Source organism: Lycorma delicatula, chromosome 5, assembly GCF_047948215.1.
Source record: "Lycorma delicatula isolate Av1 chromosome 5, ASM4794821v1, whole genome shotgun sequence".
In the NCBI taxonomy this organism is placed as follows: Eukaryota; Metazoa; Arthropoda; class Insecta; order Hemiptera; family Fulgoridae; genus Lycorma; species Lycorma delicatula.
The window spans coordinates 62,875,361-63,018,200 of record NC_134459.1 but is presented as its reverse complement, the minus strand read 5'-3'; the positions used below and the strand labels follow the sequence as shown (position 1 = coordinate 63,018,200).

At 29.9% G+C, this 142,840-nt stretch overlaps 2 protein-coding genes across 3 annotated transcripts; one reads left to right on the top strand and one right to left on the bottom strand.

Moving 5' to 3' along the window:
• Positions 1–18,812: 18,812 nt before the first annotated feature.
• Positions 18,813–38,601, top strand: LOC142324447 (uncharacterized). The gene is made up of 3 exons (XM_075365275.1): positions 18,813–18,936; positions 35,937–36,136; positions 37,997–38,601. Exons 1-3 carry the CDS (start codon positions 18,916–18,918, stop codon positions 38,409–38,411), a joined length of 636 nt encoding a protein of 211 aa, XP_075221390.1. The 5' UTR covers positions 18,813–18,915; the 3' UTR covers positions 38,412–38,601.
• Positions 38,602–50,154: 11,553 nt separating this feature from the next.
• LOC142325021 (uncharacterized) lies at positions 50,155–141,379 on the bottom strand. Of its 2 annotated transcripts, XM_075366270.1 has the most exons (19): positions 141,193–141,379; positions 132,121–132,535; positions 125,200–125,346; positions 120,683–120,997; positions 119,762–120,011; positions 116,083–116,789; positions 112,327–112,459; positions 104,319–104,868; positions 99,654–99,919; positions 98,058–98,215; positions 94,897–95,105; positions 94,592–94,742; positions 72,627–72,914; positions 70,749–70,949; positions 68,855–69,009; positions 68,542–68,650; positions 57,907–57,984; positions 56,858–57,131; positions 50,155–53,520 (listed from the first exon to the last, which is right to left on the bottom strand). In XM_075366270.1, exons 1-18 carry the CDS (start codon positions 141,339–141,341, stop codon positions 56,907–56,909), a joined length of 4,506 nt encoding a protein of 1,501 aa, XP_075222385.1. In that variant the 5' UTR covers positions 141,342–141,379; the 3' UTR covers positions 50,155–53,520; positions 56,858–56,906. The 2 variants fall into 2 exon arrangements, with proteins under 2 accessions (XP_075222385.1, XP_075222386.1); XM_075366271.1 differs by lacking the exon at positions 120,683–120,997.
• Between the last annotated feature and the right edge of the window lie 1,461 nt (positions 141,380–142,840).

Sequence of the window (142,840 nt, the reverse complement as noted above, 5' to 3'; positions counted from 1 at the left end):
TTCTCTTTTTTTCTTATTTGTTATTCTATGTTATTTAGTAAAGTAACCAGAGGCAGGTGCAGCCAATCACTTCGCATATATAATAAGAGTGGAAGTGGTTGCGTTAGTTGAATCGCCGTGCCGTACATTGTTGCACCCTTAAAAAATCGGAATTCAAAAAAATCCGAAAATGGTTTTTAGATATTTATCTGAAGAGTATTTTGCCACCCCAAATCGAGTGAAATCTCGTTTAGTATAGTCGCAAATGGGGAAAATTTACAAACATTCTTCAAAATTCTTTTGCTTTTCTTCACCATTTTCAAGGTCGACTTCGAAAAGTTTTTAGATATTCACATGAAGATTACACACACCAAAAATCAAATTGATTTCATTTGCTACCGAGAAATTCAAAAAGTAATAAAATTTAATGTTACCCAACCCAACTTTAACCTTTTAAACTGGAAATTTCAAAAAATCTTTTTTTAATGTGCACTTACAAAAATGTGTGTACAAATTTTCATCAATTTATCTTCAATAGTTTTTGTTAGGCGTTGGTTATGAGTTAGTCAAGACATTTCGTTTTATAGATACAGATATTTATACACATCAGGGTATTTCTAAATTAGTTATACAAAAGTAACCTTTAGTAATGAAAAAAATAAATAACTTACAGAAATGTTTGATATAATATTGAATACAGTATATCTTCAAGTTTCATTTACAAATGTTGAATATGACTTTTGTAACACGGCAGATGTACCCATCTGTAATCAGTTTCCTGCCAAATGCTATGAAGCATGTCTTGATCTATGGTGGCAAATATTTGTGCTATCCGGTGCCGCAGCTCGTAAACATTTCCTGGTAGCGGAGGACAAATACTCTGACTTTAACGTAACCCCGTATAGAGAAGTCCATTTGAGTTCAATCAGGCGATCGTGGCGGCCAGGAAATTGTTCCACCATGTCCAGATCAAATCAACACTTTGCTATTGAGATACGCAACAACTGCACGACGATAATGTGGTGGGGCGCCATCTTACTGGAAAATGGATTCTATGCCCATATCCTGTTGTAATTTTGGTATTAGATAAGTTCAAGCATGTTCAGATACGATATAACAGTTACAGTTGACTCGGCAAAAAAGAAAGGACCGTAAATTTTGTGACAGCACAAAAAATATTTACCTCAGGCGAGAACCGTACATGTTCGATTGAATGATGTGGATTCCTCTCATTCCACACCCGAATATTATGTCGATTCACTTTACCGCTGGTATGGAAGGTTGTTTCACCACTAAGTACAATTTTATTAAGATAAGTATCTGCAGTCTCAATTTCGTTCAAAATGTTTACACAAAACTCAATTCGTTTTTCTTTATCACCTTCACTCAAAGCTTGTATCGGTTGTAATTTGTAGGGTTTAAATGGCAATCGATTACGAAATACCATCCGTACTGTAACCTAAGGAATATTCAAATCTAAGCTGTCGCGTCCGCTTGATTTACCTGGATTACGAATCAATGTCTACCGTACTTGTTCTATTGCCGCTTAAAAAACTGAAGGTCTACCCTGACCTGGCGTCCTATGTGATACACAACTTGTTTCAATGAAACGATTACCTTTGAGATGGTTGCTTGCGATGTTTAGTCATGCATTATCTCCGAACGGTAGTAGCCGATTTGAATTCATAAGCTATAAACAACACTGAGCACTCTCTACCGGTATACGACTCCATGATGACTGATGGAATTATTCATCTGCGCGTGCTACCTAGTGAGAACGTCGGGTACTAACAGTGTTAGGCGGGATTGAAACTTGAAGATATATTGTATTCAATGAAGTATCAAACAATTCTGTAATTATTATTATTTATTTATTTTTTATTATTATTATTTTTTTTTTTTCATTATTAAATGTTACTTTTGTACAACTCATTTATAAATACATTATATTACGATTTTATTAATAAAACTGAGGTGACTAGTTGACAATGTTCATTGAACACGGATGTGTTCTAAGCTTACCTTTAAAAAATCAGTAAAATTAACAAAACAAAAATTTTACGAAAATACAAATAAAAACTACATAAAACAATTCAAAGTACGTTTTGTTTCTATTTAAACAATATGAAAATCCAGAACTAAATGAACGATTCAATTACTTAAATAACCATATAATACTAAAAACAAATAAAACGTGTAAATGTTAAAACAAACGCATTCCAAAAAATGAAGAAATTTTTTAGAAATAAAACAAAAACTGAAAATCAAAAAATTCTAGCCATCCAAAGAGAATCTAAGATTAGATAATATAATTAAGAAGTAACCTTTTACTTTCTATTTGAACTGATCGTGATAAGTTATACTTTTTTTATAGTTATCAATTTTTTGTTTTATTTTGTAGATATAAATAACAGATTTTATATTGCTAAAAAAAAAACTTTACTCATACTTATGTTTTTATTAAATGAAAAACAAAAAAAATAAGAATTGATTAACAAATGAAATTCACAAATATAGTTCGGCCGTTACATGTTGATAATTATCACCTACTTATCACGGATTTTCACACAGACTGATTGGTCGTATTTTGAAGTCTTTAGCTAGTATCGTTTAATTTAAGAAATCTTAGATTATTTTGAGATTACGATTCTCTTATTATTACATAAATTAAAATATGTTAAAAATTATTTATTTATTTTGGCCGTTTAATCTTTTGTTTACAAATTTACTAGATAGACTTTATTATAACAGAAAATTAGCCTATTTTATAAGAACAAAATTTAAAATCTTATACGAAATATGTAAACAAGTAATATTAACTAAAAAACATAATAAGATAATTTCTATAATAATAATATAAATGACAAAATGTTCCTGCCATTTTATAACAACAAAGAAATAAAACTACACCAACTCTATAGAATCACCATACATACTCCACCCAACTAATTAAATTTATATCTTGTTTAAAATAAGCCAAATTATAAACAGTAAGGTTTATTTTATTGTAATTTATACTGTTGTCGATACTTCATATTTCAATTAGTTCCCAAAATTAGATTTTGTGGATCTATAGGTAATTGTACGAGTTTAGCTGTTTCTTTTTCCTGAACTAATTTTTGTGACGAAGCTACTTGTAAATTAATAATTTTCTCGTAAATTATATAAATGGAAATTTACTTTTTTCATAATTGATTAAATTTAAATATAACTCTTCTGTAAGTAATCCTTTCAAAACAATTAATTATAATAAATACTATAAAATGTGAAACTAATTTATAATATGAATACGAGTAAGAAAAACAATTAACAGAAATAAACATGTTTGTATTCTTTTCTAATTACATCTGCAAGTAATTATAAATTAAAATTTATGTATATATGTTAAAATAAAAAACGTAAATACGTTCCGTAATAATACCATATTATATTCCTAAGGAAATGTGTTTTTAAAAATAATGTGACATGTTTTTTTTTTTTAACGAGATGACATTTCCATTCCTAGCCATGTGTACCAAATATTACAGTGTTGGGTAGGTAGTAATTTTTAAGATAAACGGCGGAAGTATATAGTTACAGTTTAATTTTACTTTATTTAAATAGTTACCAAGCGTATTCGTAAATAGCTTTTTTTCAGTAATCTTTAAAGCTTACTAAATATCAATTAATTATTATTATTTTTTCTTTAACAATAATTTTATTTCTGTTCAATAAATAAAACTTCATTTTTATTACGATTTTTTTTACTTAGAAAAGGTTGATTTATCGATAATTTTTACCATCTCTCATGTAAAATAGATACCTAGCTAGAGTTAAGTAAATAATTTAAGACAATTTCACTCACTAAGTAAAATAGTTTTCGCCAAGTATCGACAATATTTTTTTCCACATAAATTAACTTCCATCCAAGGATGTATTATGTTAACTCATTAAATCTTCTGTAATTCTAAATAAGAAAAAAAACGTAGCGGTTACAATAAAAAAACTATGTCAACAACTTTTTATAATTTGTTATCTATATCAATAAAATACAGGCAATAAACAAAAACGATGTCATTAGTTGATAACATTGTTCTTTTAATAAAAACCAAAGATAAACTGGAAAAAAATTGGAATGGTATGGATTAAAATTACCTAAAAGAAAACTTAAGTCTAAAAGTAAAGTAGAGTTAAACAAAGGTAATGAAATGTGATGGAAATAAGGATAATAAGTAACAAAATATTAATAGAGGAGAACAAAATATCAAAACTGAGAAAATTTTGTTATATAAGTAGTAAGTTTACAAAGAATGGAAAAGTATTGTAGTTATCAAAAGGAGATCGGTGCAAGTAAGAAGAACTTATTATAAAAAAGAATTTTGTTAGTATTAAATATAGATTTAAGAATTACAATGAAATTCTTGAATACATTTAAATGGATGTAGTGCTTTATCGGTTAGGAAAACATGGAAAATAGAATAAACAGAAAGGAAAATAATAGAATCTTTTTTCTTTTTTAGAGGGCAAAAGACGCTTTCGCGTTATCATCGCCCGGAATAAAATATTTTAACAAAAAAAAAAAAAACTAAAACTAAGGTAAAAAACTAAAACTTAAAAAAAAAATTTTAACTAATTTCACTGTAGGAATCTTAAGATTATAAATTTATTTAAAAGAAACACAAAAGTAAAAAAATAAAAATATAAAATCTAAATAAACAAAAATAAAGTTTAACGAAGTCCAAGAGGGATGTAAAGGGTTCCTACTCGGATAACAGAATAAACAAATAACATAAAAATCATAACAATTAAAAGGGAAAAAGAAAAACAAGTACATTAAAATAATTCTTCAACATCAAAACAAAGTATATAAGCCACAATATTAAATTTTTTGTAGAATATTAACATATCGTAAAAATAGCAACACCCATTCCAAAACTTCCTTATTATTGCTCAAGATTCGATGAATGTTCCTGGGCAATTTAAATTTACGACGCAAGGCCGCATAACACACGCAGTCTACAAGAATGTCCTCTCAGTCAAGCGGTAGTTGCATCGTACGCACAATGGTGCGTTTTCGGCTGATATGAGATACCCGTGAGTGACTGGTATGTCCTATGTCCTAACCGCAATCGACAGAGGGCCACTTCCTCACGACGAATTTCTCTGCATGAGAAGTCCCATGGCACCACAGAATCTTTAATGTGCCGGAGTTTGTTATCTACTGTAGCAGTCCTGTCACCTTGCCGCTTTGCCCGAAGAGAGTGTTTTATACAATTAATAAAGTCAGAAGTACAGCACGAGTGGTGAAGGGAGGTTGACTAAATGCGTCTTTAGCAGCGGAATCTGCACGTTCATTACCCGGAATACCCACGTGGCTTAGAATCCAGCAAAAATTCACTTCTGTGTTGCGATGGTTCAACTCAGCGATTCATTATAGACTTCGGTGACAAAAGGACGTCCAGAGTATAAATCTTCTAAAGCTTGGAGTGCACTACACAAGTCACTACAAATAAGGATATAACGGCATTTTGGGTTAATCATATTCAAAGCTTTATTGTTAGCGTACAGTTCAGCAGTAAAGATACTTGTAATACCTAGTACAACATAAAGGTTCTACTACAAATGCGCATCCTACGGTATTATGCTGTTTCGATCTGTGTATACTACTGCATCTGGATTTGTCTTGGAGAGAAAATGGTATAACATTTGCTAAAAGACAAAAGGAGCTGTTGATTTTTTATTGTGTATAGTAAAGTCAAAATTAAATTCTATAGGGTTAATAGTCCACGGAGGATATGAACAGGGATAACAGACGAGAAAATAGAAAATGTGTCAGAATTTAAAAGATGTAGTAAACGCTGGATACGAATACCCATAGGTGCTATATAACGTGGATGGTCCTCATACCTACGTAAATGAGGATTCTCAAGGACTGCTTTAAAATTCAGGTAATTTAAATGTGCTCTAAGACGGGCAATGTAAGATTTTAAAAACTAGTCCAGCTTATCCCAAAGTGAAGGTACACCGCATTCAACAGGTATGCTTATGGTAGGGCTTGATCTAATGAAATCTCTAGCAAGACGGAAGAACGCATGATGTACTGCATCCAGCATTTTATGCACGGTATGACGCGCTGAAGAGTAGACGACAACCATAATCTAAACGGGAAGGAACCAAGCATAATAAAAACTTAAAATACTTGATCGATCGGCTAGTATAAAAATTAAGTATAAAAATTGGACACGCAGCATATTTAGAATTTTGGAACATTTCGTTTTTAATTGTTTGATGTGTTTTATCTACGTCAGATGGCTATCAAAAAATAAACCTAAAAACTTAACATCAGGAGAAGTAACAACTCGTCCTCCATTGAAAAAGGCTTGTGGAATAAAAGGGTCCCGCAGGCGAGAAAAGACTACACATTTTGTTTTCTCAGGTGAAAAGGTGAAGCCGGTAATCATGAACCAAGCTTAAAGGCGAAATTTAGTGTTCTATAGGAGTCTCTTGGCTGTGGCTATTGAACGGGACGTAATATATATATAGAAAAATCATCAGCAAATGAGGAACATACACTAGCTGCAACTGTCGACTTCTTATTCATCTTCGTTAGCTCCGAAATAGTTGCAGTAACTGAAACAACTACATCAGATAACATCAGAACAAGTTTTTTTCAGCTCGTTACAGGATCCACACTGTTGGTTTCCTGCATTTGCAGGGGCTTTGCTTGATGTTGCGGCGGCAAAAGATACGTTTTGTTTGACCAGGTTCCGTGAGTTACCCATCGGGTTGGTCTAGTGGTGAACGCATCTTCACAAATCAGCTGATTTGGAAGTCGAGAGTTCCAGCGTTCAAGTCCTAGTAAAGCCAATTATTTTTACACGGATTTGAATACTAGATCGTGAATACTGGTTTTCTTTGGTGGCTGGGTTTCAATTTACCACACGTCTCAGAAACGGTCGAACTGAGACTGCACAAAATTACACTTCATTTACACTCATACATATCATCCTCATTCATCCTCTGAAATATTATCTGAACGGTAATTACCGGAGGCTAAACAGGAAAAATAAAGGTTCCGTGAGTTAATCGTCTTTTTATATTCTCTTCGTGCAGCCGGAAAAGGTAAGCTAGCTTCTGCTTGGTACAGATTTTAAAAACTAAATTCTCTTCTTTGAAAGTTGGACAATCTCGGAAGCGAACTATGTGATCCGTTTTAGTTCACACATTTTTCATATTTTTGGAAGTTAGTGTCATTGTGGTCTTCCTTAGCACATATCTCAGTTTTCGAGCAAGATGTTGTAGTGTAGCCATCCGCTTGACATTTAAAACATCGTCTTGGGTTGGGAATGAAAGGTCGTACTCGAACCGACAGGTAACCAACATTTATTTTTTCTGGTGTTGCTGCTAGGTTGAAAGTCAGAATAATAGAAAGAGTTGGTTCTTCCATTACGCTCTGCCGTTTCATTTATACGTTTCAATTCTAACTTCTTAGGAACAAAGGCTCATCAGCTATTTCAGTGACGTCCACATCCAAAAGATCTCGGCAGAAAATTATTCCCCGGCTGATATTTAGAGTTTTGTGGCATATCGCACTATATGTACACCGCCTACATTAGTGAGACGTAAGGGAGATCGACTCTGCTATCATTAAATGTTTCAGTCAGAATCGATTCGTTTCGTAACTTTTTGATGTTTTTCGGGGAACCACCTGAATCTGTTGCCACTTTGTTAATCAGGAAAGGACCTTATGAAAGGAGCCAGCCACCTTCCTGATTATTTCTAAGAACTATAAATCTGATATTTGTGTATTTCCTTTTCCTGTTCAGCCTCCGGTAATTACCATTCAGATAATACTTCAGAGGATGAATGAGGATGATATGTTTGAGTGTAAATGAAGTGTAGTCTTGTACAGTCTCAGTTCGACCGTTTCTGAGATGTGTGGTTAATTAACACCCAACCACCAAAGAACGCCGGTATCCACGATCTAGTATTCAAATCCGTGTAAAAATAACTGACTTTACTAGGACTTGAACGCTGGAACTTTCGACTTCCAAATCAGCTGATTTGCGAAGACGCGTTCACCACTAGACCAATCCGGTGGGTGAATATTTTTGTATTGTCACAAGTCAAAGTATCATCTTTTATAGTACTCTTCTCCTCGTCAGATAAAGCTGATCGAGGCCTTTTCACTAGAGAATGTTTGGTTGTTTTTTTTTTCAGTTGGACCACCAACCATCATGAGATTATTTTGTGGACTAGTAATTTTAGTCCCACGAGTAATGGACCACTCCAGCAGAGGGCAAGTGTACAAGAGCTAGAGCTAAATAGAACTGGATTTGCTCACGTGCTTAGAGGACATCGTTCGAAACTTATTACGTAGAGCCATTCACCCATCGGCTCGATAGTTTCCGCCTTGGCTTACGGTTGCTTTTTTTCCGCCTTGGCTTACGGTTGCTTTACACACTGTGGTCGCAACACCACAGTGTGTAAATGTAAGAAGAAACAGTGTAGGATGTTATTGTGTAGTTGTGTAAGGATATATGTTGTAATTTGTGCAGTGTTTCTCGGTGTATAATGTAAAATGTTCTGCAGCTCTATATGTAGTGGGAAGAAAAACTTCAGATGCTAGAGTCGTGGGAACGCCAATCCCCAAAGTCTTAAAGAGTAAGAGAATTGTCGTCGGTGAATAGAATCCTTTGATGTCTAGTTTAACAAGAGAATGTTAAAAAAATAGGTTGGTCGATAAAATTAGAAATGAAAATGAGTTAAGACGAATAAGAAAGGAGTCGTGGCAGAATTTTGTAAAAAGACGAATTAGATTATTTGCTGATGTATTAGGCATCCAGATTTTATTAATTTGGTGATGGAAGGATATATAAAAGATAGAAATGTAGAGGAAGAGAAAAGATTGGAATATAATATAAAATACATAATTGAAGATGAAGTATTGTAATAAATATGTTAAAGTTAAAAATTAGCATAAAACAGGAAGGAATAGAGAATAACATCAAGCCAATCAAATTATTGATGATTCGAAAACGGTAAATAGATAAAAAACTAAAGTAAATTAGAAAAATAAATGACTGCATAAAAAAAAGTTACAATAAATTGCTTTTAAATTAATTTTATTAATCATGACCTCTATAATTTATTTATATAATAGTTTCCACTTACCAACAATCTTTAATAATATGTTCGAGCGCTTTCGGATTAGTAATCCATCCTCAGGAACATTGATTTTTTTTATAGTTATAATTATTTACTTCACATATCATTTATTACACCAACTTGAATTTTAAAAACAAAAATTATAAATATAGCGACTGATCGTCAAAGAGTATATTTATAATATTTGTTTTTAAAATTCAAGTTAGTACAATTAATGATATGTGAAGTAAATAATTATAATTATAACACATCAATGTTCCTGAGAATGGACTAATCCGAAAGCTCTCGAACATACTATTAAAGATTGTTGGTAATTGGAAACTATTATATAAATAAATCGCTTTTAATCTTATATTTTGTTGAAATTTCTTTATTTCAACAAATAGTATCATGATCAGCTAAAGGAGTCTGTAGAGGATGAGTTGAAGTTTATGAGAAAGAAAGTATAACTATTATCGAAAGCTGGATTGGTGGAAAAATGGCCGTATATTAGGATAAACAAATCAACCATTAGTATAGATATGTGGGGAGTGGTCCACGCCATTTTCTCAACTTCAACATGCCATACGATTCCATGATTAGTATTTATTGTTTTTCTTTTACCTCCCCAACTGAAACTAACTAAATTTAAAGACTTAAAACTACTCTGATTTTAAAAGAAAAACATTTTTCGTGTAATTTATCTTTTAAGAAATTTGCACGTGTTTTGTATGGCACAAAAAAAATGTATTTAATATTGTACAACAGTTTAATTTCTAATAGTGTTTACATAAAAAAAATACAATTTTTTTAATTCACGACTAGTCTGAATCTCTTGTTCATATTTCACTTTTATTTTTTATTACTATTATGTATCTTAGCCTCCCATTATGATTCATTACTTTAGAAGATACTCTTCTCAAACTGTTAATTGCTCCAACTAAACAAAAGAATGAACTGAGGAATAGTTAAATTTTACTGTTAGGAAAGACTGTAAATAACAGATAAAACATTGGCTAAAAAAGAGTTAGGAAAAATTGTTTTCTAGCAACTAAGTATGAATACCTGAACTGAATGTTTCAGAATATTGTGGTGAAATGAAAAAATTCTTATAACTCTTTTGAAATACACTAAACCTGTTTTCTATTTTTACAATTATAAATTATCGTTGTAAGTGTAAAAAAAAAATATTATTACTGAAATAATTTTAATCTATTCTAAATAGTTAACGCATTTATTTTAACTTGTTAATGTTTTATTAAAATCAAAATCAAATCATGGTTAATTTAAATTAAAATTTATTAACAGTAGTAACAATTTTACATAATAATTACATTAGAAACTGCAAAATAATCTGTTTCAACCGCTGTGTACTGTAACACCGATAAAAAGTAAATAAACGTTTCTTATAAACATAATTAAATTTTTTTTTTTTTTTTATTAAATCGCTTTTCCATTTATTATTAATTATTACACTTTTGAAATAAGAAAAATACGAGTGTGTGTACGTACGTATAGTATGTATGTATGTGTGGCGTAGTCATTGTGTTAAAAACGCTTTAAAAGTAATTAGAGAAAGTTTCTCTTTACTGACCTTGCTTGTAGTTTCAAAATTGCAAAACTACGTTAAATGTAAGAAAATGTATTTTATCTAATACAGACTACATACATTTATCTGTGATTGAAATTGATCTTTTTTCTTACAATTTTGTTTTTTTTTAATATAAGCTTGTCATTATTTGAGATAATTATAATTGTTTTCAAAATATTTCAAATAAATTCAACAATATTGTATTATTTAACAATAAATATAGTCTCAATGTAATACAATAAATTCTTATTAGAATATTGTAATTAATAAATTACTTAAAAAATATATTTATTGTATACATTTTTAACTTCCAAAAGCTATATCATAATAAAATGAAATATTTGTAAATTAAAATAATTTTTTTTTTTTTTTTTAAATAATTATCAATTACATTTTTCCTATAAATAATTAATCTAAAATTGGTTTGCGGTTACAGAATCGTATTTCAATCAATTAAGTAAATTAAATCTGACAATTGTGGTCGACTTAGAATCTACCGGAAGACGAAATAGGTTCCAGTGACTGCAAATTTATATACATACATTCCTCCCCACTTTTCATCAACATGAATGCGTATTCGACCGATCATGATGAAACCACATAAAAGGAATTTTTTTTTTTGCTATAATTCATTTAATTATTTCCTTTAATTAAAATAGTCACCGAGCGATATATTTCATCTTACTTTAATGGACGCAATATTAATTGTTTTAGTTCAGTTTTGATTTCATTTCAGTTCATTGTTTAAAGTGTAAAAAGGAATGTGAAATTCAGGATTCATGGCCACCTTAAAAAAAGAAACTAGGTCACAGAGATTGTCTTGTAAAAAAATGAAGTTTTCGATTTCAGCTTATAAATCAACGATAAAAGAAAAAGAAAATTAATGTTAATTCAAAATTTTGCTATAATGAATCCAACTGTTAGCTAAACATTCAAGTCTATAAAGCCAGATGATACATTGATAAACTTTATCAATATTTTTATACATTTTTCGTTGTGGATGGTAGCGTCTTGATCTTTCATCCGGAAGATCCCGAATTATCCTGATCAGGCTTGATACTTTTCATCATTCGTTTCAAATAAATTTCCACACAAAAGCTTTGAGCTTATGCAGCTAAATTATAATATGATACTTATCACCTATTAATATTTTAATACATTATGTATTATAGTAGGCCTAGAATATTAAACAATGGCTTGTCTAAGGAATCTGTTCTTGCACCTTTGCTGTTCAATCTATACATGAGTGACTTACCATCTACTAGATCCATGAAATTCATATTCGCAGATGATATTGCTCGCACTGCGTAATGCAAAACATTCAGGAAATGTGATATCTCACATTTCCTGAAGGAGGGTCTGAGATTGTTAGATATAGTTTTCGAAAACTGGGATCTGAAACCTAACCAATTTTATCTGAAACTAGACCAATTTGTCAGCTGTATTGTAAATACAGCTGAAAAATTGATAACTCCAGGTAATATAATTCCAAGCTGGTTTGAAGCACCTGGGAAGCGGATGCAAGCATACTTCTAATATCAGCATTAGCCTACGCCTATTCTGCGGCTATGCATCTATATCGTTAAATAACTGTCATACTGGTAAGATGGATACTGAATTAAGTAAAATCATGAGAACAATTATTAGTTTTTTCTCCTGCGCTCCAATTAAATGGCTCCCAGCCCGGAAAATACATCTCCACCACATCTCAGGTGTCAGAATGCCCTGGTACTGCGTGAAAAAGATTACCGATGCAGTGGCACTAATCAACATGACTGTCCCTGGATGAAATAATCGGCGTTTTGAAATCATGAAACCTGCATGAGAATTGGCCGAAAACCTTACAGAAGAAGATGTTAATATCAAAAACAATGGGAAATCTTGTGGAACAAAAATTACGACTGCCAATAGATAGAGGCGGTGCAAAAGCGCCGCGCTTTATTCTGCCAAGATAGTTTTAGTGCAGACTGAATTACGTAAAAAATGGACGTAGTAAATTTAATTACCTTATGAACAAACGGGGCGTGTCACCTACGGCTGGTTGTGAGTTTGGTAAGCCATTCCAAACTGTTGAGCATCTAATTAAGTACTGCCCACAGCGAGCAAATACGATAGATCCACAACCGTGCTGTCCACCTGGCTGAAAAAACGAATGGCTAAAAAAACTGGATGAAAGTTTTTAGCTGCATTGAAATCTGTACTCATACCTTTATAAATATTCTATATGCATTTGTTATAAATACTTGATTGATTGTTTAGTTTTAATAAACACAGCAAACCATCTACGCAACTTACGATAAATAAAAAATTAATTTTTAAAGAAATTTATTTAATACATATTGAAAGAGTTTATTCCAGATAAACGGAAATCGATGTATAAATAGGGTATTTTTTTTATAAATCTAGAAGTATAAAGAATTTTTTAATTAAGTCTTTAAAAAGACTTAATTACCTGTCTTTTTCAGATTGGCAGGTAATCGTTCACAACCAGCTAACAAAGAAAACGTAATACTAATCGGTTTTTAAAATAAAATTAAAAAGAGAAAACCTTCAACAACCGTTTACAAAAATAAGACTATTTTAAAAGAAAAATTAATAAACAAGAAAACAATATTTGCGAAATGTTATAGATAAAAGTATTCTTAATAGTGTTAGTGAAAAGTTGTTTTTGTCATTATTATTTTAAATGTACGTACAACCGGTAAAGATACTCTATAAATGTTTAATAAGCACAGATTTCTTAAAATTTATTATTTTTTTTAATGATTTATTTATCAATTTTGAATTTTTTTGCGAATTTACTTTTGCCAATTGCTCAGCGTATACCGAGATTATTTAACAAACATCAATGGGCATCAGATTTAAATTTTTGTAATTTTTACTTCCTAGTACGAAGTAAAAAAAGTATTGTAATCGCGAAAAATTTCGGTTTTCAGATTTCAACGGAAATATCCATTTTGACCATCCCTGAATCCACTTTGACTAATTTCGGCGTCTGTACGTACGTAAGTATGTATCTCGCATAACTAAAACGATTAGCCGTAGAATGTTGAAATTTTGGATTTAGGACTGCTGTAACATGTAGTTGTACACCTTCCCTTTTGATTGCATTCGATTTGACGAAAAATGTCCAAAAAAGCCCAAAATCCAAAAAAATGTGGATTTTGGACTTTTTCTTAACTGTAATAATAAGCCCTCATTTTGAGCTTTTCAACGATATATCATAAAAGGTTCTTATTTTCACTGGTTCCAGAGTTATAGTCGAATAAAATGTTAATTAATGAATTATTTGGATCTTACAAAGAAAAGGCACATCAGTTCGAATCCGATTTCATTTCCTTCATTTTTTAACTGTTTTTTTTTTTTTTTTTTTTTTTAATTTAAATATATTGATTTATTAATAATGATTAAAAAAAACTTTTACAATAAATAATAATTCAATAATAACAATAAAAAAACATTTAAAAAAAAAAGAAGTTATTAGTGAAATAAAATTTTATGTACTTTTCATTTTAATTCAAAAATTTTTACAAAGGTTAATAATTATTAATAAATCAATAAATTTAAATTTAAAAAAAAAAACATTTTTAATATATATGTATATGAAGTCGGATTCGAACCTATGTGTCCCATTGTTACGGATCCGACACGTTTCACATACATCACGTAACTACTTCGAGCGACGTGAAAATAAATTAATATATAAACTAATATAAAATGCTCATACGAACACCACAAAAAAATGTGATGCAATATGGTGTCCACCACAATGCAATTGTGTAACTGTCCACCTTATTAAAGAATTGGAGGATCGTATTTCACTTTCAAATGGAATAAGTTTAAATGAAGTGCAGCAAAAAATGTGTATATCTAACTTAACAGGCGTACAAGGAAGTCATGTAGTGTTCACATCAGATTTTTTTTAACTGTTAGAGATGTTTTTTCCATGAATGATTTTATTCTAAATTATGTATTTTTACAAATTTCTTATTTTTTGTTAGTAGTACAAGCATTTTCTACTTACAAACACGTTGTATATGTACTTGTATATCTCTAAATATATTAATCTGCTTCAGATTGACAAAACCATTTTTATACAGATTAAAATTTTACAATTTAGACTTAATGTAAGCTAGAAGTCAATTTATATCATATGTATTTGGCTTTGGCAACTAAACCCTCGGCCCTGCATTCGACAACAAGATAGGGTAGGTACCTCCTCAATATACCCTTCAATTTTAAAGACTATTTCGAATTAACCACACGTTTAAGGAATGGTCGACCTGAGTCTTTATAACACTATACTAAACCTCACTTACAAGTCTTACATACCATTCTCATCTCATTGGGTCGAGGGAGGGGGTTGCTTACTGTTCACTAGTTGAACAGTTTGCAACGTACACATTAGGAAAGTAAAAAATTATTCTATGCAATGCTAATCGTGTCCTTTTTAAATGATTAAATAACTTCATAAAATAACACGTTCATCTTTTCAATCAGTTATCACATGAGGGTTTCTCTATTATTCCCTAAAAGAGTGAAACGAGCCACTGACTTAGCAAAATAATAATAAATATGCAAGTTAGAATATAAGAATTTCATTTAACTATGAATAGTTCACATTTACTCATATTATCATGGAATATAATAAATATAATATAATAAATAGACTTATTACAAATTAACCGAATTAGAACGGTTAAATTTAATTAAATGTTTAATTAAAAAGCTTTAAATAATCGTTATATAACACACAAACTGAGCCGTTTCCTGTATTCAATGAATTAATTAATTTCGTATTCTAATGTACCACGTTACTTACGTAGCATGTACACATAATATCATATCTTCCCGCTTGTATCTATATACCCAATCATTTACAAATCTGACTGACCGCTAAAAGACTTTTACTGATGATTTGGAAAGTATTAATATTCTAGTACAGTGATTCCCAAACTGTGCGCCGCGGCCTCTTCACAGGGACGCCGCGAAATATTGTAAAAGCTTCATAATTAATTGAACCAAGACATTTTTGATTATTAATTTAATGTTAATAAAGTAAAAAAATAATGAAGATATACGATTTTTACTTATTTTTATCTCTTACTTACGAGTAGTCATACTTTTACTTAGGGTAGGGCGCTATGGAAAAATGTTAATTGAAAAAGGGCGTCGCGTCTTGGAAAAATTTGGGAACCACTGTTCTAGTAGAGAAAATCGAACTGTTACATCACAGAAGTTTTCCCTAGGACAGCTTATGAAGGGACCCCTGAAAATTTCCTGATGGCAATTCCACAATTAGTAGCTTATATTAATTTGTTAAATGTTTGTTTGTAATTTTTGACTGTAATTGGTGTTGTGTCTTGGTGCCATACGCTAAATAAATAAATTGCCATTTGATTTCTACAACGACTTTCCATTTTATTTTAAGATAACTATATATATATATATTTATAGTACCTTCGAGTGAAATTTGGAACAAAAGACCAAATTCTATTGTAATAATTCATTTATAAACGTTTTAGGTAATTTTTCTCAAGATGCAAGCTATTTAATAAAAAATTACATTGTAATGTGCAATTGACGTAATTTTTGGTGGAGATATAAATATGAACATAGGTATAACTGAAGTTTCGTTCGTAAATAATAGTCAGAATGTTTTGTTTTTTTTTACATTCAAGTTACATACAATATTAAAGCCAAATAAATTTTGCTTCAATGGTTTTTTTTTTTTTACTTCAATTTGTATCCATTAATTCGATCTGACTGTCCTGCTACTTATGCAGGATTATGTATGAATGACAACCAGTTCTAACAAAACTTAAAGAATGAATTTATTTTAACTAGGCGTATCAATTTATAAGAGTGAAATAAAAACTCAATGTCAGTTATTATTTAACTTGAAATATTTACCTACTAGTTAGTTTCATCTTTCATAAAAAGTCAATTTTTGGCATTTTCAGTACTTGATTGGGATCCACTTGAAAAAAAGTGACGAACTCGCTCATCTGATAAAACGCCAATTTTTTTTAATTAACATACTCAAGATGGATTTAAACAAAACTATATTCCAGCTATGAAACTTAAAGCAAACAGAATTTACACAATTTTCACAGAAAAATGTTGAAATTTCAAATTAGGCTCCTTTCTGAAATCTTACAGTGATATAATTTTTTTTTTTAATTTCACGCTTTAGATGAATTTTGGTAGAAAAAATTCAGGTAATAAAAATTAAAGTAACTAAAATTTGAAACGATTTTTATACGAAATAGTTTTTTGGTAATTTTTATGAGGATTCCTTTACCTCAGTAAATTTTACCAAAAAGGATTTTTCCTCAATATCCAATAAGGAAATCATCAGTAATATATAAGATTTGGCACCCAAAGGAACATCAGATAGCCTATTAGGAAGACGCTCCATGGTAGGAGATAACTCCAGTCGTACTCAGATCCCCTTCTGTAACAAGCTTACTTACCATAATTTTAATTGTCTTCCTTTTTTTACAATGCAATGTAAAACCATATAGATTTGTTTTACATAAGTCATTCGGGCAGTGACTACATATTTATCTGAAATTCATAGACAAAGCAGAAAAGGGATGGGAATTAAGCTACCATCAAAGGTATTTTCAGTCGGTATCTGCAACAATATAATCAAATCAAAAAATCCATTATTACTAGTTTTTCTTTAACTCACAATGTTTTTTTTTTCATGTTTGTCCTCAAATTTCATCCTTAATTTAACATACTTCCTGACATTGTCGATTGATGAAAGTTTTCACAGTTACTAAGGTCGGGTGACAACGCAATATTCCACCATTACTTTTGCAAACATCCCCCCGTACGAGGATAAATTAAGGGTATGGGTGTAAAAAAATTGCAAAATGTGCAAAACGCCAATGCGGGATTTTTGGGGTCGCAGATGACAAATCCGGTAGCCGTTTGACAAAAAAATGGTACGGGCGTTTTTATGTTTCGAATTTGAAATTTCGACTCATATATATATATATATATATATATATATATATATATTTACAGATGATTTTTGGCGGGTAGTATGTTGAGACACAGCTCCTGACGACTCACTCAGCTCCGCATGATTCACTCGGCTCCGTACCATTCACACAGCTCCTGGCGGTTCACTCGGCTTTGTATGATTCACATTGCTCTTGACGAAAATGTTTGATTGAAAATTCGTTTGATATTTTATAAATAGATTAGAAATTTCAGTATATGATATTATCTTTTGAAATCCAAATTAAACCCGTGCAATGATAATTTGATTAAATAATGACTAAAAAGTATAAAGCAAGTTTTTAAAAATTTCTTTAAATTTTTGTAATATTTTTTAAAAAAATTGTATACTAAAAATAATTTTATGTCCAGTGCTACTTTTTATCATTAAATAATCATCCATATAGAACTGAAAAAGTAACTCTGCAGTAAGATATCATTTCAAGTTACCCACAAATAATACCAACTGCTTCAAGACTTTATTTATAAACTTTTTTCAAATTTCTAATATTTCTTTATTATTGAACATTATCTCAACATAGTGAATATTTTACCTCCTTTAAAAAAAAACGCAAATCTATGTACACAAAAGAAAGATTTTAACCAAAATGGGTCAAGGAATCCTCAGTACTGTACCTTCAAAATGACAGCCATAAAAGGGAAACATTCTTTTAACACTGATACACCGAAAATAGGCTTAAAGATCTATATAAATTGTAAGGGTTGTAGATTATTTCTCCGATTTTAGTTCTGTTTTGAGTTTTTCTTGATATAATAATAATTTTATATATTGCGGAAGGTAATTTTAAAATTTACTGATAAATGGCAGTAACTAAACAGAAATCGTATTAATTTTTATTTTATATATAGAAAAAATTTATATTTCACAGTTAAACCTATAACACTAGATAAATTGTAACATATGAATAGAATACCTATATATAATATTTATTATTGTATATCCAGATATGACACAACACGAACACAAAACAATAATAATAGTAAAATAATAATAATAACAATAATAATAGGTGGTATAAGTGGTGGTGTGTTTTATAAATAAGTGGGGAGGAATATGGAGTTAACAAGTAATATAGAATACTTTTACTTTCTCCCTAAGACGAAGGCAGGGGACTGATATAAGTGAGCCTCAGGCAGTTATCGGTAGCTATTTATTATACCGAATCTTAAGTTAAAACAACTCAATGCTCAACATGATCTCAGCGGTAAGTACATATATTTAAAATATATAATATACACGATTAAATTCACATATAAATTTTGAAGTTCCTTAGAAAGATAAAAAACATCAAAAACAAATTTTATTTGTCTAAATGATACATAAATGTTCATTATTACATAAACGTAATTTCTTCCAGAATATTTAATTCTTACTTATAAATTTTATTAATAATATATTTTTTGTGAATTTCTAAAAAAATCTAGTAAATTATTTTTATTAATTTAAGTACCAATTTTTTTTTAAAAGTTGACTATCTATTTATTAATTCCATAAAAAATTTTCGTTCGATCAATGTAGACGATTTTTATGCATGTTAAAACTGTTATCAACTGTACGGAGTCAGAATAATTTATGTCAGCTATCAGGATATTAAATGTTTAGTTGATAATAAATAGAACGGGTATGGAGATAGATATATTGCAAGGGACCTTCCTCGGGATAGATAAATATAAAATGATGAGAATATGGAGCAAAAACAAAATAGCTCCTTTTTTTTATTTTTAACGTCACAAAAAATAGGTCTCAACTCTACCCGTATATATATATATATATATATATATATATATATATTTGTATATGTTACTTACTCTTTACAAAACGAACTTATCTGTATGAGAGTTTTTATTTGATTAAGGAAGTCTCTCTAATGGCCTCGATGAAGATAAGATAATTTAATTGGATGCATTTTTAAAGGAAAGTTACATTTCCTGCATAGACAACTTGAAGATAATTTTCTTAAATTTAAATTTAATTTTTTATTTCACAATTTTTTTGGTACATATTGGAAGACCTTATGATAATACCCACCTGATGTGATGTTATAATATTCAAAGTATTTACGTATAAAAATTCAAGAAATTAGTTGAAAAATTTCATGTAAATATATAATCATAAAATGACAATACATATTCCCAAATTCCAGAAACCTTTAGTTAATTCTTGATTTTACTCTCTCGTTACATAATTTCTCTATACTTTTTTCCTATCGTTATTAAGACCCAGTTTTGCATTTCTTGCAAACGAATTTTTTCATACCAACTCATATTTATTTGTCCTAATTGATATTTTACAAAAAATAAACCCAAAAGTTTTTAATGAAATAAACTTTTTAAAAGAGAAAATAATAAAATTCGTTTAAAAAATGTCAGTTCACTAAAAAAGTAAAGAAGTTAACAATAATAAAAACTGTTATTCCAATTCTTCATTCTTTCTTCTTTCTTTATTCTTTCTTTTTTTTTTAAATCCGTGTCAAAAATAATGGTTTTTAAATTGGTGCCGATTTCAAATAAGTAAAAATTCAAAGAAAAATTGATAACGAGTTTAATTTTTTATTATGTGTTTTAAGCTTATTTTTTATTTTATTTAAAAAAAAAAAATATTATTCAGAATGTTCCATATATTTCCACATATAGGAAAAATAAACATTTTTCAGCAGGATGCTTGTAATGGCGTTGATGATACGTTCCTTTAAAATACAGCAAAGAACGCTAAAATAATTTGAAAATTACATTCTGATTTAATATAACTGTAGAAAAATTGAAATGGATATACTGCCACAGTATATTATTACTAAAGAAAAACATTATTAACTATTCTGAAAAAAAATGAATATTTGAAATAAAGTAAACAAAACACATGCAGACTCAGATATGTATGTCCAATTACAGTCGATGTTCGGAATACATCGAATAGTTACATGTGTAACTGTATTACATTTACGTTAGTTATAACAGATTGTATGAATCTTACCAATGCTGCAATTCAGATTCAGATAAAGAGTAATCATTTATATACGAACGAAGCCTACTAAGCAAGTAATGAAATGTGTAACTTCCCGTAACCATTTAACCATAATAATAATGTGTTTTATAACTGTAAAAAATTTGTATTATGTTTTTGTGTCTGCAAATATAAGCCTAATAATAACAATTATGATTACTAAAGTAATAACTTTACAAAAAAAATGTATTATAATAATAAAATAAATATACTTTTAAAATTAATCCAGATGTTAAATTGGAAGAAGCTATATCGAAATAATTAAAAATTAAAATTAAAATATCGATCTGCATAGTTGCAAGAAGATTAGGCGTTAAGGAAAAAATCGATATATCGATTCATCGTTTTTCAATTGTTTACAGTATAGAAAAACCTTACATATCGATCAACTTTTCAGTTAACACCTTTTACTTCCTTGTACGAAGTAAAAGAAGTATTGTGATTGCGAAAAATTTCGGTTTTCAGATTTCAACGGAAGTATCTATTTTGACCATCCTTGAATCCATTTTGACTAGTTTCGGCGTGACGTCTGTACATACGTATGTATGTATCTCGAAACGATTAGCCGTAGAATGTTGAAATTTTGGATTTAGGACTGCTGTAACATCTAGTTGTGCACCTCCCCTTTTGATTGCAATCGACTTGACCAAAAATGTCCAGAAAAGCCTATGAAACTATGAACTTCTTAACCGTAGTAATAATCCCTCATTGAGAGCTTTTCAGTGACATATCATATAAATGGTACTTATTTTCATTGGTTCCAGAGTTATAGCCAAATAAAATTTTAATTAATAAAATATTTGAATATTACAAGTGGAAGGCACATCGGTTCGAATCCGACTTCATTTCTTTTTTTAACTGTTTTTTTTAATTTAAATATATTGATTTATTAATAATTATTAGTCTCTGATAGTAAAAAAAATTTACATAAATAATAATTCAATAACAATAAAAAAATTTGAAAAATATCAAAAGTTATTAATTAATTAAATTTTATGTACTTTTCGTTTAAAAAAAGAAATGTTTATATGTAATTTAAAAGGCGTACAAGTAAAGTCATGTGGTGTCCACATCAATTTTTTTTTTTAAAGACATGTTTATTTTTTTTATTAATTTGGTATTGACAACTACATTTAAACAAAGAAGTAAAAAAAAAAACAAAATCAAAAAATTTAATTGAAAGCAATGAGAAAATAGCAGTTCCGGAAAGACATAATTAGCGTATTTTCTTAAAGCGGTATTTTCATTAAACATTTAAATTTGAGACAAATTATTGTCTCAAAGTTAAATGTAAAAGTTTACTTAAGTAATACACATAAAATTATGTTATGTTTTAACATATTTTTTTAGCTTTTACGTGGAAAAAATTAATAACGAATTGATTATTTATCATGTCAATTATTAATTTTTTTTATTTTTAGATAATACAGTTTCGAAATTTAATATTAAAAAAATTAAAATCACTATAAATACATTACATTATTATACTGATGTTTATTTATTTACAAGCGGCTACCCGGCTTCGCACGCGTAATTGAGCTCTTCGACGCTCGTTTTATCTTCAGTTTCGGCAGCTCTGGATGCTGCTTGCAGATATTTTGTAGCCTAAGACTGAACGAGTGAGACCGACTCTGAGTTGGTAAACGGGTGAGAAGGTGATAGGAGATGAAACGGTGACTCACAACGTAGTAAAGGACAAGACAGTTCTGCACCAATTTTCAACTATGATTGTCAATAACTTCGGAACTTGGGACGCTATCAGAGATAGAAAAATTGCATTTTCTAGAAAATTTTATGGAAATTCAGAAAATCACTTCCACTTTGGTCAATTTCCTTACTGAGATATTCGGGAAAAACCGCAAATCTGCGCGTTAAAATTTTACTTAAGTGGATGGAAGTAGTTCTTTCAAAATGAAATGTAGATTATAATTTTCCTCTTGTTTGGAACTGTTAGTGTGCAAAATTTCATCACGATCGGAATAAAACTATATCTGTACAAAAGACAAACGGACACACAAATATTCGTCTTTATATACTCGTATATCGTATATTATATATATATATATATATATAAATTTCTTTCATTTAAAATGAAAGAATTAACATAAAATATGAGGATATTCCTATTAATCAGGTATGATAATTACAAAACTATTATTTACAATAAATTAAGATTCTTATTTATCTTCTCCCCACTGCAGGAGATAGTGGATACTTGCTTGGCTTAATTTTAAAGTCAAATAATCCAATAAAAAATATCTAATATTCTATAAAAATAAAAATATTTACAGGAAACAGTTGTTTTTTTTTCTTTAATTTTAATATGATAGTTTTTTATATGATAAAACAGGTTATTGACATGCAGGGCATGTTATGAGACATGCAGGAAAAATTATTATTTATTTGTTGATCTCCATTTTACAATACGTCTATTCCAATAAAAAAATTTATCGGTGAATTTAAGTTTTTTTGCTTTCTATTGTTATCTATTAATCGAATCATTAAAATTAAGTAACAATAAATATTTTTGTATCATATATTAATTACAATCTATATTACATCATACCTTTAAAATTAATTTAAAGAAACACTTTTCTTCTCTACTTTTAATAACAGTTAAATTTCTTTGATATGATTTTAATGGTATAATATTTAACCCAAATCTCTATCTTAACAAAATATAGCATTTGTGTAAAATATGAAACAAATGTTACTGGTTGTTTTTTACTAAATTTTCCAATAAAATAACGGTTTACTTTCGTTCGCACAGCGGAGTTGGGGTGAAAATGAATTTTCTTTTGAGGAATGAGTAGTACGAAAATGCAATTCACTTAAAATGGGGTTCCGTAAATATTTTTAAAAAGTTTTATTGCACGAAAATTTCCAAACAATTACAATGAAATTTAGATGCGCTCTGTTAGTGTATCTGAAGTTGTGCATGTGAAAATTTAATGATGATTGGTTGAGTAGTTTTTGACTTACGCTCAACCTAAGATCGAACATTTTTGAGGTTATATTGACTGTGTATGGTGTATTTTTATACGCGTTTATACAGTAACAGTGATGAGCGAGCTGAAACTTGATGTTTGTGTCTACTGATTGATCGAACGCATTGTACTCTGACTGAGAAATAATGAGGATAACAGTAACGAAAGTCGGTCTTCTTGCACAGAACTGCGCAAGAAGATTTTTTTCTTAAAATTATTCTAATAATGGTATCATAAAATTTCTTTAAGTCATTATTTTTCTTTAGAAAGAAGATTAAATTCATAAATTCAGAAGATAAATTCATTTTGGTACGCAAATTTTTTGATTCGAAACATAACTTTTATGACAAATATACAAAAGTTTTTGTGATAAATTAGGACAAATTTATTTAAGAGAGAAGATCCTACAATAATATTGTACTTTAAAACTCATAATGCGATAGGGCTAAACTGTATAATCTTATTTTACCGATTATTCAATAAAAAATGTAAAATTTTCTCGGACTTTTTTCTCTTCCGTTGTTGAACATATACAGATAGATCATGGCTGTGATATATAATATCTATATATTGTAGATCATAGCTGTGAGGTATAAAAAAATGAAGAGAAATTAAAAAATTAAATTTTAAATGTATACGATAAAAAAAAATATTTTTCGAGTATCAGGAACATCTGACGTTTCCGAAACGATCTACTTGTAATATAAATATTGTCAAACCAAGGTTTAATTTATTTATATGCTTAATTTAATTAATATGTGTTTCAGGTTTAACTATCAAGATTAAGCCTATTCTACATTTTTCGTGATTTTTATAGGTTTTTTAATATCTATAATACTTTATTGTATTTTAGATAAATACGTAAGTGAAAGAACACGTAAATTAATTAGATCTAAATTTGAAATTTGATAAAAATTTTCAATAAATATATAAAGTATAAAAGTACAGCAATACTAAATTAATCTTAACAATACAATATCAAATCACGAATTAAAATCACCGCTAATTAATGATGTAGTGACATATCTTCTGACTATTATTTTGGACTTAATTATTCGCTCAATAAAACCCGTCAATAATTTAGGCTGGCCTCATTTAATTTACCAAATATTTTTGAGGGTGCAGTTTCATTTTATTACTAAAGTTTTCTTTAGATTACTGGAGATAAAAGTCCTTTTTTGACTCATTTTTAACCTAACTCATACTTACGCCAGTTTGAAACATCTAAAAATATCTCTGATAATAAATCTTTTCTCAGTTCCCCTTGCCATATTTTACGTATGGTTTTGTTCTTTACGTATCAGCTATTCTTCAAGTAACAATTTTTATGACTAATATTATTATTAAATCTTTATCAATAGAATAAGCAAAAGAAAATGAATGGAAAATTACGAACCGGAAATGTGGATGAACGACTAAGAGACGTAATTTGAATCCAAGATGTTTCCAATAATATCAAACTTGTTTATTTTAGAAGACATGGTCAGAGCAATCAATATATATATATTGTTTCCATACATTTTTCATACTCTAATAAATACAGAAAAAAATTAATAAATAAATAAATATCCTTTTTTCACTTATGGTTCTTTATTTTAAATACCAATTCTAAAATACAAAATATTGAATGATAAGTAAGTAAAATTTCTTAAGTTATAGATTTTAATTTTCTGAGTTTTCATATACAGATATGTATTTGGACAATTTTTTAATATAGAATTTTAACTTCTTGAATAAACAAAAAATAAATCTGATTTTAAACTAGTATTACATTTTTGGGATCTCTCGTGGAGTTTTGGGTTTCACAAGGAAAAATCTTGGGTTTTTATAACCACAAGCATTTTCTTTTATATATTTTTATTTAAAGGTTTCTCATATCTGCATTTATGAAATTTATATATACAGTAAATATCGTTTACAATGATGTCCAAGGAACCGTCGACTTTAGGTCATTATATCAGATATTTAGGTAGCTTAGTGGTACTACTTTAATATATCAACACAGGTACTGTAAAACAGTAAAATAATAATCATTAAAAATAATAATAATAATCTAGTTCCGTAATAAAATAATTTAAAAAAAAAACAAAAATTCAATAATAAATACAAATACAGTACAGTAAAAGAAGATATAGAAAAATCGTAAAAATTACTTTACCTACAAAATGTTATATTGCTTTGTTTCGAACATTTCGTGTTGAAATACAGATTCATTTTTAAATGAAAACAAACAGTCAACAATTTCTGTAAAACTGAGAAACCAGCAAACGGGTTTCATTCCCGCTAATGCTTCTGGAAGATTTGGCGGGTTAATGTCGTCATCATTGACATTATCTATGTCCCCGTCTATTTCTGCTACTACTGAATCCACTACATCATCTGTTACAGTTTCATGCGTTTCTAAATTTTTGTCAACTTCTTGATAATCTTCAAACAATGCACTTGACAACGATTGGTTTTGCAGACTATTCCCCCATTCCGCTAAAGATTCTTCGCGAGCGATGTCAGTAACTTCGCCAGCCTGTTGTAAATATTCTGCATGTCGAAAGCAATTTTTTACAATCAGCAGAGAAATCTCATTTCATGATCTTTCTAACATAATTATAGAATCCAGAATAGTTATTTGTGTTTCCTTCTTTTTTTTATCTAAATCCTGCATAATTTGTAAAATTAGGTGTTTTTTGTAGTGAACTTTTACCGACTTGATCTAAGGGCTGTAGGACTGCTGTTGTTTGCGGTGATAAGAACACTAACTTTATTCATGAATGATTTTCAACGTGTGGATGAGCCGGACAGTTGTCAATGAGCATCAGTATTTTTTAATGTTCAGTCTTTAATTCACGGTCCCATTTTCGTAACCAAGACGTAAAGATATCACTTCTCATCCAAGTTTTCTTCTTACTTTCGTAGATAATAGGAAGCGATTTCAAATTTTTAAAACATCGGGATTTAGCATTTTTTCTATTATCAGAAGGTCAGTTTCAGTCATATTTGTAGAAATTAGTACTGTTAGTCTTTCTTTTCTAATTTTTCTCCCGAACACGTTTCGCCTTTAAACCGAAGGGTTCTTTTTGGCGTCAGTTAAAAAAAAGACCGGCTTCTTCAGCATCATAGAGTTTTTCGTCCGAAAGCTCTCTTTTGGCCAAATCGTTTCTAACCATTTTTCTCTGACACCCGGTTAAAGCTGCTGCGGCCTCGCCGCTTATTCTCCTAGACAAAATATCGTGACGCTAACGGAACCGTTGCATCCAATCTGAAGTTATTTTACGTGATTTACCGAATTTTTCAGATACATCGTTCGCCTTAGTTTGCAATACAGGACCGCTAATAGGGATATAACTAGCTCTCTGGTATTTAAACCGTTTTAACAGCGCTTGGTCTACATCATTATGTTGACTAGGCCGTAATTTTTTTGATTTCATAGAATTTGTTTCAAAATGTTTCTTAATTTTTTCACGGTTCATCCATATCACTGATACTGTCGAATGACCTACGCCTAATTCTTGGGCAATGTCCTTATTAGTTTCACCATTCTCTAACGGCCACATAATGTGCGCCTTTTCCTTTACCGTAAATGTTTTTCGCGAAGTCATAATTAAATCGCTATTAAATGAATTACACAGGATACGTAAAATAAAGTTCTGTACCCGCACGATACGATAGGCTCATAGCAACAGATCAATAACAACTGAATGTGGCTGCTTCAGTTTACTATAATCTGGTACAGGAAGAAGATCAGAAAAACAAGAATTATAGTACATACGCTGCTAAAAAGGAAAAGGTGACTCATTTTAACCGTCAAAAATTTCTGTTGTTACAACGTATATATACTACGTTACTGACGAGTTACTTCCGTCCTTCATTATAAGCGATAAAATGTTGTATTGCAGTAGATAAAATAAGTTATAATAGCCGATATGTCACTATAACCGATGTACTCATAAACAATATGCATACTGTATTTATGTATTAACATCATACCAAATCAACCAAGGGACAAGTTTTTGGTATATTCGATATGTCATATCCGATGTCTTTAAAAGATACTTACTTTTTATACACAAAGTGTTTCTAAAATGGTGGGCCTATTGCCAGCCCACCATTTTACTTTCCATTTCCACCATTTTCTACTTGTAAAACTAAAAAAAAATATTCTTAGAAAAAATGGCAATTTTTCCTTCGTTCTCCTCCTATCCGCCATTTTGTTATTTTTATATAATAATTTATATATCAAGTTCGGATGGACGAATCACATTAATATTTGGTAAGCGTCTTGGTAATAAAGTATTAAAATTAGCAAAAATTCAGGAATTGTAATTATGTGTCTGTTTTCATGTCCCCCACTTTACGATCAATTCTATGAAATATTAATTGTTTTTATTCGTTGTTAATCCTAGGAAATCAAGTAATAATTTTCTCACAATAATAGATAATAGACCTAATAACTATGACACAAAATTACAACATCAATTTTCTCCCATAACTCAACTACTTGTTTAAAAAAATAAATAGATTTAAAAAAATAAAATGTCGTTTTATTCTAAATAAAAGGCTTAACATTTTAGCAAATAACATCAATTTTGATAAAACTAATATTTATGGAGATATAACGGATTGAAAAAAAAATGGCCGCCATTTTGTAATTTGCGAAGATATTTAAGTCCATTTTTTTAATAATTTTAAAACTTTATTATCAAGACGCTTAGCAAATATTAACGTGATTTGTCTATCCAAATTTGAGATATAAATTACTATATAAAATAACAAAATGGCGGACATGTGGACATAAGGAGAAATTGTCATTTTTCCTAAGAATATTTTTTGTTTAGTTTTACAAGTAGAATCCGAAAATGTATAGCCAGCCCACCATTTTAAAAACATTGTATATATATATATATATATATGTTCTTTTTCTTTTGTAAAAAAAACTACAAATATTTGCTTCTTTATAATGAAATTTAATAAGATGACAAACATGACTTACAGATGACTTACAGAACAATTGCATCATAATTATGGTAGACAGAAATAAGTTACAATGTTCAAATTTTTAATTTAGATGTAACACGTTTTTACATTTCTTGGTTATTCTAATAAGAAATCTCATCCAAACAAAATTACATCGGTTACAAAAATTTGGATCTAAAAATCGTTAAAAAATTGTATAGAAATCAACGAAAAAGTAGTTTTATCTCATGAAAAGGTTTTTCTAAGTTATAATTTATAAATTAATAATTTTTTATTATTTCTTTGTAGACCTTTTATATAAAATTTAGATTAATAATTAAAAAATAAATGTTTAGAAAAAGGTAATTAATTTCTTATAGAGTGGAAGCAGTACACATAATCCATTGCTTCCTACAGAAAGAGAATTAATTTATTATTTTGTACTATCTTCCTAGCTGCGACGAGTGAAAAGGCCTCCGAGCACAACTGGAAATAGTAGTTTCTCTGATAATATGATATTTATTGTACTGCCGTGGTCAACAGTGTTAAGGAATTTTTGCAAGTGCTGAATATTACCGACATTTTATATAGTTTGGAATGCTAATATGCAGCAATATATTCTGTTCAATGAAAAACCACTTCACGTATCACTTTCCCTGTTAAGCATCCTATAGCATGCTTATTATTCTTGGAGTTGCTGTCATCTTCGTGAGCGAGTTTAGTATCATTTCAGATCTACAGCAGTCAGTTTAAGGCACCGAACATGCAATCATTTAATTAACATTATCTGATCGTTATTAATGAGACAATGAATTACTCCCCTTTACAACGGGGACCAGTTCTTATCTGTTGACCAAAATAGAGCCCTTCCCAAAAGTAAAACAATTTTTTCTGCTTAAGTTATTTGCTATTCTGTTTTCTTTAATTTTTGTCTCTCAGTATAATTTGCTAAAGGTATTCTCATCGAGTTAATAAAGTAAAGAAAATTAAATCATAATAAAATTAAAAAATTTTCCGAGGGATATTTGAATTCCCATTCGAAATTTTTATCTTTTGCAATGGAACGTTACTTTCAACTTTTATTATTTTTTTTGTGAATCCTAAATAATCACAAGATAAATTTTATTGAGGTAGAGTGAACTCGGTTTGAAATTTTAAGAAATATGTATACACAGTTTGTTTTCTACTTTATTCCCATTAATTTCTGTCCTTAAAATATTTTATCAAGGATGAATCGTTAATTAGAAAATCATAAAAATCTATAACCTTTCTAATCAAGGATTAAAAACAGTTCATCCTACAAGTTTAATTAAAATCGGTTTGATCGTCACTGCCTGATACCGGACAAAGAGAACCTTTTGATCATTTTTTAACTTCGATAACAGTATCTGTTCAATTTATTTTTCTTATAAAATTAAATAAATATTCCTCTTAACATGAGAAATAAAGAAAAGAAAACTATAAGTTTTTCTATTTTTTTTTTTTATTTATTTATTTATTTTTTTTTTTTTTGTTAATAAAAAGCTGAAAAGATAAAGATGCTACGATTTGCTGATGATATAGTAATTCTAGCTGAGAGTAAAAAGGATTTAGAAGGAACAATGAATGGCATGGATGAAGTTCTACGCAAGAACTGCTGCATGAAAATAAACAAGAATAAAACGAAAGTAATGAAATGTAGTACAAATAACGAAGATGGACCACTGAATGTGAAAATAGGAGGAGAAAATATTAAGGAGGTAGAAGAATTTTGTTATTTGAGAAGTAGAATTACTAAAGATGGACGAAGCAGGAGCGATATAAAATGCGGTACAGGCGAAACCAGCCTTCAATCAGAAATATAATTTGTTTACATCAAAAATTAATTTAAATGTCAGGAAATTATTTTTGAAAGCATATGTTTGGAGCGTACCTTTATATGGAAGTGAAACTTGAACGATCGGAGTACCCGAGAAGAAAAGATTAGAAGATTTTGAAATGTGGTGCTACAGTAGAATGTTAAAAATGAGATGGGTGGATAAAGTGACAAATGAAGAGCTGTTGCAGCAAATATATGAAGAAAGAAGCATTTGGAAAAATATAGTTAAAAGAAGAGTCAGACTTATAGGCCACATATCAAGGGCATCCTGGAATAGTCGCTTTAATATTGGAGGGATAGGTAGAAGGAAAAATTGTGCAGGCAGGCAACGTTTGTAATATGTAAAACAAATTGTTAGGGATGAAGGATGTAGGGGGTATACCTAAATGAAACGACTAGCACTAGATAGGGAATCTTGGAGAGCTGCATCAAACCAGTCAAATGACTGAAAAAAACATTATAAAATAATTACATTTTTATTACCAGATTTAGTCACAATTTAAAGATTTCGATTAGCCAACTTTTTAGATACTGCATTTAAAAATTGTACTACAGGATCTAGATTTACTGATAAATCTAAAATTTAGATTTATCAGTAACATAGTAAAAGCTGTTGTTTTAGACAATTCCAATATTATAATCTTGTTCCACTTTAAAGTAGCTCTATACTTGTTTTAAATATTTGTATACACGGCTTATTTTTGTATTTTTTTAACATTCCTTCCCCTATAAATTGTGTATATATGAAAAAATTATTACCAAAACTCTGTACATTACATTAAAAATAATTAAAAGGTTGACTGATAGATTATTAATATGCAAAATTAAACTTTGTAATTTTCTTTTTTTTTGTTCGATGGTGTAAATTTAATATCGAAAATATCAGCTTACATTAAGCTAAACAATTGAATGAATAAGCGAGATATGAAGTTATCTAAACAAATGGCACCAAAAGAATGGCAGGAGTTATCCACACTTTTTAACAGCAAAGTAGCCCAACCTACATTATTTCTGCTTTACGTAATCAATATTATTTTTATTCTTCTGCTAATAGAGGATAAAGAAAAACCCACCTTCATGCAGAATCTAACTCGAAAATATAACGTGTTAATATGAAAGTGTATTTTAGTCGTATTTATAATAAGAGTATAATACTTTATAACGAATAAAAGAAAAAGAAGAATAAAGAAATTTAGCCTGAATGGACACAAACATACGAAGTTAGACAGTCGTTGCATTTACGGAACTTTACGCTTTATCAGTAACACATATAATTCATAACTTCCTCTTAAAATACAAGTAGCGTATATATTTTTCATGTTTTTCTCAATAAAATGGGATACATTAATCTGTCGCTTTATGTTAGCTGTCCCGGTTATATTTATGGCTGTAATGCAGATAAAGTTTCTAAAGTACAAAAACCACCATTCAGCTTTCTCTGCTGGTAATTTTGTTCATTATACAACCAATCCCTGGGATGAACAGAGTGAAGATAATTTATAAAACTAAATATGATCTCTATTTTAATGGATTTGATATGCCGTTGCGTTATGATATATTCAGTTCGGTGAAGAAGAGAGCGAGGATCGCTTTAATTTTCCAAATTCATTGTTTTTTAAAACGGTTAAGCAATTTTCAGAAAGAATTTGTAGATCGCCTAGAACTATTTCGTTATAATACCTAACAAAAATAAAGAAAGATTAAAAGTAATATTTTCATACGAACAAAGATAGCATCTGGATAGTAGTCCCTCCCTTTGGATTATAGGTAGTATGTAGGAAGTATAACAAACTTAGATAAACTAATCACTGAAAAAGAACTATACTGACGGTAAAACTCGTATTAATAGAGAAAACGATCGGCACATCGATTTTATCCAGTGCAATATGCAATAGAATATGTAACACAAACGTGTACACAAAACATGGTCAGTAATATTATGGCTTATTACATAATATGTAATAATGCAGCAATGTATTTCCTGCCGCAATAATAACATATTGTATAAAGCAGCAGCCGTATTATTAAGTAAGCTACAGTAAAATTTGGTATCGAGGCATGTCTGCTTCTACGTGCATTAGGCCATCAGTATTCTTTTTATAGAATTGCATTGAATATAGAGCGTCGTCGTCACACGTCGATAAACCTGAGACAACAATGACTTATTCTTTTTTTGTTGATAAATAAATAAGCAGATATGTACTAGAAGTACAACAATGTTTGATAGAAAATTATTCTAGTTTAAACATGTTTTGATTAATTTAATACCGTAGTCCATGAAATAAGCCTAGCTACAGTTCAACAAATTAAATAATCTATTAACAATTGCTTCCTACTGGGCAAGTTCTTATATTTCACCACACCTATAGAGATTCACTTCCTTCCATGCCTATACTGACGTAATTTTTGTAATCGGTACGAGATTTTTTTAATAGATTTTTTCTGTGTAAAAGATTACTTTTTCATTGAAAACAAACATAAATTAACAATTTATAAGATTTGCAAATAAAATTATGTTAAATTAACGTGTTAAAAAACAGATTTTTGAAAATTTTGATTTTCAAAATTGAAAATCAAGTTAAAAAAATAATACTCGTAACTTATAGCGTAATAATATCTTTTAACTTTTTTTTATGACAATTTTATACTTCAACACGTACTCAACAACTGTTATAAACAAATTTCAAAAAGTTTACACTGACTTATAAAAAGATGGTTTTAAGAATTTATTTATTAAATAAAATTATTTGTAATGTTCACACCAAATTATCAAAGAACGCAGCGTTCATAAATCGAGAATGAAGACCAAATTTGGTTTATATCGATACATATTGTTAAAAAGTTTTAACAAGACGCTTTTTAATACAAAGAACGTTATAATCTAGACTTTTAAACAGATTTAATTTTTTTTTGGAAATAGAAATCACACCTTTGAAAGAGTGAATAAAATCTATAGCCATTTCAATAGTGATTTTTTTAGAGAAATTCCATTTGGTAAGCGATCCATACGTTAGATATTCCACAACAAGTATTTTAGAAGACTATCCCTTTTTTTCTGTCACTTTTACATATAGTAAATGCAATGATCTTCCAGCGGTAATAATTAATGCGTAGATATCTTTAAGGAATCAAAAAATTCATCATACGAGAAATAAATTTACGAAAACTAAAGTAAAATTAGACAAGCCTAAAAAAACTCTGTTGCAACTAATTTAATTGTAACTGAATAGTACAAACAAATTTCAAAACGATAATTAACTTTTAAAAACTAAATAATAAAAACTTAGACAAAATGCACTAAAAAGTAAAACGTAATGCTTATAAATTTAAATTTTGACTTTTTAAGCAGTGGAAAAAAGAAAATTATTAACCCGAAATTTGGAACCATTTTCAAAGTCAAATTCTTTAAATTAATAAACTTATCTTTTTATACTGTTAAGGTTTTTCAAGTTTTTATGTTTATTTTATATTTATTAAAATATGAGTAGGTCTATAAAAAAAGAAAAGAAACACCTGCACAAAAAAGGTTTCGCAAGAAAAACGCAGAAGTCGAGAAACTTGCGTTTTGATAAAAATAATAATAATAAAAGGAAAGCAGAAAAATGACTTTACATCAATATTCGAGGGATCGTTTTCGGATAACGAAAACATTATACGTTTGCACTTTTGAACTAGTAAGCCGGTTTAAAAAAATTGATAACTAAGTCTATGCAATGTACAGACTTCCAATGTTATCTCTTGCCCTCTAACGAACAAAAAATTGAATAAATAATACAAAAAATATCTCTAGTATTTTTAAAATTATTTCTATATTTTTTTCTAAAACTCCCTTTCAAAAATGTTCCAACATTTAGTTGTATCATAATGATTCGAAAAAATCATCAATTTTTCTTTGCAATAATGAATGAAGGGGAACTGAAATAATAAATAAAAAGATATATGACCTTTATATTACAATTTTTCATAATACTACATTGTGTGGTAATAGTGTTATTTTAAAAAAAAGAGAAAAAAGTAAAACATTTTTTTATAATAATCGTGGAACGAAATGGTTTATATAAAAGAGTTATTTCACAATTATAGCGTCACACAACATCAGTCACGCGCGACTATTTACCACACTCATTGTCAGTGTGTGTCAGTCATATGCAATAACAATCGACTAGTTTAAAACAAATAACTAATTTTTGGTACTACCTACTTTATTATGGTAATTAAAATAAAAAATTGACCACTTTAATTCAACCACTCATTATGGTACTTTGCTTTAAAATAATAATGGCGATATTTCAAAATTCTTTTTCGTAAATGTTGTTTGAATAATTTATTATATTAAAAAATTGTAAAGACATGCAAATAAAAGAATTGAACAACCACACACTCGCTTAAAATTATGCGGGAAATTATCCAATTTACTAAAAACTGCAAGGATTTGTAACAAACAGAAGCCGATCTGCAATTCCATGCCTTTCAGTCATCCCTTTAACCAATACGTAATGCTGATCAGATTCTCGAGTACGCTCATAATACAGATATGAACTTTTTTTTTTTTTTTTTTCATTTTTTACTGCAACAAGTAAGTAATTTGTATTTGCTTGTAGTCTAAATATTTATTTACTGCAGATCTGAAACCGACGTCAAATTCATAACCCACAAACCTTTAAAAGCAGTCTAAATGTGGATATATACATATACTTGATTCATACTTTTACTGCTTCGACCGTTCCAGTTTACCCATACGGCACACCAATTTGCCATAGTCGAGGCATAGCTTCAAGGGTAAATTTAAAAGTCTGAGGAATTCGAATGCGGTAGGCCATTTAACCAATAAAATTGTCATGTTACAGTTAAAATGCACAGGGGCACAATAATACCATGATGTTTAATCAATCTTACGTTTACATTCTGCAAATCGGTCGGCTACTGCAAATCCACAATGTAAAAAATATTAAAATAATCATCAATCTATAAACAATGTTCCTCAAATTTTTTTTTGAAATTTAATTCTTTTTAGAAATACTTTTGTACTCTTACAAAAATTAGAAATCTCACTGATTATAATCAGAAGTGTCTTGCAGATACATTATTGATTCTGCCTCCTTGAAGGTAAATTAATTTAAATTATTAAAAATATAATTCGATGTATATTTGACAAAACAAACCAAGTGATTCATTACACTGTACCAGAGTTAAACTAGTCTGCTGCAAGACCTGAGCGGTCTGAAAGAATTCGCGAGTATTTAAAAAACCGCATATGGATCCTAGAATTATCTTTTTAAGGTGCTATGAACCAGGTTGGTTAACTGACCGAAATACTCTTATGTATAACCTGTTAATCAAAAGATAACAAAATTTTATTATTACAAGTAATATTTTTTTTACAGTAATCATTAACAATCATGTGTTTTTAAGGTATATCTGGTGCCAGTGTTTCTGATGGTATGCACAAGCATCAGCAAAGGTCAAGATGTTGATTATAGGTATCAAAAACAGCCATTACCTCTAATATTGATGCACAAACAAGCACTTTCGCATGATGGTCAATTTAATTATGCTTTTGCTGCTGATAATGGTTTAAAACAAGGAGAAAGTATCAACCCTGATGGTAGCAGGTAACTAATATTTATCATAAATATAATATTAATTATTAAGTTATATTCAAAACAGAGATGTCCTATAACTGAGACATTTTTACGATTAGATAGAAAATGTTACATCCTTTACCACTCTGATCGTAACATTAAATGATCACATGATGAGAAACAAATAATACTGACTTAACAATCCAGTTAATAATTAATCTCTACATCGGTACTTACAATCATAAATATATTCCTATTAATAAACAATACATTCATTATATAAAGTAATAATTCCTGTTTCACAAATTCTATGTAAGAATTACTTTTCAAGATATCATGGCTATTGCAGGATCAAGTTTTTTTTTTAGATTATAGTGGGTAGATGAACCCAAAAGGAGTGAATTCAAAGAAAAAACTCACAATTCCTACCTTTTCTTACCCAGAATATTCAATTAAAAGGTCTCGCAGTACCTAAATGAAAATTACCCTTCTTAAGAAAAGAACTCATTAATACGGATTGATCTATGCAGTCAACACAGCTACAAAACATATAACATATTACGTTAAAAGATTTAAATATTTGCCAATATATATATTCCAAAACAAGTAATATGTGAAACATATTTTTAATTTTATTTATAATGATTTCTGATATGCTACACAAATATTCTATCAAGGAAGATAACATAGATGAAAAAATACCAGCCGGTCAGAAGATAAATCCAAAACTTGCTGATCTTGAAGTCAGACTTGTGAAAAATTTCCAAGAATATATATAAAATAAATATACATATGCTACTAGCAATTAGCAGTATATTTGCTTTGGTTAGACAAAGTATTTAGAAAGGAACTGAGAATAGAAAAATTCTTTAAAAAAAAAATAATGCAACTGAAAAAATAACATGCATTGTAGTATATATTTATCAGTTCTAAGTCCTAGTAGAGACAATTCACGAAAAGCTACACATACTAAAACAGTTTTGTCTTTTCGTAACAGTTACATTCTGAAAGTGCATCTGAAATAAAAACATCAGTAACAAAAACATTACACAAAAATATAGTAAGTATATAAAGTTTATTCTTTGACCGAATTAATTTACCAAATACAAAATATTGAAAAAATAATTTTTTATTACCAACTTTCATTTAAATTCAATACTATTTGGAACAACAATAATTTGGACAGCAAACTACAAATATTAGGACAAGCTGCATCTGAAAGACATAATAAATTCTGATCACATTAATTTTCTACATCCAAATCCTATATTTCAGTTACATTGAAAATTTACCTAAGGCACCATTAAATTATAAGATTATATTCAAATGTATATATGTACCAAAAGCCCAATTTTCCCCATAAGCAACTCAGGTTGACATTTACTACAACCACAAGGCAGGAAAAAATCCTCAGATAATAAACTTCAACACAGCCATATCTTTTGAACTATATAAATACTCGAGGCTCAAGCGAGTCTACTTCAAATACAGAACCGAGGAGACAAAGTATTTAGTACAGAACCAAAATCCAAAGAACATTCCAGGGAAAAGAATAAATAAGGTAGGTGAAAAATGTATGATCTACCCAGAGTGTTAACATATTCAGACATCTTCATCGAGGAAGGAGGCAGCACATTACTAATGATTTTGCATTGTCAACCACGATTTACCTCCAGATATTAAGGAAAAGTTTATAACAGACTGAAGCTTACATAAGGTAAATCCTTCCCTGACCCAAAATTATATCAGGTCTAAAAATTTAACTATACTCTAAACCATTTGGTCAAATCCCAGTAATGAAGGAAATACATCGCATTTACAATTAAAAGTATATAGTAACAATTTTAAATCACCAAATAATATCTTAATAATAACTGTTAAATGTTTCAGATCTGGAGCATATTCATACATTGACCCGAGCGGACAGACTATCAGTGTAAAATACACGGCCGGTAAAGATGGTTTCAAAATACTTGAAGGCGATCATGTTCCAAAACCAGTCCCAGTTCAACCCGCTTCACCATATCAACATTATGCAGCACCTCAAGCAGCAAACTCACCGCGTCATGCTCTTCGCCATTATGATGATGAATCCGATAAAGGTATCGGAAGTGCTTTAGCGTATATACATGCACAAGACAGACCGTCCAGATACAACAAAGGTTCTCTAGCTCCACTCCAATACAGAGTTCAAGAAGATGATGCTGGATCTTATGATAGCAGGGATGAGTATAATCCTGAACAAGATGAACATAAGGGTCCTCACTCCTTCGGCAGTGGATACGCATTTGAATTTGCAGGCTGATTTAATTACTAAGGATTTAACCACCACTATAGTATTAGCGTGCCTGAGATATTATGTTATTGTGACTGTGTGTAAGCAATATTCTGTTTTATGATTGTGACTAGTCTTGTGTTTTTATATTAGTAAATTATTAGTATTTAATTTTTTTTTTAAATAATTAATCAGTAAATATTTGAATTAGTTACCATAATTATATGCAATACTGCAGTAGTTATTGTTATAAAGTGTATTGTTGTATTTATGTTTTAAATAAAATATTTATTAAATTTTAAATATATTTTTTTATCAATGTAAAAATAGACAATTCAGAAAATCCCAATTTAAATACTTTCAGTAACAGTAAATGGCAAATGATACTGAAAAAGTATCAACTTTATGATACATTCATTTACTTTGGTAAGCAAAGATTACCTCAATTTTCATTCTGCCTTAGAAGGTCCAGGCAAGTCCTACCAGTCTTTTAAATTCAAAATAATAATTACAAAATAATATCTAAGTAATACTACTTATAAAATAATTGCGATAATATTTCAGCTCACCTGCCTTAAAAAAGTTCACAATAAGAAGAGAAGTTGATGGACATATTAATAGTTGGTTCATTTCAAACAAATCTCAAAATCAAATCGAAACCTCACTTCAATCCTTCCATTACGGCATAGAATAGAAAAGTTCCTAACTACTAAGATTGGTAACAATGAAGGGTTGTTTCCTTGACATTCTATTCAGTTAGGGATTCAAAAAATATTATGTTTGAGGAACACAGTCACATCTACCTAGAATGAAAAGCAGTTCTCAATTTATCAGAAAAGTAAATTTAATAGAAGATTCAATAGAAACTTTTAATTTTAACTTAATAATAATTTAACTTATTAAACTATTATTAACCAATTTTACTTATTTTTAGCACTTTTTTAAATGTTTTAATAATTCATTTTCAAACACTATTAGATTTTAAATAATACTGAATATTTAATTTAACTGTGAATTTGGACGATTAAATCAATAGAATAAGAAAATAAATTTAAAAAAATATTTTTAATTTTCATTTTAACCTTTCATCACACACATGTGAATGGTGTAAAACACCATTAAATGTACGGCATGCACTGTGTTACACCACGTACAAGTTTTATTCTACGAATAGAAAAAATAAGCATATTTCATGAGATTAATACATTTACAGACTTGTTATGATCTTTAAATGAGCATATCATTAGTTTAAAAATCTAATCTTTTCCATAAAAAAATACTAGCAATAACATAAAACCATTATTTTACTGTTAAATGTCTCATTAACAGTAAAATACAATTTGTCAATCCTAATTTTATAATGTTGATAATATTTGTAAGTTAACATTGCTCAAGATTTATAAGAAAATTTAACTACAAACGTTTTTGATTATCAATATAGCATCATAATTTTAATTTTGGTTACGTTTTGACAGTGCTAGTTTTTAAAAGTTAAGAGATCAATTGTCTAAAAAACTCTGCAACAAGAAAACAAAAATACTAGTTTACTAACATCAGTTACAAAATATTATTCACAGACGTCATTACTTTTATCATGGCTTTCTTGTTCTGAATGAATTTTACAAACATATGTTCCATATTTCATAGAAATTTTTTTTTAACATACAGGACTGCAAACATCTCTACATAAATGAAAAATTCAGTAACCAGAGCAATCTGTCTCAATTAAAACATTCGGTAAAGTGAATCATAAAGTACGAGTAACTAAATTAAACCTTTAATAAAATATTGATTTAACAACCAAAAAATTATTATCTTTGCTTTTGTAAATATTTTTCTAAGTTGACATTCTAAAAATATTGATAAGAACTTAGAACTTTCTTTCTTTCCCAACTAATAATAAACTGAGTATGACAATTCAATTGCGTACTTATATTTATAGTACTAAACAGAAATGCTACATATGATTATGTTCTCATTTTTATCATAAGATTTATTTTAAATAAATTATTTTGAGAACTGCATCCTACAATAATGAATGAAATCTACAATTACATTTCAAATTATATGTACTTTCTGATTAGTCTTAATATATGTCTGTCTAATTCAAAGAAACTTCTAGAAGTAACATAAGCTGACAGTAAGTAAAAATAGCAACAAATAAAAAATCACTACGGTTGGTCACTAAGACGATTGAAAATGTTTAGTGGCATTAGAAAATATTTCAAATTAAAAATATATTATCTTTATTTGTGTTTATACTACTACTACTACTACTACTACTACTACTACTACTACTACTACTACCTAATATTGAAGCTATTTAGTCTAACAAAAGTTTTTTTGTTTTTTTCAAACTGAGGTGCTTAGAACCTTAAAGAACATATATTTAAAGCCTGCAGAGTCTGAATTAAAACTTTTATCCAGTGTAAATTGCAGCATTATTGACAAATCCTCCAAAATTCAATTGTTTTCATTATTTCCCATTCATTTTTCGGCTAGCTTTTATGAAAGTAGGTACATTTCTTTAAACCCTAGCTTTGGGAAGCATCTCACTGTAAACCTTACAATCTGTCACAAAATTTATAAGATTGCACTCTCCACTTCTATATTATGTTTATACTTCATTACCATTGACTGTAGGTTGTAGCAAATAACATATTAAGTTGAGAGAAGCTGTTTACTTCATACTTCACTGAGTTTGGAGTTAGCTTTGTTTCTCTCTGCTGTGAATTCTTTTAGTTTTTATTAAGTGTTTATACTAAAACTGTAGATCAGCAGATCATTGACACCTCACTCGCAACTGCACCCAGACAAGAACTGACAGGACAGCATATGTTGTCTTGGAGTGAGGAAGCAAGTATCCAGTATCTTAAAACTGGACTGTTAACCTAAGGGAGTAAACTCCAACAAAAATCCTCATGGAAGGCAACAGAAAACCACCACGAGTAACTGTTCCAAAAAAAACCCATACTGATCTTGCACACAACTAAAAGATCTTTAGTTTTCAGATCTCCAGGAGAGGCAGAAAGAAATTAAGAGATAAGTCACTAGGCCCAAACAGCATCACAGCTGAAATGATCAAACCAACAGATGAATTCGGTGTAATACCAGATCTGTAAACAAATATGGTTAACTAACAAATGGCGTGATAAATGGACAATCTCTGTATTCTTACCCCTACATAAAAAAGCCACACACAGCATTGCAAAATTACATAACTATTTCTCTAATTTCACATGCAAGTAAAATTTTGTTGTATATACTCCATGAATGTCTTTGATTTTATCTGGACAGAGAAATTCCTTCATAGCAAGCCAGGTTCATCAAAGGAAAGAGTATGTGTAGGCAAATTTTAAATATTAGCCAGCTGATAAGAGAAAGCCAGAGTTCAATACTCCTCTTGTAACAGTTCCCAGATTACACCAAGGTCTTTGACTCAGGCAGGTGGCTGGTGGCGAGTATTGAAGGAGATAGGCATTCATGACCATCCTGTTATCCTAATGTGGAACCTATATGTAAAGTACAGCACAGTGATTAAACTGAAAAATGACACAATTGAACCCTTTTACTTGTCGAGAGGAGTATGCAACAGCAATGTATTCTGTCTCTAGTCTTATTCAACATTTACACCGAATATGCCATGCCTGTAAAACTGGCATGGCAGTATATGAATAGGAGGTCAACATATAACCAACTTAAGGTTTACTGACAATACAACCCTGTTCACAGGCTCTGAAAGTTGAAATGAAGAAGATCCTCAACAGAGTTCAGAAAGTAAGGCACTAGGGCTGAAATTAAACATCAAAAAACAAAAGTTATGATTGTAGACAGAGCCAACAATCTTCCAGTCAGTGATGCGCTGTGCAATTTTGCAAAGATGGACTGTTTTGTATATTTAGGATCCACAATATACGAACAAAAATTATCTTGGCGAAGGAGACGCTTATGATGATGACATCTATTTGGAAGGATACAGCAATCACAAGGAATACAAAGCAGAGACTACTTCAGGTAATCATCCCCACCATGTATGACATTGAAACCAAGATTATCAAGGTAAAAGACCATCAAAGGAATTAATGTACTCAAAATGTGGGCCTACAGAAGAATGCTCTGCACTGCATGGATGGATGGATAAGAGAATGAACATCTCAATTATAAGCGAGCTGGATTAACAGAGGAGGTTGTCTGCAGTATGCTTCCAGTGCATCCTCTAATTTTTTAGGCATATAGTCCACAGGCATAGCAAAAATCAAACAAGGAAAAATTGAGAGCAGCAGGTCATGCTGGACAGCTTAACAAAATGGCTAGACCAAATTGAAAAGGCAACTGGAGAAACATGGAATATGGCAAAGAACCATAGGCTACGGAGGGAAATTATCAGCAGGATATAAATTTTGGTCACCAGCACTCAGACATGAGAGGAAAGAACACTTATGATGATAATGGCTTAAAGTCTAAATTGTGCATTTTTATTATGAATTCAAGTGAATCTGATATATTGGGTACATTACAGAACAATACGGAATCACAGTTTTCAGTAACAGATGATAACATTTCAGTAACTTTGTTTATCCATCAGAATTGCCTTTTTAATCTACTGTAAATGCAAAGTACATCAAATTGTTTAAGCAAGTTATATCAATCAGTACTAATCAACTTAACTTTGAATGGAAAAAAATGCATGCAGAATCCAACATTGAAAACAATGATAAATAGTGCACAAATGGTAACAATGTATATTTGTAAATATAAAAAAACAAATTTTAATTGAATTACATACATACACACACACTCACATAAAATTAATTTAAAAAGAAATTTTCTGTGAGCTCAATTTTATTCACCACCTATTTACTACATTTTTTTATGAGTAATAATTATTTATAAAGCTTTTAGAAATGACAAACTGCTATCTAGTTGCATCATCATTGTTAACAAATTGCCAGCCACAGCAATTTATCAATAGATTCCATTTGTTTTGTTCTAAAAAATACAATCTACATTTTTATGTCTCAACAGCATTCTTCATTCAGAAGAATTTATAATAAAATGTGACTGATGTATTTAAATATACAGATTATTAAACTGAAACAAAAAATCAAGAGTAACCATTGTTCGCTTTCCTAATTTCCTGCGTTGTATAAAATGATTCAGAGAAATGGGAAATTTTAAACTGTGTTATTAGTCCTGGGTGAGGATCAGCACTGAATAACTTACAGAATGCAGCTCACAACATCTTGCAATTTAGTTAACATGGATAGTTAGACTGGTCTGCCGTACTATTACCATCAAAGATATTTATAAAAATGACAATGTGGAGGCTGCATTTAGAGAATTTTGCTGCCAGTTCAATTTAGGACACCACAATTATATACTGCCAAACACATGTAATTTACATAAGGATATATGATTTTGAGGTAACAGATTCAGCAATGAAAAAGAAACCGCCCGGCAGAGTGTAGACAATTTGTACATTAGACAATATCAATATTGTTGAAGCTGCTGTCATAAGAAGTCAACGCTGTTCAATTTGTCATCCTGCATTGTCTTGCACACACATTTCAAGTATTCAAAGAACATAATTGTAAGACTTATTTTGCCATCTGTTCAAGTTGCAGATCATCCAGGAACTGAAACCAAATGATCACACAGTTTGCTCTCAATTCTATAAATACTGGTTGTAAATATAAACAATGACAATGACTTTGTTAACAAACTGTGGATGTTGGTCAAAGCCTGTTTCTACCTAATAGATATGTTAAACAAAATGTTTGTTTTTGGGTGCAAGAGGGTCTTACACAGCTACATCAGTACCTGTTATATGGCAAAAATGTGGTGTGCTGTATCATTTTTGGGCATCAGGCCTTTATTTTTTAAATGAGTATGACCTTACAATTAGTCACATCAGGTTGATGCACTGCCACGCTGAAAAAAAACTTTATTGCATAAAAACTGCAGACATTTACACAAATTATTGACATTTGGTTTCAACAAGGTAAATCAGATCATCACACATCATAAATATTGATGGATACTGTATAATTTTGAAAAATGGTAACATTTCATGGGTTCCCAGGTCTCCTGATTTGTTAAGGATGTAATTTCTTCTTGTGCGGTCACCTTAAAAGCAAAGTGTAGTAGATGACCTGCCAAGACAGAAAACCAAAAGGCAAGTCCAAACAGCAATTACTAAAACTGCTGTTGAAATGTTGCATCATACCATGCAGTTTCACTACAAGACTGCAGGAATGTCTATGCAGAAACAATAGCTCACCTATAAAATGTGATCTTCAAAAAATAAATTTTGTGTATTTTTTCATAATGGCATGTTTTTCCCCCTATTTAAATGTTGTACATAGATCTACTTAATATAATACAATTCTTTCTATTATAATTATTTTCAAAATTATAGTTTGAATTATCAATATGTACAACACTAACCCTGTATTATAAAAATTGCAATACAATCATGATGCTAAGAAAACCTTCAAATATTTTCCCTAGATGTCACACTTTCAAAAAAGAGAGAATAAAAAAATTATTTTTGCAAAAAATACAGTGCAAAAATGTCAACAATATACAAATGAAAATATTGCAAACAAAAACTAAACTTTAAAAATTATTTCTTGTAGTTCTCACAGCTTTAGTGAAAGCTGAAAAAAATGAATTTTTCAGAATTTTGACAATGATTCACACTTTTTATTACAGCACTGACTTATTAAAATGCCTGAGAAGTAAAAAAATAGAATCAATTTAAAAGAAAAACTCTGATCCCAAGACTCAAGGATGATCCAACTGAAGCCACCCAGCTTCAAGATAGAGTATAACTGAAAATAAATGAGCTTAAAAATTTTTTTTTTAAATTTTAGTCCAAAAAAATATATATATACACAGTATCTTTCATAAGTTTAAGGACAAGTTAAAAATAACCGAAAAATCAGTATTTCATGACAAAATCGTTATTTTATACAAGTAAAAATTAAAAATAAAAACAAGAGACAATGCTACATCATTTTTTAAATTTTAGTATTTTGTATGACCTCCATACCATTTTAGGCTTGCTGCTACTCTATCAGGCATTGATTCAATCAATTCCAGACATTTTTCTTTCGTCACCTGTTGCCACAGACTTGCGATTTGAAGTCGTAACTCAGCCTTATTTTTTGGTTTTTTTTAGCAAGTTGCAGTGCCATCCAATTCCATAAATTCTCAATTGGATTTAGGTCAGGACTACGAGCAGGCCAGTTCAAAAGTTTCACATCATTTGCATCAAACCATGCCTTGGTAACTCGTGATTTATGACAAGGTGCGTTGTCTTTCTGGAAGATGAATTTCTCACCCAACAGGTTATGGACACTAGGAAGCATGAATTCTTCCATTGTTTTTATGTACTGTATGCTGTTCATTGTCCCATCCATTATTCTAAGGTGTTCAGCGCCCTCTGAAGTTATGCAACCCCACACCAAGACAGCATCTTCACCTTGCACAGCAGGAATGATGCATGCTGGTAGAAACTTTTCAGTTTTTGTTTCCCTGACCCTAATTTTTCTGTTTGAATACAACTGGAATCTGTTTTCATCAGAAAAGACAACCCTTCCCAAGCTTCTATCAACCAGTTCTTCGTTTGCTTGCAAAACTGATGACGTTTTGACTTGTGGAAAGCGCTTGAAAGAGGCTTTGCTAATGCGAAATGTGATTCCATTCTAGATTCTTTTAAACGTCTAGAAAGAGTGGCATACTAACCTGAATTCCATGATTTTGTGCTACTTCTGTCGCTATATCAGGCAAACTAACAGACCGATTATGTTTTGATACCTTTATAATTGCTATGTCTTACCTCATTGATGTTTTTCGTGGTCGACCAGATCGTGGAAGATCAACGACAGTTTCTTGATCACAATATTTTTTAACAACTTGCTGTACACGTGTTTTTGATATTTTTAATTGTTCAGCAATGTCTCTGTATGTTTTAATTGATCTCCAGATGCCGATTACTTGCCATTTTACTTCTACACTAACACTTTTCTTACCCATTGTTAATAAAAAAAACTTTTCACCAACCTAACCTCACAGAAACAAATGCTAATTCATCACCGTTTTGGTGGGAAACAGCTGATAATAGTGCCAACTTGACATTTTTAATTACGTGATTTGTACATTTTTAAACATTACTCTCTTAAAAACAAAAATTTCATGAAAATTTTAAAATCACTTAAGCCCTTTTAACAAAAAATAAATTTCTGGAATCTTTCTTATTACTCTATTGAAAAGCTCTAAAACACAGCTTTAAGATATCAGACTCATTAGCCTAGGTTACATATTTTACAAGAAATAGTAATTTCTTTATTAAAAAAACGACTAATTTTGGCTAATTTAAATGACTCCATAAAATTTGAAGCATCTAACTTAGAAGGTTGCAGTTTTCACCAAAAGATGTATTTTTTAAAGTTGTTTCTCGCAGACGAGCCTTCAGTAAGAAATATAAGTTGTTTACATCAAAAATTAATTTAAATGTCAGGAAAAGATTTTTGAAAGTGTATGTTTGGAGTGTCGCTTTATATGGAAGTGAAACTTGGACAATCGGAGTATCTGAGAAGAAAAGGTTAGAAGCTTTTGAAATGTGGTGCTATAGGAGAGCTATAGGAGAATGTTAAAAATCAGATGGGTGGATAAAGTGACAAATGAGGAGGTATTGCGGCAAATAGATGAAGAAAGAAGCATTTGGAAAAATATAGTTAAAAGAAGAGACAGGCTTATAAGGCCACATACTAAGGCATCCTGGAATAGTCGCTTTAATTTTGGAAGGACAGGTAGAAGGGAAAAATTGTGTAGGCAGGCCACGTTTGGAATATGTAAAACAAATTGTTAGGGATGTAGGATGTAGAGGGTATACTGAAATGAAACGACTAGCACTAGGTAGGGAATCTTGGAGAGCTGCATCAAACCAGTCAAATGACTGAAGACAAAAAAAAAAAAAATCTCGCAGACGTATAAGATTTGTATGTAGTTTATAAGTTTAAAGACAAACTGACATAAACAGTTCTTCTAAGGTGTCCTTAAACTTATGAAAGATACTGTATATATATTATTCTGACAGACAATCTAATCATCAAACAGTGTTTTGAGAAAGACTGTGTTATATAACTTGGAACAGCTAGCAGCACTTGTTTAAATTCACATGCAATTTTCATTATTTTAACATTTTTTTATTTTTAACAGAATTAATTCACCCATGCCAAGGATGCAGGATCCCACTGAAGTACTTTCATGAGAAATTAAGCTATGTCTTATCTAAATATTCTGTAAGAGATGGTTTATTTAAATTTCATGATATTTATATTGAACACTGTTCACGCATACAACTATGCTTTTACAAAACAGAAATTTGTCTCTGAATTTATTTTCAAAATTATTGATCATTCTCTTTTTTACAAAAAAGAATATTTAGAAGCAAGTATGACTCTTGTGGTCCACAATACATGGAACTCTGAACATTATCATCTTCTACACTATACAAAAATAGAAATTAAAACATTCTCTCAAGCTTAAACTTTCATTTGATTATTTTTCTACTGCATAAGTTTCTTTTATAATTCGATATAAGGCATTTTTATTTTTATTACATATAATGCAATGCCATTGTATTAAATAGTATTCTTAACAGTGTTTAATATCTTACTGAATTCATCTTGTAGAATTCGTTGTAGGATATAAACAATATGTCTCATATTAAATTGGGATTTCGATAGAAAAAATATAATCAACCAAGTAACCCACATCGTTACTTGATTTATTTTCAATCAAAAACACCCGAACGTTGATAATACTTGACCAGTCTGCTGAAAGAGATTGAATCATTAAAAAAATATAAGTTTCTCTAAGAGTTTTTTAATGAATTATTAATTTTCACTTGAATCTTTTCATTTGAATAATTTAAATTTAATACATAATCGGACTAGATAAGTCATCCCACTGACACCACTTCAGTATATTTTTTAACTTCAAGAAGATTGAGGCTCTATATCAGAAATTCACTTACAGAAAAAGTACTTTTTGCTCAGGTAATTTTGGTTGCTCAGCATCCTGTACATTTTAAGTGCAGCTGAAGCAATCTGAAGTTAAAGAAAGGACAAATATTGGTCCAAGCGAGTGTACACGAACTTTCATCAATATGAAATTAGCAGAGATAGAGTAGATCCAATATGTTACAATGATTTTAATCTAATTTTGTTCACACATTTATAAGTTACATTGTAAATAAAAATATTAAATATATACAAAAATTCTGAATACATACTATAATACAAATCTTTACTTGTCCAAGCAGCCCAATTATTTTCAAATAAGAGTATAACTTACTCTGATATCTCTTTCGACATACCAGTCAAGTATGGTCAAAGTCCCATCTGTTTTCAATTGAAAATAAATCAAATAAAAAATAAAAGATAAAATATCATGTGAAAAAATCATGTGGGTTACTTGGTAGATTCCATTTTTTCTCTAGGGATCCCATTTTAATACTAGACAAATTGTTTTTATTTCAAAACAAATTCTACAAGATGAATTCAGTAAAACATGAAACTCTAATAAGAACACTATTTAAAAGTAAATTGTTAATACATTTTGTTCATCACATCTCTTTCATTGAGATCTAGTATATAAATTGTTTGATTTGCATGGCATTTCTCCCGCCACCACCCCATTTGGTCACCCTAAAGCATAAGACCAAATGTCTGTGCCACAAACAGTTACTGAGCCTCGAATCAGTTTAGCGACCAGTGTCCTAACTAGTTCCTAGAGCTAACCTAACTGCGTGGGTGAACTAAGCATGGTATCACACACCATTTGCTGTGTGTCCCACCAATCACTTGTCATATAATCTAAAATGGATAGGCGCACCCCGTCAACTACTAAAATATATATGACATTCAAGAAATTAAATTTCTCGTCAAGACAGCAATTCGCTGCCATTCCTTGATCACTGAATGCCAGCAAGTACCTGTCCACCAATATTAAAGCACTTGGAGCTTTAATTGGCTGATGGGCAGCCATAATTCTTGGATTTACAAACTCAATACAAAAGGTTTGTAAAAAAACATTAGCTCAATTATGTTTAGGCATAGAGTTGTATACAGAAAAAAAGTCTGAAATTTCTTTTATTTTCAGTATAAGACTTTTTTACAGTAGGAAAATGATTGAATGAAACTTAAACACTTGACAGAATGAGTTTTGATTTCATTTTTTATATAAACTTGAGTTGTCCATACAGTTCCATGTAGATGGAAGTCATACTTGCACTAAAATAATCTTTTTTGAAAGTTTCTGTTTTGAAAAAGCGTGGTTGTATGCATCAACAGTACTCAAAATAAATATTAAATAAGTCATGAAAAATACTTGACAGGATATGTTTTATATATAGAAGTAGCATTGCTGCCTCTCTGTCAAGTTGTCATACTTGCCACAGAGGGCACTTGCGATGCCTTTTGATATAATTTAAATATATATATATATATATTTATTAGAAAAGTGTTGGCAAAAAAAGTTGTATTTTATTCATCAAACTTGCACAGTTAGAAATTTATTAATGTTCATAAACCTCTTCTTTCTTTCCTATTTGAAGCAAAATATGGATCATTCAACTTTCAAAAATATTTAACTACTCTCTGTAAAACACCATCCCAGCTACATATTCTTCTAAGGTGGCATCAAAAGTGGCAGAAAAGTATTACATAATATCAAAAGGTAATGGTAATGAATAAGCAAACAATTGTAATTAATATATTATGTATTTTTAGAAATATCTACTAGCAAGTACCCACAATATGAGCATGCATACGCATACACACATATACACTCACATACATATATATATAAATATAAATATGTAAGTATTAATGTGCATATGCGCTCACACACTAATCCATAAAAAAAAAGCCAATTTAAAAATAACTATGATAAGAATTTAAAAAATTATACAATTTACAAACAAATTTCACTGTCAGGAAAAATTTAACCCACTACTAAATTAAAAACAAAACAAATGGTATATCTAAAATACAAAACAATGATAAAGGTAAAACATTAAAGTTGTGCATCATTTATTTTACAATTACTTTTTATGATTTTCTATCAACAACAATGTTAATTCAAATTAATATAAATATATATCTTTATTACATTACACTATAAAATAATTAGTGTATAATATATAATAATAAATCAAATACTTAGTGTATAATATATAATAATAAATCCAAAAAATGACACTACTTTAATATAAATTAACTGGTAGATTTAATTTTAAAACTGTTGAATAATTGTTTAATTTATCCTCAAAGACTTACAGTGCATTAGACGACACTCCAAATTCTGGTGGCCACACATATGGATTAGTTCCAGTTACACAGAACTAAGCCTATTGCAGTTTTGAGATTTTATTATAATACAAATTATGTATAATACAAAAGATTCACAAACCTCAACAAAGGGGAGTGCATACACATGTACAAAATTACCTTAACATTTATGTTACCTGTTCATTTCATTAATGTGCCATCTAAGGCTCTATATTAACAATCTACTTCATGAATTTATTTTATTCTTGCATGAAGAGAGAGAAGTAATAATTACATTCCAATTTAAACTTGTATTACTGCAAATTCTATATTAGATTTTAATGTTTGTGGGCTTAACAGATCTTCGCTTTTAATTGACAAATATAAATGAAGCTTTTAAATACCCCCAAAAAAAACTTCAAACACGTTTATGAAACAAATAAAATTAAACGTAATTATGAATAAAAAATGGAGAACAGAATATGCAATTGTTAAACAGATGAATTAAGAAAAATGATGAATAATAACAATTTTAATAATTCTAATTGTCTTTGTAATAACACAACAAACATAATCAATTCTGTACTGATAATGTACCATTCATTATATTGTAATGCACAATTTTAAATACTAATTTGAGTTAATCCAATAAAATCCTGCTATTTAAACTGAACAAAATGGTAAATAAAAAAATTTATAAATAAGAAATTATTTTCAGAACTTACATTGGTGTTATGTAGAATTTTTAATTAACTAACAGAAAAATAAAAAAACAAGCAAAAAAATTTAAAAACAAATTTAAGAATTCATAAAATATTTGAAATCATATTTACTTTGATTAAATTAAATAAACTATAGCTGTAACAAAGATATACACTATAAAACTACATACTATAAGATATTTGAAATCATATGTATGTTTTTGCAGTTTTCTTGTACATCACAGGAAACATAATATTATACTATTCATTGTAAAAAGAAAGAGAAACATGCCACACAAGCATATGTGTGGTTGCATCTCAACAGAAACATGAAAAAAATGAACTAGAATGTTATTAGATGTCATCTAAACAAAATATTAAAATTTGTGAACATTAAAATATTATTACAGATGTGTAACTAAAAGAAGGATTGGAAGCTGCAATGAAAATAAATATGTAACATACAATATATGAAAAAAAAGAAACACATAATAAATTAGTTAATACAAACATATATTTATTTTACACTTTTAATGAATTCTCTTAATTTAAGAGCTTAATAATATTTGGTGGTAGTGTTTTATAATATTATAATAAAAATTAGCTTATTTAAAAAACTGTAAAACAAGTAATACTTCAGAGATCAAATAATCAACAAGTAGATAAATAAAAAAAGGTAGGCCAACTGATAATGTTCAATACACAATAGCAACCGATAGAATATGAATGTTTATATGTATTAAAAGTTAATTAAATTATTATTAAGTATTATATACACAATTCTTAATAAATAAAAAAATTACATCAGTATAAATCATAACAAAGATCAATAACATTTTATTTTATATTACTTTCTTAATTTATTCTTCATTTTCATTCAAAAATATGTTTAATAATGAACTGATTTTTAAAATGGTAAAAAACACATTAAGAATCTAAATTTAACTTACTCAGCAAAATATTGAAATAAATTCTACATTTCATAAAAATCACAAACAAAATTTAATGTAATATCAAAATAAATAAACTTTCTTTTTAATGAACTAATATTAAAAATAAAAAATAAATAATAACTGCTGAAAACAAGGAAAAAAATTTTCTGTAAAAATATTTCCAGAATAATAATATTCTTGGTTTATCCACTAGAGTTTACTATAAAACTCATGTTTATTTGTACTGATTACTATAAAAGTTAAAACTTGTCAATAAATATTAACAGTCTTTAAATTTGTAACATTAATGTAATGTTCACCACTAAATACAAAATTCATATAGAACTTTAGTGCAGTAGAATCTTAAAATGTACTTTGCAAAATGAACTCAGAAATTATGAAATATAATTTTCTTTTTAAGTCATTAGATATAAAATACCAGAATTTAATGAAATTACCTGAATATTCCCAGTCTTTTACTAAACCTGTTTCCTAATGTAGTGGCCACCCTAAACTAGCATTAATAATATTTAATTATCCAAGACTGAACTAATATAATTTGGTAACATTTTCATATAATTTCTTGTCACGAAGCAGAACAAAAAAAGTATATCACAAACAAATGTTATTGTCACTAATAATGTATAATACATAAATTAAAAATCAGTTAAGTTCAAAGTACTCACAAACCTGCATATTAAAAACACAGGAATGATTAATGACCTACAAATTCCACTTGTCCAGTTTACTTTTATTTAAGCAATATAAAAATGTCTAAACGTTAAAAAAGTTTCTTTCTTACAATTGATTAATAATAAATTATAAAAAATGAATGAAATTTTAATATTAACAAGTATTAAATTATCAATATTTTTCAGTAATAATCAACAGATTACCACAATTACTTAAAGTTTTTTCAATCTTTTTGATACATACACATATATCAAAATAACTATTTCTTAAATATTTTGTTTTATATAACTAATCATTTCAATATGTAAACACTAAATGATTATTTTAACATAAAACTAAATGTACACCACAACAAATTTCAGTCACAACTATTTTTATCACTGTAGCAGCATATTATATTTGACAATACAGATGATAACAGCATCCAAATACAAATGACACTCTCATCAGTATTTTATAATAAATTAAAGATCTAGAAAAAAAAAAATGTGATTAGCTTAGTCTACCAAAAGTAATAAAAAAAAAATTACTTATAAAATTACTTTTATTAACATTTTTAAGAATACTGGTGAAATTTCTTTTTATAATCAGTCACTTATTTTATCTTTATAATCATTCACTGGTTTAATGCATCTCTCCAATTCTTTCTGTTCTGTGCAAAACTAAACACATTACATTATAAATCTTTAATTACCTCATATGATAATGAAAATAATAAAACTGCCAGATTCAATAAATACCATACTGTTTATTCAACAAACATGGTACCAGCTAGGTCACAATAAAATAGTCTAGAAATCCCAGGTCCAGTGATTCAATTACAATATTGTGATTTAATCACAAATCAACATGAAAATTATTTTTTAAACTTTTCCAGCTAAGCTTAGGTGCAAACATTACAAAAGTAAACAGTACAGCATTTGTATTATTATCACATATACTATTTTGATAAAAGTATTATTTTCATAATGTCTAAACTTTGATCTTTGTAACAGTTTATTAAATATGAGTCTTTAATATATGACCTTATAATTTAGTTCTTCTAAAAAGAATAAGAAAGAAGGCTGCTTTTTTCTCAGATTCATCATAAAGCTTCCATCTTAACTTTGTCAACCCATTTACTTATGAAGAAAAAATATTAATCGTAGTCAAAAATGTCTAACTGAACCAACTGATTATATCCAGGATCGAGTTCAGCTTTTTTTGATAAGGTCCACAGGCAACCACATTTGTTGTTTATGTAATTAAATTATTATACCTTGTTACAGCCGTCTTCATCAGGCCAGGATATAGTTAATGGCAGTGAGGTATCAAGTTGCATAAGCATTAAAATGTGGCCGGTTTGACTAAGCTTCAAACAAACAATTTTCTGCACAAGAAGAGCAATTGTCTCTCCTCTCTGATAAACATTAACAGAGCAAATGATAATAGCAAATTTTTACTATTCTTATAAGCTACGATAGTAGGCATAAAATTTTACATCCTGTAATTTCAGAAACATTTTATCATTTACAAATAATGATTTCTTGTCAATAATGACTTTTTCAGAAATAGCATTACTTTTCTTTATTTTAATATGAATTAGTTACAGCTGGTACATAAACTTACACACATCACTATTAATTTATCAGATTTTATACAACATATCCACTAGATATATGTTTTTAAAGCTGCTTTTAAAAACAAACAATTCTTATAGTGGGCTATCTATATATATATTTATATATAAATTTAAATATATTTATATATATAATATAAATTTAAAACAAATTCAGACTCATGTTTCTAAAGTGATTGGTGTATCCATTGAAATCCCTTTAGCATATTTTAAAGTAACAGCAGGAACTAGTGAAAGTGAATTCAGTACTCCTTGTAAAAAAAAAAAAGCGGCCTAGGAGGAAGTTGAAAACTGACCTCTACGATTTCAACAAAGATGTTATATGGAGGATGTAAATGAGTTTCATTTATATCCATTTCTCAGAGAATGCCCCTCTAAGAAAACTTTTGCCATTAGTAAAACAGCAAGTAACGTTTGAAGGGAGCATTTGGGCTCTTCATTTAGTAATGAAAAAATTAAGGCTTCTGGTGGAAAAAAGCGGAAGAAAAAAACAGGAAAAGTTTGACCAAAAATGATGTATAAAATAAAAGGTTATCTGCGCTCCATAACGCAATACAAAGAAAAAATATATATATATTTATATATATAGATGAAACCTCAAACATTCTTCCCACATGAAAATTCAAGCATGGACACCGATGGTTCTCCAGTAGGGCTGAAAGTTCCAGTTTCAAAACAGTCAAGCAATAATAGTTAATGCGGGAGAAGACTGTTTTACTAAAAATGCTCTCCTAACGTTTAAGTCAGGTCAAAAAATGGTGATTACCATGAAGATATGAATTTTAAAAATTTTCAAATTGGGTTCCAATTGCTGCTGAATCTATCACCAAAATCTGTAATATTCATAGACAACAAACACAATGTTCAAATACATCCACAATGTTAAAATAAGTCTAGCCCCTAATTCAAATTAAAAAGAAAAACATAACATGATTGACTGGCTCACTAAAAACAAGATATCACGTTTACATGAAATGTTCACAACTGAACTGTATATGCTGATAAAACTACACATAAACCGCAGTTTAAATATACAAAATGGATTCTTTGTTTGCTGAAAAAGAAAGTACTACTATCAGATTACCACTTTACCACTCTGACTTAAATGCTATTGAGAACATCTGGGCATGTGTTAAAAATTACATTGCTAAAAAGAAAGTAACATTCAATTTATTAGACACAATAGAACCGGTGAAAGAAAAATTTAGAAAAATAAATGTGAACTTCTTGAAGGCAGTTTGCGAAACAGTGTAAAATGTGAGAAATTATTTAAATCTTGAACCAATGTTAGATGAAATCTCAAAGCGTTTCATTGTAAAATTGGATGAAACTGATCTAAGTTCTGACAGCTCTATGGACGACAATGAAGAGGAGGACATATCGAGTGGCGTTGAAAAAATAGTGTAACTTGGCAAGAAATTAAATAGGTAGTGTAAATTAACAAGATTAATTTTGGAATTAGGTAAGTTGTTTGTTAATTTTTTACATTACTATTACCATCATGATAATATTTTGTAATGATTTTTTTTTATTATTTTGCTGACAGATTAGATTCTGTTGACATTAAATGAGTTTTATATATATATATATATAGAACTAAAACTATCCATAGTTAAGAAAATATCAGATCTATTACACTGAAGTGTAAATATATATAATATATCCAGGATGTAAGGAACTTTGATGAAGATGAAATTATGGAGCTGAGTGTTCTTAACTACAATTGTAATGAAGGTTTGCTCTCTATATTCCTGTTTGCACACCAAAACTTTTTCTGTTACTGGATTGAGATAACTAAGAGTTCACACAGCTCAAATGCCACTACTCCCCAAGTAAACTATAAGAACATAGATAAACAACGTACAAAGACTGCTATCAAGACATCCACTATCAGTCGATGATGATGAAAATATATTTTACGTGGGTTCTAATGTCTACACAGACAATTTAATTTTGTATTTTAAAAATTCTTTTTAAATAAGAAAAAAATAATAAGGAACCACTGCAGAAAACCCCTTTATAGAATCTAAATTAATTTGCAAAAAGGATCATCAAACTTGCTCCACTATCTGATTAAAGTATGGGAAGCTTGGACACTCATAAAAATAAAATATATCACATAGGTTGAACTGAAATATTTCTTTCTGTTTATTGAGTTTGTTAAAAATAGTAAAATAGGAACAGCTAATACCTGATGCTTTTTGATCATCCCCATAAACAAAGTTTGCAATCATTATATGTTACTTAGTCGATCTACGAGATGGTTCTGAAGCAGTGGGTGGAGGTGGAGGTCCTCTTTTTTCAAGATCCTCTAGGTAAGCCATCACCAATTTAGTCCTTTCTTCAGGTACATGGTCCAAAACTAGATATCTTCTATCCTTCTTTAATATGTCCTCTAATTCACGCATATGTTGCTCATTTTCTTGTACCATACTTAACGACTTATGAGTTATCAACTTTGTCTCCTATAAAACAGTGAGAATCATTACTATTTATATAAATATTCACAGAAATTTACAAATAATAATCAAAATTATCTTTATTCATCAGAAAGCACCATCTACAATTCTTAAGAGTTGAGGCAGTATATAACACTGCTACAACTGAAACGGATTCATTAGCACTTATTTCAAACTGTTAATTTCTATCTTTCTGAAGACCGACGTTTGTAAAGATCATTAAAAAAAATATCAACCAGTCAAATCGTTTTCTATAAGAATAATGGTGTTCACTATGTTCTAAGGTGAACAGAGTGATAGTGTCACTTATGGGTGAAATGAATTTGGCACCCTCAATTATTAAGATAGTTTAAAATACTGAATCTCTAATACAATACCTAATTAGGTAAATGCCAATGTTTTAAGATTAATAAGTAGAAAACAGAAAAGAAAACTTTATAGGAGCAATTAACATTCTTTCTTTAACAGTAAGGCTTTCTGATGATACTGAAACTAGCATCTACAAATTTTACCTGTTGCATTATGCACACAAAGAAATCTACTTACCTTAAACTTAAATTTGTCCAAGTCCATAAATAAAAAATTTAAAAAAAGAAGAAATTCATCATAATATTTTTCAAAATTATAACTTCTATGAAAGAATATTTCAGACGTGAATACTAGTATTCAAATCCATAAGCCTCTATAAACAAACCTGTGTTTTTCTACAATAAATTGTAAACTTACATTTAATACTCTAGTACAGTCTTACAAGTATTAAGTATACTTTACGAACATTTACCTGTAATAATTCTCTTATATCTGCTTTAGCAGCAACCATTTTATCTTTGATATACTCTTTAAATTCTCTTTCACATTTCTGAAAAGAAAAATTAGAAATTAAATTATTGTCATTTAATAATAATAATAATAATAATTTTATTTATTTTGTTTTTTGTGCAACAGAACAGCTTTACAAAGCCTTCATATGTTGCACAGCATTACATTAAAATATATACAATAGTTACAATATCTATAAACAGTTATAAGTAACAATTCATATATAAGTTGAAAATACAATATTTAAATACATAAATATTGGAATACAATAATAATAATAAATTATAAATTTACAACAATGGAAATAATAATTAAAGTTTAAGTCACAATTTACAAAAAGTTTACAAAATACATTAATTTCGTTCAAGAAACGAACTTGCGGCAAGAAAATCAGACCATCGCCTTTACCATCTTATAAAGCAATAGCAAATTTACATATATATGTTGATAAATGCAAGTTATGAGTCTGTGCATAATTATAAAATAATATTAATAAAATGGCCCAAAACAATTTTAATAACAATAACTGATATCTATCACATTATCCAGTAATAATAACTACAATTATAAAGAATAACCATTTAGTATTTTACAATTAAAAAAAAAAAAAAAAAAAAAAAAAAAAAAAAAAACAATTCAGAATTTATAATATACATAATCAGAACATAATTTTATAATATATTTAAAACAGTAAGAATTACAAAGTAATACAAAAGAATAAAACCAGAGCAGTAAATAATTTCTATAAGCAGAAACTAATTCTGAATAAAACTATTTTTTTAGTATAAAGTTAAAATATTATTTCGGAAGGTGAATTAAAAGGAAAAGGTTAATAGTTAGACAAAGAAATAAGAATGAAAATGGATACAAATACACACACACACATATATATATATATATATGCTTATACACCATCTAGCATAACCTAGTCAGTGTTACCAACTATTGCTCGATATATGTCATCAACAGATGAACGAGAAAAAAGATCTAATAGATCAGCGAAACTATTTGCCAGACCAAATCTTAATACTGGAGAACACTCAGAAACTCGTCTAATGAAGTAGGGCCTAAAGCTCCTGAAGTTCCGAAATGGCACCCACAATTGTAATTCACAACATTCCGGCAAGGTACCATGGAGGAGATCTGCAGCAAACTTCAAATCGAAAGCAGTTTGCCGATCTTCCAGTTTCTCTAGCTTCAAATCTCAGTTTCTTCTGGATGCTTTCAATCATATTGTTAGTGAAACCACGATCCCTGTTCCAAATAACCGTACAATACTCAGCAAGAAGACGAACAAGTGTTTTATACAGCAATAGCCATGTGCTTATCAATGCGACGACAAAGCCATCTCACAACACCCAAATTTCTTCTTGTCAATGAGGTGATGGCCTCAATATGACGTATAAAGGAAAGCTTCGTGTCAAAAAGAACCCCTAGGTCCTTTATCTCCTCAACTCGCTCAATTCGAGAGTTGTCTAAGAAATAAACATGACGAGACCAATTCATCTTTCTTGTGAAAGTCATCACCTTCGTCTTTTCAAGATTCAAAGGAAGACTGTTCTCAACAGACCACAACCAAGCCTCGTTCAACACTTTCTGCAGTAGCAGAAAGATCCGATTTCTTCGGATCTGCATCCGAAGAAATCCTCCTATAGATCTTTATGTCATCAGCAAACATTAGAACAGAACAACTAATACACTCCATAATGTCATTGATGAAAATCAAAAAAAGGAGTGGACCAAGGTTCGATCCTTGAGGAACACCAGAACCAATTTGAAATTCACCAGACGTGGAGCCACCAAAACGCACTCTGAAGCAACGGTCCGTAAGGTAACAAGCGGTCCACTTAACCAGCGAAGAGGGAAAACCCATTTTTTCCATTTTATTCAATAGAAGATTATGTGGAACCGTATCAAAAGCTTTCTGGAAGTCCAGGTATACTACATCTATCTGTCCCTGGCCTTCTACTGCTGGACCTACGGTATTCAGAAGGGTACAAAGGTTCGAGGTAGTTGACCTACCCAATAAAAATCCATGCTGCTCCACAGCAACATTAGGTTCGATGTATGATCGGAAGACCTCACAGAGCAAAATCTCAAATACCTTCGGCAACACTCCTAACACAGAAATGGGACGAAAGTTCTTGATATTGGAATCATTCTCCTTTTTAGGTATGGGGGTATAACCCTAGCTTTTATCCATGTTATGGGAAAATACCCAATCCTCAAACTTAAATTGAATAAATCGGCCAGTATGGGAGACAAAATAGCAGATAATTCTTTTATAATAAAAGGTGGCATGTTATCGATCCCAGCTACTGATTTTCCATTAAGACGATTAATGGCTCTGGAGACGTCATCAGCCGAAAAAAAACAGGAATGGGTGGCTCCATCATATCAACATCTGAGACGACATATTGCCCAGCAACAGCAGGTTGACAAACAGACTGGAAGTATTCACCAATCTTTCGACTGATAATTTGATCATCAGTACATAAACGATCATCCACCATCACAGCCGCAACAGAATTTTCCGGTGTCCTATTGTTACAAACGTACTTCCAGAATCTTTTAGGTTGATACCTTAAATAACTTTCAATCAAAATGCTGTGTCTTTGCCTGTCGCGTTTTAACAACTGTTTCGATTTGGCTCTCAACCTTTTAAATTCGTCGTAATAGACGGAAAGACCATATTTTTTTGTGAGATGCATGGGCCTTACTTGAGATTAAATCTCTAGAGAACCAAGTTGGGTAACCCCTCAATTTCGGTCGCCTTTGTGGAATATTGTCTTGAATACACTCCGTTAAAGTCTCATTCAGTCCATCAACAGCATCGTCAATATTATCAAAATTATCTATGTTAAAATTTTCCCAACGGAACTGGTGGCAGAGACCCAAGTAGTCCCCTGCAGGAAAATAGAAAAGGGACTTAACCTCTTGTCTACAATATGGTATATTATCAATAGACAACGAGAACGGAGGGTGAAATCTATCTTTATTTAGTATCTCTAGACAATGTTCATCGAGGATACGATGCTGGAGATTCGTGATGACTAAGTCTAAAGTGTTACCATCACATTGTCGAATTTGCTCCAAATACATCAAATCTAAAAATTCAAATAGAGCAGCAGCCTTTAGCTTCTCATAGAATGTGGCGTTGGAGGTGCACCTATCCAGCCAACTAATACCCGCCAAGTTGAAATCGCCAATCATTAAAAAGTTGTTAGATAACGCTTCAACCTTACTCTGAAATTCCTCCAAGTAGGACCTAAACAAGATAGCAGGAAATTGGGGAGGAAAGTAGTGAGTTCCTATTAACAGAGAAGGTCTACCTTTTTGACATATTTTGACCCAAACACATTCGTTGGTTAATTCAAGGTCATATCTACGTACCACCTGGAAGGTACATTTTACTGCCAGTAACACTCCGCCGCCGCGCTCAACAACGCCAGGAAAATATTTCTTGTCTGCCCTGAAGACAAAGTATTCCTGTAGAAACAGGTCCCTGTCCAGATGTGTATCTCCAAGCCAGGTCTCAGAAAAAGCAACGACGTCATAGTAGTTATCTGCTACCGCCTCAAAACAATCCTCCATCTTGGTTCTAAGGCCATGAACATTCTGGTAGTATACCTTAAGCCCCATTTTTAATAGATGATGCACCATCCCCGGATGCTTTGTTGGTATCCAATAAGAGGTCTTTCGGAGAACCATAGAACGGAGAAATAAGCACTCCATCGGGCCAAGAGTCTGCGAAGTTCACAGTGGCAAAGTCAATTTTATTGACCAGCACATAGAAGGAGTTGTAAGAAGGATGCTTCGTCGTTAGCTGCCTAACTTCAACCAATCTAAGACCAAGTCCTTCAACAATACCACGCACTACATCCGACGTCACCGAGGTATGGAAGCGGGAAACGAACAATGCCTTCTTCTTTGCCGCAACAAGAACGGGTTTAGCTCCATTTTTGCCAAAGATAACCTTTTTGGATGAATTCCTAGGCGCTGAAGTTTTCGGTTTTATTCCATCGAGCTTGTCTTTATGAACCCTTGATCTTTTCCTGACAACCTTGCTCCAAGTCTCCTCATCGTCAACTTTGGAAGAGGCAACCACCTGTTGAGAGAGGAACACTCTCAGCCTCAACCAACTGTGTGACCTCAGGAACATTAACAATCTTCTGCGTAGGATTCTTTGTAACCACTGCAGGAACCCTGGGCACAACCGGCTCAGGTCCCTTTCCTCTACCGCCGTGTCGTCGGCTACCTTGACGGCAATCACCATGACCGACGTCACTAGTAGAAAGTGACAAAGACATAGCTTTAGTCAGGCGCTGTACCTCATTTTTAAGGGCAACATTCTCCTTATGAACAGCGATCATCTCCTGTCTCAGGGCAGAAACCTCACCAATCAGCGAATCTGCAAAACTAGACAACCTTAATTGAAGGAGTTCATCCATGCTACGCAAACTTAAATCACCCCTATTAATGCTATTAGCAACCTTGTCTTCTCCATCAAATACTTCATCATCAGAATTATCTGAGTTAATTACCTGTGAACCTCTAACAGGAGTATTTTCATTTACAGTAATTCTTTTTGAGGAGCAATCCCGACATTTGTAGGCCTTACTATCTTGATAAAATTTAACATCTTCATTAGTCAGGGTCTTAGACGTCAATAAACACTTAATATGGTGCCTCTCATTACAATTTCTGCACTTCAGATTACTTTGTCTGCCAAAGAACGGCTGATGACAAAGGCGGCAAATATCCTTACTGGATGGCATACTGAAGGGGTAACTAGTCGTGGTTTTTTGAATTAATTAATTAATTATTATTAATAATAATAAAATAAGAATTATAATGATAAAATAATAATAATAAAAATAGTAATTATATATATATATATATATATATAAAATATATCAATTAAAATAATATTAATTAATAATAACAGTACAGTTTATCCTCGGATGATATGAAGGAAGAAAATAATTAATATTATTAATAATAATAATATGTAATAGTATAAACAAGTCAGTTGATCGATTCACAAACGAGTCACACTATCTTGCTGTCAAATCTGGCGGACGCACTTAGGTTAACCTATAAAAATGTTTGTCAACGTGGTAAGTTCCCGTCTAAACTGGCGGAAGTTGTAAGCCTAGATTAACCAACAATTCCTCAACCACTGCATTTCACAATAAATGACTAAAAATTAACAAAACAATGTCCATAACATTAAACAGTTCAACTATGTAATTTGATATAATAATTTATGACCACCATCATAGACAACGTCCTCCAGTAAAACAGTTTATAATTTACCTGGACCAGATTTTAATGTTGCCAGATTTAATGTTTAACGTGGTCTTCATCACAAACTTTAGTTTGTTAAAAAAACGGTGTTTTACAAAAGAATTTGCTAAAATAAATACTCACAGATATAAGTAAATATTTCTTGTAACACATTTACACAAATTTATTACCGACGTATATAGAAAAACCACTTATACACAACTTAACAGTCTGAGTTCAAAAATGGCATGACTTCTAGCTGCCATAATCAATAATATTCAATAATAATAAAGGTACAAACCAAATAAAACCATAAAATATTGCCAAGTAATATATTCTTGGATACCAAACTAAAAATAAAAACAAGAAATGAAAAATAATTTCCAAAATTATCAAGAAAAAGAAAATAATTATCATCACTGAAGATAAGCAGTGTCACAAAAATCAACTTAAACACTCCTAAGGGTGACAATATCCTCAATTAATGTAAGTTTCATCAGAAAAAGCTTTATTAGAATTAAACCAAATGGTAAATAACTAACTACACAGAGTGTCCTGGAACTTTTATAACCTATTCTACTCATGAAAATAATGGGGAAAAAAATAAATAAATATACATCCTAAAATGCTTCGTTTGCGATTTATTGCTAGTGAAAGATTTCGCTTCGATTTCAGCTACCATACTGAAATGAGTCGTACTGAAATTTTTAGGACATTAATGAAGGAGTACAATTAGTGATTTCTTATGGTCTGTCATAAGACAACCTTATGAACATTTGTTATCATGTTTGGCAAATCATTTGTAGGTGGTACGAATACCACCTACAAACTACTACTAGGTATTCACTACCTAGTATTGAACCTGTTTCCCAAAGACTGCAAAAGGTCATGCTAATTGTTTTGGGATCTGAAATTTTGCAATTTGGAAAACATATTTGATATTCTAGTGTAGAAGCTGTAGCAACAACATTACACGCGCGTGCGCACACACACAAAATGAATTCCATATCAGTGTATGCCTGTTTTTATAAGTATGCCATTACTTCTACAGCAAACTGATCATGTTCAAACTAAAATTCACAGAAAACCTTCATTAAAAATACAGTTCGCTTAATGACTTTATCGGGTAGTTCACACTACCTCGTAAAGTACCTTACAGAATAATTTAAGCACTAATACAGTATTTTGCTTTATTGATCAACTGTTATTTTTATTGCCAATTTTAAAGTAATCATTTTTCAAATAATTTACTGTATTTCTGTCATTAAGAAAAAAAATTATTATATAAGTAATTTTTATTTATTTATTTTTATTTTACAATTGTGTAATTTCCAGTTTTTTTTTTTTAACAGCAATATTTAAGTCAGTAATCTTGTGTCTTACAAATTTTTCACACCACCAAAAAAGAATTTGGGTTTTGTTTACGTTGAATAAATTTTTTTTTCTAACAAATGTTGTAATATATAGTTTCTACTAAAATTCAAATTTTTCTTAGTTTTATTCAACCTTTCTAATACAACCTTGTTCAGAATTAAATCCTCTGGAAGTTTTGTTAAAACGTTTTATGTGTTTATTACCTACTTAATAAAGTTATTGTATGTCAAACATAAAAAGCAGAGTAATTTACCCTAATTTATTGGTTTTCATGCCAGACTTCTCCAAAACTACTGCAGCTACGGTTCTGGGATCTATTTTATTCGATTTTTCAGATCAAAAACCATAAGAAATCAATAATTCTACTCCTTAATTAACATCCTAAAAATGTCAGTACAACCTCATTCAGCAGAATGAGATTTTGCTTGTAGCTGAATCCAAGCAAAATCTTTCACTAGCCATAAAATTATAAATGAAGCATTTTAGGACATACATTTATATGAAATTTTTCCATTATTTTCACAAGTAGAATAGGTTATAAAAGTCCCAGAAGAAATTCATGATACTCTGTATACAGCCTAGCATACAACTATTTGATGACCACTACACAGAATCTTTGCTCTTTCATTACAGAATTTAAGATTATTCAACACATTTAAATTATCATAATGAAACTACTGTGAAAATCTTGACATCTATATGTCTGATTTGTGTTGCAATTGCAACATTTAGAATTGCTCTACCCAAAATTCAAAGAATTCCTACTTTTATAATTCAAATAATTTCTACAATAATACTGATAAGATAACTGATAAGATAATTCTTCAGAACGACAACATTTTTAGGAGATATTTTAATTTCTTAAAAGTTGCATACAACAAAGTAGGTTGTTCTAAGTCCTTAAAACATCCTAAAAAAGGGGCAAAAATAAAAAAAAGATGTTGTTCCATGTCTGTGACAAAAGCTTTAATTTTGAAAGCATTTTATCTTGCAAAAGTCAAAAGTTGAGATTCAAAGATCCACTTCCATTATTAGAAGTTCTAATTTAAAAACCCAATGAATTGGAAAACACAGAAGTATATTTCAAGTCTTATTATTTATAGGCCGATATTCACTAACATAAATTTACTTTCAGCATCTGAATTGTAAAGTTTCATATCAGGAAGGTTCCAGCTTCCAGACATCCACCAAAAGTAATTGTTAACTTGTCTACATTTTCCAAATTTAGACACACACACACACACACACACACACACACACACACACACACACACACACACACACACACACATACACACACACATACACACACACACACACACACACACACACACACACACACACACACACACATAAATATCTAAAAAATCTCCATCCAGTTTTTTTGAGTTCCTTAGGTGTCAAAATGTCAAGATTTGGTGACAACTGCAAATGCCCAAATTGGACCAATTACAATCTTTTCCCTTCTACAGCTATAGCACTAGAAGGGAAAGTAAAGGCAAAAGAATGCAAGAAAACAAAAATGATTTAGGAAAATACATGTGAAGCAACTATTTGCAGATACTTGAAAATGCCAATTCAGAAAAGAAACAATTCAGAAACTATGAATCACAAAATTTGCTTAACAGCAAGTCTTTTATGTACAAAAACATAATACATTAACAAAAAGATTAAACAGCATATATAAACATATAAAGGAAGAAAAGTAAAACTCCAATACTAAAATCTGGTTCTTCACCTAGCAATGCTTTGAAAAATATCATCCTAACTAAATATAAATAAGGTAAATAGAAACATAAAACAACAAACATTTCATCAGAATAAAATACAAAAAATTGTAAGAGTAAGAATAAAAGATAAGACACAAATCAACACACAGTCACTCACACATTTCACTAGTATGCATACAATATAAACAACAGGTAGGAACAATGCAAAGACAATGCAGTGACAGTGACTTCTTCCTTAGTTTTGAGCAAATCCCAAATCAACACACAGTCACTCACTCATTTCACTAATATGCATACAATATAAACAACAGGTAGGAACAATGCAAAGACAATGCAGCGACAGTGACAGAGAGCGATCATGATAACCCATTGTTGCTGTGCGGAGCACTGACCTTGGCCAGAATAACCTGACCTTGACCACGATAAGCGCCATTCTATTAAGAAAAGTATTTTCTTCAACACAGACAGCAAACAAACCTAAACCTAACCTAACCTCAGGCTAACAGTCACAGCGCATTGTGTTAGGATGACCTCCGTTTAATCAGAAAGTACCGAATATTCAATAAGTTTCTTGCACAAAAATGAACATCATGGTAATTAAACGTAATGCAGATAAGAAATAAAAATTAACTAAAGCAAAATTTAAAAATAATTGGCTCACACCTAAGATTGCTTAAAAATGTCTCATAAAAACTGGCCTACATTATTTTGCAAAGGAAACAAAAAACAATATTAATAACTTGGTTTGCATAAAAATGCTAAGAAACAGATTTCAATTTAACAAAAAATTAAGATCACAACTTAAAAGGAAAACTAAAATCAGATAAGTAATACAGATAAGAAAACTAGAACAGCTTATCTAAAATCAGATAAGTAATACAGATAAGAAAACTAGAACAGGTTATTTTGTACAAAACAAACGTTATTAACATTTACTGGAAAAACATTTTGTCACTATTATTCTAATGTACACCAAAAAATTAAAAATGTAATAATAATATGAGGTCTCTCATTCATATGTATTACGATGTATGTATAAAATGCAGGGCAACTTTTCTTCAGTACCTTTAAGGTCCTAATGGTTTGCCCTTTTCTAAAAGTTTAATTCTGGCAGCTATCTGTTCTTCTTCTAACAAGGTTGTAGCTCTCAACTTTATCCATTCTTCCTCCAGTTTTTATACTTTCTGAATTTTCAAACCTCTATTCTGTTATTGAAAGGGGTATTTTATTTTTTCTACAAGACACTCTTCTTCATATCATCTTCTAGAGTTTCTCACTACAGTGAGCATTTTTTTTGGTAATGAAAACAATCTCCTAACTCCCAGCATCTTAAACTGCATAAAACATTTCCGTTGATAAATTATTGTATCTTCATGCAAATTCTCCACAAGAAGAGATTTATTCATGGAAAAGCCACCTTCAACTGTTGCATTTCCATATGAAAAAATTAGGCATAGTTTTACTACTTCCCACAGGTCCACATATTTTGGATTTTTTCTAAAAGAGATGAAAAGATTTATCCAACTTCCTCTTAGCTTTCAATTCTTTACTGTCATCATCATCAGTATCGGGTGAAAATATTTTAAACTCTGGACTCAGAGCTTAAGCATCCATGCTTAGCAAAGAGTATGTTTCTTAGCTTTTTCAGCTATATTTTCAGTAAATCTATTAGCTTCATAAAATGCTGCCAATAAGCATTTCATGTTCAAGCTCATGAAAGATCACAGCTGGATCTAATGATGATAGACCCCTCACAACTTTATATTTTAAAGGACACTTCGTTCAACAAGCTGAAATGAGTTTCAAATTATGGTACTCTTTATGAAACCTAAATTCATCACTTTCTGATGTTTTTATTTCTTTAAGATATTTAGTAGTTTGAAATCCAACATCAATTTTCTTTAATTCAAATAAATTTTTTAAGTCAGTAACATCAATTGAAGTAAGTTTTGAAGTACTTGCAGCAGCTATATTACTTAGATTTAATTATATGGCTAAGAAGAGTTTCTAGTAGATCTTTCATCATGCTAATTATACAAGCAATTAAAACATCACACAGTCTGTAATCTTAAAAACATTCTAGTCTGAATTATTCATGTCAAGTCAGTAAGTCTGTAATGACCTATTTATTACTATTTAACAGTAATAATAAATATTTTTAATATTACTATTATAAACAAACATTAAAAAAAATACAAACTTACCCTATCACTAGAAGAAAATTTGCTGTAACGAGGATCATCTTTTATTAATTTACGAACTTCTTTCCAGGAACTAGACAAAGTTACATCTGGGGTCTCATTTAATAATTCCCTAAAATCAAAAACAATGACTTGAGAATAAATTCATCTTGATAAAACCATACAGTAAATATAACTTTAATGAAATAAAAATAAATATGCACATTATATAATAAAATTTTTATATATTTAATCATTGTTAACAAAACTTTCATAATCGTATAAAAATTGTTGATAAAACTATCCTAATAAAAAACTGAAAAATATTGAAATGTACCTGAATTTTTCTTTCTTCTTTTTTGCTAGCTGTTCAATATGATCATTAAACAACTTCTCTTTTTCATCACGGTCTAACAATTCAGCCAATTCCCATCTATGATCCTTACGAAGTTGTCTTTTTGCTTCTCTCCATGCTAACTCAGAGTTACGCACCTAGCAGAAGATAAATTATTCAGTATTACTAGCACAAAACTTAGGCATCATTTTAAAAAAAAATACAAAATCGGAAAACTAAATTTGCATTCAAATCAAATCTTTTTAACATTTGATATTTAGTCTGATTTTAGTCACCGATTCATAAAATAAAAGATATTTTAAAAGCAAAACATCAACCAACATAATTTAAATACTTTTTTCTGACTTTCCTTAATATTTTTATTCCAGTTGCTGCTGCTATTGTAGCTATTATACATTGTAAGACAGAAATACTGAAACAATGAATATTATTATTTTATATTAATCATTCATTATAAATGATGACTGTAGGATTTAATTTTATTCTACACATTGTAAAAATGTCAGAATTCTTTCAAAAGAAGATTACTTCATATCGAGTAATAATTCTGTGAATAATTTCAGTACTTGTTTTATGTTTACTAATTTTTGAATTTTCATACCTACTTCATTGATATTACATAGGTGTAACATTATAATAGGAAAAGCAAAAAAGAAAAAATACAGTAACTTTTACTGTATTGAAATTTACTCTTACTGTCAACAAATTGTAGCGCATTCATGGCTCAATCAGGATATTAAGAGACTGACAATTGAAAATGTTTATATAATTACAATTTAGTTTAAAAACATAAGTAAAACAAGACAAATCAATAATAATAATAGTAATAATATTGACAATAGTAATAATAAACAAAAATAGTAATCACAACCACAAAATAATAATAAAAAACAGTGATTACACACAAAACAGAATTAAAGTAATATTCAGGATTTATTTACAGGTAATCAAATACTGAAAACCAGAATTCAGTACCGTTAACAAAGGCAGCAGATTAGCATGACCGCTAATGTTAACTCTTTTAACAACTGGCCTTGTATTAATTAACAACAATAGCACAATTGATAAACAAGTACAAAGTTCTTTCCCTGCAAATACATTTGAGTTCACAAATAAAACTACCCTAACAATTTATGAATGAAATTTGGTACATTATCTTTTTCGCTTATTGTCTAACAGTAACTCACTGAATCACTTCTCATTCCCATGAAATTACTTGTGACATCACCTTCAACATGTCGAACTAACGCACTAGAAATTCACTCCTTCAGCTGACCTCCTTGCAGAATACTCTCGCTTTAAACTCATATAACTCTTCGCTTAGAACTCTCTTGCAGAACTCATCACATAGAACTGATTTCAACTCATCTTCCCTACAGTATTTATACTCCTATCCTTTTGACCTGCAGGACCAGACCCAGTTGAGTGTGAGAACGATCGACCGAGCCCTTTCTTTTTTCCATGCATTCCTCTTCTGGGTCTGGTAACTCTTCCCACATCTGTTTAGGTGTGCCAGTGGGCAGTATTAAAAAGGACGATTATTAAACAGACCTGTTAGCTTTACTTAAAGGATTTCTTTTAGACCCTTTCTGGATACCTCCCATTATAATATTTTTAATTTTTTCTTCATTGGCAGGAAACCATTGCTCAGGTTCATTATACCAATTTTGTTACAATATTAAGTAAATTAATTCATTTTATGTTTCAATAACAAATGTTTATATTCGTAAAAAACAGATTATGGTTTAAAACCAAACAGCCTGATAGAATATAACTTATGCACCTGTAATGCTTACAATAACTAAATGGTTAGCAGCAATCAACTTTTAACAAGATTCAGTCTTATAATATCAGTTAAAAATAGCAGCCGACTTACCAAATCTGCTAACAAAGCATTAAAATGTTGTACAGCTTCATCGTGCTTATGCTGTTCTCGTTCATTGTCTCTATCACGCAAGTGGACTGCCAGAGTTCTTTGCACTTCCTTTTCTCGTTCACGAAGACTAGCTTCTACACGTGCTGCTTTTTCTAGCTCTTTCTGCTCCTTTTCTTGGTCCACATCAGATTCTCCTTCTTGCTGAAAGGCAATGAAATAATTAATGATGTTTAAAACTGACAGATGTTAAAAACTGTAATTCAGATAAATGAACAATTACTTTGATATTATTCTATTTGATTAGGTGTCAGATTTTTTTAGTATTAGACTAGACAATATCACTTATAAACTGAACAATGTCAGTGGAGTAATGATTCATCACAAATCATTTCTACTGATTCCCCTTTACCCTTTAAGGTTTAAGTGATAATTTGTTTATTAGGGATTATTTGTTATTAAATAAAATTTAACAGTATTTTTTTATGACAAAATCATTATGAAGAACTGTAACAAAGTTGTATTATCGGACTGAAAAAAAAAAGTATAAAAAAGTCTAGAATTATTAAACACATTTCAATTCAACAAATAAACAAATTTTAATATACGCAAAGTTTTCTCTCAAGTCAGGGAGGAGTAATTGTCACACTAGAAAAAAAATTTAGTTTTGTAACAGTGATTAAAGCAATTAAACCCCATGTTTTTTTATGATAAACAACCCCAGAATCAATGTCTAAAATAATGTTTTTTAAGACCAAAGTTTATACAATTAAATCTCTGAAAGAATATATAAACTAGACAATACAAGGTATGATTTACCCAGTACCTTTTTTGTAAGTGTGATTGCAACCCAAGAGGCAATATCAAAATCTTGTAATGTAATATAAAATCATTACAACTTTTTTTAATTTATACCAAAAGAAATATTACTTTAATCAGAAACTTTTTCTGTTATACACAACTTTATTTTTCCCTAACATTTTATTAGAAATTCATTTAACAGAAAAGTACTGCTGTATTTTAGTAGCATATGAGTAAAATATTAACAGTTCTTTGAATTCTAAATTCAAATAATACTCTGCATTTATTATTTCACAATATGAACTACAGATTTACATCCAGTTTACAAACGTCAGGAATAAAAGCTGTAAAATTTTCATATTAGCAATTAAAGTTATAATTCTCTCATTTATCTTTCTAGTGCAAAACACAAAAAAATATTATTTCAATGAAAAGGGGGAGAAGTAAGTCACAAGATTAAAAGTTGCAAAAATATTTTTTTTGGTTTGTAATAAAAAATTATACTTCAAAAATGTCTAGCAACTTTCTGAGTCTGAAGTATTTTGTGCTAGTTCTAGGGTAAATTAATTATTGCACTATGGCTAATTAATTGGAATAATGATCTACATAGCTAATAATGAATATTCCTAAAAAGGAAAAGCATATAAAAACCTTAATTACTTCTTATCTAATGAAAATTCCCAATATAGCATAAGAACTGCATAATGACTCATACAAATATAGTAAGAAAAGCAAGCAATCTGAAATAATTTTTCAACCAAGTTTCCATCATAAAAAAATAAAGGTAATAATTATCAGGCCAAACAAACTTGAAATAATCTGTCGCTAAACTTTTAAAATCATAAAATAACTACTTCATTAAACAGCAATAAGAACACCAACAACAGAGACCATTAATAAATATTTGCTATGGGTTTCAATTAAAAAAACATGTGAAACAGACATCAACAGTAGCAATAACTAATTAACAATCTGCAACATTCTGAAAAAACTTTAGTAGTTATAAATTAAGGTTTATCAGTTTTCTGATAGATAATAAACACAATGTGTTATTATTTTTTAAAAAACCAATATACTAACTTCACTTTCTGGTTCTGCCTTAGTCTCTGCTTTATCTTTAGCATTATCAACACTGCTGCGCTGTTCTTTTCTCTCTCTATCTTTACGCTCTCGTTCTTTTTCTTTTTCACGTTTACGTTCTTCTTTTAATACTTTAAGATGTTCACGGAACCAATCTTCACGAAGAGTACTTGAATCGACACACTTATACCGCGGATCGGTATCAATTTTTTTCTTAACATCCTGCCAACGAGAGTGCCGATCTATGTCAGGCTGTTCTCGCAACAATGATATGAAATCACGTTTAACCTGTAAAAAAGTAATAGGCAAACAAAAATTACAACTATTATACATACTGTATCAAGACATATATATTAATGAATATTATATAGAGTAATATTGCAGAGAATCAGGTACCCCAATTATAACAGCAGCTGAAAAATAATTTTATAATAAGATTAAAAACATAACAGATGTTATAAAAAGTTGCAGAATAAATCGGCTATAAAACAGAAAAAAGGAAATAAAAAAAACCACTACACAAAGATGTAATAAATAACAAGTTGTATACATTAATAAAATCAGCATGTTATGATTAAACTTGTATAGGAGAGCTGATGATATACATCACAACAGTATTTTATTTTATTTTAGAACTATAACTGTCAGAATTTAGCAGTTTCAGAGTATTTACATAAGACGTATTACAAACAAATTAGATTAATCATGAGTAGTAGTATAGCCAAACAGAATTATATTACAATCTGTAGGTGATATAAACATGAAAATGTTTATTTAACTATCATAACATCTGTAACAGTAATAGTATCTGTAAGATATTTTGTAATAGTTTCTTAAAAAAAAAAATAATAATAATAATAGATATAATAAAACCGACAGGTATTGTGATGGTTCAAGAAATTTGATGGAGAAAAATGTTAACCAATTCACACTATTGAAATTAAGAAACATAATTATAATAGAAGCAACAGCTGTTAAGCAATTGCCTCTGTATCAATCTGATACAATCATTAAACATTTTTTTTTTAAATGTTAGTTTTTAAATTACACAATTAATAAGTTTTGTAACAATACTATTATATAATATGATGGTTTAATAAAATTTACAATTAAAATAAACCATCATACTAAATATTAAGATTAAAAAAAAAAAACATTGATATATTACAATTTAAAAAATTAATAAATTGTAAAATTAGTGAAAACGGCTTCTATTTACAACAGTTAAATAATTTTCAAATTTATGGTTAATAAATAAATACATATATATATCTATTACACAAGCACAATTAAAAGAAAGAATCCTTACTTTAATTAGATTCATATAAAATCCAGTAACAGATGTAACAATAAATTTTAATAACACCAGCTAATATTTTCCTCCATAAAAATTAATTATACACTTTCTTAAATTTTATGTCAAAATCAACATAAAGGACTATAGTTTTAATAAAATCATATTTTCTTTTTCTTTTGGCTTATCATGACAAAGTCATTAGAGAGACGTACACTCTCATCACAATAATCAAGTTCCTTAGCAATAGTCAAACCCTGGATTCTTTCATTTAGCAACCAGTGACAGTACCGGCTAAGCCACTAAAGCAGCAATTCAATAATTAGCAATTATCACATGTGTTACATAATAAAAAAAAACTAATTAAGCATGTCAAAACTTGTAATGTCTCATCTAATAAAATTGACATGATAAAAAGGTACCACAATGTTTAGAGCTTAACACAGTGAGTGCAAAGCCAAAAAACTAGCATAATTAGATAAAAGTGATGAATAATCAGATTAATATAACTTCATTTTTTTATTTTTTTATTTATTACAATTAACTAAAGAAAAATGAGGTAATAACAATAAAAATGTTAATAATAGTAATATAAAAAACCACAGGCCCAAAAAATAATGTTGATAGATCAAAGCCAACCAGAAATAAACAGAAATCTGAAGCTAGCTAATTGCACTTGTATTAGATTGAAAAAAAAAAAAAGAGACAGAGTAATGCAATGAGCACCATCTATCAAAATCTCATTACCTCATAAGAATAGGACGCAAATATTCTTAAATTCAAGAGAAATATATAACAATCTGTTCAACAGAAATATTTTAAACCTGGAAATTAATAAAGAAGCAAGTCATGCAAACATATATATGATTTTAATTCACATTAACACTACTACTCATGTTAATAAAAGTATTTCACAGCATGAATAAGTCTAAAATAAGTAATTAATAAGGCTGACAATTGCTTACTATTGTTTAAAACAATGTAAATAACAGGTGAAATGTCAAAGTAATGACATTTCACAGTCCCATTTAAAATTTAACTACTAAATTAAATTAACATAAGATACTAAAATCAACAAATATTCTATTTTTAATAATTCAATTGTAATCACAAAAAGAACATCACTGAAGAAACCAGCCAGTCATAAATTAAAGAACATATAAAATAATATACAACTTATGTATTTTTCCTACAAATCTGTAGAAAATTAATATTAAAAAAAAATGAAAACAAATTCAATTTTTTATAGAATAATTCCAAAAAAAATGAACTGACATTATCAAAGTGCACTCAATACACCATTAATTATATACAAAAAATAAAATAAAATTCTTTTCATTCTTATTACCAAAGTAGAAAATACCAATATACAGTAAACTCCCAATTATCCAGGGGTAGTAAATAACCAATGTATACTTAACGTCGCAGGGCTAAAATTATGCTATTTATTTTTAAATTCTTAGAAATAATTTCTTTTTAATAAAAAAAATTACATAAAATGAAAAAATAAAAATATTGCATACATTCTTAACACAGGTTATATGTACAAACTACCCAAATAACTTTTTAAAGATGTATAAAAAGATATTACCTGAAATTGAAATTCTTTTTTAAAAGAAATCCATTGTACTGAATTACATAGTTGAAAATTCGAGCCATTCAATAATTAAACAAACATTTTTTAGTAAAGGAAACACTTAATGCAGGCAATTGAAACTTTAGTTAAGTGTTAGTTGGCAACCTTGTGAAGTGTTAGTCAGCTGTTCAATTAATATTTAGGTAAACAACCTCTTAAGTCTTAGTTACAATGGCATGTACACTCGAAGAACAGCGTTCTGTGATCCAGTTTTTACTTTCAGTGAGTGTATATAACCATCAGAAATATTCTCTTGGATGAAAAAACAATACAGCAGTAGTTGTATGAATCGTGGGAGTTTTTAAAAATGTTTTTACAAAAGTGGAAAAGTAGCCACCGCAAAAGTAGTAGGGCATCCAGTAACAGTGTCAACCTCGGCGTGATTCTCATAATGATTCACTTACCCAAGAAGACCTAAATTTTATTTGACCTGACTTAGATTTGAAGAGCTTACAGTTGAAGAAATTGCTGAAAAATGTTGAGTAAGTATTGGCACAACTCATCCCATCATTCAAAACAAACTGAACTATGACTTGTGGGTTAGAAGCTCCTACCTCATCTTCCTTACATCCCTGATCTTGCCCCTTCAGATTTTTTTATTTGTCTGGTCCGAAGAAAGAAGCTTTGCATGGTATCAAGTTCAACGATATCGAAGAGGTAAAGAAAAAAGTACGAAACTGGCTTCGAGATCAAGGTAAAGAATTCTTCACTGAGCAGATAAGAAGATTCATAAAAAGAGAGGACAAGTGGAGATTACGTAGAAAAGTAGACAAAAAGACTGTATTTATTTAATAAACAATTTTTGCAGCACAATTATTTGTTTGTTTAATTATTGAATTACCCTCGTACTTTTACTGAATATCAAAGAGGATGATGACTTAGATTTGAAGAAGATTATCCCAGTTAATAGAAAGCAATGCACAAACAGCATAATGGCTGGAGCAAACTAATGCAGAAAATGTAACTGGTTTAAATGTGATGAGTGATCCTGGACACAAGGTTAACAAACAGAAGAAGCTACTGCAAAAAAAAGGTCTGGGATGAGGACAAACTACTGAAGTGGAGTGCTGATGAATAGGCAAAGGTCAACCCAATACACCACATGGTTCTGCACTTAGTAATGTAGTATTTTTTAAAACTTTAGAAAGACAGTCTTCTAAGTTAATGTCAGAAGTTTGTTTTTTAACAAGTCTCTACGGGCTACAGTTTCATGAAAATTATAACTGTTACTATTATCATTAAAGTATATTGATGGATTTACAGTTTCATAAAATTTAAAAATCTCAGTTTCTTGTTTTTGGTTTATCACAGATGTATAATATATATATATTTATTTATTTGTTTATGTATATTAGCCATTATGTCTAGCGGAACCTGGACCCTTGTACTGTTCATTATCCTCATGGTTAAGAATAAATAACAATTAAAAGTATTCAGGCTTTATAAAAACCTGAAAAAGATACTAAATTACAAAAAAAAGAATAGTAAATATGGTAACTAAAGCACCCACAACTTTGAAAACAAAAAATTCATAACTTATTTCCATGTCATGGTGGCACAAAATATAATAATGAAGAAAATGGATTAATTTTTATTTTCTTTAATAATTATCTTTAATTCACAACTCACCGACCTTGGGAGTTTGCAAGAACAATTTGACAATCTTTATATATATATTTATTGAAAAATATCTTGGGAGCTAATTGCCATAAGAAAAAGACATGAGAATTCAGTGGCTTGCGATCCGCGTGAGAAGTGAACCATAGTGAACCATAATGAATTATTGATTACTTACACGTTTTAATAATTTTTAATCTTAACATTGCCTATGACACTTCAAATTGCAAGAAACTACATAAGTAGCAATTAGTTTAGAAATTCTAGGATTTTTTGCTATCACGCACGCACAAGCGCGCGCACACATGCATGCACATGCGCGGACACACACACACACATACATACACAATTATAAATTGAATAAACAAACTAAATTTCAATTAAATTTTGCAGATATGTAACTACAAATGAATTGGTTTATATAGTTTATGCTCCCATGTATTCTTACATATTTCATGGAGTATACATTAATTTTCATTATTAGTGGATCCTGTCCCTACTATTAAGACTGGATATTCGGGAGTAAACTGTAATCTATCTATTGCCAAATTAACTTAATTTTAAATAATCTTTAATTTTAAAGAACATAATAGATAACTTAGTACATAAAACTATTTAGCTAAAACACGTAAGCTATCAAGCTGGATATATAATAGAATGCTGCGTTGTGTACAACGCCTGCTCTATGAAAAAAGAAACCAAAATTTCAACAGATTAACTGAGAGTTTTTAATTTTATGATTTTCTGTATCAGGTTTTTATTAGTTACAGAAGTCAATTCAACTGCCATAATGTGTACACTGGTATAATATAGTGCATCTGTAAAAATTAGTCATGAAATAACAATCGTTATTATAATCTTTAAACAGGCAACAAATTTAAATTTAGGTGAAATTTCAGTTATCATAACTGATCTTTCTTTGATAATCAGTTTGAAAACATCACTGGGAATGTCTATAGTTTAGTTAAGTATAATATATTATGAAAACAGCAGTGAAACTACTTACGTAATTATATTTTATAAACTATTTACAACACAATTCAATTCATAAATTGCAGAAAATTATAAAAACTGCCTTGAATTGCAAAAAGTGTATTTGCTAATTTAATTAATGTATTAAGCGATATAAACAGATGCCCTCATTATTTTGCATCAACATAAGATATGCTGATCCCATAAAAATATATTTTAAACATTTTACAAAGCTATGAAATGGGCAAATAAAAGATGTGTTAATTTTCCCTTTATCTGACTGAGAAAGAAATTGGAGCACTATCACAATTTCTTGATCATGGACACCTCTATAGTGCTGCGTAGGCTTTGTATAGTGGCTAATAGTACCATTGGGTACACTAACCAGCTTTTTCTGCTGATGATCATCACACATTTACAGTCCTTCCTTTTTTTTATTTCTTTATCCTCAAAAAAATCATACCAAAATTTTTTAATAAAATAATTATCATAATAGACCATACATGTTTTGAATTCATATACTAAGGACACATAAAAAATTATCATGTTTATTTTTCAGCCATCTCCCACGTGTTAAATAATACCAAATTCTCATAATCACAAACTGTGTTTTTAAAAATACAAGCATCTTCTTTCTTAAACAATTAAAAATCTTACAACAAATAAAAATACAGAACACATCCTTTTTTTGATATTTTTCCCAGTTTTTCCTGGGCTTAAGCAGGGTTTTAATGATTAGATTTTTGTTAACAAAAAAAGGAGATACTTGCTCATGGAATTAATTCCAAATGAAAATAAACACATAAACAATGCAGCAGGAGTCCTGAACAATATAAGCCACTTCCTACAACACACCATTTGAAAACACTGTAGGAACACCCAGACATAAATATTGAATTAATGTCTTGAGTTAAGTTAATGTATAACCCTATACTAATAAAATGAAGTTTGGTTGCATAATTAATAATATCAGTCTGTCAAACCAACTAGAACATATCAATGTTCTATATACAATACGGTTATTAGCATGTTCTTTGAATCACCTTAGTGCACATGTTGATCTACTCGTGTACAAATTATGCTAGTACATGAGGTTGTTTTTCTATTTTTACTGTAAATGATTAAATTTGGACTGTTAGAACACACTTCTCACACCAACATGCTTACTCCTGATATAATTTAACTAAGTTTATTTGTCATAGCTAATATGATGAATAAATGTGATATAAGTGGTAGGTATGTGGTATATGAAGTATGGTATGAAAAATCATTCCTCCAACATACATATCTTGATGGCAACATTGAATGTTTAATCCAGATTTTTTATGTTTTGGATAAGTAAGGCATGAATGGTTATTTCAATATTGCAATTTAAGATTGCAATTTATTCAATAACAGTTACAAGTACTACAGAAACACAAAATAATTTGATTTAATTCACTACTCATGAATATTAAACTGTAATTGTTATAATTGCAAGGAGAAAAGAAACATTTTATAAGCATATAATTTCAGAACTTAACGTTACATTTAAAATTAAACTAAAGCTAATGATTACTAAATCCAGAGCTGACATATAAAATTAGTACGTTCTAAATATTTTTCATTAACACAGTACAGTATAGTACTGGGCAAACACACTCATGATTACAACTTTCTCAATAAGCAAACATATATATATATATATATATATATATATATATATATATATAGTATTGGATTACAAAAATGTTAACATGTCACTATTAAAAATTTATCAAATATTCACTTAAGCCAGCCTTAAATTAGTCTAAGAATGTCAACAAATACTCAGGTTGTTAAACTGAAAAGGAAGTGTTCTGTTAACTGACATAACTAATAAACAGGGCTATGAAAGAGTATGCTTGAGAAATTTAAGGAGCAAATTACTAAACAAGCAGCTGCAAAAAAAAGCAACACTTTTCAACAGGAAGAGCATGAGAACAGTAGATTGTTTTACTTTATTAAATTGAGACTAGGGCATCCAATTACCTAGAGTTAATAATCAATTTTAATTACTTTCTCAGGACGTATGATTATTTACATGATTTTCTCTTATTTATGTACTTTCTTAAGTCTACTACCAAAATCTTAAATCAATTTTATTCCATGCATCTTTCATTCCAGCAATTCTCTGTAAAATGATTTCATTATTATATCTTATTAATATTTATCAGCTGTATATATTTGGTGTTAATGTTTTAGATAATTAAGGCATGATTGTTTTATTTCAATATTGTAATTTTAAGATTACATTTATTCAATAATAATTATGAATATTACAGAATCACAAAATTAAGTAGACTTAATTTAATTCACTCACAACTCATGATTATTTAATTGGAGTAAAAAGAAAACAAAAATTTTTATAAGCATATATTTTCAGAACTGGTTGTTAAATATTAAGATATAATAATTAAATAATTTTACAGAAAACTGCTGGAATGAATAACATTGTAAATAAAATCGCTTTAAGATTTTGATAGCAGACTTAAGAAAATACATAATAATATAAGAGAAATTATTTTACTGAAATTAATGTTTTTAAGATTCTGTTAAATTGTATATTTAATTTTATTAATATAAATCACCTAGTACAGAATAAAACATACCTTATCTTAATTTTAAAATTATAATTGTGAGATAAGATTTATAACATATGTCTTATTACATTGATTAATTAACTCTAGGTAAAAGTATGTCCTAGTCTCAAATGAATAAAATCATATCTACTGTTCTCATGAATTCTTGTTAATCAGATTAACCAGAAAAACACCAAAAGAACATTGTTGAAGAAAAACATATTAAAACTTCATAATGAAATAAAACTAGAATTGGGAACTTTAAAATAAAACTAGAACTTCAAGCAATGCATTAAAAAACAAAATATGAAAATGCATTTCCAATCCTTTGAATAACTATCACATCTTAAACCAGATAATAAGAACATGCTAATATAATAGCATATACCAGCTGGTCTGTGGTTTGTAGACGGCTGTCCACAAATAAGTCAGGAAATTCTGCTATGGGAAAGTCTTCATAAAATAAAATAATAAAATCTAAAAAAAATTAAATTAATAAATATTGAATTTTAGAGAGGGCACCTGCATATATCTTTAAACCATTACTGGCAGAACTAATAAAAATCTTATTTTTCTTGATTCTTTTGTCTTTTACCTTTCCATGAAGACAATATTTCTTTTTTTTCATTACTACTGTAATGAGGATAAAATACGAAAAAAGTTGCATCAAAATAGACAAAAAAAACTTACAGCAACTTATTTCAATCACTCCATTCCGAACTTTATTAGGCACATTCAACCTAATAACAAAACTTACCTCAGGGGTGACAATGTATGTCAGAACAGAGTAAAAATCAATGAAGCGTATTAAACAGTTTGTTAACTATTTGAAATGTTTTCATTATATTTTAACATCATTACAATACTAACAATAGATCATAAAAGATTTGTTCAAAAACAACATATTTAAATGTAACAATACATTTGTGATTTTTATAAGTTAAATTCACTTTTTATCAGCATTCATAAAAGAAAGTTGAAATAACAAACAGATAATAAATAGAAATATTTATCATACTGCACTAACTTCACACCAGCTAAGCAATTACTATATTTAATCTATATTTTTTATTGGTAATATTTACTTAATGAATGAAAATTTAAAATAACATGCACAAGAAAAACTCTAATTTTATTCAATTTAAATTTTAAATTTTACTTTAAATAAAATTTAATTATCTGATTGCAAAACATGGAGTTTTTAAAATTATAAATACAGCAGACAACCTAAATATTGTGATCATGGTTATACATTTCATAGCAATCATCTGCATACTGATTATTTTAGATTAGCATAGTGCACTGACACAGAAGTACAGAAATTAAAAAAAACGTATCTGTATGCCAACATCTACTCTAAGAGTTTTATATCTAAATAATTTAATATGAACTGAGTGTTGCTTAACTACCACATATTTTAAAAATTATAAAAACCAATACACACTGGGGACTGGCTACAAAGTCCAGGTCTAGGCATATACAATAAATTACAATAACAATCTTTAATCCTAACATTTACTCCCTTCCAAATAGTCTATCTTAGTCAACCAATTGTTTGAATATGAGTTGCAAGTTTTAATTTTATAAGGTGCTGAAAAAGTGGATTTCATTCTAATTTATACTGCAACTTTCATGATACGATACAATAAGTAGACTTAATTTTAGGGTGTATGTTAAAGTTGAAGGATGCCAATCTGGTAACGAGGGTCAATAATTCTAGTGTCACGCTAGAAAATGCATTTTCAAATCAAAAACTGCTTGACAGTGATACAGTGTGCAAGGGGTATTTATCTTATGAATAAGCCATTTATAATAGAAAGCATTTATAATGGGCATAATGTTTAGTATCAGACTTTGTGACTTTTCTCTTTTGTTAACAAACAAGTCAGATTGAGACTCAATGAGGTGCGCCTGGATATATTTGAAATAATAGGAGAAATATGTCCAATGAACTGAATCTTAACAAATGTCACAGCTTCATTTATCATCAAATCACAACTTACTAGATCACTTGTAAGATCAGTTGTAACTCAGGACCTACTCCACCACGGTGACCTCTTGATAGTCAATCACAAAAGGTCTTTTAAGGAATACTCGCCCATCTGAACTAAGCAACACCATAGTTTAGAGAAGGCAGCATTTGAATAGATGGGCTGCCACTTAGAAGGTAACATGCAATCAAAAGCATTGTAAAGCACTGGAACACACACAAACAAGAAAAATACAAAGTACAAAATCAGACCAAAGTAAATCATCTACATTTCCACACACAATGTAAATTTGCTCAAGCAGACTGGTAAACTAAAAATAATAACTGGCCTAATAGACCAACACAAAATTCTCATCTCGCTTCTGCAGGAAACACTGGCCAGGACGCCATGGAATCTCAAGGATGTAAGTTCTATAAAGGTACACCTGGGAAAAGTGATGAAAAATGTCCTACAGCTTGGAACAGACTTTTTCATCATCCTCAAAATAAAAAACTCCATATAAGAATTCAAGTCGCAATCTCTAAGAATCTCAACCTCACCCTAAAAGTATCTAAGAGAATCTACACTATAATAAATGACTGTGCACCCACTAATAATAAAAATAAATCTCCAAAAGACTTCTTCTGTGAAGAAGTTCTGAAATCTACTCAACCTGACTATAAATAACATCCCCAAAAACCATGTTAAACAATCAGAGACTTCAATGCTCAACTAGGCAGAGAAAGAAGATACCACGACATCAACAGAAAATGGCCTGCCCAAAAGAAGACAATAACGGACAGAGGCTCATCGATCTCTGCAGAAACTATAACCTAATCATCTTGAAATCAACATATTTCAAGAGGAAACCTAAAAAACTCAAAATCTGGAAATACCCAACTACACTAAATGAGAATGGCAACTAGACTGACTTCATGAAAAACACCACCAAAAGGAGATCTACAACATAAAATTCCTCTGAGGAGTATATACAGGCTCAGATCACTACTTAGTCAAAATTAAAATTAAATTTACTCCCCCCCCCCAAAAAAAACGACAAAACCAAGCCCTTAAAACTTAAAAAATAAATGGAAGAACTTGCTTAACTAATCAAGAATGAAAATTACCAAAAAAATAACAATCAGAGATCAACTTGAAGATCTAGTCAACAACTTTAGACAAATCACAGAAAATTAGCAAATAAAATCCTGTAAAAAACATCAATAGTGGAACAGCGAATGTGACAAAACAGTGGAGAAAAGACATCAAGCATGGCTATTTCACTAATCCCAAAATTCAGGAACATTCTGCTAAAATCTAGTAAAACAAAGAAAAGAAACTACCAGAATCCTAAGGAAAATAAAAAGATAACTCTTTAAAGACACTTTTTGTTTCATGACAGAATCGCTCATTGTTATAACCCGATTGTCACAAAAAAACAGGGTAAATTATAATTAATCAATTTAACACTGAAAAGTGAATTATTATTAAAGCTTTATGAACTGCTAAATTTTCCTAGAAGTGCATTACATAATGTTTTAAAACCAATGAATTTTCATTTCATGTTCAAAAAAAATAATTCTTTGATTGAATGCAAACATATTACAAGGACTGTTTTATAAGTAAGGTTCAATTGGCCTTAGGTATGTAAATTTTGCGCAGTTGTCCAAACACACATGCACCCAGCTCCCAGCATGCATTACACAAATGTAGCAGACACCATTTGCAGTCATAGCGTCAAGATGTACATTTATATTTGAAAGTTTATACTGTGAAGTTGAAATGTTTCAAATAATTGAGCAATCCGCCAATTGTGAAATACGGTCTGATTCAATTTTTGACCATAAGGAATGTTTCAGCAGCGGACATTCATTGTCAGATGTGTGAGGTTTACAGACCTAATTCAATGAGTAACAGCAAAGTGTGTAAAACTGTAAGACTGTTCAAGGATGGGCAGGACAATGTCCATGATGAACCGCCATCGAGTTGGCCTTCTGTAATCATAGACGATTTTGTGTGTGAAAATGGTTTAAAAATTTGTGAAGACCGAAGTACTGTGAGACGTTGATGAAGCTTCGACATACCATACAGAATTACTGACAGGGCCTACTGTCATCTGGAGTTTTGTTGCTGCATGACAATGCATGACCTCAATCTGTTGCTCAAATTCTGCAGTTAATCAGATATTTTGGATGAGAGCAAATGAACCACCCACCAAACAGTCAGAACCTTGCGCCAAGCTTTCAACTACCTGAAATAGTTTCTCAGTAGTCAGTGGTTGACACCAACGAAAAGTGAAAACTGTTCAAGACTGGCTGTCTTCACAGGCAGCTGATTTCTATGATGTGGACATAAACAATTTGGTATAACGCTATGTTAAATGTTAAATAAACAAGGTAAAACTATATTGAAAAGTAGCAATAAATATAAAAAGTAAAATTAAAAAAAAAGGTTTTTGACAGTACCTTTACTAGTTTTGTAAGGTAGTTTTACTCCATTATAATAAGGCTACATTTGGAGTAATAACACATTGAGTGATGTAAACAAAATTACAAATAGAAGGTATTAATAGAGCAGATCCAAATACTGGAAAAAATTGCATTCAACATGTAATTAAAGAAGAAAAAAATCATAGGAAGTGAAAAAGCAGTTTTATGTGAAAATATTATTGAAGATATAGTGATAAATTTGGGAAAAACAACAGTACATCAGACAGTAACGAGTATGAGGTAACAAATACTTTTTCTATTTTATTTGATAAAGTTTTAATATAGCGGGTTTTAATAGTTTTAATAATATCTTATCACAATTCTCTATTTTTAATACAAACTATTTTTACTTCATTTTTATGTTAAAAGTAAAGAGAAGATTTTTTCTCCAATGGACTGCACTAAATTAAATTAGAATCATTATACTGTTATGTTTTGGTTTATTGAGACACTTTCATGGGTCAAATCATAGGTATAAATTTAGACTGTAGCATGAAAAGCATACTAACAAAAAAATATTTCAATATGAAAACTGCTCAGTCTGCTGAAATTAGTGAATAATATACACAAGTTGTATACTATGAATCACACAGATTAATAAAATGAATACACCCAGTCCTGAAACTTAATAGCCAAATCCCGTGTATATATATATATATATATATATATATATATTGATAAGCAAGCATAGTTTGAATTAACCAACTTCAAGCTGGATATACGAGTGGGTGAGGAGAAAATGAATGAATTTCTAATTGTTTTTTGCTTAACAGAAAAAATTACATCAGAAAAACTACACAAATACTTTTATACAACAATATTATGAAAAAAATAATTGAAGCTCTTTTTCCCTAATAATCTAAGTTATATATAAAGTTTCACAACCTTCAGACTGTTGTGAATGGGAATAGTAAGTGTGTTAGCAGAATGGGAATAATTTTCATGCCTTACAAGAAAATAAATGGTTAAATAAATTTCCCACCAATAAAAATAGTTTTGAATTATTCTTTTTTAATATTCTAATCCTCTAACTTATTTTTACAAACTATTGCTTTGTAGATGACCCATTAGCAGAGGTTAACAACTTTTCAGTCTTAAGAGTTAGAAATTAATATAAACCATATCTCTAGAAGTGGTTCCAAACATTGCTTTACTCTTTCACAATGTTAACCTACACACTTGGAAGTTTTTTAATTTTCTTAAATGTTATTAGCCATGAAAATAATTTTCTCTATCGAAAGGACAGGAAGTAATTTTAAATTTAAAACTATATATAAGCACGCACACATGCGCGCGCACATAGACACACACACACACACACACACACACAATTTTAAATAATATATGTTTATTTCTCTTAAGTCCAAAATACTATTTTGAAATTTTTTTTTATTCATATCTTAAGATTGAAATATGCGCTAATTTTTTTTTTTATTTTCATAAGTTTATCAAATCACTCCAAAATAGATTTACTGTTTTTTTCTTTTGGTAATAAAGCATTATAAAATAAATTATAAGTTATAAATTATTATAAGCTCAAAAAGGGGTAATTTATTAACTTTATCCCTGTTATAAAAGTTAAATTTTCTGGTTAATAGAAATCCAAAGTTTGTTAACACTATTGCCAAATCTGAAGATAAATAATGTAAATTATAAATTAAAAACAATAAGATTTTGTATTAAATTATCATAATCTTCTTTATTTTATAATTAATATATTCAGCAGCATCCCAATTTATTTTCCTATTTATTATCCGGCAACCTTCATCCACATTTTAGAGTAAATACCAGGACAAGGCAATGTACAGATGTAGCAATTTACTTATGTAGACAAATTAAACAACAGATAAAAAATGTTTACTATCAATTAAAATATAATCAAGACCAGCACTGTCAAGATGTAAAGGATTACTAAAACATAAATTTATCTACCAAGTGCAGACTTAACATCTTAAAAAAAAGACTAAAATTAGATTTCTTTAAACCTGCTACTATAGTGAAGTAAAATATTTTGATCCAAAGAAGTGTTTAAAATAGACATCTTAATATCTCAAGTAACTGTTAATGGTGTGTGCGTGTGCGTGTGTGTGCGTGTGCGCGTGCGTGTGTGTGTGCGTGTGTGTGTGTGTGTGTGTGTGTGTGTGTGTGTGTGTGGATATTGATCTATAAACACTGTCTAAACTGTTCTACTTTTCTTATGCAAAAAAAATGTGATTACGTAAAATCAACACTACTACTTGAAATAGCTAGATTAGCAATCTTGATATATTTTATCATACAATTGCTGCTTATTGTGATCAAAACATGAATATAAAATATCAGTATAATAATACCCAGGAAAACTTTGTTTTAATGATATTATATGACAACTTAATTTTGTATCATATTTCATCACGCAGTAGGTCTTCAGCTCTGTGTTTTTCTAAAATAACTGTTATTTAAATTTTACTAGTGTTTATTTAACTATTTTAGTTTTATGATCTAACTAAAAGCAGAAATTCAAATTTTATTTATATGACAAAATCTCATGAAATAATCATATATAATTATTAACCATGTATGGTTTTTTATCAGTTTTAAAAACATATAAAACAACAGGAAATGAACTAATATTATGATAAAATTCAAACTTGACTTCCATAAAAAAAAATATATATATATTGATATTTATAGAAAGCAGTGCGCAGTACAAATATATGAACAAATAAGTCCTACACATTAGGTAACAAACTTTAAAAAGGTCATACAATTTCATTCTGCAAACAAAGCATATTAAAAGAGAAAGGTGTTTATATAAAATTGCATTAACAAAAAAAGGCAGCTGAAAAAGTGGTACATCAATGAAATATCATTTCATTGATATCATAAGATAATACTGATAAATAGTATTTAATCAATAAAAACTGTCAATGAAGTAAAAAGGTAGATAAAATGTTGATTTAAACATAAACAAAGATTAAGAATAACTGCTTTAAGGAAACAGATTTTAGTTGTTGGGAGACTAAACAAACAGCAGGGCTGCGTAATGACCTCTTTAATTAAATTTGAGTTAAATGTACAATAAAACCTTGGCTCTTCAATCTAACACAACTACTTACTAACTACAAGCAAACTGAGATTCTACTTGATTATGAATTCATTGATTTTACAAAGTGCAAACTAAACATCAACTGGCTCATAATGAAAGGAGAATGTTATGGGGAATAACATACTAAGAACATAATTCTTATTCAGACAAAAAATTAAATTTTTTTCTGAAGCGACTTGCACAAACAACTACATAAGTAGTCTAGTAATAATACTGAACTACCACAATTGGTAATAATAACAAGGATAACAAATTGCTGATTGATGTTTTTATATAAAAAATAGCATTTATTTTTCATCAGATAAAGTTTCATTATTCATTTGTAAACAGTACAAATATAAGAGATCAAATAAATTGAAACAGCAGTTCTGGAAGAATTTATTAGTTAGATACATCTGTACTCACACAGACGTTATAATTTGGTTGAACCAACTTACACATTTATGTAACCAACTTAGTTTAATTGCAATTAAACGTGGTTTACCATAAAGTTGCAATTAGTATCTGTGAATATTTCAGATTTCATGTAATAACAGTAACTATGAATATGCCTGAATAAAGTTAGAGAAGAATTTTCTATTCTATACATGCTAATTTTTCAAGATAAAGAGTATTTTACTCTTAGTGGTTTGAAATTATAAAAGAAATTAAACACTAAAGCAAATGAAACTTTACCCAATTCAATATACCACGGCAAAAGCAAAGAAAGCAATTCAAATCAATACTTCAAATTAGTTATTTAAGAATTAGTTTATCGATAGCTCAATATCAACATAACAGCAAAAATAACAGTAAGACTCTATTACTCTCATTATATATATACCTAAAAAGTAATTAAATGTGTTAATTACATCTCACTCTGAGTCCTAGTTCACAAGAATAAGGTTTGATTATAAAAGATGCAAATATTTGTATTAAGGAGCCAAGAATACACTAACAGTAAGAAAGAGATGACATAAATGATCAAGCGTAAGGGAGAATTTTCTAATTAATAATAAACATTATGTAATGCCTAGATATTGTGAATATCTAGGCAGTGATGCTGCAAGTCCAAGATCAAGTTTAAATAATGGTAGTTACTTCTAATTATATTTCAATGTACACATTACCAGATATTCAATGTTTGAGATTTAATTAATGGTAAATATCTTGTAAAAGTCCTGTCCCCCTCTCAGCTAAACCCAGAAATACCTGGGTAAAATAAGCAGAAATTGAGAGAACTTCTATTAACTTTTTTTTATAGGAATTTAAAGTCTTGAAAATAAATAATTGATACATTCAATTTAAAACACGTTATTACAATAGCAAACACTGCACAATGGCATGTTACTAAATTAAAGAATTAATCAGACAAAATCCAAAATGGGACAGGGTGTGTATGGACAAAATATTACTAGATGAATGCTAAAATTTTACACATGATCACAATAAGCAGGCAGTTACTGATGATAACTGTTGAATAATGAACACAATAACAAAAATAAAATGTCAAGTACACATGCAAACATACACACACTCGATCATACTTATCATGCATCCTAGTTAAAAAAAAAAATAAAAAAAATTAACAATACTTAAAAGAGTATAAATCACCAATTTCATTTTCTTTTTGCATGTTGAAAATTAACACATTAACAAATCTCTAGTGCAATACAGAGATCTTTTATTTTCATTTTTTCCTCAAAGAATTATTAGTTTTAAAAATTAATTTAATATATTAATTTATTTTATTTTATTATTGTTGTATTATGATGTTGTTCAATATACCGTTGCTGAACAGATAGACAGACAGTCAGACAGACAGGGGTACCGATCATCGATCAATGTACAGGCGAAGAGTGGTAGTTGTTGTTAAGAGGTAGATGACATCGTTGGCCACACAATCGTAACAAGGAGGCGACTGCAGGAGGACACTTGAAAGTCAATATACACCAGTTATTTTGACAGTGATATCAATATTATCACCAATAATTAATATTAACTAAAGTATATATGATTACTGTTAATATAATAAATTTTCCATAATTTATTATACAAAAAAAATAAAAACAAAAATAAAAACATATGTGCATGTTCTTCATTAAAGAGCTTCAAAAATAACTATTTTTAATTAATTTGATGTAATAGACAGATCTACTTATCTGAACTATAAGTCATAATTAAAAGTGCTTATCTCCATTTGTTTTAAATAAAATACACAATGCTGATGTTACAATATAAAGCCATTTTACATAATTGTAAAATAATATCATCATAACATATTAACACATGTACAAAAGATGGCTAAAAACAGTTTTGTTTTTTTTTTAAATATCTTACGACTTTTTTACAAATTTAATTTACTGAATAGAATATAAAATTAAATGTAAGCAGTAGTTTGTACATGTATAATCCAGAATGATATTAAAAACAGTATGCAGAAGTTACATTACCGTTACTAACAATAACACTTCTACTTTTGTTCAGTTGTTTTTAATAAAAAAAAAATAATAAAACAGTAAAGTAATATAACAAATATAAAATGAATAATCTGTTAACATAGTAATCAGCTCCAATTAAATAAAATAATTATCGTTAAAAAATAATTATCGTTAAAAAAAAGCCTTGATATTACTCCATTATAAAAATAATGGAAATTAATATGAAGTCCTAACTAATAAAGAAAAAATGCAATACAGAAAAATTGATATCATAATAGCAGATTAATTAGAACACAATCTGAAATTGGTTCAGTTTTACAAAATAAATTTTATTTTATGTCTGCTGAGAAGAGCCGGAAACAGAAATTTTACAAAATGGAGAAAGGTATTTTTAATGACTGATAAAAAACTGAAAGCATTTACGATGTAAGGAAACTCATTCTATTTTGTTTAAAATAAGGAATAACGTAAGTTTATTAAGAAATAAAATACGTTTATTAAGTTAAGTATTCTTGGAAAGTATTTTAAAAAGTGATTATTTTAATAATGAATAATATTGATAAAATTAATAGAAACCTATTACAAGAAAATATGCTAATGAAAAAATGGAAAAGATAAGAGATAAAACAGAATAAAATTAAGCTATATGCAAATGAATACCTGAAATACATATTAAAAATTATTTTAAAAAAATAATAATAAACATATTTACTGATCTAACCATTAAAAAAGAATTAAAATATAGCGGCAATTAAACATCAAGCGTTCATTCTTCAAAAATGTTCCGAAAACCTGTATTAACATCATTCAAACATAATAGGTAAGAACTTAAAAGCACTATTAAAAGTGATAATTTAAATATAAAAAAATACAAAGTAAATCATTAAATTACATGATAGTTGCTATAATAATAGAATACTGTCTGCAAGTGGTCAAATACGTAGCATATGACCAAACCAATTATTAAAATACAATTTCATCTTAAAAAAAGAAATCACATTGTTTTATTGCAATATAATTTAACAACTTCCATAGCCTTTCCAAATTAATTATCTGCACATCTAGTTTCAACTCTTTAATACACCAAAATTAATTCAATATAAACCCTTTAAATAACAAAAGTATTAAAAATATTTTTGCCATTACTTTGGAAAAAAACACTGAAGTTTTCACTGCAACTTAAGTTATTATACAATAAAATCATTGGTAGTGTAAAACAAAATTTGCCAAAAATAAATCAGTAGGATTAAAGCAGTACTAATGAAGTGAAGAAATCCTGTTTTTTAATATCATTTACAGGTTTACAAACCAGAATGAGTTCACGATTCATAAAAAATTTATGAAAATTGAAAACTGTGCTTTTCAAACCATTAGAATGATTTTTTTATAACTTACAAGAAATTAATCCAGAAAATAATAAAATAAGTGTTGTCAGCAAACTACATTTAACTGACAATGAAACTCTTCCACAAAAGTTAAGATTGTAACTATTCTGCAACATTTTAAGGTAATACTTACAAATGAAAAAAATATGTACGCATTTACATGTATACTTTATTTAAGTAATATTAATACTAAAAATTACCCTTTCAATATTATCATTAAAGTCCTAAGAGAAATGTCCAGTCAAAAAAAAATCATACCTATCTGAAATATCAGTAAATTTTATCTACTGAAGTTAAGTGATAAATCAAATAATTAATTCAAACTTTCCTCAACAATATAAAATTTTGAATGAAAAATTGAAATTCATACTTTTAAAAGTATTTCTAGGCTAAATTTTTTACTTCACATTCTTGTAAATGTGAAGTTAATGGTAATCAGGCATACAGTCCTGCACGCTTTATTGTACCATGTTAACAATAACATTTTTCCCCTCAACAGCATTACAGAATAGTCTTACCACACTTAAAAATACACGTGGATTAAAATCAACATATAATTTAAACTGCAAAAATTATGATACATCTGAACATCATTAACATTTATTTTTTACTCATCTTGACATTAAAATACAAAAAACTAAATTATTTCAAGAATTTTTATTTAATTTGAATAAAAATATACATTTTCAAGCAAAAAAAATTATATCCATTATCTGAACAGCTAATATTAAACATTAATATACCACATGCAAATTAATAAAATTATGTGTGTTACTACCTGTATATTATTTCTACCAGCAAATAAAGGAAGTGAATCAAATCATGAGTTTGTGAGATAAAATTCCACAAAAAAAAACTACTGCACGTTTCTAAGGACTAAATTTCTGTGGTCAGAAGGAATCACAAATTCTATCAAAAAGTATTAAAATAATGAACCACAAGTCAATGGAAGAAAGCATTCTTCAATTAACAGGCATGATACCTGTTTGTTATATGTATATGTATATTATATATATATATATATATATATATGTGTCACAATTTTTTCTATAATTAAAATAAATTAATTAATGAAAACAGTATACATATATATATGTATATATTCAATGAAAATAAATACAATGTAAAAACCAAATACATACTGTACCTCCTGAAAAAACATAAAACAAGTTAATAAAATAGAAATAATACCATAAAAACTACATTTAATATAGTAGAAAATTATGGCAATCTCAAATAAAAAAAATTAAGAAATACAATGCAGATAATATGAAGCACATTAAATGACCTTATTATTAGGCTGAATAAAAATTACAGCTTCTCATTTATCATGAATTAATCTCTATCAATTTCAGATTCATCAAGAATAAAAAATCTGTTGCAGAAACCTTAGTTATATTAAGACTTTTCTCTTTACTTTTCAGGGATCAAATTAACTTTTAACAAAAAAAAAGAAGTATCCGAAGGCTAAAACCAAAGGTCAAGAACAATGCAATGGTCAACAGAAGTAAATAAAATGTGACAATGCAAAGTACATGTTGGCTGAAGTGCCAAATTTAACAGTAAATGTCAACTAGACAATTTAAAAGTCTAAGAAACCACAGTATAATACAACAAAAAGTGGCTGTAACATACATTTGATGTTATGTACAGCATAACTGTTTTGAAGTCTTACAAAATTTGGCAAAACAGAATTTCTAAAGAGATGAAAAGAATAAATCAACAAATAAGCAATTTTTAATAATGAAATCCAAAGAAATTATTTATTTATTTTTTTAATAAAAATGATGTCTCAGCAACAGAACATTGACTATACTTATAAGCCAATATTTTTGATTGTAGAAATTATTTTGTTATGACATGAAACAGATGCTCTGATAGAAGTTAATATTTTGTTTATCACTACAACAAGAACGTAACAACATAGAAAACAATACTAAAGTGACAATTTTTTGTTAAAAAATTAAAATACGTATCCTCATTAAAAAAAAATGAATCTGTAAATAAACTGCATTACTATAAAGCTACAAATCCATTAAAAAACAAAATAATCCACCGACCAACCAGTAGCAAAATGAAGCAGGCTGAGTAATTCAGTCACTTCAGGATTTATTTATACAAAAAAATTTAATTTACCAATTATAACTGCATCTTAATCTTTCAATGTGCATTCATTACAGTTAATTTTTTTTAAACAAGTTCATCAAAATTATTACATGAACATATTTTTTTAAAAAAACGCTAAAATGTCAACATATTCAATAAAAAAGCTTCTCAAAATCTTAGTTCTTATTTTAAATTGAAGAATATGTTTTTTTTTTTTATATTAAGAATAAAACATCTCTACTTTACAAAAAAAAATTAATTAAAAAAACATATATTATACAGAAAATGCATGGAAAATGGAATTAAAAAAGTAAAAGTTGGTCGATTGATTATAATAATAACTCTTTTCTGGTATTAAAAGTAGAGATATCATCAGCATTGTCATTACCTGATCACGTCGCATAGCTTTTTCATCTTTCTCTCGTTTCCTGACTTCAAGAAGGTATTCATTAAATAGACTTTCACGTTCCCTCATCTTCTCAATGTTTTTGAATCTCTCATCTTTTCCATACTTCTGTGCAAATTCACCAAATGATGATCTGAAACAGCATAAACATTACAAATATATTGTAATTTTCAAACATCTTTATTAAGACTACATACTTCACTATTTTTAACAAGAAATCAATTAAGCAATATAAAATCAATATTTATGTCAAAAAATTAAAATGAAACAAATAGTGTGACACTTACTTCCCATGAAGACCAGCTTCTTCCATTAATCTCCTGTAATCATCTTTACGTTCCTTCATCTTGTTACGTTTTTCCCGACGTTCTTCCTCAGCTCGCTCCTTCACATACTTCTCGAACACCTGTTTGCGCTCCTTTGAAGTCAGCAATAAGTAACGAGGATCAAATACTATCTTATGCAGTTCTTTTTCCCAAGTACTGAAAGCTGATACCTGTAAGAAAACATACAAAAATGATCAAAATGACCTACTCCAATTTGCTAGCATTCCAGTACACCTTAAAAAGTAGGTACCCACATTCCTTTAAGGAGAGAGTAAAACCTCCTAGTGGGGTATCTTAAGACAATTTTTGGCTTTTCCATGTTATCACAACTGAGATCACGATATTGGTTACAAAAAAATTTATTATCTATAATAGCAGATATAATTTGCAAAAATAATGATTTTTTTCAGAACTTAAGAAAGTTAAGTAAAAATTAAAATTCTAACTTGATTACAAACACAAAATTAAAAGCATCTTATTTTTTGAAAACGATAATTAAAAAGCACTGATAAATTAGTCCATTAATATTATAGTGAAGAATAACCAAATTGATGTCATTTTTATAAATCAAAAACAGCAATACTAGCTGTTTCTCATTATTTTCAACAACTGTCTTAGAATAGTTGTGCCAGTTCTCAGTGGATAATACTCTCTACTTTTCAGGTAGTCTTTTATTTCAATGGGTCAAAATATTTTAAAGATTTGGCAATAATAGCTTAACCATTCATAATTTGTAAACCTTATTCGGGCGATTGGCATAAGAGTCCATAGAGTAGAGACTGTGCAGGCAAGTGTGGAGATTTTTCACATGATAGCAACATTTGTGTCGGGGATACTAGAACAAAAAGAAAGGGAAGTGACATGATGAGAGACAGCCTCAGCCGAAGTCGTCCTCTGTCTGTGGGAATGTGTTACACGGATGGACAGCAGTAATGAAGGTCTGGGACTCTCGAGCCCCTGAGCTATTAACACCGAAACCTGGCAGGAGTTCCCCTCGGGGTTACCCCTGTTACAGTCAGGCACAAAAGACCAAGACCTGGTTGTAGAGGTAGGGTGGCTGGGAATGGCATAACCAGGCCTCGTGATTGGAGGTGAAGCCACTTCCCGGAGCTGTGTGATGCTTTAATGGGTGTCCAGCTCCAGGAAGCAGCGGGAAAAACCTTATTTTCTTGTCATGACAATGGTAGGATTAAATTTTGCTTTTTATATAAGTATTCATGGAATCACTTCAATTTACACAATATTGTAAAATATGTTAGTTTCATCGTATAGAATTCCCTTCTTTCCTCTTATTTAAGATCGCCAATGGAGAACAGTTATGTTTACATCTGGCAATTAACATTGTCAAGTTCATTTAATTCTTTTGATTTTATGATTGCAGGGCTTATTTTTTTGGATAATCTTTTAATAATTCAGTTTTAGTCACATGCATTGTCTTTTTACTATTCATTAAATAAACGCAATATTAAGACTTATTATGGAGAACAAGAATCATAGTTTTAGTAACTGATGATTATAGAAAATATATAGGGCAATTCAACAAGTTCTGTTTTTTCCATCATAACTATTTTCATCATTTGAATCAAATGCTAAGCAAATAGGCATTTCTGAACTGACTATTTTAATTAAGATAAGAAATGTTACTATTCAGAATGGTTCAGTTAGAAATTCTCTAACTACAGATTATTTCAATCCATTTTGAAATAATCTGTATTATTAGTGAGTAATGTTAAAAAATAATATGTAAGTAAAAGTTTGAGCAAAAACATATTCCAAAAATGATATACAGAAAAAATATATAAAAACCTTTTCCAGGCTTAAAAAATGGGAACATAAAAACAAAGTTTTGAAAAAGTTATGCTATTTATACAAACATAGGTATTAATTTAAAAAATACAAATCCTTATTAAAATCAACACGTAATGTCATCATTATTTTATCCAATATGAGATTTATCAAGATTAAGCTCATATGAAAATTGATATACATTAACATAGCAGATGGAAAGTCTACAGACAATTCATTATATGAAACTTGTAAAGATTGAAATATTGCAATTACACAAATTGCTATGTAAATGATAACAACATATACACAAAATTAATTCACTAATATTCCCTACCTACATTTATTTAAAAAATGCCTTAATTAAAGATTTATTACTACAGAAGAAATAAATCCCATTTCAGCCAATTTCAATTTTGAAATTTTGAATTAAAAGGTCAAAAAAGTTTATATTTTTATCAATGCAGATATTAAAGATAAAAAGTTGAATTTTCATAAATTTCTATTAGAAAATTTTCTAAGAGAGGGAAGTAATTCTTGGGCTGAAAACTTGGTATGTGAATACCACAACTATTCTTCTTCACAACTATTCATACAAAAAAAAAACTTTTTCTTGAAGATTATGGTATTTCTATTAAAAAATGTACCTTAGAAGAGAAATATTTTGAAGGAAAATATATAAAATTTTTCTTAATTTTCACCCTTAAGAATTTTTTAATATAACTACGTAGGATTTCTTTATAACCTAACTTTCAGCCTTTTATGTTCTGAACTAAAACTTTTTACTTAATTTTTACTATACCAAATAGTGCAGAAGATAATAGTTTATGTTTCTGTAAACCCTTATATTTGCAAAACCACTGTAGATTATAAAATAAATATGGCTGTCCCACAAAAACCAAGAATAATAAAATTAATAAAGTTATTTCAAATATTCAGTATATGGGGTAATAGTTTTTTAATGGTCTAACAACCAATTAAAAGATAGCTGATCAATTTGCAGGACAACTAGGATTAATCAGCTTTTTTGTATCAGAAAAATCTCATATATATTATGAAAATTGATGTTCTTTCACTTGAAAGTTCCTAATGAACATTTTAAAACTATTAAGATATTTAAATAACAGGTTATGTATATACATAACTCAATAAAAATCAGTACATCAATACTAAAAATTTTATACAATAGACTTACCATTTTATTTGGTGTGTAATATTAAATCCTGTACAACATATACTGTTTGTGGATATATGTTAATACAAGTGATACATTTCTGAAAAACATCATTATTAAAATAGATGCATTATACACATACATCCCCATATGATTAACTTACATCTTTTTCAGCAAGCATCTCTCTGAATGATTTTATCCTGGTCTCCAATGGCACAATGGCTCGTTCTCGTGCAGCCCGCACCTCAGCTTCCATTGCAGCCTCTTTACCAATGTCTATTTGTGGTTTCTTGTCCGTTTTTAAATCTTCCTTTACTTCAGCTAAAACATAATTTATAAAATATTAAAAAGACTGAAAGCTGGGCCTTTTCAAATTTTTTATGACTAAAGCAATTTTATAAAAAAACCATGGCAGTATTTATAAAGAGGAAAATAAAAACCCATTTTAAACAATCTGATTTGTAAAATAACTGTTTTTAAACTAAGTGAAATCTGTTTCAATGTTATTAGAAACACACCAAAAAATCTCAATTTTTCAAACAATTACATTTTATTTTATTACTTGAAAACCTGTTAAAAAAAGGTCTAGTTAAACGTATTCTATACTAATACAATGCATTTGGATAATTTATATTTACTTTTTATGGATATATGTTTTTTTAAATCTCAAAAGATAACTACTCATTTTCATAGTGAGACAAACACACAACAAATTAAAAGTAAATTACTCATAACAGCCTGTAAATTTCATCTGGATTCATTGAGCTATAATAAAGATAAAAAACACCAAAAGACGTGTATATATTAATAATTTATTCTTTTATAATAATAATAATAATAATTATATTATATATTATTATAATAATTATATATATATATATATATATATAATAAATAGGTGCATATATATGCTAATTTTCATCATACAATTCCAAAAAAAAGTTTCAAAAGCTTTCAAATTCATCTAGTGAAATATTTTATTTAGTGTTACACTTTAACCTCCTTAAAGAGTACAGATAGAACATTAACTTTTCAGATTCTTAAAAAGGAAGAAATTTAATGCAAGACTGCAAAAAAAGATGCCGGATATCTTTTTGTTAATTTTATTCCAGTACTTCATTCAGTCTCATTGTACTTACTACTAGTGAGTACAAACAAAATATCCAAGATTTGGTGAGAAAGTACCGTTGAAAAAAACAAGGAATTATCAAATTACATGGCTGCACTCCAATGCGGTTTGCAGTGGGCAAACTGGATACACATTCAACAACAGATTCCAAAAAAAAAAAACATGTAAACACTACACACATCAGAATCAAACTTCATAAATCCCTCAATGAAATGGATACACATAAAAATATATGATAATCGAAAAATGAAAATTTTACATATATGATAAATGATAATTCATCAAACTGAAGGATAAACCTTTAAAATTTCAATTTTTTACTGTAAGATAATTTGCTTACAGAAATTACCTGTAAGATAATTTCAACAAAAAAAAAAAACCAATTTTCAATTACAACACTACTGATAAAGGAAGATGACACACATCAGTACTAGAAAGATAAAATCTTCTGAAACATAACAACAGTGGGTCAGTTTTGAGAGACAGACTGAAAAGTAGGCATGTGCACATGCGCACACATACACAATTTACTTACTTCCAAAAGAGTTTTTATATATATATATATATTGAAAAAATATATATGTAACTAATTAACACAACTCATGTTAGTAACTGAAACTCATTATTTACTTTTAGAAGGTGAATCCATCTTTTGCTTTTTAACAGGAGTTCCTTCATCTGCATCCCGGCTAGCAGATTCTCTCTTTACTGCCTGGCTGTCTGTCGTAGTAGTTGTTGCACCTGTTGTTTGAGCAGCTTGTATAGCATCTGGTGGGCTAGACACCATTTTGTCAACATCTGCTCTTCCAACCAACTCCTCTGGCCTTTCCCAAACTGATGTTCTGCTAGATGGATTGTAGAAAAATACTCTACCATCTCCAGTCCATACGACACACCTACACCCAGAGCACATATATAATAATTATATAACACAAGAACCATATGTAAATTACACATATTTAAAAAATTCCATAGCTGTTTTAAACCACAAACAAATAATGGAAAATTTCATTTTTTTATAAAATATGATGGGATAAATAAAAAAAATCCCTTTCAGCATGTCAGAAGGTACAGGTAGATTTCACCAGTGCTAAGTAAAGGATAAAAAAAGGTTTCCACCTCAAAGTTAAGAAAAATTTCAAATTTACTCAATATGACAATGATTGTCATTACTCAATGACATCTTTACCATATGACAAGCCAAAATGGCAAAGGGTTGGTCATATCAAAAATTGTTTCAGACAAAAGTTTTAGATAATGTTTAAAGTACTAACGATCACTTTAAACAAACTCAATACAGTGCCTATTAAGGGAGGGATGATTTTTTTCTTCAAAACCCTATTTTTTCCACCCCTGAGCTAATGGTTGGTGATATCAAGAAATTTTACTTAGATAAGTTTTAGGCCCTTATCCAAAGAATAATAGGAACTTTAAAAAATTCAATATTTTACTTAATAGGGATATTCCTTTTATTCAATAAATTTTCAAAAATTTTATTTCATCACTATTTTTTTATTTTGATATTTGGTAATATAACACTACCCACCATGTAGTGGCCAAGAAATATTTTTTTTAAATTTAAAAAAAAATTTTTATTGAGCGACAGACTATTTTCTAACTTGCCAACAGGTAAAAATAGCCATTTTCAACAGTTTTTCTATGAACTGTAGCATTCTTATTTTACATCTTACAGAGGATCAAAAAGGGCTTTTTGGAAAGAGTAAAGATGTAACTTCATCTGTGTTCTCAAAATTTATTTTATTACATAACCAAATCTTTTAATTATTACTGAAGTTGCGTTTACAAATTGTTGTTTTTACAAATTTTGAGACCAAAATAAATCATTTCATTCATTTAAAAAAAAATGGCCACAAAATCCTAAGAGTTTGAAAATACCTCATTTTTGGGGCTCAAAATCCACATGTGGGACAGGTGGCAAAAATCTGAGATGTTCACAGCAGTAAGTACTTTTTATGTACTTAAAAATCATATAAAATTTATTTTCTTACTCAAAGGGGTTGGACGAGTAATGAAGCCATCAAAACCGCTAAAAACACTGTTCCTTCTAACCATGTATCCAAAAAATTCACAGCATGTATTTTTTCAGATAATAATGTAGGCCTACTAAACAAAATATTTTGATGTTTATAATGAGAGAGCTTATACTCTAGATAGTTTGTTACTTAAAGTACGACTTGTGCACACAAACTCATGTTTAAACATGAAAGTGAATAGACATGAATAAACATAATTGTTTGCGTAATCCTGAATGTAAACATTGTGGAAGGCTCAGTTACTGTTTTGATTTCAATGTGATACGTTGCGTTCTTGCTAGTGTTAATACTGTGGTTACGTAATGGACACTTGTTTATAAAGTAATTTTATTAGCAGTGAACTTCTCTTTTATGCGATATCTTTTATTTTTAATTTTATTAATTAGAGAAATTTTTATTTTAGCTGTAAAGAAACTGAGATAAGACAAAATGAGGTGCAATTGGTATTTTTTTAATTTATACTAACTGTATTGTTATTGAAGAACCCTTGCATTTTAAAAAAAGGATTATGGAGTGTTCAATTGGCAATCATACTGAAACAGTATGTCACAAATTGATTTACAATAGATCTTGAGTCTTGCACGATATTTTTTAGAGTTTACTGAACAGCAAATAACACTGATATATTTAAAGAAGTGGATGTATTGAAACAAAAAATATCTGTACTTTTAATAAAAGTGAATATTTAGATAAATATTTTCATATTATCGAAAAAGTTGCTCCGACCATTTAGCTGTCACACTAAAGTGGTTAAAGATCTCTTCAAGAATATGATACTTTCAACAAGCAATCCAAATTTAAAATTAATTCCAGGCAGGTACAAAATTCTTAAACAAAATACAAAAACCACAGAGAGCAGTATGTGAATAAGTTTGTTCAGCACTTTGCATTTACCTGGTAAAGGTTTAAAAATTATCGAGTAATGCAAAGAAACCAATTTAAAAAAATAAATAACAAAAATAGCCGAATCAGTTACCAATAAATTAAACGATTCCTTTAATTTAAATATTTCTACAGAAGAAACCAGTTAAGTACCACAAAATTGTGCTTATTTAGGTAGGGAATATGAAGAATTAATCATTAAAATAAGCTATAAAATGAAAACAGTTGCTTCAACCCAGGAAAAAATTAATAAAGTATATTATCAAGCAGCTGGAGCATTAAAAAAATTCAAAATGAGTTTAGCGTTAGTCAATATTTAGCCCATCAATCCAGACAATTAGTTTAAACAAGTGGAATTTTTCCACAAATTGGCAAAACCCAGTCACATAATTAATGAAAATGTTACTAAATATGTTCAAGATTTTTACCAGAATGATGAGCACAGCCAGTTGATGCCAGGCAAGAAGGATTGTGTCTGTAAGACAAGCTGACAGAAAGAAAATTAATATTCATAAAAGGCTTATCTTACGTAGAATTGTACAGAGCCTTCAAAGAAAAACAAATTTCAAATTTGGTTTTTCAAAATTTGCTGATTTAAGATCTAAATTTTGTGTTCTGGCTACTGGATCAGGTACTCACTCTGTTTGCATGTGTGTCGCGCACCAAAATGTAAAACTCGTGTTATCAGCTCTAAAAATGAAATTTTATTATAAGATTCTCCTTTCAACATTTGTATGATACAGAAAATTAAACGTGCATGCTGTCACAGTATGAAAAATGTCCAGGCACTAATGAAGTGCTCAGATTACTGCAAGAGAGCTGGGATAATTTTGATTCTCAAATTATAATTCAACAGAGGGTTGACCATTGTGAACTAACTACTCAAATTCTTCCATTTCAGGAGATAAACTTACTGAAAATTTTAATAATCCAAAACAGCATCATTTTGTTGCAAAGAAACAAACTAATTTCCTCAATACTAAAAAGGAAAACTTGGAGGGTGAATGTATTGTAATAAGAGACTTCTCTCAAAGTTTTCCTTTTGTGATACAGAATGAAGTCCAGTCATATCACTGGTCAAAAACATATGCCACAGTACATCCATTTCTCATATATTAAAAACAAAAGATGGAAAATTAGAAAGCCAAAGCTACTGTGTGATTATAGAGTACGTGAAGCACAATACTACATTGTTCTTCTACTTCTAAAAGAAAATTATACATAAAGTAAAAACACTGTTACCACAAGTTGCACATTTTTTCTTATTTTTCTTATGGCTCCTCAGCCCAGTATAAAATTCTGCGAGGGAGTATAAAAAAGTCGAGGGTTCTAAGGTTCAAGTCCTAGTAAAGGCAGTTACTTTTAAATGGATTTAAATACTAGATTGTGGATACTAGTGATCTTTGGTGGTTGAGTTTCAATTAACCACATAACTCAGGAATCGTTGACCTGAGACTGTAAAAGACTACACTTCATTTACATTCATACATATTATTCTCCTTCATCCTCTAAAGTAATACCTTACGGCGGTTTCAGAGGCTAAACAGAAAAAGAAAGTAAGAGTATGTAAAGTTCCTAGATTGTCCTACAGGAAGCCACAGCCCCACTAAGCCTAGATAAGAAACTTTGATAGTTATAATTGCTGAAGGTGAATTTTGTATGACACCACAGTTAAGAGCCAAGACATCAGTTGACCTTAATCCCATCGTAACTCTTTAAATATAAAATGGATTAAGGATAAGGGGCATGAAGAGGAAAATCAAACAAAAAAGCACTACCTCCTTACAGGATAATTTATAGTGTTACCCGAGATCATATTTGGTCTAATATTATTAGTTCAAAAACTCTAATTGAAGTCATTTAAAAAATCCATTTCTCTACATAATCACATTTGAAAAATACACAATATGGTTTTCTAAATACTGTCTTGACTTTTTTAGCTGCTAACCTATAATTTTTATGGTAAAACTTTAAGTTTCAGAATGACTTCAATATTCCAAAATCAATCTTTAACATTTAATTAACAGGATAGCTAAATAAAAAAATTAATTATCATTAATAATAATTAATTATAAAATATATTAATTAATTCATTATCAAACAAAAAAAATGTGGTGACAAATGTGATCATGACATGATATCAAATGTAACATTCCTTAAATATTACAAACACAGCACAAAATCAACATTTTCTGGTTACTTCATAATTTACATAAACACTAAGGACAGGAATGAAACAAAATCCATGGATTAATTCTAAGTAAGAAAGATTAACAAAATTATCATTACTGTATTACCTACAATGACCCTATTTTCATTATTTTAAAATATAAAAATGGCAAATAGCGAAAACACTTACCATGGTGTTCCTGGAACCGGTGTACTAGATATAGGTTTTGATTTATCCTGTTGCTGTTGCTGCTGCTGCTGTTGCTGTTTTTGTACATCTTTACTTTTCTCTTCCTCATCTTCTTTTTTCTTTTTTGCAGTCGAATCAGAATCCTGCTCACCCTTTCTTTTCCGTTCTGCCTGCTGACTGTTTTCATCATCACTAGTCTCATCTCCATCACCATTAACAAGGTGTGAAGAATTCTTCTCTTGGGCAGTGCTACTAGTAGTGCCACCACTACCCGCACCACCACCACCACCAGCTTCATCATCACTATCGGATGAGTCATCATCTGTTCCACCAGCAGCAGCACCAGTAGCAGTAGCACCTGTAGTAGCAGCTGTAGTAGAACTGGTTGTGTTTGTGACTGTAACACTGGTCATTGTAACACCAGCTGTGGTACCAATTGTAGGTGATAATGTTTCAGCACCTTTTGAAACAGCAGCATTTGTAGTAGCTGCACCTGTAATAACAGCTGGAGGCATTGTAGAAACTCCCTGAGCTGCTGCTAATTTTGCCGCTGAAAAGTGAAAAATAAGTATTATAACATTGTTTCAAAAAAATTCAAATATTTACAAAGTAATAGTCACAATTAAAATAATAAACTAAATTATAAAAATTGAGAAATATATTTATAGTAATTATTAATTAAGAAATACCATTTGCATTTGTTTGTGTGGAGGAGACAAAAAGTCACAAACCACAAATAGGATACTAAAGATTAACCACAATGCAATGCAACTTTTCAAAAAAAAGTTAACGAATATAATGAAAAAACTAATAAATTTTTATTTTAAGAATGGTAGGAAAAAGCACATCACTCAAGAAATACAAATAAATTCCCATAAACAAACAAAATTACACTATGACGGCTATCAGTTAGAAAAATTGTACACAAATATGAAAGAGCAAACGTTTATTTTAAAACAACAAAAAGGATCTACATTAATACAATGTGTAAATACATAAATTTTATATACATCTCACTGAGGTTGGAGTATAAAGTGTTCTCCACAAAATTGATTCCAGATCAAAATACATAAAATTCAGACAGATCTGTCAAGATTTCAAAAATTGTATAAGTTAATTACTTTCAGCCACATCACTAAAAATATCACTAATTCTGTGTCCTGGTATAAATTTATAATGCAAAGCCACATATGTGGCTTTTACTTGAGCACATATGTAATCAAGGAGAATAATCCAAACTGATATTCAGCTAACAAGTTATATTTGAACACCACAGATGACTTTCATGACAATAAAAAAAAGTTCAAAATGACAAAGTTTTAATGTAAAAAATAATCAAGAATTCATTATCCCTAGCTCCTTCAACCAATGTATATTGTTTTATAAACATGATTGTACATTTTACATATTTACTCAGTAACAAAGTAAAGAGTTACAAGGCAGGAAGACTACAGTGGGGATTACATTTATGATTCTAAAGAGTAATAATGTTGGTAATAATGGGGCTAATTTTTAACTATATTTCATTTAATTATAAAAAAAAACAAACAATTAAATTACAAATAACACTGAAAAAGCAATATCATAAAATCTAAAAATTCACATTAACAGAAATTAGCTCAAATAAAAACTTTTTATCAATTGGACTTTAATTAATTCAAATTTTATAGAATAGATCATTTTTACATAACTACAAAAACAATATGTCTAGTAACAGTTAACATATGAAGAACATTTATACTATAATCATAAATTATTAAAATATCAAGTATTCATAAAGCTACAATTTTTTTAATGAAATATATGCTGAGTTTTTCAGTCAAACAAATATCCCAATTCTAAGAATTTTTTTCTACTATGTTTTCATCATTTCATCGTCTTAAAAAAAGACAGACTTTTTAAAACGATTTAATAAAATAATACTTAAGCTTGAATAAAGAAATATAATAATACATTATATATCTCTCTAACATCAAATGTCAAAGATGCCTGTCTTTTTAAAACTCAAACCTAAAACTAATTCAATTGAAAACATTATTTAACTTTCTCACTACCTGAATTTTTTAGTATCAATTACATCACCTGTACCATTTGATTCTGAATTCCCAGTATTGTTTTTCTATTTATTTTTTTTAAACATAACATAGAATTACTATTTAATATGTAAATAAAGTAAACATTTTATAATGAATTGTAAACACTTCTTATAATTAATATGATCTGAGCAACTAGGTAATTTGTTTGTTTTTTTGTTGCATACTTTAGCTTACAAAACTAAAATTATAGTTTCCACAATATCAAATTTATTTATTAACTTGAGAAAGTTTTTTTTCAATTTTATTCCGCAATTAAAAAATTCAATTGCTTAGTTGAAAAATTCAAATACTACAAAAAAGTAATAAAGAAAATGATGTAAATTACAATTAACAATTTTATTTATTTATTCTCTTCAGCAACTAGATTATTATGCAATTGTAGCAACCTTATTTTTTTAACCAACTCTTTGTTTAATGAAATTCTGAACATGTGAAACATATTGGGTCAATGCAACAAGCTGACGATTGGTGCTGTGATAGTAAGTCAACTGCCCGGGGGAGGGGGGGTTTAAGTTTAAGGACTGTATTACACAATTTAGGATTGAAGTGGGTGAAAGCAACACATAACCAAAAATTGTTGACAGATAAAACATGATAATGCTATGAAGAAAATTTTTTTTTTATTTGAAAGCCATTAAGAAATTTCAGAAAGAAAATAGACCGATCATATATTTAGATGAGTTACGTTTTAACTTCGCACCCATCCACTAAATTGTTGAAAGACGGCAGCAGCGAGGGACTTTATCCACCAATTTCCAAAGGCAAAAGGGTCATCATAATTCATGCAGGAGGAAAAGACAGGTTTGTTCCAAATGCCTTACTGAAATACACCACTAGCTCAAAAACAGGCGACTATCACCATAATATGAACTTTGAACAATAGGTTTCTGAAATCATTTTAAGAAAATTGAAACCAAATTCTGTAGTAATTATTGATAACATCCCATACCACTGTTGCAAATTGGAAAAAATTCCAAATATTGGAACTCTTATAGCAGAAATGCAGGAGTGGCTAAAGAGATGGAATATTTCCCTATCGTATCACCTGGATTTAAATCCAATGGAATTAATTTAAGGAATAATAAGAGTGGGTGGCAGATTGAAACTTAACCTTTGAAGCAGTAAATATTATTGCCCTCGCTGAACAAAATTGTTTCTTCTATTGATGCTAGTATGTTAAAATGTTGCGAGAAAGTAACTGAAATTGAAAATGACTACTGGCATAAAGAATGTGTCATGGATATTGAAGTTGACAAACTAATAATCAACCTAAATGGTGATACTACTAATGATGAATCAGCGAGCAATACTGAAGATGAGGTTCCACTGGAGGTACTATCTGGAGTTGAAGAAATGGATTTATAAAGTTTGAATACAGAACACAAATTGGTAAGTTTGATTTACCTTAATTCAAATGTTAGTGAAATATTTAACCTAAACGGGTATCTAGTTTAGATTATTAACTGTAATATAATTAAAGAATTGTAATGATTAAATATCACCATTTGTCATTATTTAACATGTTACACTAATTTCCCACAGATTTTTTATATTTCATACTTTTCTGTAAAATTATTACAAATTACAATTACATTTTAATTAGTTTATTTTGATTTTCTTCAATAGTTAAATTACATCTTAAAGCTTCAGTGTATCATGAATTGTAATTTATAACATAAATGTTTGCAGTTTAGTTTCATTTGCATTTTTTAATCGTGATATATGTCTTGTGATGATGTAAGATGATATTAGCAGAATGTATAGTATACTGCCCTTTGGACTGCATTCATAAAGTTACACCCCACAACCTGTACTAAGCCTGACCCAAATTTGAACGCAGAACCTTCTTTATAAGATGTAAATTTAGTCAGCACATGCAGACATTAATATAATTTGTAGAAATTATAAATAAATACATAAATTACAACTTTATTTTTATTGCAAAAACATGTACTGCAGTCTTAAAAATTCAAATGCACAAAGTATTAACAGTTAGAATTATTTCCTGAGAGTAATATTTTTTCTCATCCAGCCTACAACAGTAATGTTAAAACTTCATACATTTAACAGTTATTTTTAACTCCTTTACTAAAAAGGTGTAATAATAATTTATTAATATTTGTGACTGTCACTTTTTTATTTTGGAAAAAGAAAAGTGAGAACAAAAAATATGCTAACTACACCACAACATTACTACAGAGTTGAAATTACTTTCAGTAACTGGAAGGTAATATACTACATGCACAGTAACAGACACATTTTTACAATTTGTGTTTCATATTCATTAACGTTTAGTATTTAGTTTGAAAATTGTAGAAATATTAGTACATGACAAAATTTAGAAAACTTAGCTGACATACATGGTGGTGGATGGGTAGCCAACAACTGGCTTCTTGGTACGTAAGATGTTCTGTGCAGTACACTGCCCCTTACTGTACTACCAGCAGTGCCAACATTACTTCAGGCACTCCAGATAAAATTACTATGCATCTATGAGTTTACAAGCTTTCTAAACTTTTGATCAAAAATGATTAAGAACCAAATGTGTTTTGGGCCATATTATGAGTTTTTTCACATTCTGCTTGTTTAAGCTAACAAAAGAATCAATTTCTGAATAAAAGAAAAATCTCATTTTTATGTTTTCAATTTCTTCCACTTAAAATATTTTTTCTTCAAGTTTATGAAAAATGCTATAACAACAAAATTTTATTCATATATTACAAAGTTACTATGTTCAATCAATAACATGTGTTACAATAATAGAATTCAGAATCATAAACAGTAGTTTTTTATTACTTCTGTTTACAGTTATCAACCAACTGAGAGGCACAAATGTATCCTGAGGCCAAGAGTTAAAATTTACATTGATGCTTACATGTGTCCACCTATTCTTTTAATGTTACCGAATGATTTGAACTTTTTCTTGTCATAATGTTATACAACTTGAAACTAATTCAATTCTATCCTATAAAATAAACAATTTTTAGTTAAAAAAGAAGAATTCACTGAAATCTTTAACACAAAGCATACTACATACTAATAATAATTATCATTATGATAAATAATTATCTATAATAGATCATTAATACAAAAGATAATATAATTAGTCTCACTAATAATTAAATTTAGGCATACAGAAAATAATCTTGATTGCCAACATTAAGATAACTTTCAGAGTGAGAGAGGACTTATGATTAGAACATCCCAGAATAGCTAACAATCTCAATAGTGATGTATTAGCTGTCATCAACTGCTAGTCGTGATCAAGATGCATTAGTAGAATCTTAGATTACGAGTGAATTAGATGATGTAAGTGATGATGATTATTCAGACAGAAATTGTGATTTATTCAGTGACAGATAATATATGAATTTTTATTGTAACAAACTTTATGAACCAGATTGTGACGAAGGCAATACTGAAGTAGAAGAGGTAAATAATAATCCTGTATGGGTTAGGGTGTATCTCCCAGAAGCTGATGTTGAAACTAAAAGCAAATTTCACATTAGACATCCCAGGCTAAGAAACTGTTCCTTATAAAAAAGCCCAATTAATTATTTTTATTAATTTTCAACAGACAAGTACAGAATGTCTGTAGATGGTTATAGGAACTAATGCTTATGCCAAAAAAAACATAAGCATGAAGAGGAATTCCAGAGAAAAGAAATCTTTTAAGTAACAAAAATGGGCTGCTGTATCCATCGTTCAAATGAAAAAGTATATTTCCTTAATAATAAACATGGGTATAATCAGGAGGAAAATGTAGAACATTACTAGAACACAAAATAATCACAGAGAAAAACACTTTTCTTTCCTAAAAAATGGCTCTCAAACTAATTTCAGGTGATAAGTACAATGTTAGCTATGGAACTACACAGTGGAAAAAGCTTTTTAGAAGATAGGGATGATTACTTTTGCTGAAAAAGTAATATTTCATTTGATGACTATTTGTTCACTGACAACTTCTACACAAAGTTACCACTTGCTAAGAAACTACTTGGAAAATATATTTATTTAACTGTAACTGGTACACTGAACAAAAGATTTACCCAAATCTCTCTTGCAGACCAAGTTATCAGCTCCAAAGTATCTATTTTTAAAAAACTGAGGCGGCCCTTCTCTGTGGTTACAAACAAAAACCAACCTGCAAACCAGTGTATTTACAATCTACAAGCTGTCAAGCTGAAGATGCTGTAATCCAAAGCAGGAGTGGATTGCAGGTTAAGAAGCCGGTATTAATTATTAATAAAAAGAATTTTTGAGCATGGGAGGGGTGGATTTAAATAATAAATATATTTAATCATATCTCGTGTATTGACCGACCAGGAGCTATCAAAAAAAAATTTTCTATAATGTGTGGCTTTGCAGAATGCCTATATTTTTTATGCAAACAATACAGACAAACCTCTGGAACAAAATTTTTTTTGATTGTCGAAAGATTTTGTTGCGACCATTGCGGAGGATCTAGTGTAAAACGTTTACCAGTTCTAATAATAAATTTTATCCCATGTTCAACCGGTACAATAAATATGAACTGGTTTATCTCTCTGGTAACAAATCTTGGTTGTCCATTGTTCTTGAAGCAGACAAAAAAAATCAAAAACCCATTTCTGGTGTCCAGGTTGTAATTCTGGGATACATTCTTCCTGTTATCACAAATTGCAGCACTTCTGGGGACCAGTGACATTTGGTAGGAAAACAAAATTCTGATTACGAATAAACATTCTGACAAAATTCTGCATCAGACTAAAATTTGTACTACAGTTCGCACACATATTAAAATTAATAGTGTATACATTTTTTATTTATATCAACTTTAAAATGTTATTTTTTTGGAAATTACATAAATTTTGGGTTTTTATGTATACGGGAATAAAATGGATATAAAATTTGTGCAGAGATGCAAAATTTGTGTAGAGTGAAAGTAAACAAAAAATTCAATTTTAGTTTTTTCTTCTTTTTATCAAGTGACACCACCAGGATGAAAGGCATGTTTATAATTTTTACATTAGCTAATTAATCAGAATTTTGCAAATAAAATTGTATATTACAGTGATAGTCTACATTTCATATTTGTTTTATGGTAAGTTTTTTAATATAGGCCTTCATTATGCTTAAAACTCACTTAGCATTTTAGGAAAAATAAATAGTGGTTCCAGGGTAAAACAAATCAGTCAGCAGCACAGATTAAATTTAATATGCTGTTAAGTTAACCCACCAGGTTGGTCTAGTGGTAAACACATCTTCCCAAATCAGGGGATTTGGAAGTAAAGAGTTCTAGTGTTCAAGTCCTAGTAAAGTCAGTTATTTTTACACGGATTCTAATACTAGATCATGGATACCAGTATTCTTTGGTGGTTGAGTTTCAATTAACCACACACATCTCAGGAATGGTCAAACCAAAACTGTACAAGACTACACTTCACTTACACTCATACACATCATCCTCATTCATTCTCTGAAAGGTAATTACTGGAGGCTAAATGGAAAAAAAAGAAAGTATGCAGTTATGATAGTGATCACCAAAACCTTTATTTCAATTAGCATAAATCATCCAAAATATGTCATATGTCAAATGCTGTGAATGATGTAGATTTCTTTAACAATTAAGAAGTTTTTTCATATTAATAATTTATGCACATCTATAGTTTCACAAGAACAAATCTTACTTTATTTACTTCTCCAAAAAGAAAAGAAAAAGGTTTTCTAATTGCCTATCAAATAAGGAATAATAGAGAATATTTCCCTTTTAAGTAACTTTCTTTAAATTCTAAACGGCAGTCACTAAACAAATTTCAGAGAATAATTTATACCTTTTAATCTGTCAGACTAAATTATCTATTTAAAAATTAGTAGAATAAGAAAATTAGTATTATAAATTATTCAATCAATATGTTAGCTTTTCTACTTACTCTCAAGATCTTTCAATGGTTGTGGTTTCTCCCAGACAGATTCACCTGCTTTAGCATTATAATAATACAACCTACCATCTGGAGCTCTATGTTCAGTCCACTCTGCAGCACGGGCAACAATCTCAGGATCAATCTATAACATTAAATATTATTCACAATCATTTGGATGCCTATATATGTATAAGACATTTAAAGTAAATAAGGAATGATGGTACTGAGATATGACATTTAGATTCTGGAAAAAATAACAAAAATTTAATACAACTTAATAAATGCATAATAAGATTGTTCTGCAACAAACATAAGGGAAAAAATAATTTAATGAGTACACATATTTTCCCAATTTTTAGAAAAGCTTGTAAATCCTAGAGATAATAAAAATATTAGAAAATTCAATTTTTTTTAAAGCATGTGATTAATTTCTACCCTTCTTACTAATGAAAAGATTGTCACAACAGTATGAGAGGGGCTCATTACAACTGAGTTAAGTCATAACTTACAAATTGTAAATAAATAAGTTCAAATCTAACTTTTCATTAAGAACATCCACACAAAACAAGACAAAGCCCAACCCTCTCACTCCAAGAATACAGGATATTGTACAAGAAATGTCCTCAGCAACTTGCTGTTCTTATTAATTATCTTCCTTGAAATCTAAAATCATTCATGTTATCTCATTCATATTACTTTTATCTGCAACCAAAGATAATAACTTAAGTGGCTAGAAATTTCTACGTAAGTAATTACAAAAAAAAACACTCAGTAGATGGAATTCAATTGCCTAGCTTTAATTACATACAAAACCATTGCACTGCACTTCTAATATGGACATAACATTAACTGCACACATAGGATGATACTGAATAATGATGTATTCTGAATAATAGTTGTATTCTAGTGTCCATGCAGTGAAATTTCTGGCTATCTCATAACTTATAGACTAAAGGTTTTATGAATAGCTTTATTCATTAATGAATATGCACTACTCATAAAAAATTCGCCTCTTATCAAACTGGACAACAGAATTACTTTCATATAATAAAATACAATCAGATAGCGTATGAGAAAATGCCTTATATGCGTCCACTGCCATTTTTAATCTGTTATCATTTAAATAACTTCTCACAAATCTATTTAAAGAAAAAAATTTTCTTTTACAAACAACTTTTCTGATGATGAGGTTTTAAATAATTTTAAAATCAAAACTCAGAGTTTAGCAACTTTGTTTAACATACACAAATAATATACATTCAAACAATTTCCATGAATCCCTTTCAAGTTATTATTTTTTTTTACAATGATTTTATTATTTTCACACATATTTTACTGCTACCTTGTTATTTTATTATCATTTGTTAATAGGGATTAAAACTTTTATCTCAGTACTTTGAGATACTGTTTTAATCAAAGTTGTGCCAAGCTTTCTTCAGATCCATCAAGGTAAATGCTAGGACAGTTTCTTTATTAACCATGGAGTAGCAAATCTACCCCCAGTCCTGTTATGATTTATACGTATAATACGCAATTATATATAAATTAAATAAATTATTTATTTACCAAATTGTATAATAAAAACATTAAAATTAATAAACACTACAATCAAGCCCAACACTGTTAACTATTTTGACTGATACTTTATAATGTGTTAAATTACATATTCTATTTAAAAAAGTAACAAAACTTCCATTATGAAAGAAAAGGAAAAAGAAAACCTTTTTTTATAGTAAAATCTTTTGACTGAAGAAAGTGAATATCTCATCACTTGAAAATTATTTTTAAGGTGTTTTTTGTCCTTTTCAGCAAATACTTCAGTCATTGTTATGATAGCAATAAAGTCCGATTATTCCTTACTAACAAAAATTCAAGTTACTTTTCACAGCTATTTTATTTTTTTTTTTTATAGATTATGGGCTCTACTGCTATGGTCATTAGCCCAAACTGAAATTTATAGTGTATGAAGAATGCCATGCCAAACAGAGATTCAAACCCAATTTTATTTATTTTTTCTTGTTTATAATGAATAAATACTCAAATAAAAAAAGTAAATACCCTAAAATAAGGTATATTTTACAGAGTAAACGGCAGTAACATAATATTATGACAGTTAGGAAATTTTTACTAAATTGGTCAGGAAAAACGAACCTTAAAATTCGGTGGGAACCCTGTAAGATTTGACAAGTATAATAAATTGGGCTCAGTTTATATACTTCAAATAGAATTAATTTTATTAAACATATTAATCAATCTTTTCTTGTTGTAACTTTTAATATACTTTACACTTACGTTTCTAATGATTACGACACATATAAAGCACCAAAAGAAACAGTAGAGATAATCTATGTTATGTTCTATGAGAGTATCAATGTTCATTAAAAACCAGTATCTGTGGTGGTTGTCTAATCCTAGATATTGATAAATCTCAATTAATGTTAATTACATTAATAATAACGGAGTATATGAATAAAAACAAATAATTTTCCTAAATTAAATATAGTAAATAGTAAGTAAATCAAATATATTCTGGCATAACTTTAAGAATATTTTATTAATAAATAATTTTATTACATTTAATTCAGTAAAAAAAATGCAATTCTCTGAAATTTTTCCTGACTTTTCCTAATTTTTTCTAAAAATTCCTGACTAAATTTATATTTCCTGGCTGTGGGAACCATATCTTTGTTAAATGGCGTAATTATGGCTTAAAATAAAAAAGAACTGTCCTGAAGTCCTTTTACATATCTTTCAGAGGGCAACACCTAAGCCTGCCTGGCAAAAGAATAAACAAATAACGCTTCAAAAGATGGAAGTTCTTATAAATAAGTATTTATGATAATTATACTCCATTAGTTTATTTATAGAGAAATTATTTAAGAAAGTATGGTCTAATTATTCAAAGCGTGAAGATCAGAGACTAGAAATAATATCAAACCGTAACAGAGGTTTGCAATTAAGTCATTTTCCTTCACAAGGACTAGCTATTTAAATATACTTGATTTATTGGAATATTCTTGCTCAGAGACTGGAACTGTAGAAAATACAATAGTAGATCAATATACTCCCTTACCATATAAATTTAAATGATTAAAAGAAATAGGATTAGAAAATGAAACTATTTTTCAATCTCACTATCTAGAACATATACAACGTTTTCTTCTTTTTACAAGAGTGACTACTGTATAAAATAGCTACTGCACAAATATGTAATTTTTGTTTTTTCATTCTGACGTTATAATTATGTCATTAAATACAAATTTACACATGAACTTAGGAAGAGTCAGAACTACTCTTTATTTTATTTAATTTCATGTGATTATTGGACCTGATCTAATATTAATTGTTATCTATTACTACAGAAAGATGATAATAAACATTATTCTCTTTTCTTGTTTTTTTATTCATTTTTGAAATCTGCTCTGTATTTAGCATGTGGTGTGCTTTTTTGTGTTTTGATTTACTGTAATAAAATTCACTTACATAATATTTAGGAATATACTACTTCCAATTTAATGGTTTAATTTTATGCAGTAGTCATAAAGGTTTTATGTTTCAAAGATTATGTGAAAATCATTTGCACAGGCACTGTTTTGTTACCAGCAGTAGCCTACTTCCTGCTTACACACTGACATGAGACTTTCAGTCAGATTTGAGATTTTAAATAACTTTTTCATAAACAACTTGAGTCAAGTTTCAAATTGCAAATTGATTTCATTAACAGTTTGGCATTATCTTATTTTACACAAAATATCAATTTGTTACCTGTGGTGTGGACTGTTCATCAATTTGCTGAGGCTGTTGCTGTTGCATAGGGGGTTGCTGCATTCCAGTAGGTGGCATACCACCAACAGCTGCCATTCCTTGAGGTGCACCAGGCATTCCCATATTTGGAGGCATCTGTGATGTCATGCCAGCTGGAGGGCCGACGACTTGTTGTGGTGGAGGCATCTGTTGCATTGCCATGGCCTGTGGTGGCATGTTCCATGGACCAGGACCAGGAGGACCAAATCCAGGATAACCAGTTGGAGGAAATCCAGGAGGTGGCATACCAAAAGGAGGTGGACCCCCAAATGGTGGAGGGCCACCAAATGCTGCCATGCCGGGAGGTGGTCCCATCATTCCTGGTGGAGGCTGCATTGTGTTTGGCATAGGTCCACCCATCATTCCACCTGGAGGACCCATAGCTAGATTTGGACACGGTCCTCCCATATTAGGCCCTGGTCCCATATTTGGCCCTGGTCCCATGTTTGGCCCAGGTCCCATGTTTGGCCCAGGTCCTCCCATATTTGGCCCTGGTCCCATATTCGGCCCAGGTCCTCCCATATTCGGCCCAGGTCCCATGTTTGGCCCAGGTCCTCCCATATTGGGGCCAGGTCCCATGTTAGGGCCAGGTCCTCCCATATTTGGACCTGGTCCACCCATATTTGGTCCAGGTCCAGACATGTTTTGCATTGACATTGGTGCACTTACTGTAACAAATAAACATTGTCAAAATAATTACTTTAATAATCAAATAAAACATTAACAATCTAAAATTGTATATTATTGAAGAATTCCACTTCACTCATCACTTTTCTAGTAACCCAGACATGATATTCTTGGGAATATCATGTGTTACTTAATTTCATACAATTCTAAATAATTTTTAAATGAAGTGGTTTATTTTGTATGAAATTAATGCAATAAAATGAGATGGAACAAGAAACTTAATGCATCCATTTTTGAATAAATAGATTCAAATAGTAGCTGAAAAATTTTATGTAAACGTATCTAAGAAAAAAGTCCAACCATATTCATAGTAAAATTAGATAAAAAGTGGTTTGGTAATGAGATCAAATTTATTTTTGTGTAATAATCAATTACAGAATTTGTCATGTGATGTTTAAAACCATTTTATACTTTTTGTCTGTTAAAAACCTACTGTTGGTAATGACATACTGTTGGTAATGACCCATTACTCTGATTGTGATTAACAGTTCTAATCATTTCATTTTCATATTGACTACCTGCAATTTTTTTTAACACAAACAATTGAATTAAATTTAAAAAATAATTTTAACTGGAAAATACAAACTTTGCCAGTAAAAATGTATCAAAATGACAATTGTCTTAACTGTACAAAAAAACATCTGATATATATCAGAAATAAGAAAAATTTGTAATATTTTCAACTACTGCTTAGTATCTTAATAAAAATAGTATGAATTCTACTCATCAATTCACAGGAAATCTGTTATCAATACACTAGCAAAGATTTTACTACTAAAAACCTGGTAAATAATAGTAGCATCATTGCAAAGGAAGTGATACAAATAATTCACGACTAGCCATCATATTAAAACCAATATAAGAAATTTAAAAACACAAATTTTTTTAATTAACAATGGTTTGAAAAGACATTGATTTGATTAACGTCTCACACTGGTTGGCCATCTGGTTATAAAAATACAGTAAAATGAGTTAACAAAACCTGGATTTAATGGAATCCTATCCACAATGGAAAATTTCCCTGGTTCTATGAATTTTACCAAAGATATGATGTTAATTTTGTTAAAAGAAATGATGTCAACAGAAACGTTTTTTGAGAATTGTGTCAAATACTGTAATTTATGCAAAAAAAATACATATACCTATTTAATGCTAGACATAAAGTACACTACTAAATTTTTCCACAATATAAAATAGAATTATATACTGTACAGTAATATACATACTGTATAAAGTATTATTACTGTACTGCACTATGTTACAAATTACCCTGCATAAAAAAAATAAAAATTAGTCATGTTTGTAACTGATAAATTTGTATTTAACACTACATAAATGATTAAAATATCTCATCAATCATAATAAGCGACAACAGACAGAGTGCTAAAACCTTCTACAGGCGATGGCACAGTCATTGTTATTTTGGCTATTCACAGAAAACTAGCCTTTATAATTACTGCCCCGTGAATCATAACTTAACACACTCTCATCATTCCTTATTTTAAGTCGCAATTTTTATTTAAATTAATTATGTAATGCCATAACTTATCCATGTGTTGTTTTTGTCCATTACAACAGTCTTCTTTATTGTGGTGTGTGTGTGTGTGTGGGGGGGGTGCATTGGAAAAACCGCTCGTTATTGGGAAGGCTGATAAGCAGAGTATTTTAAAAACATTAATAAAGACAATCTTCCTGCAGTATGGAGATCCAACAAAAAATCATGGATGACACCGCATATTATGGACGAGTGTCTGCAAGGGTTTAATACAATAATAAAGCAGCAAAATAAACACATTCTCCTCTTTTTAGATAACGCCAAATTTCATCCGGATATTGCATTGAGTCATGTTAAATTAGCTTGGTTCCCAACAAATATGACAAGCTTTACCCGTCTTGGACCAGGGTGTAATTAGATGTCTCAAATTACACTACCGTAGATTTTTAATGAAATATTTGTTAGAAACTACTGAAACGGCACAATCAACTACTCAACTAACTAAATCTATACCAGTGCTCGACGCTATAATTTGGCTGTCGGAAGCATTTAAATGCGATCGGCAGAAGAGTCAACACTGCTTCTGAAAAGCAAACATTCAATTTCACATGACTACAGAAACGGACCTTACAATGACATTTGTTGACTTGCAGTTACTGAACCAGAGGGTCTTATGAAAATATAATTGCTTTAGATTTTGTTAACATGGACAACTTATTAGAGACAAAGGCTAATATAGAGAATATAGATGAATTTAATGACCACCAAGAGAAAACTAAGACAAAAGCAATTCCGATGACGAAGAACATAACAATAATGCTACAACAGTAACGAACAACACAAAAACTAGATCATATAGTGCAGCGTTATTCAAGCAATTAGAACTTCAGGAATTTTCACTTTCAGCAAATGATTCAATTGTTTAACACATGTAAAGACAGAATGTTGACAGAGAACAAAATAACTGAACATAAAAGTTCAGAAAAAACAAAAATAACCAATTTTTTTCTTATAATAAAGACTAAATAACAATGAACAGTAATAAGTACATCTAGGTTAATTTAAATTATGTTTACTTATTGAAGTATATAAGTTTAAGATACTGAAATTCGTTATTCTTCAAAATTATCAGTTCTTAAATTTAAGATTTTTTAAATTAAAATACGAAAATTGTTCTACAATCCAGTATACTGTTCTGTACATGCTAACATAAGAAAAAAATTTTGTGCTTACAAATTCACTAACAAACTACTGTACAATCCACTGCTGAAAATGAAATGGGGTTCTGGTTAAGTACACTACCCATTTTAATTGTACACTGCTAGTTTCATCCCTGTATTCACCAGAATCCTGTTTACAACGGAAAATATTTTCAGTCCTGCAAAATTCCGTTAACTCAGGTTTAACTACATATGCACAATAAAATTACAAATACTAGAAGTAGTAATATTAACATACCTGCTGTAGTAGTTGTACTAGTTTGAGCTGTGGATGACTGTGATGTACCACTAGCCTGGGCATCACCACTGTTACTGTCTCCATCTGGCTGAGACTGATTTGAATTAGAAGCATCACCAGATGCACCATCTCCGCTTCCTCCACTTCCAGGAGTTCCTGCTGTACCACCACCAGGTCCACTTCCTGCATTTGGTGTATTTCCACTATTACTGTTTGTATTCATACCAGCAGCCTGAGCCATGGCCTCAACCTGAAAATATAACATTTCAAGTTGATGAGAAGTCTTCTTTTCTTAAATAACTAGCTAGTACAGTATTGTCAATAATATAGTAAAGAATGATCTGATAAAATCCATTTGTTTTGCTATAATTTTTACCAACCATCTGACATTTCATTCATAAAAGTTAATTCTATTTTTAGTTCAGTAAATATACTAATTAGGTGAGGATAATTAACAAATATCAAATACAAATTCACACTCTTTTCAAATGTCAATTTGAATTTCTAAATTTTTTGAGATTTTGATGTAATCAACAATATTATACATTTACTATGCTATCTTATGGTTTGATACTTAAATATAATACAACTGAGAATTAAACAACTTGTAAGTAAACTTGTTACAATATAAAATAAAGGACTTAAAAAACTAAAATTAAGTATTTAAAATATTAAGAGCACAAATAACTAATCATTATTCATTCATACATTTCCTCCAGTAAAAGTTCCAACTTTATTCTAGGCAGCTGTCTAAAAGGTTTATACTCACAATCACAACAAAATTACCTGCTTATTTTTGAACCCAGAAAATTATTTTTTTTATATAAATTTAAGCATCTTAATGTCTTCACAAACTTACTTATGATACAAGTCGAAACCAATAAATTAAAAAAAAACAAAAAAAAAACCACTCATTATTACCTGCTCTTGTAGTAATATTTTGACATTGCCCTCTGGTTTAGTCCAAGTCGTTTCACGTGTCCTGGCATTATAATAATAAGATTTGCCCTCAGATGCTTTAGTCTCGACCCATATCTCTCCAGAAAAATCCACATTCATACCAGCACCAGGCCCACCAGGACCCATGGCACCTGGTGGAGGTATATTAGTAGGAGGTAAACCACCAGGAGGGGGCATATTAGGTGGTGGCATATTCATTCCAGGACCTCCAGGGCCAGGTCCTGGACCAGGCATACCTGATGGCCCATTCATGTTTGGTGGAGGCATACCTGCGCCCTGTTAAAGTAACAAAATTTTACATTCAAAATCCTTAATACTAAAATTAATCTTAATAGTTAAAAGAATGTTTTAAACTGTTATAAGTTTAAAAAAAAAGAAACACCATTATTTAACTCTTTGCATATAAGCAGAATATTATGCCACAGAATAATTAAAAATTCAGCAGGAATAATACTAACCAGTATTTTTAAACAGAAATAATTCCTATTCAATTATATAGTCTTTTTCTTCCTCCCTATTTCCATATGATTCAGACACACATCAAACTATAGGTAACATTAAAGAAACTGATTAAAACCAAATCTGTTCATGTGATATTCATGCAAGTATTAATAGTTTCTAATCCCACAAGATTTTTAATTATAAGATTAGTTGGTAGGCTATATTTTTCATCCTGTCCACAAATAGCATAAAGAAAAATTAAAATAAAACCATCAATGTTTTATTAACATACTGACCACTGGACTAGACATAGAAAAGGTGGTCCTGGTATAGATTATTACATTCATAATATACTCCATAATTCAGCAAATGGCATAATTCAGCGATTTCCTTTCAGGTTTTTTTTTTTGTCTTCAGTCATTTGACTGGTTTGATGCAGCTCTCCAAGATTCCCTATCTAGTGCTAGTCGTTTCATTTCAGTATACCCTCTACATCCTACATCCCCAACAATTTGTTTTACATACTCCAAACGTGGCCTGCCTACACAATTTTTCCCTTCTACCTGTCCTTCCAATATTAAAGCGACTATTCCAGGATGCCTTAGTATGTGGCCTATAAGTCTGTCTCTTCTTTTAACTATATTCTTCCAAATGCTTCTTTCTTCATCTATTTGCCGCAATACCTCTTCATTTGTCACTTTATCCACCCATCTGATTTTTAACATTCTCCTATAGCACCACATTTCAAAAGCTTCTAATCTTTTCTTCTCAGATACTCCGATTGTCCAAGTTTCACTTCCATATAAAGCGACACTCCAAACATACACTTTCAAAAATCTTTTCCTGACATTTAAATTCATTTTTGATGTAAACAAATTATATTTCTTACTGAAGGCTCGTTTAGCTTGTGCTATTCGGCATTTTATATCGCTCCTGCTTCGTCCATCTTTAGTAATTTTACTTCCCAAATAACAAAATTCTTCTACCTCCATAATCTTTTCTCCTCCTATTTTCACATTCAGTGGTCCATCTTTGTTATTTCTACTACATTTCATTACTTTTGTTTTGTTCTTGTTTATTTTCATGCGATAGTTCTTGCGTAGGACTTCATCTATGCCATTCATTGTTTCTTCTAAATCCTTTTTACTCTCGGCTAGAATTACTATATCATCAGCAAATCGTAGCATCTTTATCTTTTCACCTTGTACTGTTACTCCGAATCTAAATTGTTCTTTAATATCATTAACTGCTAGTTCCATGTAAAGATTAAAAAGTAACGGAGATAGGGAACATCCTTGTCGGACTCCCTTTCTTATTAGGGCTTCTTTCTTATGTTCTTCAATTGTTATTGTTGCTGTTTGGTTCCTGTACATGTTAGCAATTGTTCTTCTATCTCTGTATTTGAACCCTAATTTTTTTAAAATGCTGAACATTTTATTCCAATCTACGTTATCGAAAGCCTTTTCTAGGTCTATAAACGCCAAGTATGTTGGTTTGTTTTTCTTTAATCTTCCTTCTACTATTAATCTGAGGCCTAAAATTGCTTCCCTTGTCCCTATACTTTTCCTGAAACCAAATTGGTCTTCTCCTAACACTTCTTCCACTCTCCTCTCAATTCTTCTGTATAAAATTCTAGTTAAGATTTTTGATGCATGACTAGTTAAACTAATTGTTCTGTATTCTTCACATTTATCTGCCCCTGCTTTCTTTGGTATCATAACTATAACACTTTTTTTGAAGTCTGACGGAAATTCCCCTTTTTCATAAATATTACACACCAGTTTGTATAATCTATCAATCGCTTCCTCACCTGCACTGCGCAGTAATTCTACAGGTATTCCGTCTATTCCAGGAGCCTTTCTGCCATTTAAATCTTTTAATGCTCTCTTAAATTCAGATCTCAGTATTGTTTCTCCCATTTCATCCTCCTCAACTTCCTCTTCTTCCTCTATAACACCATTTTCTAATTCATTTCCTCCGTATAACTCTTCAATATATTCCACCCATCTATCGACTTTACCTTTCGTATTATATATTGGTGTACCATCTTTGTTTAACACATTATTAGATTTTAATTTATGTACCCCAAAATTTTCCTTAACTTTCCTGTATGCTCCGTCAATTTTACCAATGTTCATTTCTCTTTCCACTTCTGAACACTTTTCTTTAATCCACTCTTCTTTCGCCAGTTTGCATTTCCTATTTATAGCATTTCTTAATTGCCGATAGTTCCTTTTACTTTCTTCATCATTAGCATTCTTATATTTTCTACGTTCATCCATCAGCTGCAATATATTGTCTGAAACCCAAGGTTTTCTACCAGTTCTCTTTATTCCGCCTAAGTTTGCTTCAGCTGATTTAAGAATTTCCTTTTTAACATTCTCCCATTCTTCTTCTACATTTTCTACCATATCTTTTTTACTCAGACCTCTTGCGATGTCCTCCTCAAAAATCTTCTTTACCTCCTCTTCCTCAAGCTTCTCTAAATTCCACCGATTCATCTGACAACTTTTCTTCAGGTTTTTAAACCCCAATCTACATTTCATTATCACCAAATTATGGTCGCTATCAATGTCTGCTCCAGGGTAAGTTTTGCAGTCAACGAGTTGATTTCTAAATCTTTGCTTAACCATGATATAATCTATCTGATACCTTCCAGTATCGCCTGGCTTTTTCCAAGTGTATATTCTTCTATTATGATTTTTAAATTGGGTGTTTGCAATTACTAAATTATACTTCGTGCAAAATTCTATAAGTCGGTCCCCTCTTTCATTCCTTTTGCCCAGCCCGTATTCACCCACTATATTTCCTTCCTTGCCTTTTCCAATGCTTGCATTCCAATCTCCAACTATTATTAAATTTTCATCTCCCTTTACGTGTTTAATTGCTTCATCAATCTCTTCGTATACACACTCTACCTCATCATCATCATGGGCGCTTGTAGGCATATAAACGTTAACAATCGTTGTCGGTTTAGGTTTTGATTTTATCCTTATTACAATGATTCTATCGCTATGCGTTTTGAAATACTCCACTCTCCTCCCTATCTTCTTGTTCATCACGAAACCTACTCCTGCCTGCCCATTATTTGACGCTGAGTTAATTACTCTAAAATCACCTGACCAAAAGTCGCCTTCCTCTTCCCACCGAACCTCACTAATTCCTACTATATCCACATTCACCCTATCCATTTCCCTTTTTAAATTTTCTAGCCTACCAACCTTTTTTAAGCTTCTAACATTCCACGCTCCGACTCGTAGAATGTTATTTTTTAATTTTCTGGTGACCCCTTCCTTAGTAGTCCCCACCCGGAGATCCGAACGGGGGACTATTTTACCTCCGGAATATTTTACCAAGGAAATTTCACTCGATTACCTTTCAGGTAATCGAGTGAAATCCAGAATCAATATGGGAAATAATCCTATTTTTACTGAACATACACAGATATGTACAACTGAGAACAAGTTCTTTACAATAAGCCACTATTTCTGCAAGAGTACTACAACTCATAACAATTACCAGACAATAAAACACAATGATCACACACACCTGATGTGCGATCAAGAATTAATAAATGTGTTAATGAAAATAAAAAGTCAAAAAGATAAACATGACAACAGGATTCTAATCCTGCTTTAATTGCAAGATTTATAATAAATATTTAAGATAAACTATAATTACAGTGAGAAGTCCCACACTGCTTTAAAAGACTTCAAGGAAACAATTAATTTTAATGCAATGAAATATGTTACTAGTCACTACCAGAAAGTTAGGTTTCTTTCATTGAAAACAGCCTATCACAGGGATGATATAAATAGAATTCAAGGTTCTAAAATGTTAGTCACCAAGTAAATTTACAGTAAAAATCGTAAAGCAAAAATAACATCAAATAAAAATGTTAATCCACATTAAAAAATAAGAAAGTTAATTACAATCACTCAACACATTTTGTATCAAAAAGTAGTGAAGTAGCATATCGAACAGCATGTAAATCAAAGTATTAGTAACATGCAGAAGAAAAAACCTACTATACTAACCTGCATCAATGGCGGTGGCCCAGATCCATGACTAGGTGGTGGCCCACCAATTCCAGGAGGAGGCCCAAATGGACCTGGAGGAGGTGGCATTCCCATTGGACCACCTGGTCCACCTGGTGGGCCCATCATGTGTGGTGGAGGAGGGGGCTAAAATAAGCAAAAGTGATATTATTAAAACATATATGATGAAAATATATTTATGTTAAATTTCAGTTTTTAATTTAAAAGTTATAAATAATTCTATATTAAGGGTCTGTAAATTAGTACTGCTTATAATTATCAAACTACAACAAAACCAACAAGCAAGAATATTTAGTTTAATTAAACTAAAGAAACTTCAGAATACTTGAATGTTTTGTATGTATAAGCATCACTCTTAAACTATATTTTTGAGAAATAATATAGGTACATAGAACATATTCCAACAACTGAAGTGGTGCTGACTGGTAGCAACTTTAAGAAACACAATCCCATTTGATAAATCATGCCACTGTTAATTTTCAAGCCACAACAGTTGAAATAAGCACACACTAACCTCTCATCAAATTCTTAACAAAGTGAAAATGAAAGATCATGATGAAAATTGATTTTGTTTTGCTTTAAACTAAGTAAAACTTTCAGATATTTAAAATGCTTCAGTAAGCACTTGGGGAAGACTGAAGAAACAGATCACAATTCTACGATCATTTAATCTTCTTAAAAGAAACAGAAAATTGACCAATGAAGATCCCAGACCTGAACAAGCTTCTATGTCAACAAACAATAAGATTTAAATAGTTTGTGCTACGGTTCATAAAGATCGCCGCCACTAACTGTCTAAGAGATTGCTTGAGAGGTGATCACCAGCAAAAGATCATAATCTTTTTTTTTTGGAAAAAATAACCAGCATTGCATCTTTGTAGAACTCATGCCATTTCTGCTGACTGTTGATCAAAAAGAGATTTGCATTGACTAGAAAGGAGGCTTGGCTCATAATGAATTCATTTCATATGTCAGATAGTAAACAAGAAGTTCTTCATGGAAGTTTTACATCTAAGAGATGAAGTATGTGAAAATAGGCTTGAAATGTAGGAAAATCAAGAGCTGGGTATTGCAACATGATGACCCACTTCAACAAAAAAAAAACCCAACTTTTTTGAGACAAAGTGAGAGATAATCGTTATACTTCACTCACCCTACATTACAGACTAGATCCCAGCAAACTTTCTCCCAAATTGAAGGTTACCTCGTAATTTGGTTTTCAGAACAACAAAAAAATTAAGATTAAGATACAACAGCTGCACAGCATTCCTAAAATACAAGGTGATTCAAAGAAATGGGAAATTTTGAAAGTTGTGTTGGTAGCCGTGGGCGATTGGTACCACTTGATAAGTGGCGCCAGCCTCTCTAACCTAACCTGCCATTTAGTTGTCATGGATCCTTGGGAGTGGTGCGCAACGTGCATTTGCTATCAAAGCGTTTTACAAAAACAATGATAGTGTGGAGGGAACAAGTAGAGAATTTTGCAGTCATTTTAATCTGGACGGCACGACCGTGTTCCATCAGCACATGCAATTAATACATGGATATCTAATTTTGAGGAAACTGGTTCGGCAATGAAAAAGAAACCTCCAGGCCGTAAGCGAACCATCCATACACCACAGAATGTTCAAGCTTTACAAGATGCTGTCACACGAAGTCCACATCGGTCAATCTGTTGTCTCTCAGCATCTTTACAATTGCATAGTTTAAGTGTTTGAAGAATATTAGTGAAGGACTTGCAATACCATCCGTACAAGTTACAGATCGTCCATGAACTGAAACCGAACGATGCAGTCGTGCGAGCACAATTCTGTAATGTAATGCTTCAGAAGATAAATGATAACGAAGAGTTTGTTCACGAACTGTGGGTGTCAGACGATGCGCATTTCCACCTCAGTGGATTTGTTAACAAGCAAAATTTCAGATACTGGGCACAAGAAAATCCTACGCAGCTACACCAGCATCCGTTGCACAACCAGAAAGTGACCGTGTGGTGTGCCTATGTCATCTTACGGTGTTATAGGCCCTTATTTTTTTGAGGATGACAACGGTCTTGCTATTACAGTGACGTCGGCTCGTTATGTAGCTGTGCTTGAAACCTTTCTTGTGGAACAACAAAAGAGATTTCCACCAATTCTTAACACAGCCTGGTTTCAACAAGACGGAGCAATGTCACATACTGCACGAATATCGATGGCAGCTGTACACTGATTGTTTGGACAACGTGTCATTTCATGTAATGGTGACATTAGATGGCCTCCCAGATCGCCTGATCTCTCAGCTTGCGATTACTTTTTGTGGGGTCACCTGTGTTCCACAGTAGACCTGCTACAACGGAAGAACTGAAGTCAAAGATCCGGGAAGCAATTGTGGAAATTCCAGTTGAGATGTTACGTCAAACCATGAACAATTTAACGAAGAGACTTCGTGAGTGTTTATGTAGAAGAGGAGGTCACCTGCAAGATGTCATCTTTACAAAATAAACTAAAATGAATGTATCCTAAAATGGCAACATTTGTACAATTTACATGAAATAAAATTCATTTTCTAAAAAAATGTTTCATTAACGTTATTTAATTTTTTTAATTTCCCGTTTCTTTGAATCACCCTATACATTCCAAGAAACAATCCAAAAATGAAAGAAATAACAGAAGCAGCAGTACTACTTTAAAGAGGATAATCCTACATACAGTTATAAATACAACAATAAAGTTTTTAATACAAAAGTTTGGTCTTTTTTTAAAATACCTTATATACATTTTATTAAAGGTAGTTATAAAAATATGTAGGAAAACCATCAGACAGATTGACAGACAGTTTAACAGTAAAAATTAACACTAAAAATTACATAACCAAACAATTGAAGTGCCCAACTTCAAGGTGATGCTTGTTGTTAAGAAGTAGTTACAAGTAGAATAACACTATATTGACAAGAGAAGTACAATATATAATTGTCAGTTCAATCTGAAGCTTACATGAAACTGGTATGTTTCTTTATTCACCTTTGTAAAGCATGAAAATCATTCAGTAAGAATGAAAGTATCATTCTTACTGAATGATTTTTGTACAAGAAGATCAAATCTAGAAATATTTGTACAAAGGCTAATAATGAAATTATCAACATTTAAAAATTATTTTCCACACAAAATTCACATAAGTTTCTACAATTTTAAGAAAATTCAGTATTATTCAATTTCAGTTAGAAAATATAAACGTTTGCTAGGCTGACCAATACTGAAAATATATTGTATTATGTATAATTTTTACTGTTATATGCTGCAATTTTAAACTGTAGAATTGCACTAATAATAGAACTCAATACACAATGCTATTATATACAAGTTTCTTTGATTCCTATGTTGTAAGGTTTAAATTATTCACTATGTACAAAATAAATTAATTACCAATTTATTTTATTACAATTCCATAAATTTAAAAAACTGCAACCATCTTTACACATGTAAAAATGTGGACAATCCACAAACAGTAATGTACAAGTTGAAATAAAAAAAAAAAAGTTTTTTTTTAATCTAACTTAACCCCTTGTCTCCTCCTGGTCACTATATTAACCACTGGTAATCAATTTTTCAAATTCAAATTTCTCATGAACCATTTAACATAGAAAAAAGATTTTTATATGGATTTAATCATAACACATTAACTATGAGAAAATTCAATAAGCATAACACCCGTGTATAGTGTAGATATTTCACAAGGGAACACACAGTACCTTTTTTTCACTGACGTTATTTAAGTCGTAGTACTTTGATATTTTTTGGTTTATTTGATTCTTATATACATTAGCAGTTTGTTATCTTTTATATAATTGCTATGCAAACATAAATTCAACAGAATAACGAGTGAACGTGACTTTTATGAAAGGAAGCAATAATTTTAAATTATTTTTTTTTATACATTTGTGCACGTGCAACATATCAAATATTAACAAAAATTAACTTTTGTTAAACAATATAAATTATAACTCGTTAACATACCCTATTTTTTTCAGATATTTTGAATGAAAAACAATTCAGTAATAGCGAGATAAGCAAACCTTTACCGAAATCTCAATTTATTTAGTTACAATTTTCAGAAATCTAGTTTTTTTATTTTTTTATTTATATAATCAGTTTTTATCGGATATAAATAAATTTTACGTCAAATTAACCATAAAAGTCTATAGCTTATATAAATATAAAAAAACATAGGTCACAAGATCATTAAAAAAAAAAAATCAAAAACTAAAAAAAAATTGTAATTTTTTTTATACCATATTTGTGAGTGCGCAACATAATAAAATATTAATGAAAATTAATTTCTGTTGAACAATATAAATTAAAAACTCATTGTTAACATACCCTAATTTTTTCAGATTTTTTTGGATGAAAAGCAATTCAGTAATAATGAGATAAACAAACGTTTACAGAAATCTCAATTCGCACGCAAAATAAAGCGGGAGGTTAAGGGTTAAGACAGGTTTTTTATCTTACTTTTTTACCTACATAGGAAAAAAAAGATAAAAAAAATTAACAAAATAGTAGTTCAGCAGTTAAAAGAAAAAAAAAACATTCTTCTTGAGAAAGATACATGAAAAAGATTTTCTCTATAAAAGCTGAAGAAGAAATTAAATAAAAAATGTTAATTTTGCAAACTGATTGTTATTTTATAAGCATATCCTAACATTACTCAGATCTGAATACTTGTGGGTAGCAAAAAATCTCCAAAGTATTTCAAACTTTAATGAGAACTTCACAGGACCTATATACTACACATGTTACATAGTGAAGGCTTATTTATGGTGAAAGACCAGCAATTATGGTATTACTACAAGGGGTCAATAAACAGCATAAAATACTTCTTCAGAAGTCAATAAAAAGAAATTATTCAATAATAAAACCCACACTGTTTACACAAGTTTAAAACAAACACTTACCTTGAAATCTAACCCAATAATTATCACTTAAAATAAAATGTAATTTAAATAACTAAGGCAACAAAATTAATTTTGGAGTTTTATTTCCAATAAGTACTTTTATTAATAGCTAATGGATCAGAGCTGTTGATGGCTTTTCCCACATAACCCTTGCAATGTTATACAATTATACCGTCATTTGACTAACGCCTGGAAGGCTTTGGCATAGAAAGATTTGTATGTACATCTAAACTATTCAACAACTTTTTTCCCCTGGGACAAATGATGCAGTAAAGCTCAGCCCAGGGAAGTGTCCTTCAAACTCAAACAAACCTCTAGTTCGGCTTGCTGGTTGGATCTTTTGTGATCAATGCCTGCCTCATACTGTCAGGGAGGGGTTAACCAGGCTCGACCACATCATTCCTGGACCCCACCCTCCCAAGGATCAGAACTCGGTCTGTAGATTTTCTCACTTGCCTCTACTACTAGGGAGGGGGAACCAGGCGTGATTATGTCATTCCCAGGCATTCAATAACCACCTGCTTCACTAAACCATCACTGTGAAGATGCTAATTTCTGAGGAATTCTTTTAGGGATACAAACAGGTGCAGCATCAACTGGTGATGCATCACTTGGCGCTAAGTGCAGACAATAAAGGGTATGTTGTAATAATTCCCAGCTGCCTTACTATAATGTTTGCACTGTGCATTAAGTGGTGACATCTTGCATTGCCCTGCAGAAATGCAGAACAACCTTTGTGGTCAAACCACATCAATTTTTGTGTAGACTCTTATGCACATCATACAGAAAACAAAAATAATATTCACTGTTGATAATGACACCATGGGGCAAAAAATCCACATAAATAATCCTATGTTTGTCGCAGAAGACAATCATTTTACCAACTGACACAACTGTTCAAAATTCTTTTGTGGTGACGAGTCTGCGTGCTTCCTTCCACTGCTTTCTGGCTTTTTGATTCTGGAGCGAATTGGTGAGCCCGTTTCATCACATGTGATGATGCAATCCAGGAAATACTGGCCTTCCTTGTCATAGTGATCCTTCAATTCATTGCAGACTTCAATTCTTCTGTGTCAATCAAATACAGCAGAAAGCTATTTTTGAACCCACTCACATTTCAGATCAGCAAATGATCATGAATTACTGTTTACTGTTCCTAACAAAAGATTACACACTTTGGCAATTTCATGACAAGTGAACAATTGTCAATGGTAAGCTGTTCAACATGCTGAATGTTCCCAAGAATGAATGCTGTGGGCTGGATTACACCATGACTAAGATTGTCAGCGACAGTCATATGGCCATCTTTAAAGCACTTGCTCCACCCTGAATTCAGTTTTAAACCTATTAAAAAAAGAAGTCCTGGAATGACTAATGTCTATCATACACACAAGGGTACATGAAAATGTGATACTGAATTGTTAACTGTAAGGTCACTATTTGAGTTGTCAGGACTGTTATGACATCAATTTGTTCAGAATCAATTCCATGAAGCACTTTATAAAAATTAGGATTGCTGTAAAGTTACACGATTAGAATTTGGTTCACTTTTTACTTCAGCAACATAATACAGTACCATCAGCTCACACTAGACAGGAAAAATGCAATGTTAGTGTTTGGTGAATTTGGGAATGGAAGAATGAGTATATGAAAGGTTCACATCTATAGAGTGTTATCTTTAAGAAAGACTTTTACATACACAATGCAAGACAAACAACATAGTCTTACCCTTTTTGACAGCCATATAATATAAAAAATAGAGTATAAATTTCAAGTACATTTTCATTTAAAACACCCATTCCCATACTTCACCTTAAATAAAATGACCAGGATTAAGACTAGTAAAAACACTATTGTTTTAAGATTAATTTTAAAAATAAATAAAACAAACTATAACTAACAAAAAAATAAAATTTTTTTCTAGAATATGAATGACTTCAGTAATTCCAAAAATCCCTTTTACTTACCATGCCACCACCTGGTGGTGGAGGGCCCATCATGTGTGGTGGTGGGGGTGGACCGCCACTATGCATTCCACCAGGAGGAGGAGGACCCATAGGACCCCAATTTGGATCATATGGGGGTGGACCACCTCTAAACCCACGAGGGCCACGGGGACCTCCAGGACCAAAATGAGGGCCAGGTGGACCACCACGGAAGCCTGGCGGACCTCTGGGTCCAAAGCCACGTCCTCTAAATCTTGGGCCATGAGGTCCTCCTTGACCTTGACCATGAGGACCATGTCCCTGTGGACCTCCATGATCATTATCACCTCGCCTGTTGTCACCACCTACTCCTCCACCTCCTCCTCTACCACCACCCCCACCTCTATGACCAAAATCCATGTGCTGATTATTACTGTTACGATTACCTCGACCACCTCTGTAAACATAATAAAAAAGCAATAAGCTATAATAATATAATCTAAGATAAATAATACATTTACTATACAAGGAAACTACAACAAATATTAACTTAAATCTTGAGACTAGCATCTTAACAATTCTGAGATCCTTATAAATTCACTGCTGAATGATTACAAGAAAATAGAAGCTATAAAAGAAAAGCTCACAAAAAAATTGTAATAGTTATTAAACGTTATCCAGTATGTTCATACTTGGATAAAAAATAATACTGTACAACTGTAATTGACCAACGAAATAAGAGAATAAAATTACTGTACTAAAATGAAATAAAAAAATAATTTAAGCTACATATAATCAGAGAAGCTACAGTATACAAAACAATCAAAACACATGTACAAAAAATGTAAAAACCAAAATAAAAAATCTAATATGAATATGTAAGATTTATTTATACATAGATGGTTTAAAATAGCTGTCTATTTTACTTTGGATCGCTCCTAGTAGATATTTTTTTCAATAAGCATCTGCACATGTGATATTAATAACACCTTCTGGTAACCCTTTTTGTAAGAAATATTGCTTTAATTTTTTAACCTCTTCTGTTGCTTCCTTTCTCGTGGTGATAAATCTGGGTCCATCATCACCAGAGTCATTTTGTTTTGATTTAATCAAGTCTAAGGCAGCAACAAGATCACAGATGTCAGTAGATAAGTCATCTGAACTGAGAGCATCATCAATACTCTTTTTTAGTTTCCAAACTGATAAGTTCTTTCAATTCACTTTGTTCCACAGAATTTTTATTTGGTCAGTAAGATCTTCAATGTCGGAATTGAAGTTAGTTTGTGTAGGTTTAGTTTGTAATAGTAACCTGCTTTATTGCCATACAATTTCATAAAACTGCAACACACTATGCTTTTACAAAGCTCATCATGTCAGTAACTTCATTCATTGTTGACAATAAGTACTGCAAAATCTTTTTTCTGTACTGAATTTTAAAGTTCTGAATGACCCCCCTCAACAAGCAGTTGACATACTGCAGTATTATTTGGATGAAGAAAATTTTACATTTTCTAGGCTAACATTAGGATGGGATTTTGTATTCTCTAAGAATAGTAGGTAAGACCTTCTGATCTTGCCTTCCCATTCTACTATCAAAACTTAACTAATCTATCATTATGTCCCATCATCCACAATTTTTTATTTGAATACCATTCAATTTCTAATGAATTTTGTTTACGCCCTTAAAACACATGGCTTTGGCCATTATTAACAGTTTTTCAAATTCACCTGACATATTCACAACCAAAATAAGTCAGCCTTTCTTTGATTTTCCCCTGTACATTTTCCTCATTCAAGACATTGTTTTACTGGGCAAAGACTGGGAAAAAAACCAGTCTCATCACAATTAAAAATGTTTCTTTCATAACTTGTGCATATTTCATTTAAATTTTCCTTTCATTCTGACAATAAATTCTCATCTACAATCCCAGACATTTTACCAAAAATATTTTTAAATGAAATGTTATGTCTAATTCAGAATTTATGTAAACAACCCCCTGATCCTTTAAATTCATCATAACCTAGCTCTTAAGCAATTTCTAGGGCTTTATCACATACCAAAGTTACAGAGACCAGAATTTTATAAGCATGAGCCCTGCAAAACCACTCGTAAGTCAAATTGTCAATTGCTAGGCCTGGTATTTTAGGAAATGCACGTTTGGTTAACTGATTGTCATATTCAGTCCATGACTTCGGGATATCAAATTTTGCTTTTTAAGATATTACTTATTTAAATTTTCCCAACATCAAAACATTTTGCCATATGACGCACACTGAGTTTCTCTTATTTGTAGACATTCATAACTGCTACTTTTTCTTTTAATGTCAAGCTTTTACCTTTTTGAAACATTTTGAATTGCTGTAACAATGGTTGTAACAATTTTTATAAAATACACAAAATTGTGCGTACAGTAAACAAACATATGTATAAAAAATGTACTGCAATAAAAAGTATACCATAACAAAAATATTACAAGTGTTCAATTTACAGTATACATTTGCACAGTAATTGATGCAAATCACGCTAGATGATGAACTGATTGAAATCATAACATCAGCATCTAGGCGGGAAGTAAACAAATTAATAACAACAGATAAACAAATTAGTCATGCTGATTATAAAATAAAACAAGAATAATTACAACTTTTATTCCTGCTGTCTGTTTTTCAGAATTGATTGAATAATTTTTATAGGTAAATTAAATATACTTTTCAATAACGCGTCCATTATTGAGAAGTACTTCATCCATTAATACCACTATAAAACTGCTGGGAAATCTAAAAGCCTCCAGTATTACAAGGAGTCCATTACTGGGAAGTGTCTGTTAAGGGAAGTTTCACTGTATAAAATATTTCAACTGCTATAAACTTTTCAAGTGGCTTGATAAGAAGTAGCATCTAAAGATTAAAATCCAACAGATGCATATTATAGATTTTGATAATAAAAGCCACTATTATCCTAGGACTGGATGTCTTAATTTTATCCATCTGGCTGGATAATCTGAATACATCATGGGTTGGGTTTTTATTTCAAGAAAACAATAGAATATCGACAGTTTCTTTAAATATTTACTCCAAAAAATCTTTGTCTGCTGCATTAATCAATGAAAAAATGGCTGTAGGTCTGAAAAGTACTTAAAAAAAATTAAATGGATAACAGCAGTTTATGTGAGGTTCTGAGTTTCCAAAGGATTTACCTAATTTTTGGTACCCCTTTTTTTAACAGTTTTTGGTACTTAAATGTTCATAAATGATACCTTAGATTATGTAAAAGACTATCAACGAATATTTAAGTAATATAGGTATTTAGTACCCAAATTCCAAATTTAAGACAAGATCTACAATTGAGTTTACTTAAAGCTACATTTCATCCATAACCCTAATTTCCCCACTACTTAAATCATTTTACATAATCTACCTCAGATTATGTAAAAGACTATCAACGAATATTTAAGTAATATAGGTATTTAGTACCCAAATTCCAAATTTAAGACAAGATCTACAATTGAGTTTACTTAAAGCTACATTTCATCCATAACCCTAATTTCCCCACTACTTAAATCACTCCCCATTTTGAATATGTTATACAATTTTTTTAAAGCTAAAGTCAGCCTCAAAATCATAAAAAGTTTAACTGGTTCAACCTCTTTTTTTCTACAATCAAGTAACTGCTCACATCCCTCTTTGAATCCATTCAAGTAGTAGCCTGTTACTAACTGCCTAGTTCAGGAAAATGGCTTATACTATGGCTTCATAGTACAAAACCTAACTTAAAATGGCAAATATGGCTTATATTTACTGATGCTGCAGAGCAGCACAGGTCCCCTGTGCATCAGTAAATAAATTAACTTAAGTTATAATAAATAATTTACCCATATAATTCACAAGACTTCCTTTCAGACAACATTAGCTATGTGTCGATCCTTAGTTTCATCTCCAATTTCATATTTTTAAAAGATTTTACACTTGATAGGCCAATGTACAATTATCCACAGCTAAAAAGTGGTAAACTGGTAAAAACTGGAGTAGATTCCTACCCGATCCACAGTTTGTCATTGTGCCTTGTTGGTGGTCATGCAAAGTGCTAGACATGTAGGAAATTGTCTTTGTTTAAAACAAAATGAGGAAGTAGTATCAGACGGCATCAAATTCGAGGCAGAAGTACCCATTGTCTAACATTAACACTGTTATAATTTCCTCGTCCAACTGCTGTCAAATATTTTTCTGACTATCAGTCTTGGTCCATTCAACAATCCCTGTACTGGATTTAAATTTCTCAGCAATATTAAAATGTTACCTTTTTTAAAATCAACAAGTACAAATAACTCATCTCGAGGCTATTTAAAAATTCAGCGGGAAACTATAACAGTTCACTTTCTTCTGTTATCAATATATTCACACTCATATAAGTTCTCGATTCTCCTAGAATAAGATCAGAGTCCTTTCTATTGAATTCATCACAACACTAATTTTTTGGTGCAAGAATTGTAACTGTTAAAAGATTTGAAGTACCTGGGAAAGAGAAAAAATATCTGCCATACATTTTACAAAAAAATATCTGTGTTCGAAATTTGGGAGGTAGGCAAGTCAATCAAATTTTCATCATTGAACTGGTATTTACAATTTTTAAGAGGAAGTTCACATTCATCTGCCTTGGATCACTTATTTTTAGTAAGTTAACACTTTGAAAAGTGGCCATAAGGACAAAAATTTAATAGATTTCTGAAGAGTAGCAGCTGTTTATGCATAATCAACATTTATCAAATATCTCCTCCTCACATAGTAATCATCCCAAATGGCATATCAGTACTCATTAAATCTTTCAATAAGCAATTTATGCACATCAAAGAATGCTTATTTGCCATAGGTGCTTATTACCAGATGATCAACTTAACAGAACAAATTACATCACCTTCATTACTGTTTACCTTTAAACGCCTGACACAAACAGAATGTTCATGTAAATTTAATGGTGCTTTGAAGCAACTACAAACTGTATGACCGTGAGGGAACAACATTGCAGCAATTTCGGTTCACATTACAGAAGTAACTTGCTGTCCTAACAGAACGCAGCTAAGGATTAAATACTAATAAACAAAATATTTTTCTTAACCAGAACCATCTAAGAAATACACACTGCATCATCATTTTTCTGAATCAAGATGAGAATTTCTTCAATTATGGCACATTGTTCTGGATTTACATTAATCATCGTCTGAGTTAGATCAGATCCACAGTTTTAATTTCTTCTCTATTCTCAATATTCATAATTTGTGGTAATGATACATGTATGGCAAATAAATCAAAAGATGAAAGAGAGAAACTATGAAATTTCAGTGTTTTTGAAATATTTTGAAGAGCTAATTAGTAGGCTTTTTCGATGGTATTAGTTATGCAAAAATGTTTAGACATTGGTTGAAAATCTACATACAACCTTTGTATCACATGTATATACATTGTTACAATTAAGGTGATACAGTTGCTACGTTTTCCTCAGTATTTAAACCAATTAGAGAGCATATATATTTATTTTGTAGGCTTTCTTATTGGTTAATTTAATTAACGTTCCCTCAAAACCTTTTTAGGAATTAAATGATTGAAGTTGATGTGGGCTCATTTGTTGGCAATTGTGATGAGTAGTTTAAGACCCAAATGAATTCTTTATCTTAATTAGTTTCAGAGATATCTTGTTTCGAATGCTACCACTGAGGTAAGGCTTTGAATATGAGAAAAGCTATGATCTCTTAAAACTCCTCTCATAATTGAGTGAGTGTAGTCAGTGCATGCTACTTACTGTGGCCTGATGTGTAATGAGTGTTTTTAAGACCCCAACAAAGTCTGTCACTAAATTATTTACACAGTAGTTGTAGAAAAACTACATATTTTTTTACTTTGTCTACCAAATCTTTTTAATAAATAGATTCCTCAGCAAGAATTATCCAACTCTTTTTATGACTACTGTTCCTGCACTTGAAAAAAAAACACGATTTTCTACTGCATCTTGTATTACATTTGCTACACCTATCTGGTATGTATCGGTGGCATGCCACTTAACCTAAAAGGAAAAAACAGCCTACAGCAAAACCAATCTATGCCTATCCCTAAAAGCTCCCCTAGATACATGCCACTCACTAAACCATGATTGTAAGTATCACATTCAGCTGCCTACCATCAAATGCATTCACTTGCACCCTAGTAGTACCAATCTGATGAATGCAGCAACAGCTGTGGTAGCACAGTAGTAGGCTGCAGATTAGGCTTCTGTTACTCAAGACATAAAATGTTACTGAATCTTATTCAGTAGCTGTTGTTCATCCACACCCAGCCAACTAAAAGCCCACCACATACTTAATTATGCTTGCACAAGCAATGCACAAATCAATCAATCCTAAGCTGTTCCTGCATTTAATAAGGTTTTGATGAGAGCAATAAATTTCTGTTCAAAGTAGATTTAAACAATGTGGCTCACTTTAAATCAGAGTTTTTCCAAATTATTTTTTGAACTGCCTGCAGATACCCAAATATGTGAAAAAATAGAATGCTCTTGCACAAATAAATTAAAATGTTATCAAAAATTATGTAATACATTTCTAAAAATATCTTATTTTGATATTTTGTATTTTTTTAAAGAATTAATTATTTTTGAATAATTAAATGAAAATTGCTTGCAGTAACTATACAGAAATTCAATAATAAAGTATTCTAACACATTTAAATTTTGAAAAAAAAATTTTATACTGAAAATTTTATCACACTGTTTTCATTTGGTTGTAGTAGTAAATAATAATGGTAGTATTAATAACCTAGTAGTAAGTATGTAGGATTAAAAAAAATCTGAGAAGTCCTATAAAAAAAAAGAAATACTACATAATAAAGGAGAATCCCTTTGTTGTTTTATGAATATACACTGTAGTGGTGTCTTCAAGAGTCTGCATGCAGAAAGCCATTGCCCCAAACACACATTTTGTGACCACGTGCCTAGGCAAATCATTCTGTAATTTCACTTAGGAAAACGTGATTGAGTAAAAGGTTAATACAAAATTCTTTGTCAAACTCAGGAAACTATGGCACAAATCACTGAAATGATCCAACAGACTTTTACTAACAAAGAAGGGTATTTGAAGAGTGACACTCACCCTTCAATAATAGTAAAATGTCAAAAGAAGACGAAGTGTTGTACCAAAATTTGGTACTCTGTGAAATAATCTTATTGTTATAAATTGAAGCTTAAGCTGAAGGTTCAATGTGTTAAAACCATACGGGAAAAATAGTATGAGTCAGAGGTACTTAAAGTGTATAACATTTAGACCATTCCAATGAGAGAAACACACAAGCAATATAACTTAACCATCCACAAGATGACAATTTCAAAATAAATAACTCCTAATTTAGACAGGGTAATTTTTTTAATAGACCCAGTTTTCCACAATTTTTTTATCACATCATGTATGAATTTAAGCTTTTTTTGTATTTTATCATTTGACTGGTTTGATGAAGCTCTCCAAGATTCTGTAACTAGTAACAGTCAGTTTTTTTATGATTAGAAATTTTCAGAAAGCAGACTTAAAGAAGCAAAGTACATGGGTAAAAAAAAGAGATCTGCTAAATGAAACTAGATGTTTCAGTACCAATGACAATATTCAAAGTGAATTAAATTGAAATGGAACAAGTGAATGAAACAATATCCATTCTTTCCAATATTGTGTTACCGCTATTAGCAAACACCTTTCATACTTATATAATATCTCATATAATCAACAGAAAGTACCAACTTACATTAAAACCTAATTCTATAATTTTAGAAGTGAAGGCACTGCTATAGATTTCTGATCCTTTTTAACATTCATATATTTGTTCAGTTTATCATCAAAATATTTCAAACTTTTATAAATGATAATATAGCTATAATCAATACAGGACGATTTTCTAATAAACTTAATCTATAATAGCTGACCTTACTATTTTATTAAACAACTAAGCTTTATCAGAAATCTTAGATCAAGAAATAAAATAAATGAAACTTTTCATAGAACATGTTGAATTATTTGACGTCACTTCCAACTGCACTTGACAACAAAGCAGATATGATGGTGTAGCTGACAATTAGAAAAACTAATTATATAAAAAATTTAAATGATATAAACACAAACACCTTTCAAACACGATCATCAGCATCTCCCTAAGGAAATCCATAATCAGTTTTAAATTTGTTATTCAAAATTCTTTTTCAAATTAGGTTTTATAAACAAGCATTTACAAAGTTAAATGTGATATTTAATTAGAATCACATAAATAAAATAAGAATAAATACTAATACAACACTCATCTCTATTCACAACTGGCATTTAGGCTATAAAAAATATCAACACTAATGCACTAAAGTAATTTTTTCTTGTTTTCTACATCAAAATTAAAAAATACATTAAATAACGGCAAGTAAATTCTTAAAATATCTTGCTTTTTTATTGATTTGAATTTTGTGATCAATGGCAATTTTTTGTTGGAAGCAATAATGTCATTGTTTTAAATTCTACTAGATATAAAATGTTTTAAACTGAAATAGAAAGATCAATTTTCGTGTTAGACGTAAAAAAAAATCAGCAATAGGATCTAAAAAGACATATATCCCCTTTAAATATCAATCATATAATTGTGCTATTAGCACACAGTAGTAGAAGCCATTGTCAGTTAGGCCATTAAATATAAATAGGTAACATTTAATCGTAAAAAAATCAAGTAAATTTTTGTTAAAAAATAAAAAAAGGCCATATTCACAAAACATAAGAATAGAGTACTGGTCGTTTAATTAGCAACTAGGTAGATAATAAAAGCAGACACAAAATATTGTTAATTCGAAACACGAAATGTATTCTATCTCCCGGGTTGCAATTTTTTAACCGAAAACTACGATAAACAATGAAACAATAACACATTCAGCACATTAACATATGTTATTTCTTATAAAAATCATGATAAAACCATTGAAATCAAGATCAATGCTTAATTAAAATGAAGAAATTCATCACTAAAATAACATAAATTGTCAAATAAACAAACTGTACCGCAGTTTAGGTCGGGGCTGAAAAAGATACACATTACTAAAATATAGTTTACCTGAACATCATTCCACTACGGCCTCTACCCTTTGACATCGGTCTAAAATCATCATAATCATCATCATCATCACCATCCATTAGACTATCAGGTCTATCGTTATCAAAATCATTTCTAGGAGAACCACCATCGTCCATGGTATTCGCCATTTTACTTGTTAACAAGTTCAGCGGAACTCTACGTTACACGGATTCTTTCAAAACATACGCTAGAAAAAAAATCAGAAAATAATATTTTCTTAACTAAATAAGATACATATTTCTAATTTATTTCACAAGAATTTTGTTTTAAATTCAAATAAATTATTTAATCAAATATATATATATATATATATCTTTTTTAATTATTTTAAAATCGTTTATATTTATAAATATGTTTGATTATCCGTATTAACTTTAAATTACGGGGGGCCTAACTAAAACTTTTTCTAATTTTTTTTGTTTTTTTCCTTTGTCACGCCAGCAGTGAGAATGTGATTTATTGTTCCAATAAGACTATAACACGCTACGCGATTATGGTGGCAGAAGATAGTAATCGTTAGGAAAAGTCGAATATTTCAGCGGGTTATTTGATAATTGTAAAAGACAAATTTTCCGTATATATTTGAATTGGTTATTGAGGATTAGTTGCTGCGAGTAGGTAGATCATCCCTTTTACTTCCTCGTACGAAGTAAAGGAAGTATTGTAATCGCGAAAAATTTCAACGGAAATATCCACTTTGAGCATACCTGAAACCATTTTTACTAGTTCTGCATGATGTCGTACATATGTGTCTCGCATAACTCAAAAACGATTAAATTTTTTATTTAGGATTGTTATAACGACTAGTTGTGCAGCTCCGCTTTTGATTGCAATCGACTGGGCCAAAAATGTGTATACAGTCTGACCTCTAAACGAAGCGGGATTTCAATTTTGAAACATTTAGATTTTGAACTGCAGTAATAAGCCCTTGTTAAGAGCTTTTCAACGATATATCATACGTGGTACTTATTTCACTTGTTCCAGAGTTATAGCCAAATAAAATTTTAAGTAATGAAGTATTTTGATCTTACAAGGGGAAGGCATATTGGTTTGAATCCGACTTCATATACGTATATTTTTTTAACTTTTTTTTTAAATTTAAATATATTGATTTATTAATAATTATTAACCTCTGATTGAAAATAAAATTTTAACAATAAATAATAATTCAATAATAACAATATGAAAAAAAAAATTAGAAATTATTAGTGAAATAAAATTTTATGTACTTTAAATTTTTATTCAAAAATTTTTACAATTGAAAGTTAATAATTATTAATAAATAAATATATTTAAATTTAAAAAAAAAAGTTGAAAAAAATATTTGTATATGAAGTCAGATTCAAACCGATGTGTGCATGGTTATGGATCCGACACGTTCTCACTTACACCAGATATCTAGTCGAGCAACATGAAACAAAATTAATATACAAACTAATATAAAATTCTAAGGAAATTTTTAAGATCATTTTTCTTGAGTATATGGTTCAAACCAGTCTCCTGAAGCGTGAGCCTTCCTCTCATTAGCTACAGTAGTATGGATCTTAGGTGCCTTATGCTGATTTAACTTTTAATAGAAAAAGATCACTACAGTTATTTTCTTTCAGAATTATAAATAATTTGCTTA

Bases quoted from the DNA above. Each gene is read 5' to 3' on its own strand.
- LOC142325021 (XM_075366270.1), bottom strand. From the start codon at position 141,341: ATGGCGAATACCATGGACGATGGTGGTTCTCCTAGAAATGATTTTGAT. The intron at 125,347-132,120 runs GTAAGTAAAAGG...TGCTTATTTTAG, and splicing joins CACCACCAGGTGGTGGCATG to CCCCCTCCTCCACCACACAT. The intron at 72,915-94,591 runs GTAATGACAATG...ACTTTTTTACAG, and splicing joins AAGCTATGCGACGTGATCAG to GTTAAACGTGATTTCATATC.
- LOC142324447 (XM_075365275.1), top strand. From the start codon at position 18,916: ATGCTCAACATGATCTCAGCG. The intron at 18,937-35,936 runs GTAAGTACATAT...TGTGTTTTTAAG, and splicing joins TGCTCAACATGATCTCAGCG to GTATATCTGGTGCCAGTGTT. The intron at 36,137-37,996 runs GTAACTAATATT...TAAATGTTTCAG, and splicing joins ATCAACCCTGATGGTAGCAG to ATCTGGAGCATATTCATACA.